Genomic DNA, 144,179 nt, shown 5'->3' on the forward strand with positions numbered 1-144,179 from the left:
CCGGGGAAGGAGACCGGCTTCGCCGCGGTTTGCTCTCGCGTTCCCCGAACCCCCCTGCAAACCGCAGGGAAGGAGACCTGCTTGCTCGGGGATTCGGGGAACGCGAGAGCAAACCGCAGGGAAGGAGACCTGCTTGCTCGGGGGTTCGGGGAACGCGAGAACAAACCGGGGAAGGAGACCTGCTTGATTACCAGAGGCTTCCTCAGGTATGCTGGGATACCTGCTTATTCCACGGAGGTCAAGAAAAGTGCTGGTAAGTGTCTACACTTGATTACCAGCGCTGGATCCTCTACACCCGAGACAAAACAGGAGTATGGCCAGCGCTGCAAACAGGGAGTTGCAGCGCTGGTGATGCCCTGCAGATGTGTACACCTCCTAAGTTGCAGCGCTGTAACCCCCTCACCAGCGCTGCAACTTTGTGATGTAGACAGTCTGAGCTTGACTCTTGCAAGAGGCTTGAGCTTTGGGATCTTAAATCCTTTACCTAATTTAGCCTTCAAGTGACTGAGTGGCCAACAAAGTGATTGTAGAACAAGGAAACAACCATTATGCTGTCTAACTTGTCTTAAATGTATGCAATAGAGTCCTTGGTTGCAATGCCCATACACATTGGGCAAGACCGCCCTCCATCTGCGCATGCCTATTTCCCACAGACAACTGGCATTTGCATTAGTGGCAAAGGCAGAGTGGGTGTGTGTGCACTGCAGAGCGATGGAACACCCCCACAGAATTCCAGTCTGCTTTCCAAGTAGCTTCACAAACGCGTTCACCAAAACTCTTCCGCAGCACAAAATTGAACTACTTTGCCTGCTACCCACCAGGTGGCAGTCTAGACTACTCTTCAGTTTTTAAATAAGTACTGAACAGCAGGCTCTGAGTCTGTGACTTCTGGCACTTGAGAATGTACGTGTGTGTGGTGGGGGGGAGGGGATGTTAAACCTCTGACCCGGGAAACTATACGGAAAACACACATAACATGTGGCTCCTCTGTCATGGCCAATGGAGGTAAAATAAGTGCTTAAAAACCTTACGTTAATTCAACATTAAAGAGTTTGCTAGAATCAAAAAGTGGCTATAGATTGTACCACTTCACACCAGGCTGATCTCTGTGGGACTGGGCTTGCTATAGTTCAGACTTCAATAACAAATAATTACTTTTGTCAGACTCTCACAAAAGACACTGCCCTCCTAGATGGACCTGGAGTTCATTCTGGTTCATGTACCATCAATTGTTAAATGCCAGCTGTAGGAGCAAATTTGACCCTAGGCTGGGGTTGTACAATGGGTTTACAGAGGTGGTGCTGCTGTTGGCAGAAGTTGGCTTTCAGAGTCTTACTGATGCTGATGCCCAAGCCAGAAAGAATCAGACTTTGGTTCCCAAATTCCAGGTTGAGTCTGCAGGGTTGGCAATAAGGAAAAATAATTTTGTAATGTGTAAACTTGACCTAAATTCCATGGCTGTGAGCCATGGAATACCACCAAGTGTCTCTGCTACTGCAGCATTGGTCACAAATGCATTGCTGGCAAGTCAAGCGAAAGCTGAAATATTCTTAACACTGATTCAGCCAACATGTCTAGCCATGCAGGGTACCAAGCAGACTGCTATGGCCCTGCTGCGAGTTAAGCATTGCAAGAAATATCTAGTAGTGTTGACTCTGGCTTTTAAACATGTAAACTTAGCTCTCCTCATCTTCTCCATCCATTCATATTCATCACAATTGCAAAATGTTCCCCTTTGGCTTGTTTGGGGGTGGTGGGAGTCTATGTAACCCATGTCTGAGCAGGTCAGGCTGGGATCCCACTTCACAATAAGCAACACATGGGTGGGGTGTCTTGAAATGACATCAGCAGGAGAAAGGGCCCTTGAATGGCCAGGATGGAGCACCAGCTTGCTCCAGAGGGGAGGCAGGATTGAGCTCCTCTGACATCCAAGCTGGGCAGGGTTATGAATGGTTCTTCCCAGCATCCCTGTGTGGAGTGAAGGACATGCTGCCTCCGTGGGGATGGAGTGGACGATCGAGAATACTAAAATCTCTAGGAGCTCCCTACTGAGCAGGCTTTTATCCACATTGTGTTACGGTGATGTGAGCAAACTCAATAGCAAGTCTTAAATACTTACACAGACTAATATAATATAAACTTCTCCTTGTTGAGGATTAGCCACATGCCAAGTTCATGGTTACTTTTAACTGTGGTGTTAATGACTAAGCAATGGAACAGGAGAACTTCAAGAGCATCTGTCCTGTTGACTATCCATGGTACTCCTGAAAATGTGACACTTCACTTCCACTACTTAGACTGCTGAATGGGCTTCCCCAAACTTTACAAAAGGGAAACTGGGAGATTCATTGAAGTGAAGCTGTAACCTTAACTACATAGCATTAAGTGCCATGCAATTACCATCCTTAAATCAAAAAGATGCAGTCTTGAGATGTATGTAACACTGAATGCCTAGGATATGTTTCTACACCAACCATCACTTATTCCTGCCAAAGAGATGGCAGAGGTGGCCCCACCAGGCAGACTCTGCCATTTGATGCTCTGCCTGGGTGTCAAGGGGTAAAAGCTGCTCTCAAATCTGCCAGTGAAATATTATTGGGATGGGAGGCTGTTCTTTGGATACTGACTGTAAATTTGGTGCTCTAGAGAGCTTAAACAGCTGGCTCTAAAGCCAAAGCCAATTCCACCAAAGCAAAGCTACTGAGGGACATCTCAGACACCTGAATTGTCAACAAGTGAACTTTGACTCTTTCAGTGCTCAGAGTTCTGAATTGCACCACTTCAGTATTTACAATGCGAAGCATAAATAACACCAGGGGCACCTTGGAGATCGATAATGCCCTGAAGTAGTAATGGTGCAGTTTGGTGCTCTAAACTTCCAGTGAAGCCACAGACTATCCCAGACACAATTTCACCATAGAAACATTTGTTGCATGATTTGGCATCAACCAGTGTGACTCAGACTACTTGCTCCTCTTTGCCAACATGGTCTTGTCAATTACCTTGGAAAACATCATTCTTTAGACACGACACCATGATGTGCTGGAGAGCAGGAAAGATCCTGGCATTGAAGTAGAACATAAAGTTGTTGTGTGTGTGGAGGGGAATCCCTTAGATATCAAATGTGATGGGGTCCTTTGGCCAACGTTTATAAGACATTCCTGCTATATAGGAAAAAGGCAACTGACATTGGCTTGGATTATTTTCTCAGACACACACGGGCAGTTTGCAGAATGCAAGAACGAGAGGTCAGAATCTCCAAAATCTAATTCATTCACTGGGAGCAAACAATGACTAACTGTGTATTTATCTCCTAACTTTGGCTTCCGTATATGGACCAGCCCCTCCAAGATCTATGCTTGTGTCCTTTAAGTTGCACACTCCTGCATTACATCTCAACTTGTATTGCTCCTATCAATGAAAACAGAGTCAGATTGATTTTTTAAAAATAATTAGTAGTTGTGTGAAATTTTTCATGATTGGACTTGAAAGCGTCCCTTCTGGCACTTTGTTTAATCTCTCTGCAGCCAGCCTGAACTGAAGTGTGGGAAGGAGGGTTGAGGGGAAGAGAGTATTGGGTATATTCCCCCTGCCACAAAAAGTAATACTTTCAATTCTGTCCTGCCACCAGCCTTCTCAGGCTGGAGTAATGGAGCCCCCATACGTGGTACTGAACTCAGTCTATCGTTTTTCAAGCCTGATTCACTCCTCCTTCCTCCTCCTCAAATGGACCACTCAAAATAAGTTGGAGGTAGGGCCTAGCACTCGCCTCAGTAGAGTCATTTGACTTTCCCGGTACTCTATGCCCTTCTCTTCTGCCCTGTGGGCTTGCAGTGGCTGGGAAAAGGAGCTCACAAACTAAGCAGCAATCACTAACTCTCTTTTACATGAATGAGGCTAGAAGCTCTTTAAAAGAACGGCCAAAGACTGGACTGAAAGGGCCTACACCGTTGGGTCTGGGAATATGTTGGGAGCCTGAGAGTAAGGGGGAGGGGTGAGTCTCCCTTACAAATTGTTGTGGGGTGGGGAGAGGGAGGACCTCCCCAGTGCCCTGGGAGCTGCCAGTTGCAGCCAGGAGAGGAATGCCCAGGAAAGGAGGCAGCAGTGTGGGATGTGAAAGTGGAGAAGTGAATAGAGTAGCCTGCCAAGGGGAGAAGGCAAGTAGGAAGTGGAGAATCACTGTCCATGGGGGGAAGGGAAGCAGGCCACTGAGAAATGTCTGAAGGGAAGAAGAACAGCCTGGGGGGGTGGGAATACAGAGCATAAAGAAAGGGGTTTCACTCCTCTCTCTAGAAAGACATGTTGCTCAGTAAAGAGCTTCAATATGAAACACTCCTGATAACCTTCTTCCAGGCAGGCCTACGTCTGCCATAGTGCGCCCCCTGGTGGCATTGGGAGGTAGATTTCTGGCCAAACTCAAAAACAGCTGAAGGACTTTGTCTACACTATGAAATCAGGTCAACGGTAGAAGTCGATTTTTAGAAATCGATTTGATACAGTCGATTGTGTGTGCCCCCACTCATGCATTCAGGGGCGGCTCTAGGGATTTTGCTGCCTCAAGCACAGCAAGCAGGCTGCCTCCGGCAGTTTGCCTGCGGAGTGTCCGCTGATCCTGTGGCTTCGGCGGACCTCCTGCAGGCATGCTTCCGAAGCCGCGGGACCAGCAGAACCTCTGCAGACAAGCCACCGGAGACAGCCTGCTTGCCGTCCTCGTGGCACTGGCAGAGTGCCCCCGGCGACTTGCCGGCCCAAGCACGAGCTTGGCATGCTGGGGCCTGGAGCTGCCCCTGAGTGCATTAAGTTGGCAGTGTGCATCCACAGTAGTGAGGCTAGCGTCGACTTTCGGAGCATTGCACTGTGGTAGCTATCCCACAGTTCCCACAGTCTCTGCCGCCCATTGGAATTCTGGGTTGAGCACCCAATCCCTGATGGGGCAAAAACATTGTCATGGGTGGTTCTGGGTACCTATCATCAGGTCCCCCTCCCTCCCTCCATGAAAGCAACAGCAAAAAATCATTTCTCACCTTTTTTCCTGGGTTACCCGTGCAGATGACATACCATGGCAAGCATGGAGCCCGCTCAGCTCACTGTCACCATATGTCTTCTAGGTGCTGCTAACAGATGCGGTACTGCAGTGCTTCACAGCAGCATCCCCTTGCCTTGCCTTGCGGATGGAAGATGGTACAATATGACTGCTAGCCATCGTCGTCGTCCCGTGGGTGCTCCTGGCTGACCTCAGTTAGGTTGGTTGGGGGTGCCTGGGCAGACATGGGTGCTCCTGGCCAGCCTCAGTGAGGTCGGTCAGGGCACCTGGACAAAAATGGGAATGACACCTTGGTTCACTCTACTTCCCTGTAAGCCATCTGCCCTCCCACTCCCCTCTTTGATCTCTGCTTGCAGAGGCAATAAAGTCATTGCTGTTTCAAATTCATGCATTCTTTATTAATTCATCACACAAATGGAGGGATAACTGCCAAGGTAGCCTGGGAGGGGTGGGATAGGAGGGAAGCACAGGGGTGGGGTAGTTGTAGGGGCACCCCCTAGAATGGCATGCAGCTCATCATAGAAGCGGCATGTCTGGGGCTCTGACCCTGAGTGGCCATTTGCCTCTCTGGGCTGGTCCACACTAGGGGGGGAAATCGATCTTAGATACGCAACTTCAGCTACGTGAATAACATAGCTGAAGTCGAATATCTAAGATCGGATTACTCACCCGTCCAGACGGCGCGGGATCGATGTTCGCGGCTCTCCGTGTCGATTCCGGAACTCCGTTGGGGTTGATGGAGTTCCGGAATCGATATAAGCGCGCTCGGGGATTGATATATCGCATCTAGATTAGACACGATATATCGATCCCCAAGCAATCGATTTTAACCCGCCGATACGGTGAGTAGTCTGGACGTACCCTCTGGTTCCTTGGTAGGCTTCATGCTGTGGGTCCCTGTTATAACCTCTGTCCTTCATGCCCTTGGAGATTTTTTCAAACATTCCGGCATTTTGTCTTTTGGAACGGAGTTTGGATAGCATGGATTCGTCTCCCCATACAGTGATCAGATGCAGAACCTCCCATTCGGTCTGTGCTGGAGCTCTTTTGTGATTCTGGGACTCCATGGTCACCTGTGCTGTGAGCTCTGCATGGTTACCTGTGCCAATCAGCTTGCTACACTAGCCAAACAGGAATGAAATTCAGAAGTTCGCGGGGCTTTTCCTGTCTACCTGGCCAGTGCATCCTGAAAGTGTTGTCCAGAGCGGTCACAATGGAGTACTCTGGGATAGCTCCTGGAGGCCAATGCTGTCAAATTGCATCCACACTACCCCAAATTCTACCCAGCAGGGTCAATTTCAGTGCTAATCCCCTCGTCCGGGAGGAGTACAGAAATTGATTTTAAGAGCCCTTTAAGTCAACAAAAATAGCTTTGTCGTGTGGACGGATACAGGGTTAAATCAATGTAATGCTGCTAAATTTGACCTAAACTCATAGTGTAGACCAGGGCTTTGATTAGGTTTTAAGGGGGAAGAGAGGAATCACCTGGCTGTTGGGTAGAGCCTGCTAGGGAAAAACTAAGCTCCAGGGAGAAAGATGTGGGGCAGCTGAGTCTTGTCTGCAAGGAGTCTGATGACAAAGTGGGTTTTATGTAGTGTTGTTGTAGCGGTGTTGGTCCCAGGATATTAGAGAGACAAGGTGGATGAGGTCATATCTTTGCACCAACTTCTGTTGGCGAGAGAGACAAGCTTTCAGCTTATGCTGAGCTCTTCTTCAGGCCTGGTTTCAAAGCAGCTGTGGCAGTTTTGCTATGTTTAATACTGTAAGCCCTCTGTGTTGTTAAAACACACAAGTTTGTGTGTTCCGATTCTTTATTTAATTAAATGATCATAAATACCTTCATGTGTGTATAGGGGAAAGAGAAAGCAATGGGAGGGGAAGGGGGCTCTGGCTGGCCTAAGCCTGAGTACAGCTGCTGTTTCTAACATTTCTGGCAGAAGTTCTCCCTTTCCCCTGTACTAGCTGATCTCCCCCGGCCCCCCCATACCATGTAACTGGGAGGGTGTCGGTCTAGGAGCGGTGTGTTTCTTGGGGGGCGCTGTAGCTGCATGCAGTGTAGTGAGGGGCTGTGTGGGATGGCTGGGCATTGCAGCTGTGCTGGAGATAGTAGGTTAGAAGAAACGCGGCTGCTGGGCGATGCATGCGGTATTCTGACGTCTGGGGTATTTTAAGAACACGCAATAGAGAAGAGAGGCCTGACTCCGGCTGCAGGAGACACTGACTCCACACGGCAGCTTTACCTTGTAGGTCTCTTATTGCCACCCGCCCTATGCTGGGCGATAACGGTTTCCCAAGCAAGATGCAAACCCGTCAAACAATAGATATATGAGTTCTGTGTTCCAGTAACGCTTCTGGGCCTGGAAATACCCTTCAGCTGCCCCCGCAGTGCCCAGCGTGGCTCTGAGTAGCAAGCTAGGGCTGCAGCGTAGCACCGGCCCAGAGGGGTTTCCTTAGCTCAATGGTGTAAGAGCTGGGGGAAAGGCAGGTCCTTGCAGTCCCGGGGGCTCTCGCCTTCCTGGCAGGCGGTGCTGGTGTTCCGGGCAAGCCGCGCTCCGGGGCATGCGCCTCTCCGCCAGCGTTTATATGTGTGATGCCCCATCCAGCGCGCTGTGCCACAGCTCGGCGGGGCTCCTGCCTGGGAAGGGCTGGGCTGGGCGTGGGGCGGTGCAGGGTGAGCCGATCTCCTTTGGGCCGCTCGCTAGAAACCCTCAAGTGAAGCGTCTGCGGCCACAAGCCCCGAGGCTCGGGCGCTCAAGTCTCTGCCCCGCTGTCTCCTGGCGCGTCCCCCCAGCACCGGTTCCTGGGCGCGGGCTGCTTGGCCAGTGCATGGGGAAGGGCAGCGAGGGGCCCTGGCGAGCAGCGCTAACTGGGAACGGAGCGCCACGGGCTGCCCCCTCCTTGACTGCCCCGCCAGCCCGGGGCGGAGGTTCCTCACGCTGGAGAAGCCGAGGGGGGGCCGGAGAGTTCAGGGCCGGGGGTGCGGCTGGCCAGGGCGCCTGGCGTGGGAAGGGCGCGCCGGGCGTGCAGACCCCCTTCCCTCGGCTCCTTCCTACGCGGCTGCTTCCAAGCGGTCCTGTAGCCCCGCGGTGCGCCCGGGCCCGGCAGCGTGTGGTGCAGCCTGTTTGCCAGCTCTGCTCCCTGCTCCGCTCCGGATGCCTCGCCCCAGGGACGCCAGGGCGGGTGCCCTGCGCCCCTCGACCTCCACCCCGTGCAGCCCTGGAGCCCTGGGCAGGGTCAGCAGCAGGAGACGGGGGAGCCCCCGTGGGCAGCTCCCTCTGCAGTGTCCGCCTGTTCTTGGGACAGCTCGGGGCAGCCTCTGCTTTGAGCTCCCTTCCCTTCCATCGCTCCAGCGGGGTCTTGACGAGCTGCGGCGGGGCCCTTCCCAGCTGAGTGCATATGTGGACGGGAAGGGCCAGAGCGTGAGCCCCTGCGCCCCTAAGGATCCAGATTGCTGCCGGTGGGCCGCCACTGAAGCCTTGGGGGCGAGGAAGCCGAACGCTGTGTGTATGGATGGGGTCGGGGACGCCCCCCGGGGCAGAAGCCCCCCTGCCTGGTCCATACTCGGCCTTTTCTCCAGCCCTTGCTGAGCCCGGGGTGGGGTGTTCGCTTCCCCTGCAGAAGAGCTTTGTTGCGCCAGCCGGAAAGGAGCCGGCGGTGACCTAGGAGCGCTGCCAAGGGGCTGGGGTCACTCGCACACTCAGCCCGGACTGGACTAGCGATCCCTGGTTCCTGCTGTCGGGGACTGAGGAGACCCGCAACAAGCAGCAGCCTGGCCATGCAGAATCGCTAGGGGAGCCCACGCCACCTTCTTCCCCTGCGGCCGGTGTGAGGGGCGGCTGCCCCCAGGTCAGAACCAGGCTTTGCTGGGCATCCACCAGGGCTGCTCCTGGGAAGTTACAGAGCCCACCGGCCAAGCGGTGAGCGAGCTCTGGAGAGTGAATCTCTGGGGCGAGCTTTGTGCCTCTCTTCGGGGCAGAGCTAACCTCCCTGCAACGTTTCGGCCTTTGCCCGGGGGTGGCTCTTATTCTCGCCACGTTGGGCAGGTGGTTTTCCTCCGTCACCCGCAGAGGTAGGAGCGACGGTAGTTCTAGTCCTGGCTCAACCCCCTGGGTCCCAATGGGGCCTTGAAGTTCAGAAGACTCCGTTACCCCCACCGCACCTCTCCCAATGACCCGAGCAAGTGACCCTCTCAAGCACAATATGGAGGGGCTGGGACTGTGCACCTGTGGGATTTGACTTCTTCTTTGTTTTAATTTTGCGTGTGTTCCCAAAGAACTTGGACTAAAATTCCAGAGCATCAGGGCTTTGCTGAGGTCTCCCCCCACCCCGCCATTTAATTTATACTAGATTCCTCTTAGCAGGTGCATGATGGAAATGCTAAACCTGCTTTGAGTTCGCAAGGTGCCTGAGAAAATACAGATTTTCTACCTAACCGGTGCTGCAACATGTATTGGGATTGCATTTTCTTCAGGCAGGCGAAGGACACTCGGGAGATCTATCAGTTCTCTCACTGAGGATTAAAGACACAATCCAGATCCTTTGCGATGGTTAGATTGATCAGAAACTGTTCTGTAATATTTCTTGTAGGTTTTTTTTTATGTCGTACTGTTTTGTTACCAGCAAACTGATAATCGATTTTTGTGGACAATATTTGATCTTAAACTACATTCTAACAGCAAGCAGCAGTCATATTTTGTTTTATACTTCCTACTCCATATATTCCCTTAAATCACCCAACTCTCTGCCATTTCTAGTTAATTAAAAATGATACATTTTAATTAACATACAGGGCTATATTCTCTGTTCTATATTTGACGTACGAACTGGAGGCCCTCCCATAAATGTGCTTCACCTATAAGCTACCTCTAGACTGGTTGAAACTTTATAGACTCCAAGATTTCGATTATCTTGGAACTTGGAAAAGTTGTGTCAGATAGGTTGAAATAATTGTTTCCAATATCCGGTCTCCTACATTAAAACTGAACGAATTAAGCAGATACAAATGTAAAAGTCGTATTAAAGAGAAATTATGTCCATTTTCATCTTAAAATTCATTTGTAAGATGTTTTCAGGGGTATCTCTCTCCTGTGTCCATCTGAGAATCAAGTTCTTCTTACTTCTAGTACTGGGATTAAAGAAAAAACGAAATTCACAACTGCAAAATACGTGCACGTTAATATATATCTACAGATCTATAAAGACAATATTTTGTTTGTGTCATTAAATTGGTAAAAAAAACATCCCGCAGCCTCAGTCCAATGAACTTTCCTTCAGTCAAACCCTATGGCAACAAATAAAATCATCCCGATGATACAAAGGCAGCAGCATTTAATTTATGTCTTAATTCATGGGGAGGGCAAAAATATCATTCATTAAAAACCTGTCTGCGGTTGAAGCCAAAAGCAGCAAATGCTGAACAGCAGCCAAGCCCAGAATGGAAACCTGTGTTTTCAGTAACAATATTATTATTATTATTATGACAAGAAGTTTTAATGCAACAAGATCGAACTATCTCAAAGAGGGAATTTTAACACTATAGATTTGACAAATAAGATTGGAATTAAACAGTTCCAGAAATTGCATCTCTACTCCTGGTCGTACATACATTGCAGCTCCAAAATGAGCCACTAAGTGTCGCTGTTGTCCACAGCAGCTCTGGCAGTTCTTTAGCGTCAAATGCAACCCTAGCTCACACTCATAAAAAAAAACACAAAAATTCTCGTCAAATTATCCAGATTTGTACTTCTATTTGCAATATGCACATTTAACAAACTCTGTAATATTTCTTCACTTTTTAGTTTGTATTAGTGCTTGATGGTTTAATTTTGCAGTAGCATCAGACTCTCATAGGAGACCGATTTAAAGTATAAAAGGGAAACCAATGAATTTTGTGTCATAAAAATGCTCGCAGTGACAACGTCTCCTCTACTTGACACGTGTTTGTGTATGTGATAGAGATATAGAGGTTTTCCATAATGTGTCACACCCTGAATCTATACATCTATAGTGGGCATGGTGTAGGATACAAACACAAAGCTGCCGTGTGTAATGTTTGTCACTTTTAGTTCTATATACATAGACAGGTGAAATACATTTTATACCAGAAGTGCAGCGTTAACTTGATCGATTAGTTAAACAAATAAAAAAGAAGTTATTCTTCTTCAGCACAGTCCCAAATTGTGTCAAATCCTCAGCCCTACAGTTAAAGGAAATAACTTTTTTATCTTTGGCTGGGTTCTTTTATTTTCTTTTTAATCATGTGGTCTTTGTTTTGATATTCTGGGAAATTGAAATTTACATAATTATTTTTGTCTTTTCTGATATTTTTACATGGAGGGGGGGAATCAATGTATTATTTCCCCCCTCCCTCCGTTTTGTTCGTTAATGGAAACGATGGTGCGTTTTGAAAGAAAGGGAGACAGATGTATTTGTCCATTGCAAAATCCCTCTGAACATTGCAAAACGTGAGCCATTCTTTGTGGCTGAGTTTGTCCATTAAAAACAACGCATTTCGTATACAATGTCAATGCTCGCGATTTTGGATTAAAATATTGTCTTTATTTTACACCCGAACACACTACAGTGTCACTGATTATTTTTAAAAACTGTCTCGCGCCCAACTCAGTTCGAAAATCAAAACTGGGTTTTTTGTAGAGTAAAAATGAAAGCCATTCTAATGCCAACCCTTCCAGAACAGCCCACTCAGTGTTACACTGGGAACGAAAAAAACACCCCACAACGGTTTATTCCCCAAAGGAAATGCCCCTTTGAAATCTAAATATATATATTTTAAGGAAGGGGGGATTCATTGGGTCTGTGCTTCTCCACAGCAGGTGCCGATTGAAGCCGGACCCCCCCAGTGCTATCAACAACTGTCCAAGCTCTGCCCTTTCTCCCCTCTTTTTGGCAGAAGTAAACAAGCATGTTACCTTAACATGATCTCAATAAACAGGCCAGACAATGGGGACACGGGGACTTTGCTTAACCTCGCCTGTCCTTCTTCATTGAGCTAGACCGCACCCGCATTGTCAGAGTCCTGCTTCAGAGGGAAAAGAAGAAAATCTAAAGGTCGGGGTCAAGGACTACCCCATTCTTCTCTCGTTTATTTCTCTGCCCTTTTCACTCGGGGGATCATAAAGAGGTCGCCTGGTGGCACAGAAGGGCTCCCGTGGATTCCTTTACTCGAAATGAGGGTGCCTGTGAGCAAATACATCCGCTCTCTAGCGGGATCCGAAGCTAGAGACCCAGAGATCGATAGAGCCGCACACAGCTTGGACCTCTCTCTGTGTAATAGCGCGTTCACATTATGCATTTTCTCTGTGTGCACATGGGATCGAATATCACTCTGCCTACTGCACCCCAAAGGGCAACTTATCCTGCCGTGGAGCCCTTTTATTTCAAAACAAAGGGGGAAGACTGAATAAGGCCCCGGCACTAGTATAAAGGGCGGGCAAGGTTTGCATTTCAACTAATCTCTTTCTAATATACTGGTAAGATTCAGCGAAAATATCCACCTGTATTTAATGGGTTATCGATGGAAAAACGAATCTGTCTCGAAGAGAATTTCCTGTAAAATAGTAGGGGTCAGAGACATTTTAAATTTTACTTTTTCTGGGGCTGATGGCGCCGCATAATATGAATCTTGCTGGTGGTTTTTTTTTTTTGGTTATTTTATCTATCCCGCAGGAGGGCAGGTAGTATCCAAAATACCATTTTTTTGGAATATTGGAGGGATCCCTTCGATTTCGACTGTAAGATATGAATACACCGAGCAAATCCTTTATTACATAAGTACAATACGGGGATGTGCAAAATGGATGGACTGGTGAGTAATATAGTTACACGCTGAAAGGCTAAATACATTAACCGCGGGCACGCAGATTAACGTGTGTGTAACTGGATAGATGTAGGGAGAGAATCTGGTACTATGGTGTGTGGGTAACACGCGCGGGAAAGAGAGACGTGTTGGAGAAAGATTCTCGGCGCAGTCTAAACTCGGACCAGGGCGCTAGAAATGTCGATCTCCTCCCCAACTATCCTCTGCTCGCCAGGCTAGGGACAGGATGCTGCAGGGAGCGCAACGGAGGAAAGGCTGCGCGCCCAGTGCCTGCTGCTGCTTCGCCAAAGGACATAAACGCCGGGCAAAGGGAGGCTTTCCAGGGCAGGCGCCTGGGGAATATTCGCCGTCTCTGCAGGGGAAAGTGCCCAGGGAACCGGAGCTCGGGGGGTGGGGGGAGAAGCGGCTGCGCCCAGGAAGGTCAGACCGTCGCGAGCAGATGTCCGAGCGCCCGGCCTGGAGCTCCCGGCCAGCTCCAGGGGATGCGGGGCCGAGCAGTGTCCTGAGCAGTGCCTCTTACTGGGGGGCCGAGAAACCGAAAAATGCAGCATCGGACAAAGGGGGGTAAGACCCGAGGGACTCCCCGTTTGTCCCTCAGCTGCCCGGGCATTTATGGCTCAGCTACTAGCAGAGAGAGCGTGGATTCCTTAGCCCCAGCAATCCGCCGAACTCCCGTCGCAGCGCTGGGCAGAGTCCTCAGCCCGGGCTGGTCCCTCGCTTAGCAGGGCTGATGGTCGGGCAGGCTCCCCCCAGGCTCTGGCTGAAGGGACGGCAGTCTGTTTGGAAACAAACCCTGGGAGGAGTCAATTCAGCCCGGCGATCGGTCTTTCTAGGTTCTGCAAATGCTGCTTGTTGGGGTACGTCCGCGGCCCCTTTCCATCTCCCGCGAACCCGCACAGGTTCCCAGCCGACTCCAGAGCCACAGGCCGCGCTGCCTGGAACGGAGTGGCATTTACAGGCAGTCCCCTGGATCTCACCAGAGAATTCAGCTAGGATGCAAGTTTTCGCCCTCTCCCCCCGGCCCTGCCTTTCATTCATTGTGCCGCAGAAAAGAACCACTAGGCTCGGGGAAAGTTTCCTAGGCGAGAGAGAGCCCGCACGCCAGGCACCCGGCTCGCTCTACCCTGGCTGCCAATGTCTCTCTCCCGTGTGCAGCTCTCCCCATCTTCCTCTCTTTCCAAGAGCAAACTTTAACCCAGGTGGGCACTGCAGCCATTCGCTTCTCCCCCTTTTAAAAATCATTTCACACGCCCCCCCGTCTCTCCCCATCACACGAGGAGCCAAGGGGAAGAGTTTACAGAATTTCTTTTCCTTTCTCTTTCTTTTTTTTCCAGGAGCAGAGGCATGGGAGAGCTGGAACTGCCAACGCGTTTTATAGGTGACGTATGGGCCTACGTGGGGAGCCTGTGCCCAAGTGCCACATCTTATAGGCTTTTTCTCCTGAAATGACATCTCCCTGCAGTTCTCACCCCCCCCTTCAGTCTGAAAAAGCAGCCCCCTTTTTCTGCTCAGGAGACAAGCCCCAGAGCTCCAGAAGTCCAGAGAGAGAGAGAGGGGAGGAAGCTCAGACTAGATGTGGGGGAGAAGACACTCCCTTTTGGGGCTCAGGGCTAGCCGAGGAAGCCAGGCGGCGAGGCAGCGGCTGGGCATCAGGTGGACTCCCCAAGGTAAGACACCCCTCACATTTGGATGCGTTTCTTAAAGCGTGGGCGGCAGCTATTAATGTCTTCGGCTAATGCCCTGCAAACTTGGCGCTTTCTGTGGCCCCGGGTGAAAGGCTCTTTAATTGGGTTTGATTAAAGGAGAAAGAGGGAGGGAAAATGCCCAACAGCCCAACTGGTTCCTCCGCGTCCTGAAATTAAGTACCGCAGCCCCCCTTGAACGCCTCCTTCCGCTGAAGGTCCCGGGTTTAGGGTGGGTTTGTTTGCCAGTTTAAAAAAAAAAGCAGAAGCGCGTGCGTGTGTTTAAAGTCTTTTAAGGCTAATTGTCTTTCCCCTGGTGTTGGAGTTCGGGTTGTCCCCAATCTCCCTTTACAAAGGCGTTCACACTCTGGAGACACCTTTGTCCGTGTTTGTTTTGGTCCTGGATCTGTTTCTCTTGGCTCACTGTAAATCGGTGCTCTGCAGGCGCGTGTAGATATAATCTATATTACACATGCCCTGGGTAGGAACTGTTCATTGCCTCCAGAAAGGACTGGGATCCGCGACAAATAAGCCCCGCTCCCCAGCCTTGCACTAATTTCGGTGTGTGCCTGCCTAAATGCATTCAAGCTTGGCTTGGCAATAATCTCTCTCAATAGAGCCCCAATGTGACCTGAACAAAGAATTTGAAAGTAGTTAAATTGCAGGACACGTCCGCTGCCTGGGTGCTTGATTTTTTTTTTAAAGGAGAAAAGGAAAGGAGCGAGACTTTTCTTTGGGCTGGTGAGAAAATGCTCAGGGTAAAAGTTGGTTTGGCGTCTTCATTTCAGCGGCAATGGAGCAGAGCTAATTCAATAGGAAACGGGGGGATTTTTTAATGAAAAGACCGCCAGGGTTACAACAAAGTTAAGCTCTTGTGAATTAATTATTAGGGCAAATAAACTTTGAAGGGGGGGCTTTAGCGTGAAGGGGGGCGACTTCTTGTTATTTCAATGTTTAATGACAATGCAAGGCGATTTCGACCTAGACGGAGCAAAGGGATTTCTGGCAATTCCAGGGAAGAATCCAGTTGTTAGATAAATAATCTAACAACTGATTTAGAATCAAATACTGTAAAATCCAGAGCGCTTTGATTTCTGTTCGCCATGTCATCTGCCGGATTTCTTATGGCAACTTTCAGCTGCAAAAATCTAAAGGTGAGGAATTACCTTGCTTCAGATAGTCTGTGTATTTAATACGATATCAAACAACATAATACAGTGTGTAGGATCTTCACTGGGTTTAAAACAATTGTTTCAAGGGTAGGAAAGAGCTAAGAGGCAACACAAATAGGGAATGGGTAACTGGGCTGGAAAGATTTTTAAGTAAAAATAAAAGCAAACAATGCAGGAAATCTAGGGGAAGGAGAAAGATGATGCAGAGGGAAAGGTTGTTTAAGGATAATGGGTTTTTTAAAAAGAGGGTTGCATGACAAAATTAAAGGAGGAAGAGAATGACAGAAAGAGAAATAGGAGAGAAGGGAAGAAAAAGAGGAGAGGAGAAATGGAAATGAAGAGGGAAACAGAGAAGGAGAAATTAAATCTCCTTTGTTATATCCCTCAAGAATAAAAAGCTAGTGGAAGCCTGGACACTTCGAATTATACGGGTCTTCCATCGCAGGGAAGCGGACTGCAATGGGTTAACTTGATTGCTCATGAACTTGGCCTGTCTGTCCGTCTGGATTTTGATGGATGGGTAGACCCCGCTGACAAGTTCAGCCGGCGGGACCTCCCCTGCTGCTCCAGCGGACTCGAAAGCCAGGAAAGCTGCTCAGAGCCGCATCCCCGCGCCCTGACACCCAGCATCCACTCTCGCTCTCTGCATGCTGCAGAATGGGAAAGCGGCGCCCCCTGCCCCCTACCCCCCAAAAGTTCCCCATTCCTGCGCTTAATGCAACCCTGAAAGTCCCGCCGATCCGCCTGCTGTTGGGGAAGGCTGGGAGTATAATAGCTTCATGCCAAGGTTACTGTGCGTAGGGCCATTGCTGAGTTTCCAGCCTCGGCGGAAAGCTTTGTACTTTGATAATCTGAGTTAATTTTCAGCATTTGGACAGCGGCTCGGAAAGCGAACAGAAGGAGCCGCAACATTTCCAGGGAAGAAATGACATCGGCCCAGGGAAATGATCTTGTGTTGTCACAATGGAGTGGAATTAGTGGCAATATTCTGAAGGGGGAAAATAGCAAAACACCCCAATCTGCTGGAAGGGGCAGGGGCGAAGCGGCTAACTGGTTGACTGGGGAAGGCGATGTTCCAGTTGGGGTGATCAGAATTTCTTGCTCCCAAACGCAGGGAGAGGAGCATTGTTTTCACTGCCTCTGGCAGGGGTGTGAAGTAGAGAGGAAGGCGGGTGTCTTGCTGTCTCTCCCATCTCCCTCTCGGTATTTTCGGTGTGATGTGGCCGAGGATTTTACTGTGAACATGCAGAGATGCACACGTACAATGGGCTGTAAATACCCTCCAGGAGCTATAGATATTGGGATCCCAGTAATATTACTAGGATTCACATGCAGAGTAAAATGCAAACCCTAGACAATAAGCTATTCAGAGAGGCATTTATGACCCTGGCTTGGCCATGAGATACGGTGAAATCCAGGAGAAATGCAATCGGAATCCAAAACCCCAGTTAGCTCGGGTGGGTTTGGGGTTGGCATGCATTCCCCCAACCCCAGGCCTCCCACTCCCCACCCCAAGAAAACGAGAGCGAAGCATTTATCTTCCCAGATATCAAATCTCTGCCTTTCAGTTTAACGGCTAACCAGAGAGGTTTGAGGGGTTCACTGGAGACCTGGACTTTTAAAAGGCTTCCCGAGCAGCCTATCTGATTAAGAATTGTCAGGGTTTAATTGGGACGCCTTCAGAGTCTTAATTAAAGGGTAAGATCAGGGGGCAGCGCTTCCCGTTTGGTGGAGACTGCAGGTGCCCCCCCTCCGCCTCTACCCCCCCCCCCAGCTTCCCTCCTCCTCTCTGCCATGGTTGGAGTGAGTAAAATGCTGCTGGGCTGACGTCACTGCGGGCTCAGCCTGCCAGCAGAGGAGGCTTCTGGAGAGGAACCAGAGCCTGGAGCTAAGAGGAGCTGGGAAGACGCAAAGAGCCCAGCCAGGCTCCTGGCCCGCGCGTAGCCGCCGGAGAGCTCCGGGGTAGAGGGCCGAGCCCCTGCAGGAGGAGCCGCTAGAGGGGATCAGCGCCTTTGTTGGCTGGGGATTGCCACCGCCTCCGCCTCGCTCGCCTTCCCAGGGATCGCAGCCGCCTGCTTCCTTCCTTCCCTCCCCTTCGTCCACGCCTGGCCGCGGAGTGTAAGTGCGCGCTCGCCCCTGGCCGCTGCCTCTCCGCCTCGGCTGGCTCGGGGTCGCCCCTCGGAGGAGGAAGGGAGACTTGCTTTGGGTGCAGCGCGAGAGGGCTTGGCACAGTGACCCCCCTCGGCTTCCAGTGGGGATGGCCTTAGGCCGGGGGAGCTCGGCTCTTGGGGGACTCCCTTGGGAAGGGGCGATCCCGCCCCGCTCTTGGACGTGCTGTTTAAACAAGCAGCGGGCAGAGGGCTGAAGCTGTCGCTCTGTGTGCCAGGCGAGGTGTGTGAGGGGCTGGAGGGATCCTCCCTCCGCCAGAGCCTTGGCCGGTTGGCACCGTGGAGCTTGACAAGGCCATGGTCAATGGGAACTCTTTTTTCTTCCTTCTTCAATCCCATGGCCAAGTCCATGCGCTTGGGGGCGGGGGGAAGGCATGATCCCGGGGCCAAACAGGAATCGAGTGGCTTTGGGTCCCAATGCACGATTATGGATGCTTTAGAGAAGGATAGTAAGCAGAAATTGAGGGCAAAAATATAATCCCAGTAGGCGAATGTGTATCCATTAGGGTAGCATCTCTCGCTCTCTCTTCCCTCAGGGAAGGGTCAGAGGAAACAACCCAGGGTGAGAAAAGGGACCTTTGTTGTAAAAGGGATAATTTTTAGGGAGGCCTTAGACTATGCATTTTGGGAAATAGATCAACTCCTATTCCCCTTGGAATTTTTGTTTCTCTGAGACCCATTTGGTGAGCTGGGGTCATCGTCTGCTTCCAAGGATTTCGGCTGATCGGATGCCCGAGAAGTTGGTAATTTATAATCAGAGCTTTTGTCACAGGCTTTTGTAAGGTGTCTCCATTTAACTCTAGCCGAATCCAGCTGTGATTTAAACAGTCTTAAAAGGCGTGGTGGAAATGTGTGTCTGTCTGCTGCCCTCTGCCCGCTGTCGTGTACATTTTATTAGGGTTCAGAACAAGCGAAGCGGGTTCTAACGCTTATACTGACTCATATCTAAGTGTGTACCTGTGTGTTTCTGTGTGTGTAATGCAGAATAGAAAAGGTTTCAAAGGGGTAGCCCCGTTAGTCTGTATCAGAAAAAACAACTAGGAGTCCTTGTGGCACCTTAGAGACTAAGACATTTATTTGGACATAAGCCTTCATGGACTAGAACCCACTTCATCACCATAGAAAAGGATTGGCTGTTGCCCTGTAATATCAATGGATCTCAATAGATATTTTCAGAGACGGGGTTAATATTAAGGTGAATTAAAATTGTACCCGAACCTTTAAAATAAAGGGGAAAAGGGAAACATTGTAGAGCTGAGAGCCCGTGATTCCATCGTCTGGGCCTAGAGTTAAATACAATAACCCAAAGGGAAGCTTCATCTTTAGCGAAGTGGCCGGTCTTGCGAACTGGGTGTCAACAGAAGAGAGGGTTGCGGTGACGTGCACTTTTCTTTGGTTATTAAATCCGCTGAATTTCAGAAATGATTAAAGCGGATCCCTGGGATTTTGCATTAGAAAAAAAACACGTCGAGGACAGTGTTTGTTAATTCCCCAGATATTCACTGTCTCACACACACACACACACACATGCACACACACACACACACTGCCCTTGGAGTTGTTCCATTTAGGGACTGAATCCCAATGAATGGTTATACTGGAAACCAAAGAGACCATTGAATGCACTTCTTTTGCTAGAAATCTTCCCTTCTCTCATTTCTCCCTCTTTTCCCATTTTCTTTTCTTTCTTTTTTCCCTACAGCTTTTCGGGAGGGTTAATATGACCTCATTCTCCATTTTTTTTGTTGTTTAAAATGCTTAACTTCGGTTTTCAAATGAATGGAACAAATGTGATCATTTTAGGCCGCAGCCTCAAGAAAAAAATTGTGTGTGTACACACATGCATACAATTGTATATAGCGGAACGTATGTGTGAGCATATACACCATAGGCATTTTTTTTCTTAAGGCTGCGGCCTAAAATCACACACACTCACAACTGTATGGATTTTGTATAATCAGACAACCCGCAAAAGAGCAGATCGTCCCCGGGAAAATTTCATAGTTTATGTATCAATTTCAAATCCCTGACGACATGAAGAGAGCGATACAGCTCCGGTGCCATTGTTGCTCTGTTTCTCAAGTGCGTGGCTTGCATTGATACAGCTCTTAATGACTAAATAAAGCAACACGTTTCCTAAATGCTCGTGGGGAGCTGCAGCTTCAGGATAAAGTTGGCAAAGCCCCGATGGAGAGAGGCAAAGAAAAACAATTAAGACGAGATGCACTTGAGACTGCAAGGAACTGGGGTTACTCTAGGTTGGCTAAAAATAACTTCTCCTAATTAAAGAAAAGTGACGTCAGACGTGCAGGACGTAGAAAGGGGAAAGGCAGGGGGCTCTTTACAGGATGATCAAATTAAATAATTCAGGAGCGGCCTGATTATTACACGAGGGTTTCAAGGAGTGGAGAAGCAGCGTTTCTTTATGCTGGCTGCTTCACAACTAGGCTGGCATGGGGACATTTCAGAGGCTCGGATGCGTGGGAATGTGATGCTCCATTGATTCCTGGGTGCTAAATACATACTACGACACACTGAGCATATGGGTCTTTCACTAGCTCTCTGCACCCACAGAGGCGAAACATACACAGATTTGTTAATTTCACAGGGCGGTGTATATGTGCCGCCCGCGGGCAGGTATACATGCTCCCGAGCACACGGAGACAGGGCGCTGTTATTATGCAGGCAGGAACATATTTCTACACACACACACACACACACACACACACACACACACACACACACACACACACACACACACACACACACACACTATATCCATATCTCCCTCTACATATCTAAATATAGATACCCAGAGACAGACACGCATAGCGCCATGTAGATAACTATGAGTTTGCTAGTAAAAGCTCCTCTTTAATTTCCAGTTACGTCTCTGTACATACAGACACAGAACACCGATATTTTTCTGGATCGGACCGAGCCGTCAGGGAGATGGGGCTGTGAAGCACATTATCCAGAGCAGAAAGCCTGCTTGATTGGAACCTGGAGGAAGCACAGACGTGTGTCCTTGTAGCAGGGCCTCTCTCCCATCCAACACACACACGAATGGGGAGCATGTCACACACACACGAATGGGGAGCGTGTGGCCTAGCCGCGCGGTCTGCCTGGCTTCTGCTGCGCGGGATTGGATTTCATTCAGGCCTGGTGGATTAGTTAGGTATCAGGAGCCCCCAGATCAGGTGGGTTAAACCCCCATTGCCTACAGCTTGTCGGGCTGGAATGTCTCCCCCGCCCACCCCCAGAAGAGAACGGGCCTGGCTTGGGCCGGGATCTCTGGAGAAGATCTGGATCGGGGGACAGCCTGCGGCGGGTTTTGTTGCAGGCTCGGGATGAAGCTGGTGCTGGAGGGGCTGCTCGGGGGGGATGGCAGCAGGTTTGCAGCACCATGGTCAGTGCCACTGCCCGGGGGCGGTAGCGCCGTGCCCAGCGCGGGCGGAAGGAGTCTGGGCTTGTTTCCTGGCTCCAAGGAAACCTGCCTGAATGGAGCCACCCGGTGGATGTCAGCGCCGGGGAGGATCGCTCCGCATCATCTCGGAATGGAGGGCTGGGGCGAGGCGACTGGCCCGGCCTGGCTGATGGCCCACAAATGAAAAGGGACCCCTGATCGCTTCATTCACAGGCGCCTTCGCTCCTTTTCCTGCGCCAGGGCTAATTCTAGAATGTCCCCGCTTCTGCGTTCCGTCCGTGGGGTCATTCCACGATGAACTGGATTAAACCAACGGCCGCCGTGTAACCGGGTCTCGGAGCGAGATGCCCTCTTCTGTGGGCAGAGACATTGCTTGCTGCCTATTGAGAAACTGCCAGCTGCCAAGTTTGGGGAGTCGGGGGGCAGTGGAGATGGATACGGCTCGTTTTAAAATCGGGGTCATGTCTTTTAAAAGCAGGCGAAAGTGGTGTTTGTATGGGTCCGTTTTATTTGTTCGTGACCGATGACTAACGGTGGCTCTGCAGGAAGTGCTGGGAGAGCTGCGGGAGGGTTGTTTTAATAGTAGATGTTCTGGTTATTCAGATTTTAAAAGTAAATTCTCCCTCTGCATCTATCTATCTATCTATGATAGTTATAGGTATCTCTCTCCCTGTGTATATATGTATAGAATCTATGGCTATCTCTCTATATTTATATATAAATAAAATATTGTTTGGGGCGATTAAAATAGCCCCTCTGAGGCTCTGCCATGTCTCAGAGAGAAGAGAGAAAGAGAAACAAAGGCGCCGACAAGTAAAAAATGTATCTCGGTGTCAGTCCAAGTCTGGGACCCCCGCGCCGGATTAATTTAATGAGCATTTAAATATAGAGAAGAAAGCCGCAAACAGGGATTAACCTCCTAAATCCCGTTTCCCAACATTTCCATCTGTCTCGGGAAAGGCCTGCGCCCTGATGTGGGGTCGACTCTGGTACCTGAGTTCCCCGGCGACAGGCGCTGGAATGAGCAGAGGCAGAGGGATGGGCTGGTTTTATAACGTCAACTACAAGCAGGAATGAGTTTTGAGTCCAGTATTCCAACTTGATCTGATTTCTTCAGGTGCCCCTTTTAGCTGCCCAGGGGACCGGGTCTACAGAGGCTTTGACTTGCCTTCCACCCAGGAATACCGGCCTGTGGGAGGCGAGTTCCAGAGAGTTACACTCATATTGGGGTTGTGTTTTTTTTCCCTCCTTTGCCCACAGTGAAATCCTTGGCAAACAGAGCCATTGGCCTGGCTGCGTCCCCCAGCCTGCTTGTTGGTTATTTGCAGTATACCAAGAAGCCATTTTGTGAGCATTCTGCTTAAATTGCACCAAAAGGACCACTTTCTCTCGGGTATGATGCCTCCCCCGTCCATAGCAGTAGGATGGAGGTGTGTCCTGGTAATACACATCCTGCCACTGTACAGAAAAGCCAGGTATTATCCTAAAAAAAAAATCAAATACAATACAGTAAAAATTACTTGGAAATATAATCTTCTTTTCTTGCCTGAGGTGAAATACCAGAGGCCGTGGGGATCCCCCCTCAATTTATCTAGTCATTCCCACTACAATTCCTAGCCTCCGTGCAGAATAGCCACCCCGCTCTCCTCACTGTTCTATGTGATGTCTACATTAGAGAAAGCAACCCAGGGCTTTATCCCTTACCAGGTCTAAGTGTGATCAAGCGCCCTCTCATTGTCTAGTCCCGCCTGTTTGGGGGCGCTTGGCTTTCAGTATTTTACAGTGTGCTAGAATCCAATTTTTTTCCCTTGGTGCAATGAGACCAAGAAAACGTATTTTTAAAAAATGATTGAATATTTCGTTCAGGTGCTATTTGCCCTTCGATAGCACCTGATATTTTGAATACTGAATGACCATTACGGTAAGTAAATAGTGTAACCCCAAAATTCCAGGTGGGGAAACTGAGGCAAGGGAGTTAAGGGATTCGCCCCATGCCACACAACGAGTCGGTAGCAGGGTGGAATTAGATCTAAGGTGGTTTCTAGTCCTGTGTGTAGTGGACTTGACAACTGCTGCTTGCGTGCTACTAAATGCACACAATGACACACAGAATGCCCGGGTACACAAATGCAGATACTGGGAGAGTTTTTCTCTGAGTGAGTGGCTGGATTGCACAGAACATACAAAGAAAGCCAGGGAGATGCTAGCCCTGAATCTCTGTTCTGCAGTCCCAATGTGCCGGCTTTTGCCATACGCGTCCAGGTGAAGAGCCTCTTCAAAGCTTTCTGTCACCAAATACCTCTCAGGCTTGCGGCTAAAAATCTCGGGCTAGCAACAGAAAAAGAAATCATGTGAGGGTTTTGGGTTGCTGCTGATTTCATTGCTCAGGAAGATTAAAAACGTTTGGGATCTTCGCGGCTGTGGGAAGGAGCTCACAGACGGAAGAATAAATAAAGAAGGCTTTAAACTATATACCTATATACGGACTGAATTAACTGGTCATAGAATTGTGCTCCCTTTAGAAATTTGAAAGAGGGAAAATCAGATTGGCTCTTGCACAAGAAAGAGAGAAATAACCGGAGTATTGCAAAACGTTGTGCTTAAAGACACCGAATTATTTCACTGAGAAGTGTCCAAACCCAGCGCCAAGCCCTCATTGTTCCAGCATCTCTAAATGTGAGCGGATAGAGATGATCTTTCAGCTTTTAACCTGATTGAGTTTCCAGTTTATTTCTGAAGCGAAACGGGGTGGGGGGAATGAAACTCTCAGCCTAGAACTGCTGGGAATCTGGATGCTTGTGCTTAGCCAGTGGTTTTTATCTCTGTAATCTGCTCGTTTTTACATATTCTCGGTTTTGCAGAAAGATCACATTTTGCCTCCCCATCAAATCTAAGGGAGCTAGAAATGGAGGGAGGTTACCTATTTGTTGTTGGGTTTAGGTCAGATGACCCAAGAGAATCACATTTACCTCGTGTATTTCTCACGTGTGTGTTCTACGCCGCTACATATATATCGCCTTAAAAGCCTGTATTCGGAACACACAGCAGAGCTGCTGGGAAGTAGCAGAGAAGAAAGGGAACTGCATGTTGGTAAAGTAGTCGCTTTAGATTCATTTTCGCTGTCGGGTGGTATTTATATTAGAAGTGGTGTAGCAGCGTCCCAGTTAGTCCTGGTAGGCGATTCACACTGGGCTGTGGGGCTCGTGTTTAGCGAAGTGAAGCTGAGTTCCTCCGTCTGATCCCCAGTCCTTTTTGGGGGGGGAGGGGAGCGCGTGCACGTTTGAGTGTTTTGAGTACCCGTGTACAGTGCGTGGGTGGTGTTATTTCCCCCCGCTGAAAATGTCCCATGTCTAGTATCATCCACGCCCTCACACTACAGAGAACGGCGCTCTGGGTGAAATGGCAAGATTTTAAAAGAATGGCTCGATTAGATCCCAAATTAAAAAAAAACAAACAAAAAAACCAACAACCCTGCAGCCACAACCCATCCTATTCCATCTGAACCAGTGAATGAGCCAGTCGCTGCTTTTCCCTTGTACCCTCGGCTTTGCCAGGGCTCCAGCCAAGACAAATTGACAGGTAACGTTGAGACCTTCGCACTAAATTTCCACTTCCTTCGTGTCCCACCCGCCATCCCCATCACAATGAAATACATTAGTAGACAAGGTTGGCCAAATCCAGACCATAGCTAGGGAGATGGGGGATAGCCTGAGCTTTCCCCATCCCCTGTGCCAAACTGGTGCAGGGATATTGTAGTTTGTCCTACAACTATCCCCACTTCCTTCAGAGAGACCTAACCTCCCAGTCTGGAACAGATGCACTGGTCTAGACGCTGAGAATCTCTTTGGTAGGGGGGATGGAAACATTTGTTGATGTGGCTGAGAACGTGCAGTTTACAAAAGTTTAGTTGAAATAATGGTTGGGAGAGGGGAAAAAAGAGCGGGAAGGAGCCCTGATTTGAATGCAAGGCCTCTCATTGGCTCTGCTCGTGGTGATGTCACTTCCCAGAGGGGTGATTAACATTAGAAAAGAGTTGAAGTTGGTCTGCAGGGAGTGAGAAAGAAGCTCTCTCCTTGTCCGGCATCTCAGCACCTCAGTTCATGACTGCCATGCACACCGGCTAGTTCCCCTAGCGTGTCTCACCTCCATGAAGCGATGGGTGGGCTTCAGAGGTGCCCCATCCCAGCGAGAGCCTGCAGAGCAGAGCATGCCCCTGTCTTTCCATTGAATGAATTGCGTTCATGGGTTTCTCTCTCTTTCTCTCTCCCCCTCTCCTCTGGTGGCAGACAGAAGAACGCCCCAGCCGGTCCCGGGTCCTTCACCAGCTCGAGAGCTCTCCAGCCACTGGCGGCCCTTGAGAAGGAGGGCTGTTTCTGTCTTTGGTTATCTAGCTGTATGAGTGTTATTAAGCCATCATAAAGCTAGATAACCGAAAGTAGAAATGACTTCCAACCCTTCCTGGAGCTGGGAAGCCAATGGACCACGAGGGACGTGGAGCCAGACGCAGCACGGACCCTGGAGCAGAACAAGATTAACCCCAGATCATCTCCGATCTTCTGCCAAGGATTCGCCGGAGTCCTTCCAGACCCAGGTACGTTTCTGCAGTCTCTGCTGTGGCGCTCTCAGAAACGCCCTACGGGAGGTTTTGCCTTTTTTCTGCCGGGCAACGGAATGACGGGAGTATTGCCCCAGCCAGGGCAGGGGGAGCCAGGGGGCAGGATGCGAGGGGGCAGGTAGCGGTCAGGAAAGGTGAGCTGCGAAGCCAATGTTTTTACCGCCCAATACATCATTTCGCCCCAATCTGTTAAACGTGCCCAGGAATTCGCTCCCGGATCAGGAGATGTAAATCGGCTCTCGTGTGAGCCAGCCTAAAGGGGAGGCGGGGACGGGCTGCCTTAGACTCAACTCCTTCTAACAATGGCCCTTGATCAAATTTATTCGGCGAGTCAAAACCCCGAAGCGCGTATTAGCATTCGGATTTTGTTGGTCTGGGTTTGATTCAAGCCTCCCAAAGCTTTGCCCCTCCGAGAGGTCAAGTTCTTGATAATTGATCACTTTCATGGGCCTTGGCAGCTGCTTTTGTGTGTAGTTGGGGGTCTCTGTGCAGAGTGAACTGGAGCAGAAATGAAGGGGGGGGTGTATTCTCAATAGGAAGGGGGCTGGATCCTAGGGGCAGGCCTTAACATTGAGACTCTGCCTGCATACAAACTACCTGCTTTAACTGTTGGCACTTTCTCTCTCCACGCCGCCTGAATGGTTAACATTCAGAACGGATCCCTTACCTCCACCGCAAACCCTAGAAGTTGAAACATAATATATATGACACCGTCTAGCAAATGAAAAAGCAATTGGGAAATCTGCATTCCGTTCCCATGGTAACACAAAGCCCTGTGCACGCTGCTAAGTCTCTTCTGGCACATTTTGGCAGCCAGTTTGAGGCAACCCAGCTTCTCAGCCTTATTTGGCTGAAGCGAACCCCAACCAGGGAGCAGGAATGAAGGGGGAGGGTGCCAGGCTGAGGGGCTCCGCTGAAACATTTAACCCATTTCCCCAGGTGCCTTTGGATGCTCAGCCCGGACAGGCAGGGAGCGGGGGGACTTCCATTTGGGGCGAGGGTGGCGTTGCATTTCTTTTAAAGGGGAGAAGGCTTCGGTTGGATTCGTTTTCCTGAGCAGCAGGTGGACTTCGAACATTCTTGCTGCTTCAGATCAAGGCCAGCCACCTAGACAGCGCACCCTGCTCTCTCTGGGGCTTGCCTGGGAGCTGGAAAGAGATGGCCGGCGGTAGCTGTAAGCAGGCACCCTCCCCGCCGCTCAGACAGGGCTGTTTCCCAGGTCCACACTACAGCGTTGAATCGATTTAAACAGCGTTAAATCGATTTAACGCTGGTAACCGTCCACACTACAGGCACTTAAAATCGATTTTAAAGGGTCTTAAAATCGATTTCTGTACTCCAGCTAAACGAAAGGAGTAACCCTAAAATCGATATTACTAAATCGATTTAGGGTTAGTGTGGACGAATATCGAAGTTATTGGTCCTATTCTTTTACTGAGCTACCCAGAGTGCACCGCTCCAGAAATCGATGGTACCCTGGGACCATGGACGCACACCACCGAAGTAATGTGCCCTAGTGTGGACGCGTAAAATCGATTTTATAAAACCTGTTTTATAAAATCGATTTTACTAATATCGATTTAAAGCTGTAGTGTGGACGTAGATACACACAGTTCTTCATCGCACAGTTCCAGTGTGGTGTATTTTGAATGTAGCTGTGTGTGGGTATGAACAATTAGCAATCCACTGTGCACAGGTCCCAGGCACTCCACAGCTCCGTATCTCATCCCAGAATCTCCTTACTGCTATCCTTACCTGTGCTACTCTGGAGATCTTACCCACGCTGCTGGGAACTCTCTGAAGGCACCCCACACTGAGAGCTACAATAAGATTTACAAAAGCAATCCTTGTCTTTTTGTTCCCTTCCCAATTTTGCAGCCTGATTGTATTTATTTTTTTTCTTTTTGCTGTGTTTGCTCTTGGGAAGGCATAGCATGTTACCAGGTCCCTAGAGGGCATTAGGTCTCAGCATGCAATGGGCTGTTCTTGGCTTCTCTTTCTCTGGGGTCTTTGGTTTGGTGCCCCATCATGTGGCCTTTATGTGTTCCTTGTCCAATGCAAACTCTCCCATTGATTTCAATAGCAGTTTGGCTTGAGTAAGGACTGTGGCCCTGTTGCCCAATGTGTTTATTAGCTTTTGTGGGGCCCTCCTTCCTCTTCAAACTTCCTTTCCCTGCCCTCCCTGCCTCCATCCCCTGTTCCTTTCTTGATCATATAATGCTCTGCCTGTCTGGGCAATGTGGGCTCTGCACTCTGCTGCGGGAAGTTCAGTGTGAATTGTTGGCTTTAACTCTGAGATAGGCGTTGTTTGCTGCGTTTGGCTACACTAGAACCTCTCCATTGAGTTTAAAATTCTTTTCCTGAATATTAAGTAAGTAGATCACTCTGGGAGCAAGAACTCTTCATTATTTCTCAGACAGCGCCCGCCTCGCCACTGAAAGTTCTTCCAACCCAAATCTTCTTTATAGTGCGCTGGTGGGTGTGGGCAAACTCATGCAATGCCAAAGTCCCATGAGAGAAGGGCTTTGCTGGTGCAAGCATTTAGTTTACATCAACAGGCTGAAAAGGACCAGGAGAGTTGGGAAACCCTGGCGATTTTTTGTTGTGGCCTTTTCGAACGTCCATTCCACCTTACACTTGTGGCAGAATCCACATGTTTCCCAAGATATAGCAATGTGCTCCCCAATCTTGCAACTGAGGATGAAAAAACCTGGAGTCATAATAATAATTAGTAATAAAGGGAGGAGGATATAGTAAATCTTGACTATACAGCAAGAAAAAGTTTTGAGGAGCTCTCATTATTTTATATTCTAATGAGAAATCGTTGGAGAAATTAAAAAGGGCAGAGGAAGAAGAAGACCGCCTGCACTAATTCCACAGGAGGCCTCCCAGGGAAAAGGCTGTGTGAGTTTGAACGCTGAAAGCATGAAGGCCTGGAATTAGACTATCATTTAGAAAGCGTTACTAATCCGAAGTTACGCAGTAATTCCATGATTTGCTGGTCCCACACGCAGTGCCAGAATTAAAGAAACGGATTTTCTAGAAATGGAACTCAACTGTGGCACAAGGTCTGGGCAAGATCAGGATGAATCATTCATTTCAAACACAGCGAAAAAAAACGTGTCATTAAGAGTCCAACTTTCTTCTCTCCAAACCATCTGAAATATATGTTTCTTGATGCAATCCCAGAAAATCTAGAAGAGAGTGGAGGTAGGAAGAATAGAATTTAGCAGTTTCCCTCCTTTCTTTATTTTATTATTAAGAAATAATTTTCCAGTGCTGAGTCCATGCTAATGTGCAACAGCACTTTTTTAAATAATAAAATCGATCCTTATGGAAACTGCATAATATGAGGTGCTTTAAAACAGGACTGGACAAAGCAATGGAGAACAGAACTGCACTGCTAACAAATACTTTATTCATTTGCTGGAAAATGCCAAATTCACAACAAATATTATTCACAAGGAATTATTCAACCAGCTGAGCTGGAGAATATGTATTCTGTTGGGAACAATTCTGCACTGCCAGGGAGATTAGCTAGCTGATCTCTTCCATCTCTAACTTCTATAATTGGATGAAGGTGGCAGTTTAAAGAGATGAACTGTGTGTGTGTGTGTGTGTGTGTGTGTGTGTGTGTGTGTGTGTGTGTGTGTGTGTGTGTGTGTGTGTGTGTGTGTGTGTAGACACACACACAAAATCAAATATGTAATATTACTAAATAAAAAAATAGAGTGGAGAAATTGGTATCCACACGTCAAACTCGTAGAAAGAATCTGATGTACGTAAAGTATTTTCATATTGATATCTGGCCAGTTTTTAAAATTCCTAGATTCATAAGGCTCTTTTCCAAATCTAATATTTGGAGCCATTTTCAATCGGACTCTGAATTTGGGCATGCAGCTTGGCAGATGCACATGGAAAATTGAAGCTAGGCCTATTCTGTACACATTTTGATCAAGTGGGTGGATGCTCAGCTCCCTGTTTTTTGCATGCAAGTGTTTGTTTGCATACCCATAACAGATGCCTGCCCAAGTGGATAGATGTGGTCAGTTTCACATGCAAAATTGGAGATGCAAATCTGGACAAAGGGGCTAAACACTTCACCATTTAGCTCCCAATTGTCATGCCTTGTGGGGCAGATTTTACAAATCTTTTGTTAATTTGTCATTTCCCAAAAGAAAATAAAAGGAGAGGCTTTTCTCTGCACTGCTATGTGTCAAAATCTGTCCACAGATCGAATAATAGTCCATTTGGAGAAGAAAGAAACAATGCTCAAAGTCCTCTAGCTCTTCACTGTCCTCTCCCTCTGCAGCTATTGTTGGCTGTTTGCACAATTGACAGAAGTGACATCCCCATCACAGGGTTACCAGTCAACTGTAGGGTCAGTTGTATTCACTGCATCTCTTCTTGCAACTTTTCCTAAAATGAGATGCCTGCGTCAGCATCTCGTATGATCTGTCCTCGATCAGGACACAGATTTTGGCAAGGTGCAACATGATTGTGAGAAGCCCCAGGCCCACAAAAGTCCATTTAAGGTCCAGTCCTCAGCTCTTATTTTCCCCAAATTCTTGTTGGCTTCAGTAAAATTGTGTGTGGCACATCTGGGCTAAAACCTACATTCAAGGGCATGTCCTAGTCTTTTAAAGTTTGTGAGTGCTCCTTATCCTTATCCTATATGGGGCAGATGCAGACAGAGTGATCAGATTCCACAGTGATGGAAGTGATATAGGAAGCTGAAAAGAATAGATCAGAACAAGATAATAGGCTGGGCATTTACTAGATTTCCCCTATGCTTTCTCTCCTCTGTGGGATTCTTTAGTTCCTTTCCACACCTGGTGGATCTTCTTCAATATTAATCACAGGCAATTTGGATATGAGCTTTTCCATAAAGTTATGGCCAAGGCTTCTATGTCTTTGTCCTTCAGGCAGTGCTGGGAGTGGGCAGGTAAAGGCGGGGAGGCATATACTAGCTGAAAACATGAGGAAAGAATGATCTGAAAAAAAAGTGTATTGGAGGAAAGGAGAGTGAACCATCACTCACATCTTCACCCCTGGCGGGAGTGCTTGCACTGCCACACTCTGGTCCCAATCTCTTTTCTTACTTCCTGATGTTCTAATCTTTCAATCCGCCATTCAGTCTAGATCAAGGCTTGCATCAGGCTGTAGGACTAGCCAAAACACAGAGGTCCCCCAGGGTGGATCGGAGATTGTTTGCTTCCTGCTGTTTAAACAAGCTGTAAGCTTTGGTCCAAAATCTGTTGGGAATCAAGATTGTTAGCAGTGCCCATGATTTGTTTTACTTGTATTTGTCCCCTTCCTGAGGTCATGATGTCAGGTGACCTAGTTTGCCCTCTATACTATTACCTCTCTTGTCTAGCTTTGTCCATAAAATCATAGACGCTAGAGATGAAAAAGATCTATTGGGTCCCCCCACCCACCTGATGGTGGCCAGTGCAGGAGTGTTCTCTATCTTGCATTTTTCCAGTAATTCGTCCAATCTAGTTTTAAATGCTCGAGTGATGAGGCATTGTTTGACATAATGGGGTAAGTCATCAGCCTCTGGCCTCCAGAAGTGCAAACACACCTTTGTGTGTGCACATGTTAGAATTTGCCTCTCTAAATCCCCCCAGGAACAATGCCTCTGTGGGTGCAGGTTGTAAGCATGCAGGTGTGAGAATGATTAAAGTGTGAGCTCACGTTTGCACCAAGTGATGGTACGTATGCACAGCTCAGCACATTCATAATTGGGGGATGAGTAGAGATTGGGCCCCAATACCCTATTTTCATCTTCTGGGGGCCTCACAAATTCCTGTAAAATGTGCATTTTATTGTCCTGAACCTCCAAGAGGTCCCTGCAGGTGTAGTATGTATGTAAGATGTAGTGTATGTAAGATGGCTGCCTTCTTGGCTTTCTCTGCACCATGTGGCTTAAGGGAGTCACTGTTTTCAGGCTTGTTTGTGGCTTTGGGTCTTTGTTGTCCTTATCTTCTCTTCTATGCTTTTCTGAGCCAAATTACCTTGAGAGTATTTGCTGTCCAAGGATCTAGGCAGCAGAATGGTTTATTTGAACTGTTTAGCACAAAGTTACCTGTAGCTGGGCCTGTGACCCTAATTTGAATTTATGGACCAGATCCTGGAGTGGTGTAAATCTGCATAGCGCCATTGACTTCAATGAAGCTAGAGCAGTTTACAACAGCTGAGGATCTGGCTCTAGGTCTCTTTAAGAGGAATCACAATTCCAGGTGTTGCTGGCTGTGTTTATTCACTGGCTCAGGTTTTGTTAGGGCTGTCTGTCTCAAAGCTCAAGGGGGGAAAAAAAAAGATTTGAACACAATCTTGGTCAGTTGTCTCTTAGAAACCCGGATTGCTGTTCCTATAGAGATTTTCTCTTTCCCTTCACCCTGGTCCTGGCTTAAGCACCACTTTAAGTGCGCTCTGCTCATTCACATCCAGGCTTCTTAGAGCAATTGAGACTGCAGGGGTTTGAAAAGCAGGGACAGTCCTTCAATGGCAGGACCTTGGGCCAGGCTAATTGGTTTTGGTTCAAGGGGATACTGGATTTGTGAAAAGCCCAAAGATGTCTTTCCCACGCCAGATCCCTGCTCTTCAGGGGAATGGTGGGGGGTACAGGGTGGGGTTGAGTGGAACAAGATGGCTTAGTAGATGAACCCAAGTAATGACACAGAAGCCCACATGCTTTGGGCTGAGTCAGTATCTGACCACAGGCTTTAAAAGCTTAACTCCCAGATGTGCTGCCTCCACCGGCTGTGAGGAAAGGCATTACATGATTAGTACAACTGTATCTTTGTTTATTTATTCATTTATGTATTTTTCCACACAAGATATCTTGATGATACAATGAGTGCAAATCAGGTGGGACCAGAATTACACTGCTGTATAACTGGTGTAAAAACAGAACTGGACCCAATAATTCTGAATTCTTTTCTTTTCTATGTTGAATTTTGGTGGAATTGTGTCCAATAGGACAGTGATCTTTTTCTCTCCTGTATCAGTAAAAGTTGCTTCATTGTGGAGCTGCAAAGCATGGCCTGGAAGCATGGACAACTTATGGGAGCACAATTTCAAGACCCTATCCCCCTTAGGACACATTTTTGGACACCTTGACAGAAATGCAGAATGCAGCCTGTAGGAAATGAGAAATAAAGGAATTACTTATCAAGGGTCTCTTTGCACTCCACATCCCTGTTATAATTAACAGATTACAGTTTTTTTCTTATGTTCAGAATATGGGAGAGAAGTGTAGTTAGCACTGAGCTTAGATACTGCATTAATTGCCTAATAAAGCAATTTATTCTTATCATTTATTGTAGAAGAGCAGGTAGTGACCACTATATGTGGGTTGCTTAACACCTTTTTATAGTAAGAGTCTTGTAACCTTTTTTTTTGGAGATACTCTGACACTACCATTGTTTGTGCAGGCCCTTGAAATTCAGTAGAGGGAAGCTCCGGGGCTAGAAAAATGCCTTTCCTTTGTCCCGTGAAATTCCATTCAGGTTTAGCTGAGTTACAAAGCTTTACAAATCACCCTTCTGTTGCTTGTGTACCTCAGGAAAAATTTGACATCCTGCCAAAATAATAACTAACCACAAACATTCCAAACACCTGCAACAATGCAATATCATTATCAGACACTGCGCTGGGAATGCCTGGGAGCTCCTGGAAGAGTTGTAGCAGGTGAGGGAACTGTGAGAGTAGATTTTGGCTACTTCCTCCCCTTCCCCCGCTCCTCAGCATATGGACCCTGTGGCCAGTTTCTCTTCCCCCCTGCATGCACATTCCCCGGGATATCAGCCTTCTCCTGCTGTCAGCTAATGTTAATCCCATAGTTCAAGTGGTGGAATTCTGTGCTGAAGTTTCAGGTTTGAAATTCTGCTTGCAATGTAGGATGTGGGGTGGGGGGAGGAGGAGCAGGGTTGTTACAATTGCACAGCATACAATTTGTTTTAACTCTCTTTTAAAAAATCTAGGAAATGATATATATAGATATCGATAGATATAATACACATTATTTAGGTTGCAAAATCAAGCATTAAAGTTAGGAAATGCCAGGTTTAAGATTGTCCATGTAATCTTAATTCGGCCTTGTTGTGCATATGCATTATGATCCAGTCTTTAATTACATGATCACAAGCCTGGTTCAGAGCCAAGGATGTACGCACAAGGAGGCTGAATTAAGGTTGCATGAGCCGTCTTAAATCTTGCATTTCCTAGCTTTCGAGTGCTTGATTTTGCAATCTAAAAATGTTCTTTTAATGCAGTATTTTTGTATGGAATATAATCTACATTGTCAGGTAGCAGCAAATATAGGAACATAGAAGCTAGAGATGTAAAATGACTTGCTAGATTATTTAGTAGTACATTGATTAAAACTTGCATTAGAAAATATTTACAACTATAAAACACAAAAATTGCGGAATACATTTTACAAATACCTGAGGCATGTTGGTTCACATACATAAAAAAAGAATAACGAAATGAAAAAAATACAAACCGTAATTGTCCAAATGGGGAGAATAAACTGATAAGAACAGGTTTAATTTTTTTAATTAAAGCTAATGTTAAGATTACCTCATACATGTGTTAAGGAAAGAGTATCTACACATCTGGGTATAATGCTTACATTATCCACAAGTACAAAGTTTGGTTAAAAATTCTTAAAATGCATATAGTTAATCTGCAATATCCCAAACTAAGCTTAGTAAATCCAGCGATACAGTTAAAATATTAACATCCAAATATTCGGGTACATCACTCATAAAAGGTTATACTAAGAGTAGGTTGTGGAAAGCAAATATAGCAACGAGTATAGATTGTCCGTCAGTAATTGAGATTTAGGATAGGTTGCCTCTCAGTAAATATCCCAAATTTAAACTGATGATCTTAGCCAAAAAGCAGGAAGACATAGGCATGCTGAAGGGGACATTTCTTTGTTCCCAGAGAAACAACCTTAATGTTTTCTTGGCCTTCAGTTCTGCACAGTTCTTGTTTCAGATGGACATTTTGGCACCTGTATTGAGGAATCTTCAGCTTGTTTATTGAAAGTCCACACTCAAGAAAAAAAAAAGATGCCCATGGGGATGTTTGTGCTGTGTGCATGCACACAGGCGCAGGCACACATCCCCCCCCCCGTAATTATGCCATATAGATACACATTGCACACTCCCAAATATTTGCTGCCCTTGCATTCTTTCCTTGATCTGCGTGCTTGTTCTTTCCACTGTTGCTAATGGAGGCTGTTCCACGTGTTGAGAGGAGAAGGGAGGCCTTTGTATATTAAGCAGGGGAGCGAATCTTTTTTAACTGCTAGAAAAATGGCCCATATTTTACTTTGGAAATGATTAGATGCAATGCAGATTTATCTGTGCTTGGAATGGCCTTTTTCTATCTTTCTTTATGGGGAAATTCCATAATTTGGGTTCTGATGTCAGTGAACAGATAATCAGATTATCCCCCCTCTTGCAGCAAACTGGACTCTGGTTGAGCAATTTTTTTTTAATGTCGTTAGTTTTTGTTTTTGTTAATGTGCAGGGAAGTAGCTGATATTTCTGTTACTCATTGGACAATTAAGAAAAACTAAAACAGTTCTGCATGTGCTTTTCTGAGCCAAAAGAGTTTTCTGTGGCCTTCAGTGTATTTGGTGTTGGTAAAAATATCTGTGGTATGTTGAAACCATATTTCCCCCCAAAAGATTTCTAAAACCCTAACATCAGTGCTTCATGGTGTGTGTGTACAGAATGTTTGTGTGTCCATGGTGTATGTGTATACATGTTGTGCATGTTTTAAATATCTCCCTCCTCCCCATCTCCACAAAAGTCAATCCAATAATTAGACTGAGCAAAAGGAACCTGTCTCTGTGATGCAGGCAGAAAACGTCTGTTCTCACCCTGCCTTCTGTTAATGAGATAGAGACAGGTAAGCATCACACATACTAACTTTCCTGCCTTCAGCAACATCAAGGAAACCGTGACAAGCTATTAATGGAACGTGATGGACCCAGCGCTAATTAGTGCTTCCTTTTCAACTTTTACCTACATGTGCACCAAGATCTCCAACCCAGCTTTTCCCCTAAGCTTAGATCCCTTTGTTTTCAGTTTGTTTCTCTTCACACAGATTAATCCATTAGTGAATAAGTGAAGGCATCATTTATTTCCCAAGTCATTCCTCCCTTCCCCTTGGGTTCATACAGTGTTCTTTAGGTATCACTTCTTTCTACTCCCCATCCTCGCACTCTCAGTAGTTTCTGTACTGATCCTATGCTTCATAAGCCCACCCACAGCAAAAGTGACCTCCAACTGCTGGGGGGAGTGGGCTTGGTACTATAGCAAGATCAGCTACCACGGTGATGGGTACTGTATAAGGGCATAAACAGTCTCCTATCCATGAGCAATGTATGGCAAACATTCATTTCTGGTCAACAGAGCACGTCTAGATTGGATGGTTCCAGGGACACCAATGCACCTGCTTGTTTCTTCTTTTCGCTCGTTCCCTGTTTTCTAGATGCTTATATGACCCCCAGCATCACAGTGTTTGAGGGCCTTCCAGAGAGACGTTATCCCTGGCGCAAAGGTATCTGAAACCCAGCAGCTTCTTGCAGCCTGCAGGGGATAGGGTATAACCCTCTTGCATCAAACACTGCTATGTGCGGCAGTAACAACCCCCCAATAGCACTGATGCTGTGGTATTGTTTTATAAGCAGGGCATGGGAATGAGGGCTCAGTGTGGTGTCGCCAGCCCAGTGGACAGTGTTGGCATGAGGAAAACACTTGCCTGGCTCATGGTTCTCAGTTATTGAACTGTTATTATTGAACATTTTTATTGTGATAGCACCTAGAGGCCGACTAGGTCAGGCCTCCACCCTGCGAGGGACTGTGCAAACATCTAGGGAATAACAGCTCCTGCCCCAGAGAGCTTACTGTGTAAAAAAGCCTAGGCTTCCTGGTTCACAGCCCACTGGAAGCTGATTAAAACTAGACAGGGCTGAGACCCAACAAAACATCTGGGCTTGCAATAAATATACACCCCTTCCTTGCACACTTCTGGATAGAGATTTCCTCCCAGCCCATACCCTGAACTCCTCCCTGACCCATATCCTTGATCTTCCATTCTCATCCTTTATGCATGGACTCTTGGTTTCTCACTGCTGTGTCAGGCCCCTTCACACTGCCAGGCCTGGATCCCAAGGAACCTGTCTTAATCTGCTCCTGCTATTTGCAGTCACAGTCCGCAGACAGCGCAGCTTGATGGGGACACTTGCAGGGCAGGAGGCAGAGGCAGCCGGGGTTTGCACATTAGTTAATTAACTTTCATGACTGAACTATGTTGCCTCTCTTTTTTCTGCACCCTCCCCTTTCTTTGCCCCCAAAACATGTGGACATGTGCGTGAGTGCGCGTGCACACGCACGGACGCATGCACACACACACACACACAGAGAACACATTTTCTGCTGGCCTCAGAACTCTTCCACATCCGTGAAATGCAAAGTTATGCTGCTTGTTTTCAGAGCAGGGTTTCCTTGCTATGTGGTACACTGGGCCCCCTGTTTCACATTAGCCGAGTCTTATTAAATCCAGTGCGCAAAGACCAGTCACCCCCAGCAAAGGCCTCTGCTGCACCCCATCCATAAATCCAACCCCAGAACAAAGTCTTTTGTACCTTGGACCATCTTTCTAGCCAGCCTGCCTCATTTTCTCTCTCTCTCATGCTGGAGGTTTCTTAGCACCAGGAAGATATGATAATTCTTGTGGAGAGAGCATGAAATGCCTCTGCTCTTTGTGTCTGTTTAATTCAATGAGAACCCCAGCCCCGCGCGTCATGAATGGTGGCTTTGTGCTGGCCTTTCCTGAGCTCCAACTGCCAGCCCTGCTCTCTGCCTCTAGTTTCCCACCATTGGATACTGATTAACAAACTAAATTATTTTTCCTCCCTAATGATGTTTTCCCACTTTGCCCACCAGGCTGGAAGAAGCCATGGGGAGGAAAGGATTTGTGCAAAGGATGAGCTAGCCAGAGAGAAAATTAAAGAGACAGTGTTGTTTTCTGGGCTCTGGCTACACAGATCCACTTTGCTTTATTTCCTTCTTAGTGAAAACGATAGTGTCTTACTGTCTTTTACATGGCTGCATGTGTTTCAACTAGGGACCGGTATCCAAAAGCCTTTGCATGAGGTGTGCTATGAAGCATGCATGTAAGTACATAACATACACACAATTATGTGTGTGCGCATGTAGGTATATATAATAGAAATGTGTCTTTGTGTGTAGTCCCAAATAGGAGATCTGTCTTACAGCCATTTCTCTGGGGGTGACATTCAGTAATTACTTGACACCCGTCCGTCCGTGTGTGAGGGGACATCTTTCTAATTGAGATGAATTCTCTCTTCTTTAATCAGACATGACTGAAAGTTCATGGATTGGGATGCAATGGGAAGAGACAGGACATCTCTGGGTGAGCAAGGAGAGGTGAGTCAATGAACATACTTGTTAGAGGAATATGTTGAACTTAGATCTGGAGGCCAGATCCTCTCTCTCTCTCTCTTTCTCACACACACACCACACACACCAGCCAGCCAAACCTCCCCAGCTAGTCTTTTGAAACTGGGCCTGATGTTTGCTGCTGCTATGTAAGACAGGAAGCAATAATTCTGATTATCCTAAATAGACTGGGAGGTGGAATCAAAGGCAGGTCAGAAGGCAGCCATCAGCCTTCTGAAGCATAGCAGTGCATCTCTTACTTTCTTGGGAACTGGGAAGAAAAGCATCTTGCAGAATTTTTGTATTTTCTAAAAGAAAATGATTGTAATCTGCACAGAAAGAAAACGCATGTGGGGAGGCAGAGCCTCCTTTTAAATTCTGATTAACAAAACCTGAAGGTTTGAAATGTTGTTTTTATTGAGTTATTCCAAGCCGTGGACTCTGAATTGCTCTCTTTATTCACTGGTTTGTGTGATACGGGCATCTGCAGAGCAAGTTTTCTCATATCTCTCCAGCAACATCCCTTTCCTCTGACCTGGAGTCAGCACTCCCAGCTGGGAGAGAGAGCAGCAGATCCAGCTGATCCCTGTGGATGTGATCAGCAGAGAAGACAAAGGGGCTGCTTAATGCTAGCATTTGAGATTTGGGCATCTGCCTGCGAAATAGTGGGCAGAGATCACCAACTCATTTCCCATAGGCCGCTGGGCAGATGTCAAATGGGAGCAACCATTTTGTAGCAAGCGAGACCCTGTCTGCCCTGTCAAAAGAAGGACCACTGGTTCTTTTGAGGCAGCTCCACATGTGTTAGCAATGATGGAAGCTGAAGTGTAGATAGGACTCAGGTGTTCCTGTTTAGAGCAGGGTTAGGCGACATAATAAAAATACTTGAGCCCTGTCTGTACTGCTGCTGCTACTGAGTGGAAATACACAGTGGCTTTTGTAGCGAAAGATGGGTCCCATTTTCACCAGTTTAGACATAGCCCAAGAAGATACATTGATTGGGATCCAGCCAGACCATGCCTCTCAATCTTATTTGAAGCTCACTAAATCCAGGAAAGCACCACATTCTGTATAGGCCTTTCACCACGGTTCTAATCACTGTTATTACTTCTGCAAGGTAGAACAGGAAAGGAAAGATGACCATACAGTGGGTTTTTTCATGCACCAGAATTTATTAAGAACAACAGGTGGAATCAATCCATCTAGGTAGAATACACTGCAGGGAGCAATGGGATAGAGCATTTATTCTGCTTTTGAAGGGTAGAGCTATAACTCTCAGGAGGCAAAACCTAGAGTGTTTTGGAGTCACGTCCTCTTATGTGTACAAACGACTACTCCAGCCCTTGGCAGCCCTCTAGATATTTCATTTGTGTGTAGTATTTCCCCCTCCTTTTTGGAACAGATTTCCCTCAATAAAATGTATCTCTGGAAGGAGTAAGGGGCCATCAGTTCAAATAGGTCATAACATTTAATGTTTCTTAAACCTTTAGATATGAAATTGAGGAAAAAAATACATCTTGCTACCTGAATGATCTCGCTCTATGTGGGAGGCCTGGAATGGAAAATGGAGGGTACAAGTCAGTGAGCCTTGGAGGTTATCAGAGTTTGTTGTGTTTTTTTTTAATCTTTCAGGGTGTGTGTATGTGGGCCGGGGGGAGGTGTGTGATCTATATTGAAAGACCCTTTTCACTAAGTCTCCTTTCACTTAGTCTGATCTTTCTTGTGGCAGGTAGGGGGTGGGGGTGAAGGTGGATCTCCTCATCTGAGCAGAATTCAGGCAGATGCTGGGAAGTTGAGATAATGTGTTGGAGTAGCTTGGAAAGGATTTAAGAGAGCTGATCAAAGTGTGCAAGAGATGCAGAGCAACTGAGAAAAGATGGCTACAATTGCCCTCTTCAGAAGAGAGAGTTGTGTAGGTTATGCAGCATTGCCCACACAGGGTTAACTCTGTCTCCAAAATCAGGAGACAGAGTGGGAATGTTTTATTAATGAAACCAGCCCTTTGTGAGCCTTCATCTTGAGGCACATTCTCCAACTTCCTCATCCTCCTTTGGCTACCGTCTGACCCTGTGTCTCACTCTGTAGCTGTCCTTCCAGTTACTCTTTTGGGCTTCATCCATAAATTCCTCATGATCACTGGAGTCCTTGACCAATGTGGCATCCTTGAGTGTCACTGTGCGGGTGGGCCAGGAAGGGGAAGAAACCATTTCATCTGAAAGGCATGAATATGCCTAGTAGTCTGGATGGCCAGACTAAAATGCGCAAACACAACTTCAGCAGCAGACACAGTTTAAAATAACATGGCTTAATATCTGTAACATGAGTCACACTGGCCTTCAGATTGCTGGTGCAGCATATCTGATATCCTCTATATCTGTATCCTCTGTCTCTGTTAGAACAGTAAGAGAAACCCAGTTTTGTTTTGCTAGAGGCAAAATGTGGGTGTATGTTATGAGGGACAGTCGAGGGGTGTGGTTCCGGGGGGGATTGAGGAGCTCACACTGTTCTGGGGTGCCCTGGGCAAGGTGAATACAGCATGCTGGAGTCTAGAGCTCCCTACCAACCAGCAACACCACTCATCCCACTGTTTTTCTGTTCCAAAAAAATAATAGCTTAATAACAAGAAAAAATAGGAAAGGGGATTGCAAAAGTGCTAGGGAAGATGGACCAGTGACAGACCATGGCAGAAATATAAGAGAAGGGCAGCAGCATCAGGAAGTAACATCCTCAGGACCTGCTTTCACCCCCCTTCTCCAACCCCTGCTGCCCCCACCCCATACTCCAAGCATCTGAAAACACATGGCAGGTGCTTGGTATTGATAAAGGAAAGGGGCCAAGGGAGAGGGAAGGGCTGTGAGCAGAGTTGTCTTCCCTTGCTTTGTTAAAAAGCAAATATATTTTATGACAATTGATTTAGAATGGGAAAGAAATTAAGCTCCATTCCCAAGCTGCCTGGAAAGAAGATTTTGTGTTTGTGTGTGCCCTTTGTCTGCTGGATCAGAACACCTGGGGGATGCTGGACTTGGAAACATGGGTTTAACAGGGGAAAGAGACCTGTCATGCTGCAGCTCCTTCCCTGAAGGGAACCCCCTAGAGCTAATGTTTGATCTGAGATTTAGTTGTACTACTCAGAAATCTCCAAGTGTCAGGGGCTTGGACAGAGCATGGAACAGAACAGGGCTGTATTTTCATTTGCATATGAATGCGATGTTGTATTAATGTGAGGTATATGCCACTTATGTATGTGAGCATGCATATGCACAAATACATGTGCGAACACATGCTCACACAAATTTGGAGAGACATGCAGCCACCATTGCATTCCAGTTCAGGTGACATACTGTCCTCAGGTGAGAATGCAGGTCATGACTCTTCTAGGAGGTGCGGTACGTCCCCTCCCCTGTCTATATTTAGAGATCAATTACAGCCTTAGGAATACTTCAACCACTAGCCTCCATTTTCATTCTGAAAATGAAGATTCCCCCACATCCTAGCAAAATTTGCGCACACAGTAAACTAGTCTTTAAAAGAAGGTTCTAACAGATCATTGTGTAATCAAAATGCCAAAGCCATTGTTTATGTACTCCTATGGGTGGCAGACCCACTCTGACTAGCATCAAGAGAAAGCTGGGGGTGACAGTGTTCTCGGCACAGTGAAAGTGCCAGAGTTATATTAAGTACAGCAGGTGACTCGAAAAGCATGCCTACATGGGCAGGTCCACTGGCAAAAGGGCAGATGTGAATTTAAAAGGTTATGATTACATTGATAGGGCTCACCAAGGGGACACTTATTCCAGTAGATGAGGGCCTATTTCTGGTTTAGCTCATACCGCTTTTAAAAGCAATTTAAGCTAAACCAGAAAAATCCATTCTTATTCTGGACTAAGAATGTCCACACAGAGTTTTAGCAGTTTAACTATATTGATATAATTATAGCAGTTTAAATTCTTGTGTAGACAAGCCCAGGGTTTAGGAGCTAGCCATCTGCCCCTTTTGTTTAACTGCCTAACCAAGGTGCGTATATGGCACAGAACTCCCTACGTCTATATCCCCACCCCCTTACAGAACTATCAGCTGTGCACATATTAAGACCCTAATTCAGCACGATACATAAGCAGGTGCCTAACTTTCCACATCAGATGTCCTGCGGAAGCTAAAAAATTCATTAATGTTTCTCTAATGTCGTCTTCACATAAGCTCTTGTTGTGAATTGTCTCGAGGGTGGTATTCAATCGTGAATAGGAGGGGACATGTTTAGGAGACACTGTCTCTTTAAGATAAAGTCTGTGTTATTTAAAACCTACCCTCCCACCCCCCTCAAAGTTAGGAACACCTGACTACATCATCAAATCTCCAGGAAGTGCAAGGTGGCTGAGTCAGTTGTTGCTGGTGTAACCTTAACATTTGCATTTCTGACTTTTTTTTTTTTGGCTCTAGCATTGCAATAACATAGGGCTGGGGGTGGATTGTATTTAATTTGCTTGGTTTTTAAAGGAAAAGAAAGAGAGAGAATTTGCATGTACTTAATAATATTAAATCCATCCACAGAGCAGAGCTCAGATTCTTTTCTGGTCTCTAAACATGGATCAGCTAAATTTGTAAATGTATAGGTGCATCCTTCTATATGTGAAAATCCCATCTTGGATTGTAAAACCGGCAAATGCCTGCCCAAGCGGGCTGTGGAACTTGTCATTACCCATTCTAAATGACTTCACAAATTCTGCAGCATGCTGAAAATGCTGACCTATATACATACGTAGCAAGCTGATCCTGCTCCCACTTATACTGAATTGTGATTTCAGATGCAGTGAAAATTTCAGGGAGGAGGGTAAATTCATCGCATATCAAAGAGTTTGTGCGAATACACCACCTCCATGACATTCTAAGAACTTACATGGGGTTTAAGGACCCTTGGCAGTGGGGTGAATTTTACTCAGAGTGAAAGTGTGCGTTGAAAAACCTAATTTCACTGTGAGCTAAATCCTTGGGCATCAGCAGGAGTTGTACCTGGGTAAGGACTGAGTGAAAACAAGGGACTATGGGATTTGACCCTACAAGAGAGTTACGCTGACATAACCAGCCATCATTTCTGTAGGCCTAGCCTTGAAACCATAGGGGGCAGAGTTTTACATTCCAAAAATAGTAGAAATGTGAACTCCTCTTTCTTCTGACCACAGTCTTGCCCAGAAAATGTTGTAATGATCTGCTGGACCACTCTCAGTTCTGCCTCTTTCCCCTACAGCTGGACTTGCTACTGTATAAAGATGTTTAGAGAGTTGGTGCTGTGCAGAATAGCATTAAGTATGTCTGGATCTATGGTACAGTGTTTATGCCACACACATGCGTAGTCTTATCCTGAAGTCTTTATGCATGGCCTGCACTGGGAGTTTGGACAGCACAGGAACTGCACGTTCAGGTCCTATGTCTATGTTTTAAACATACTTTTTGTATGTCGCAGGGACAGATCCCAACACTAATTCTTGCAGTAAGGGCATAGCGTGTGGTACTTGCCAAGGTTTCCTGCCTGGGTCTTCAGGCTCAACAAGCGCTTAGATGTATTGCATGCTGCAAGAGATGTCTGCGTCTCTATACCTTCAGTAGGCTGTTGCCTAGGCATTAGCAATGGGAAACGCTCCGGTTATGTATTCCCTCCTCAATGGCCATTGCAGGAGTGTTCCATATAGGACATTTCCTAGTGCTTTGTCCAGTCTAGTTGTAAATATCCCGAGTGCTAGGGCTTCGGTGGAGTCATGTGCCCGGAGATAAACAGCAGTTTAAACAGGTGCTTGGGAGTTTCATTTATCCTTGAGTCTAAGCAAAACAAGGAAAATGCCCTGCATTTCTGCCTTAGAGGAGAGCGTTGGTGGGAAGGACGAGCCAGTCACAAATGGGCTACGCTTTTGCCCCAATCCCATATGCTGAGGGGCTGCAGCCACAGGGTGCAGTACAGGGATCAATCAGTTAACAGGGATTATCTGTTTTGTCCTTTCTGCGTGTAACCATGGCATTATGCCCATGTACAGTTCTCGGTGAGTAATGGCTGTGCCTTATTTTCTCCTGCATAGAGCCTGTGTGACATTCTGCAGCAAAGATAAAAAACTTCCCATTCGGCACAAGGAGCACAGGAGAGAAAGGTGGAGAGTCGCTCCTCCCCGGTTAACCTCCCCTTCCCAGTCCCCTCTGGTATTCTCCCCTCTCCACGAGACCATCAACTCAGCGAGGGGCCCTCAACAAGCAAGAGCTGGAGGAGGAGGACAAAAAGAGAGGCAGAAAGAGGGAGAAGGGCAGCCCCTGTGAAGACATACTCTGCCACACCGGGCCATTTTTGCTGCAGTTTGTAGGCTGCTAGGTGCCAGGAAGCCATTTTGATGGAATCAAATGCTGTTTGTAAGATGGCCGCATTGGCACGAGGTAGGTTGCAGAACTGCCTAAATCTTTACCATGCTACCTTCCTCATGTCCGTCTCCTTGTTATCTTGCTAATTTCCAATGAAGGCAGAACAATAACTGGAGCTGGCATGCCCCAGTTCTTTCTCTGCCACCTCCTTCCTCAGGCGGAAAATCTGCACGTACACCCTCCCTCCAGCCCCTCTGTGATATTAATTGAATTAACATACTTCCTAATTTGCCCTGCATTTTTTTGTGCGCCTGCTCCCATCCTCCTTGTTGTACTCATCCAGCTGGTAGGAAAGGAACACTTTATTTCCATTTGCCCATTCGGCTGCATGCGAAAAATCCTTAATGACATATAACAGGGGTGGGGTGGGGGAACAACAACCCATCAGGGATTTGGCACACAGATCTCACAATATTCTGAGATAAACCATCTCTGCTGCTGTTTTACTGGCAGATTAAAATATCCACTTTCCTTGTGTTCACTTATTTAGTTATTTATTTTTGTGCTGAGGGAGGGGGAGGGACCACCAATATTCTGCTGTTTTGTGCTCCTCTTAACAGGCCGCACGTGATTTTTCACTGTCTAAGTTGTCTCCGACAGCCCAGCCAATGCTTCGGTGAAAGAGAGACCCCCTCCATTAGACTCACATGCAACAAGGACAAAAGCCTTTAAAACCAATTTATTGTTTATTTTTCCCCCAGTGATTTCAGAAGGCTTTCCCCTAAAAGGAACTTAAATACGTATCATTAAATCGAAAGCGCTGAGCTCTGCACCCGGGAAGTAGACCATGCTTTTTATTTCTAAAAATATTTGTCCATTTGCTAAAGAGCAATCAAGCCAGGAAGAGAACCGCCCTCCTCATCTTCTCTCTTTGTTTAAACCACATCATATTTGTAGTTACGATTTTAGAAAACAATTTTTTTTCATTTGCTGTCATACAAAGTACATATCCCACCCTTTCCTACTTAATGGGGCCAAATATCCATGATGATCGCTTTTCTGTGCTTTATGTTAAAAAATGTGACAGTATTTTGCCGTAACACACTGAAAATGCAGCAATAATGTTATGGGTTCTAGGGTATGGGGCTTCCAAATATTGTGCTATTTTTTATGTGGAGGAAACTGAAAGCTATGACCTAAGTATGTAATACAGAATACAAATGCCGTGAATTGTAAATACATTTCAGGGGCATACCACCCAACACAGAGACAGCATTCCACAAAAGCTAGGAATCCAAAAGATAACGATAAAAGCACATTGTTTGGTCAAGTCATTCACATCTTCACCAGGTTTGATAGAATTACAATATACAAATGTGTAACATATCGGTAGAAATGTTTCATTTTAAAATGCTGATGATAAACTGTAAAGGAGCTGAAAATGGTACAAGAATGATTATTGGATACTGTGGACTCCCACCATTTTGTTTCATACTTGTGTGGCTATTTACCTATCAGTCCATGTTTATGGGTATAGACTTAAGCTTCAGATAAATCTGTCGGTCTGTCTCACCCGTCTTTTCTTCCCTGCCTCCCCATCTGCTTCTTGTGGCGTCTTGTTCTGAATCCCACATAACAGTATCTGATGGGGATAATGAGAATATGCCTCTGGTCTGCATCATAAACATGCCAACACGAGCCATTGTGTCAGGAGCCATCATTGACCAGATGGTGCTTAGTTGCCCAGCATTCATGTTTGTGGGTTCCTCCTTTCTGAAAGCCAGCAAACACCTTAGTGTTAGGGTCCATGAAGATCTACCTCAGCTCTCTAAGAAAAACACAGTGAACTCAGATAACCTATTGTGCAAGGGGCAGGATGGCAGGACTTCATTGTGGCCATGTGAGATGCAGACATAAGTATTTGGGCCTCTGGTTGCCTGACAAAGGGTGCAGATCTGGTGGCGCATGGACTTAGATTTGTTCCCTCAATTTAAGTTTGCGGGTACAAAACTTTGGGCCTGAGTTTTGTAGGTATAAGTTGTGCCCTCACATGAAGCTGGGCCTCAACCCATCTGAAATTGCATTCCCCCACCATAGAAACTCCAGCTGAGTGCACTTCAAAAGCCTGTGCTTTTAAAGATGATTCTGATGTTACCTTGGTTTTGCAGTTTGCAGGGGGTGGGTGGGGTTTGAAGCACCTCTCTATTTTCTATCCTCGCAGATGTCTTCCATGTCCCTGTGAAGAAACCTGCCTACACACGTGTCAGTGAAGCAGCTGTCAAGAGGAACTGATAAAGTATTGGGCTCTTCCTATGAACAATGCCAGGGAGATCCCAGACAGGAGAGAGACAGGGCCAAGTCCTGCTCTCATTACGGGATTTCAGCTCCCATTAAAGTCAATGGGAGTTGCAGTGGGTATCAGTGAGGGGAGAATTTGTGCCTGAGAGCTCAAAACAGTCCAGCAATAATAATAATAATTAATAATAAATCTAGCTACAGAAATACCGATTCAAAATATAAACACTATAAACAACTGCGCTTCCTGACTCCAGACAGATGGAGAGAACCTGGCATAATTACACTTATGGAAGGCATTGAAGGACTGCCATGAATGGAAGCAATTAAAGAGCGAGTAATGCTCTTGTGAGAGAGATGAGGCTCTGTGTATGATGAATAATGATCACCCCCTTCATTCCTCCCTATGCATCCAAAGTCTGTGTCATGGTGGTTCCCGGATGCTCGAATCATATGGGCGAGCATGTGTGCCTGGTTCTGGGTTACCAAGGCTTTGGCTATCTCTCTAGCAGGGTGAAAATGAACTAAATAGGAAACATATAGACTCCCAGGCGGAACAGGAGCCTAGCTGGCTTGCTGCCAGCTTGACAGTCTTCATTGTCTAATATTTCTAATGCATGCCCAGCAATCTATTATTTAGGATTTAGGTTACAGTTTTAAAGGAGAGTGTTTTTCTTGGCATCATTTGGCATGGATTTTGGGGGTAGTTCTTTTGTGAGCATGTGAACATGCATGTGTGTCGTGTTTGTGATAAGTGTTGGGTGTGCACCTGAGCAGGTTCATGTGTGAGGGCTGTGCATGTGAGAACATATATATGACAAGTTTCAGTGTATCTCCACCTGAGTTTGTGCACATGTTTTAGGCATTGTTGTTTACTTTACTCTGTGTCCAATATTGTCTGCTTGCTGTTATTGGGGGGGATTGCGGAATGGAGGGAACCTTCCCTTGGGCTCTGCTAAGGATGATGCCTTTTTAAAGAGCCAGGGAGTTTGTATAGCCAAATTTCACCAATGAGATGGGTGTCCAAAGTCCCAGTTCTAGTGGGCAGATGTCCAGGTCATGATGAATACTATCACAACTGGCTGGGCCTCCCTTATGGGCAATCATTTTCAGGATTGAATGAACCATAGAGACAGAACTCCCCTCACGCCTTTGGGCTGAGGTACATTGATTTGTGTGTTTGCAGGGAGCAGCTTGCACTGCTTGCTAGTTCTGAGTTAAATTAAAGACTTTCCTCTCCACAGCTGTCTGTCAGAACCCATCTCTGGACCTAACCTCACCTACTAGGGAGATTTGCCTGCAAGGGACTTTCCTTGGGGAGGAAGGGGAATGAAAGTGGGACTTGGGAAAGTCAGGACTCAGCCTATGCTCATCATTTTCTCTAGCCTCTGTCAGTTTCCACTCAGGGCCAAGTCAAAATGCTTCCCAATGTTAACTACCTAGTATAGTTGTTCCTGTCTGCTCCTGTTTAATGTAAAACCTCCGTCTGGCATATCTTACACAGCAGGGGCATATCCCTTATCTCTTTTAGAGGTTGTGTTGCTAATTATACACAGGTGAATGAGTGAGGAATACCTGGCCTAATCAGGAGAGAGACAGATGTGCTCTGATGAAATCTCACCACTCATTGACTGTTCCAAAGCCGGGTGGTTGTTTGTAAATTCTGGAAACACTTTGTTCGCCTGTTCACATCCTCATGTGCAGTTCACCTTCCATTCTGTGTAGCTACATCTCTAGACAGGACATACACACACAGGCATCCCTCCAGCCAGCACTGATATGCAGACACCTTTACGATGGACCGCAGCAACTCCCAAACAACCAGCAATGCTCAGTGCAAGTAACCTTCGCTTTTTTATCACAAGTCTTGTCATTTTAGGTGTATTTCTTAAAGCTCCAGCCCCTGGAAGCAAGCAATTGCATCCTTTTTTTAAGGGTCTAGCCATCATAGTTGCAGAGAAAAGCTTGCAAACATGAAATGAGTGTACAATAAAGCCTCAGACACTAGGAAGAAAAATTTAAAAAAACCCAAAACCCAAATATAGAATTTAAAAAAATCTCATAATTTTTTGGGCCCTAGCTCATGATTTTTGAAAGCTTGAGGTTGGCCATACTGAACACTGCGCAACTGTTTGAAACAGGGAGTAAAGGAGAATCCTGCATCCAGTCAAACCGCACCTGGAGTTTAGGGAGGTAGGATAGAATTTATCCAACTCAGAATGTGGCCAGGACAAAGAAGTTAACAATTGTCAGTGCCAGCCATTCATGCAGCCTGCACTGGGTTGTCTTTCAGTTATACAATAAATGTGCAGAACAGGTTTAAGTTAAGTGAGTGCCCAAATATACATGGGGCAGGAGGAGGTGGGGGGCGCATGTCTCCTCTCCCTGTCACTCAGACATGCTTATGATTCCCATAAGTATCTCATGCAGCTGCCAACAGAGATGAAGTGAAGCGTTGTGAATATCTGCTGTGATACAATCGCAAGGCAGTTACTAGGTAACTTGGCCCGTGATGGGTGGGAGGCCTCCCCAAATTATAGTGTATGCATGTGTGTGTGTCTAGCTTGTTGGGTTCAGGGGAATTTGGGCAGAGGCTGGGATTTTACTAGCTGCATGATCTGGTGCAAAAGAAATCACCAGCACCAGGAACTCTGTGGCAAACTCCCCTTGGAGCTGCCTTTGTAGTTTTTGGGGGGATAGGAGGTAGTAGAAAGGGGACATAAGAGATAGAAGCCAGGGTTCCCTTCCCTTTCTCTAGCAGAGAGCGATGGGAAGGAGACTACGGCAGCAAACTGACGCCACAATGCTGCATCTTGTGTTTTACTAGCTCCTGAACCAGCGACTCCCAGCTCCTCCCTTCCCAGCACATTGGGGGAGAAGCCCAGGGTTGTGTTCTTGGGAAGGCCAGTACCATAGACAGTTCTCTGGGTAATAGGAGTCTGAGGCACATGGCATGGGCTGGCCCCTAAGGGAAGGAATTGCTGTATTTCCTCCCAAGAAGTGCTGCTTATTACATCTCCACCCTGCCCCCGAGCATGCACACACTCTCTAAATTATCAACACAAAAGCCACCCCCTCCCCCACAACCCTTTGCTTGCAAGTTTCAGCTTCTCTGGAGTTATTCCTATGAAACTTGCAGGCATCAGGTTGTGAAGGGGGAGGTGGCTTTTGTGTTCATTTTCTTTTTTAGCAGTGGTTCTTGCTGTTTGTCGCTGAGACTCCCCTTTGTAAGAGAAGAAGCAGGGGGAGTGTACGGATGCATGCGTGAATGCGCGGAGGTGTGAGTGCACACATGTCTCCAAGCACTTCCACGTGTGCACTCATGTTTCAGATTTTGCCACCACTCTTCGTGGTCTCCTGAGCCGAGGCAGTAGAGGCCCTGCAAGGTCATGGCACCTGAGCGTGGAGCCAGGGTTCCTATTGCCAGGACCCGGAAGACAGACCTCTGCTTTCTTGTTTTACGTGGGCCCTGCTTTGACTGTGATGTGTTATGCTCAGAGCAGTGGGTGAGGATAGCCTGTGCAGAGCCAGCAATAGGCTCTGTGTGAGAGACAGAAGCAGAGACGCAGTTGCTGAACAAAGACAGTGTTACCCTCACGGGACTGGTGAGGAATTCTCCTTGGTTAATACAACTGTGTGTCAGGTTAGCACATTAATCAGGCTCTTGCACTCCCCAGATCCCTTACACGCTGCCTGAGGGTTCTTTTAGCTGTTCCCTGGTTGCATCTCCACGATCCATTGTATACATCTTACCATTGTCCCTATTGTCCACTGCTTTTACTGTATTTTAAAATCAAGGTGTAGAGAAGTGAATTTGTAGCTCATGCAAATGAAGGGCTAATAGCACTCACTAGAGTCGGGCCTTGTGCAAACTTCATCCCTCCCCCATCTCTGCCACTGCATCCCAATCCTGACTGGCAGCACCCCTAATTGGAAGCACCCCTGGCCTCTTCAGGGAAGAGACAGTGTTTTATTTTATGCGTGGGCATATTGCAGGTGCTACTATAATATGTCTCCAGCATTATTTATAACTGATGCACATTGTGTGTAATGGGCTCTTGTGGTCTCCCCCCTACCACTTCCTTAGCTCCTCCAAGAGCCTCACAGTCCAGCTGCTTGTGGGTAGATGCCAACATTTAGAGAAAATGTGCCAGGGATAGTTGTCCATTTAAGCTGGGTGCTGCTAGGGTCCCCAGCCACTGAAGGGCTTTATAGACATTCAGATGAATTTTGGGACCTATAAATGTGACACAAATCAATTCTCTAATTGTCACAATGACTCTGAGAGGTAGGGAAGCGTTGGTATCCCCAGTTTATAGAAGTGGAAACTGGCTCAGAGGCTCAAATTTTAAAACATGGGTATACACCGTTACTCACCTGAATCTGTACCTCAAGACTTAGATCTCTAACTTTGGGCACTCAAGTTTGTAAACTTTTGTCTATGTGACGTAGCAAAGGGAGTCAGGGTTGAAACTGGGATTAGTCTCTTGCTCTGTCCACTAGATCATGCTGCCTCTCATTGAGACCATGCTATCAAGCTACCCATTCTTGCAGTCAAAGATCACATTAGTTGCTTAGCAGAGATGCAGGCCTGGCCACAGGCAGTCAAAAGGGAGGGGAGTAGCTCATTGACAGGCCCCTGGATGGCATTGCCCCCCCAACTGTGAACTTGCTGTTTGGGAAGATCCCAGATCAATGGGCCTGTATCTAGCAAGAGCTCTCAAAGGTCAATCTTAAGTGATTGTAAGGGGCTGTGAACACCTTGTGTTTTTAAGGAAAATCAGGGACAAGCTTTTGGACTGCAGGACTGGCTTGCATTTTCAAGGCCATCTTTGTAAGGAAAAGGGCTAGAAGTTGGCTTTCTTAAAAAATGAAAACTAAGATTCTCCTTTAAATTCTTTGGTTCTCCAGATGGACCCGTGGTCATAGCTCTGGTGGGCCCTCAAAGCCAGCTCTGTGTGTGAATGACTTGATGATCGAGAGCTAAGATGAAGAAAGGAGTTTTGATTTCAGTTCTGAACATGAGGTGGTTTGTGCTCATTCGTCTTTCTTGTGGGAGTGAGTTCCAAAGTCTAGTTCCATCCCCTGAACATACAAGCCTCCCCCTATTGGCAGGGGCAGCTCTAGGTATTTTGCCACCCCAAACGTGGCAGGCAGCTGCTTCGGCGGCTTGCCTGCGGGAGATCCCTGGTCCTGTGGATTCGGCGGCATGCCTGCGGGAGGTCCGCCGAAGCCGCAGGACCAGCGGACCCTCTGCAAGCATGCCACCAAATGCAGCCTGCCTGCTGCCCTTGCGGCGACCGGCAGAGAGCCCCCCATGGCTTGCCGTCCCAGGCACGCACTTGGCGTGCTGGTGCCTGGAGCCGCCCCTGCCTATTGGTCCACATTATTCCAGTGGAATTTAGTTGCTGTTGGAGGTCACAGTCATGGAGGGTGAGGTGATTACTCCTAACAGGAGCCAGGTCCATGAGGGGCTTTGAGTATCAGGAGAGAGGCCTTGACTAAGGCTCTGTATTCAGTGGGGCACGAGTGCAGGGAGTGGATGTATGTCCTGTGTGACTGCATTTTGTAGCAGCTGGAGCTTTCAAGGTACGAGGGGGTTCATTCCTGGCCACTTCTATGTCTGATAGGATGGGATGCAATCTTCCGGTCATCAGAGATGGAAGTGGGATTTTTGCCACCACAGCCCTTTGGGCTCCCAACAGCACTGAGGAATCTGGAGGAACCCCACAAGCCCCAGACAGATTTAATTCGATGGCAGGGGAGATGGTGTTACAGAGGAGGCAAATTCCTCAAAAGGTGAATCTTTTCCTGCCAGCATCATCCCAGTTTTGCATGGGTTCAGTGTGAGCCAGTTGCTCTCCACCTAGCTGCTGATTTTGGCCAACTCCTGGAGAAAAATGGGAGATGATTCTGTTTGTGGTCCATGCCAAGAATTCAGGGAGTAGTGTGATGCCTGTATTCTGCTGGCATTTAAGCCTGTGTCATTTCAGTAGCTCTCCCGCTGGCTTCACATAGATATGGGAGAAGGGAGCCATGTGGGACTGGAGAGGTGAAGGATTTTGGAAGCAGAGGAGCTATTGCCCATGACAACTCCCTGGGCTCAGTCTGAGAGAAAGGAGTTGAGTTGTTTCTAGACATTATTGCTAACACAAGCAGCCTGTGGAGGTGGGACCCGATCAACCACATTAAATGCCACAAACAGGCCCAGTGGCATAAGGATGGACATACTCCCATTATCTATGAACAGGAACAGGTTGTTCACCAGAGCAACAAGTGCTGTCTCTGTCCTGAAGCTGGAGGGGGAGGGATCCAGGGTACTGGCAGGTGGAACTAGAGCCTCTTTGTTGCCATTTCTTTATCAGCTTTATTTCGAAAAGGGGGTTTAGACACTGGGCAAAAGTTTGCGAGGCCTCTCAGCACAGGGAGAAGGGAAGTCCTCATGGATGAGCATTCACATTGCCAGGGAAGTCCCCATGGATGAGCATTCACATTGCCAGGGAAGTCCCCATGGATGAGCATTCACATTGCCACTCTAGTAATGAGGAGACTCAGGCTGCACGACAGCCTGACTTACGCTTTCTGCATCTCGCCCGCAGCCAAGGATCTGGCCCATAGCCTTTGCTATTTTCTTCTTTTGCTGTCGGTAACACATTTCTGTCAGGAATTGAAAGGAGAATCCACATGGGCTTCTAGTCATGTCATATGTGATCAGCTGCCAAACCAAACCATGGCAATGGGCAGTGAGGAAAGCAGCTGCCTTGATTACTAGAGAACACGAAAGACCTGCCAATGGTAATTCCCTGGTAAACGTGGGGTTCTGTTTACGCTGCATGCCTAAAGCAAAAGTCAGGTCCTGAAGGCCTAACAGCCAGGGCTGAGCCTTGTTGCTGAAAACGTTGCTGCTGGAGTGACATTTATTTTGGCTGCAGAGTTAATTGGTTTGCACTGGATTAATGGCACCAGTCTGATGGCAAGTCTGGGGCAGTGATCAGCTGCTTGGCTTTACTTTTCACAGTCACTCCTAGAGAGTCCACAGCTCATGTCTGAGGATGGGAAAGCTCATCCCCTTCCAAGTTCTTAGACAGCAAATACCATAGCAGTCAGGGGAGGGCGCGGGGATGGATTATTGATTTCTCCGTAATTCCATCTCCCGACCCACAGTCTGAGAACCGCTGAATTACACTAGAATCAGTGGGATCAGAATGGTTTAAAACTGTACTCAGAGTTGTGAATGAAGTGTACTATCAAGTGTGTGTATAGACGCACAAACAGGCACTAACACGCATTGTGTTAGGCACTGTTCCAACACAGCAAACGTTAGTCCTGCCCTGAAGAGTTTACAGTCTACGGATTCTCTGTATTAGCATGTATAGATATACCCTTAGTGACTATTTTCCAAATAGTCTCAACCCATCCTTTAGAATTTTGCCTGTGTTTGTGCAGCTAAACAACATTTGCACGCTCCAGTAAGGAAGCGAGACATCTAACCGTCTAGAAATAAATGCAAGTCATGCCCAAACACAAAATCATATGCTCAATTATAGAGGTCATTGGAAATTTTATTCTATAATGCACATTTATTTTATGTGATTTGAAGGGCTAGAATAATGCAGATGTTGAGATTTCTACAGGACAAGGTCTTAGAAGGAGAGAAATATATTTTACTTTTTAAAGGGAACAGAAAAGCTTTGAGCTTGCCAGGTCTGAATTCAGGATTCTCCATTTGTATCCTGCAGCAGCTGATGACCTCACTCTTGCCTAAAATGGTGCAAGTAAGCTAGGATTTTTGCTACGTGTTGCCTTGGAAACCTAGAATCTGAACTTGGTTCTTTGCTGATCATTAAAAGAGACTTTCAAAAACTTTGCCTTAAAATCAGGGGCAGCTTTAAAATAGTCTAAATAGTATATTACTAAGGTGGGATCTTAAACAGTATTTTGAAAAGAGTAACTAATTTTTTTAAAAGTATTTCAGGAGTGCATAAAACTCAGCTTTAGAACTGTGAATCTTTTGGTGTTTGGGAGAAATTCATGCCTGTTTCCTGTTTGCAATAGGCTCACAGAGAGATTGGAACTGACTTTCCTGGATAACCAAGGGTCTGGGGCAATGTTTCCCAAACTTGGGATGCTGCTTGTGTAGGGAAAGCCCTGGGCGGGCCAGGTCGGTTTGTTTACCAGCCCAGTCCGCAGGTCCGGCTGATCACAGCTTCCACTGGCCGTGGTTTGCTGCTCCAGGCCAACGGGAGCTGCTGGAAGTGTTTCCCAGTACGTCCCTCGGCCCGCATCGCTTCCAGCAGCTCCCTTTGGCTTGGCACAGCGAACCGCGGCCAGTGGAAACCACGATCGGCTGGACCTGTGGATGCCGCAGGTAAAACAAACCGGCCCGGCCCGCCAGGGGCTTTCCCTACACAAGCAACATCCCAAGTTTGGGAAACGCTGGTCTGGGGGAAGGAAGAGCCAGGGCAGTGAATCCTCTGGCTCAGGAGAGAAGTGCAGAAATCGGAATGGAAAAGACTCTGAAATGGCCATGTCTGCTGAAGAGAGAGATAATTTTTGTAATGCAGGCCCAATTCTTCTCTCGATGAAGCCAGTGGAAGCTGCACCAGTGTAAATTGTTGGTGATCTGGACTTTATCTGTCCGTCAGTCTATCTTTGCAGACCCAGGACCTCAAAGGTAGTGACGTACCTAATTCTGATGGAAATCAGTAGGTGTTAGGCACTTCAATACCTTTGAGAATCTGGGCTGCAGATACTGTGACTAACATTTTCAAACATGGATGCCTAAATTTAGGCACTTAAAACCATAGTTAGGCATCTAAATAAAAGTATGCTGCTTTTCAGGTACTCCCGGTTCCCGCTTGGCTCAGTAGGAATATTCACGTGAGGAGGGGTTCAGGATTGGGACCCAATGGACCAAATTCTGTTCTCACCTGCTCCAGTTTAAATCCTACATCACTCTATTGACGTCAATAGAATTGTTGTAATCTTCATCCATGGAAATGGGAGCAGAATGTGGTCCTATATAATTATGGCTGTAATTGTCTTTCTTTAGCATTGAATTATTTTGTTTTTCTTGGTTCCTTGTGCAGTTATCCTCAGCTGATTTATATAGGTTTAATGCAGTGTCTGTGTTGCATTAATTACTAATATAGCTCTGTTCCCGTGTGCGCATCTGTCAGTGTATGTCTGTGTGTTTATCTTTGGGTTAGAACTGAGGAAATATGTCAATAAAATCATTTGTGAATATTACAGACATGCTTCCTTGGCATTAGCTTCCCTTTTGATTTGTATTCCACAAACATTTGTGCATGTGATTTCCCCAGCCCCCCTCTTTTTTTGTTTACAAGAATGTTCATAGGAAACAAGTCTCACAAATTCTCATGCACATTCATATATGTTTGTGTGAAAATTTGCCCCGGCCTGTTCAAGCAGCCATCTTGAAATCTCTTTGATTTACGCCCTCTTTATAAAAGTTTCAGTCATCAAGTCCAGGTGCAGAAATAATATCATGTGATACAAGTGCCCAATCACACACCATGAATAACCAATCAAAGTCTCTTCATGGAGAATTGACAGAAAACGGGGGCTGATTAATAGGAAAAAGTACTCTACAAGAATAGCTTGCTCACCTCTAATGTGACCACACTTGCGTAGTAGGGGTATTTTTATTTGTGTCTGGGATGTTTGTGTTTATGGGTTTTGCTGGATTTGTTTAATACCCCTGTTGGTTTGATGGTATTTCATGTCCTGGAGAGTGGAAGTTCTATGAGAAGCTCCAAATCTTGTGCTGTGCAAGCCCCATAAGTAGTTTCCTGGAGCAATGAAAGTGGAAACATAAATACACGTAGTGAGATATTTGGCTTTGTGTGGGTTTTAGGAGAATTAGAATGCACAACCCATGTGAGTGTCTGTCTGTCTGCCCCCTTCCCTCCATGGAGGTCCCTTTGTCTGGCTTTTTCTGTGTATATTTCCATATTTGGAAAACTTTGCCCCCCCTCCACTTCCTCCCCCGTTTTTCTTGGCTCTGCAGAGCCCTGGGTATTTCCCAATGAACAATATCTGCACACACTACCCCTCCCACCAGGTGTAGTAACGTCGCCTTGCTAAGACCTGTCTACTTAACAATCACAGATGTGACTCCTCCATAGGGAAATGGGGCATTTTTCTAACAAGTTCTCCTGTAACCCATTAGCTGGAAAGAGGAAGAAAACAAACCTCTGAAGCTTGTTCCCCTGTGCAGCCCTACAGGAGCCACAGTGGCCTTCCCCGATTTTCCCTTCCTGCTTGCTCCCACTCTGCATTAACCAGAAGCAGTGATTACAAAAAAATCCCAATGCTGAGTGTCTGATTTGTTGTTGTGACATTGATCCACAAGGCCAGGTTTAAGCAAATGTTATTTTATCTGCAGAATACCAGCATGGCTGAGCCTATTGCTCCCTCAACGCCGTGCTCTCCTCCCTGAACTTATAACCACCCCCAGCCCATCCTTTCTGATCCCATAACATCGCTCTCCTCTGGAGCACCACGCTCCACCCCTCTCAAGAGCCCCTAACCTCCAGCCTCCCTTCTGGAGCCTATATAACCCCTCTTTGCCTATCAACACCCTGCTTCAACCCCCCCCAAGCATGTAATCTCCCCATCATCATGAGCCTCTAATCACCCCACCTCCCCAGCCCCTCGCTCTGATTCTCTGTGGCTTTTAAGGCTGGAGAGGAAGGGGAGATGGGGCAGCTGCAAGGTGGTGTTAGTAAACACTCTCTTGGGTTTACATTTTAATTCCCCCTCCCCCTCCCTGTCTTCTCCCCCCCATCCTCTCCCTTGTCTAGATGGTCACACAATGAGACCATTGTCAAGGGGTGATTTGAATGAGGGGTCTCCAGGCATGTTCCCAGCATTGTCAAATGAGGTGTGTGTGGGGGGGAACCACAACCCTCCCCCAGGCAGGAGGACCAGACCAGACTGAGACAGATGCCTAAATTAGCAACAAAGCCTTTTGAATGTCCCCAGCAGACAAGGGCTGCCTTGTGTGTGTGTGTGTGTGTGTGTGCGCGCGCGCACGGCTGCGTGTGGCTGGATGGCAGCTTGCATGTCTCCCCATGTTAATTAGTTTTGCATGCATGTCTGATAAGGTGCCAATGAATATGTTTGTCCGCCTTCTACTGGCAAAAGCTGTTCTAATGGTGGGAGAGGGGGAGGGGGAGGGGAACTTTGGAGGTGGAGTGTGGATGTGTGCTGGAGGCAGCCTGGCAGACTTGGATAATTAGCAGCCACAAAAAGAAGGGGTGAGGTTTAAAGTGACTCCCTAGTTCTCAGAGGGGGCGTGTAGGTTGCATCTGAGGACTTATGAGTTGTGGAAATGTGATCTGACATATGAGTTGCTAATTCGGGAGAGGTTACAAAAAATTGCAGCCACTTTTATTTGCTTGGTCTTTTCTGTTTCTCTGCCTGCTTGTCTGTCAGGCTTTCTTCCTCGCTGCCCCACATATATCCCACAACTCCTTTAAAAGAGGTTTATTTCCAGTGGATTTTAACACACTTTTATACACACACAAAGCATTAACAGCAGCAAACACAAGAGATGTGTGAAAAATCCACTGGTAATGGTGAGCATATTTTACAGGAGATGAGACGTGGCTGGTGGAGAGGGTAGCAGAGAAAATAGCCAGACAGAGAAATAGAGAGAATATTTGGTGTGGTCTAAAGGTTTCATTGGCATTTGTTTGGGTGAGTCTCATTAAGCACCAGTGCCCTTTCTCCTGCCCTAGCATTTAGGCTGTATACGACACAGACTTAATAATATTTAGCATTTTAGGAACCATTAGAGAGTTATATACATATGTTTATTGCTCATAATTTTTGCATCTCTACACCTATAGTACCCTGAGTCCAACTGTACACACTTCTTTAATGAGTAAATTTAAAAGAAACCCTCTTTAACGATCTAAAGAGAAGGGACTTACATGGCTGAACAATAACTGACCAAATGTCAGGTGTGGAGCTGAAGGTGTTCCTGAGACGTCCTGCTGCAGCCTAAGTTAGACTCCTGGGCTGAAACCCTGACCCTATGGAAGTTGATGGGATTTTGCCATTGACTTCAGTGAGGCCAGGATTTCACCCCTTGTTCATGGGTGTTTTGCCTCTTTCTCTCTCCATCTCTTTGCACTCACTGAATCCTGGCTCTGACTCAGAGACTGTTCCAGGTAAGGGAGCAGCATGAGAGAAAGGATAAAGCTGAGAGCTGGAGAAGGAGATGAATGGATCAGCAAGGCAGGGGTGGTGGAGAAGAGGGGCTGAGGGGTGAGGAGGTGAGGATGGGAAGCTTGGTGCAGTGATAGACAGAAAGGCGATGATGAGGTTGGAGGTGGGTGAGTGATATGACCACGGTGGCAAGAGAGGGAGGTGACTCCTTTCACCAGTCTGAGGTAGATGATGGGAGAAGGTTGCAGTGATCAAGTCAAGAGATGACCCAGGTTTCAGCAGTGAAGAAAGAGGAAGGGTGGATTTTGGTAATACAGAAGAGGAGGCAGTGCAGGACTGAGGGGCTAATCCAAAGTCCACTGAGGTCAATTTCCACTGAAATATGGTGTGCTTGTCTAGAGGAGGTTGGCAGGGTAGGGCTGAGCTGACTATCCCCCTGTGTATGCTGTGCTCTCGGTAATGTTTCCTGTATCCCTGCTGCCAGGTGCCCCAGCAATGGATGTGTACCGAAGCAGGGGTGCTGAGCGTGCGGCAGCACCCCCTGGCTAGAAGTAATAATACCAACCAAAGCCATGGTTTCTGCTTCCAATACCCCCACTATAACAATTGTTCCAGCAACCCCTGTATAGCAGGCACGCTGGGATCTCTCTCTCTATGCTAGCGTGGAACAGGAGCCTGTGTATGCAGTGCGTGTGTTTACATGCAAAGGGAGTTTGTCCTGTATTTGCCAGAACCTGGTTCCCCTGACACTCACCTGTCCCCGCCCTCTCTGAAGCTCACAGATTGTTCAGCAGCAGCAGGCAGACATCTCGGACTAGCAGCCAAGAACAGAGTTAAAGAGATAGACACCTGCACACACCCGCCTACCCATGGAGATTTTCTCTAGCCTCTCCTCTTCACTCCAGGCGAAGTTCTCTAGGAGTTCCTTTGAATTCTTTATTGGCTATACACACACAGCAGCTTCCCTCCTTCTATGTTTAACCCTCATAATACCCTGGGTCCAGACATTTAGATTGCTAAGAATTAAAGGGCAGTCTTTTTGATACTGTAGGGCTGTACTTGCTAGGGTATATTTCTAAGTCACCTTGGTAGTCGAATAACCTTCTTTTTACATGAATGCTTTTGTGATTAGCCAGTGATTTTATTTGTCCCTTTCTATTGTAACAAGAGTCTGGGAATTTTGGTTGGAAGTTGTGCCCCCCATGAAAGAGTGAGAATCTGTTAGAGCAACCAGTCAATCAGGGAGATTCTCCAGGCATCCCAGTCACCTGTAAAGCAAGAGGATGGGAGAAAGAGAGCTGAGATATTCCTAGCAATGCAGGCAATGACTGTGGGGATTGGGAGCTTTATTGTGCATTTAGAGACGTCACTGAGAGTGATTGTGAGTGCACGTGGTCATGAGTGGTCATGTGAGCCAGTAGCAGTTTGGTAGTGCGTGTGTGTGAGCCACTATTTGCATGTGAATGCATAGAGCATGTGCACATTTTTTTCTCTTACGGCCATCGTGAAAAGTTCCTTTCAAAACTCTCTCTGCTGTTTGCTCACTAGACTCACTGCATAACCATGAAAGTCTGTGGATAATTGTGATCAGAAAAGGGGATTTCTCCGTTTAGAAAGCATGGGTCATCCAATCAGAGAACCCAAAAGCAATCATAGAATCATAGAAGATTAGGGTTGGAAGAGATCTCAGAAGGTCACCTAGTCCAACCCCTGCTCAAAGCAGGACCAACACCAACTAAATCATCCCAGTCAGGGCTTTGTCAAGCCGGGCCTTAAAAACCTCTAAAGATGGAGATTCCACTACCTCCCTAAGTAACCCATTCCAGTGCTTCTCCGCCCTCCTAGTGAAATAGTTTTTCCTAATATCCAACCTAGACCTTCCCACTGCAACTTGAGACCATTACTCCTTGTTCTGTCATCTGCCACCACTGAGAACAGCCTAACTCCATCCTCTTTCGAAACCCCCTTCAAGTAGTCGAAGGCTGCTATCAAATCCCCCCTCACTCTTCTCTTCTGCAGACTAAATAAGCCCAGTTCCCTCAGCATCTCCTCATAAGTCATGTGCCCCAGCCCCCTAATCATTTTTGTTGCCCTTCACTGGACTCCCTCCAATTTGTCCACATCCTTTTGGGGCGGGGGGAGGCAAAACTGGACACAATATTCCAGATGTGGCCTCACCAGTGCTGAATAGAGGGGAATAATCACTTCCCTCGATAGGCTGACAATGCTCCTACTAATGCAGCCCAAAATGCCATTAGCCTTGGCAACAAGGGCACAGTGTTGACTCGTATCCAACTTCTCATCCACTGTAATCCCCAGGTCCTTCTCTGCAGAACTGCTGCTTAGCCAGTCATTCCCCAATACCATGTGACTTGCAGGTAGGTGACCAATCATATGGTATGAATAAAGACCCAGCATAGTCCAGCACATGTTTAAGCAAACTGTTTAGTGACTATCTGCACTGCAATCCCAAGGGCTCAAAAATCATAGTCAGGTCCCAAAAGTTATGAGACTGGCTAAAAATCATGAGATTTTTTAAAAAATACTAAACGTGGGATTCTTTATATTTATCTTTGGTCTTCTGTGCCTTTAGATGCACTCAGGTCACATTTTCAATCTTTTCTTCACAACCACTTTATAAAGATTCTTCTTTAATCACCAGATTCCAGGATCTGAGGCTTAAAGAAAAAAACCAAGTATCACAAAGCTTGTGATAAAATCATAAACAGTGGCAACACTGGAATACGAAACAACTTTGCAAGTTACAAGCTGTTTGGGGATGATTTGAAAATGGGCTGAAAAAAGTTAAAATCAATCAGATAAACGGTTCCAAGTGACTAATTCACCCAGCCCTAGTTGTGAATCTTAATTCACTCATAAAACAAATCCAGGTGTCCTCACTCAGACCGTAGTCTGCCCTGACTCCTTGCCAAGTTCACTTGGCTCATACAAGGGATGAATCAGGCTGTCAGTCTTAACATCTCCCTTTCCCAGGCAAAATCAGTGAGAGCTTTACCTGAGTAAGGATTCAAGGCCTTGGCCTGGTGTTTGTCAATTGCCCTGAGGTCTTTGTCTGCAAGGTGTTAGGGAAGGGACAGGTTATTATTACTCTTTATTCCCAGGTGTCAGGCAGTGTAATTTGAAGGACTGACTCATAGCTTATTTTAAGCTGGCACGTTGAGTATGTCTTTACTTTTAGGTCAGAACCTTCCCCGCACCTCCAGCCCACCTGCCTAGGTCATAGCATCCTGACAGGCTGAGGGCGACGTGAGAGCAGAACTCAAAGAAAATGGCTTCTGAACTTTACTGAGAGCCATGCAGACACCAGCTCCCCCAGTGCCTGCAAGCAATGGCCTCAGGGAATCTACCAACAGAACTGCCTCAGCAAACAGAAAGGTGATACCCTCCCACCCCACATTCCCAGGTTCTGCAGGGTCGTGCCTAGCTTGCCATTGGCTTGCATGATTTTGACCAGTTCTCAGGTCAGAGCTGGAACTCAGTCCTACAAAAAAGCCAGCCGTCTCGGGCATATCAGCCTACAGCCATGAGAATGATCAGCAGCACATGCTAAGGCATCATTAACATGGGCCATGACTGAGCTACGGTAGAATTTGGATCAGATGTCCATGCTGTCTCAGGTAGAAGTCAAGGCCAGGGCAGGAGATGAGGTTGCTGGGTTACATGAGTCCAACAAAGGACTCTTTGAATGTCTCTGTACCTCAGTTTCATCCCTGGGCATAGAGAAAGGCACTTGGCTCCAGCCTGGCTTCTGTTCTCACTGGTTGTGCCCACCTCTCAACAGCAGCATGCCAACCCTTTGGAAGCCAGGCACGCTCTCTCTGGTGGCTGTGCTCCACCAGACAAGCCAGGGAAATACCAATTAAGCCTGCTCAGTTCTTCCTCTCAGGTTGCAGATACAAAAATTCACAATGAAAAGCTCAAATAGGTTCAGGGGAACTGGCCCTCAAATTTTTGCAGGAATGTGACTTTTGGCTCCAGCTACATTTAGACCCAGTATACTTGTGTCTTATGCAGGAACTCTGCATCATCTACCAATGGGTTTTGGATGCCTTGACATTTGGTCTTTTTAATGCCCAAGGTGAAGTGACCCTTAATTCCAAACTCCAGTAGAGTCTGGTGACATCTAATAGTGGGTAGGAAAAACTGATACGCTATGTTGGGCTGAGAGCCAGGGTGCAGCTAAAGACCAAGCTGTATCTGACTTAAAATGGTGGATATAAAGTTTGTCTTGCCCTCTGGAATGGCCAGGTTCTGAATTTACCCATTAATGCTTCAGTTCTAATTGCACGGAAGAACTTGGCCTGACAGAGGAAAAATGTCCTGCAAAGAACTGGAAATCTCCTCCCTCTGCCTCTGTCTAGCCCCAGAGAAGATACCCCTCTGGACACTTGTCCCAACAGAGCCCTCTCCTCCTGCCTGCCCCACCTTTCCTCTTTTGCTGCATCGCTCACCCATCCAGTCTCTGGTTAATTCAAGCCCCTCACCACCCCATAGCAAAACACAAATTTGCTTTGTCAAAAATTCTTTGCCGGGTTGATCTGCAGAAGAGTCTTCCTGTTGGGAGAAATATTTCCATACGAGCAAAGTCTCTTAATGAATCTGTGGCAGCAAAGTGGGTAATGCGCTCTCCTTGCCAAGGCTGCTTGGCACAGCTCGAGTCACGTAACCAGACTAGTGTGCCAGCAAGGGACAGAGCAGGAAGAGTTAAACTGGGGCCTACTAATCCATGTGCATGAATCATAGCACAATTCTCTCTCTCTCTCTCTCCCTTCATTCTCATCTAGCCTCTCCCCCCTCCCCGCCCAGGCACACACACAGACACCTTTTTTCATCTTTCTCATCTCCTTCTATCCATTTCTCCACCTCTTTCACTCTCTGCCTCCCCCTAACCCCAATATTCCCCTTACTTAGTCTGGTTATCCATCTGTTTCTTTACCCTCTTCTTCTGCTTTCTCTCTCAGTCTGTCTCTCCCCTGCTCTCCTGTGTTGCCCCCCCCAATTGCCCTGCACACGCCTCCCTCACATTCACTCTTTCATGTCTCCAGAGCTGGATATTCAAGTGGGAACTAGGGGCTGTATATTTTGGCTGTGGTGGAGGTCACAGCTATATGGGGATTGTTTAAAAGAGATTTGCCCACATCCCAGCCCATGTGACCAGCCTCAGCTGCAGCTCTCTCTTTCTTAAGCTGGAGATAAGCGTGATTATCTGAAGAAGGGCTGTTCTGAGCTTTGTAACTGTGACAGGGGAGCTTTCAAGTCGCACTTTGCTGGCAGAGCAGCGTTTAAAGCCGGGGAATCAGATTCCAAGCGTGGCTTTGCATCTCTTTTCTGCTGAGAGCACAGTGCAGGGCTGGCAGTGGGGATGGGAGCTTTATTAGGACTTTGCTTATGGTGCGGAAAAGCAGGGGGAACAAAATCCAGATTCACTAGCCCATTTCACAACCACAGCAGAGTTGCAGAAAGCGGCATTGAATAAAGAGGATGGGCCGGTGTGAGCCCTGATCTAAGTGGCTCGGACTCTCATTGACTTCACTATGCTCACACCATGGCTGAATTTGGCTCCTTGCATCTCGCCAGCTCTGCTGATAGTTCTCTTCATTGCAAATGAGTTGTTTAGCGGCCCCAGTTCCTCTGTCTCCCAACCAAATGAAACCATTGCCCTGAAACGGCACAGAGGCAAAGTTATTGTTCTGGAAGGCGACTGAGATGGTTCAGGAAATTGGCAGGGAGATCTGGAATGTTCCCCTTCTGGATCATTAGCCTGAATGCTGCCCAAGTTAGTAGCTACTCAGTGCTTTATTGGGTGACATCTGTTTGGCCTGCATAAAATGATTCCAATGCTCAGACCCTTGGCCTGTGTCTTAGCAGGCCAGGTATCCGCATTGCAAAACCCACCACTGCCACCTCTCATACTAACTGACCCTGTTGAAAGGCTCAATGGAGAGGCCAAAATCTGAGGCCAGTGTTGGACAGTGGCACAGTGGTGGAGGGTAATTCATTTGGGAAGCTTGCACTGCCACTGCCCATGCTGTACTTCTGTGGAGAGAGGCCTTCAGCCTCTAGGGTGGGGAAGCCAGCATTCTTCACTGGCAGCAAAGAGAGCCCTAAAAAATTTGGATTTGGGAAACTGGGAGCCAAACGCTGCAGGTTGTAGGGCCTTAGGTATTGGTTTGGGGTCAGGCTGCAGTTATTGCTACCTGTCTTGGGTGGACTGATCCACGCCATAGCCAATGGGACTTGATCATTGGCAGGAGGGTGGTTCAGTTGCTAAGATGGAGCCCCACTTCCTTTTCATTTGATATGTCTTCACAAGTGGCAATGGGGCTTTTCCTTGCACTTCTGGGACTCATTCGTTCAGCTTGAATGTTCCTATTGTAAGACCTGGCATAATTCCAGGGCTACCTTTAGGCCTGGTCCTGCAATCAGAGAATCATAGACTATCAGGGTTGGAAGGGACCTCAGAGGGTCATCTAGTCCAACCTCCTGCTCAGAGCAGGACCAATACCCAACTAAATCATCCCAGCTAGGGCTTAGCCAAGCCTGACCTTAAAAACCCCTAAGGCAGGAGATTCCACCATCTCCCTGTGTAACCCATTCCAGTGCTCCACCACCCTCCTAGTGAAAAGGTTTTTCCTAATATCCAACCTAAACCTCCCCCACTGCAACTTGAGACTATTACTCCTTGTTCTGTCATCTGGTACCACTGAGAACAGTCTAGATCCATCCTCTTTGGAACTCCCTTTCAGGTAGTTGAAAGCAGCTAGCAAATCTCCCCTCATTCTTCTCTTCTGCAGTCTAAACAATCCCAGTTCCCTCAGCCTTTCCTCATAAGTCATAAGTCAATGAAATCACTGGGGCTGCAGGATCAGGCCGTCAGATGATAGCTGCTCACCTGTTGAAAGACAAGAGCCTGCATGGGGTGAAGGCTCAGATCCTCGATGTCCATTTAGTGTGAACGTGGTCTGCTGGTTTGCTGGGGTGAAAGGGGTTTTTGGATGGGTTTGGGGGGGAAGCACTGAAGTGATGCCAATAATTTCACCGGAGACTCCCAAAAAAAAATATGTGTCCCTGATGCTATGCTAACCTCTATGTCCCAGGCCAGGGGGTGCACTGGGGAGAGCTGTGCTGGAGAGATCAGCTGGGGAATTTAGGCACATGTTTTCCCTTTCAAAGAATGCCCCTTTCCCATACCCAAGGAAACCGGTGACATCCCTGAACAAACAAGCTTCTATGTCATGCTCCTGCTGGAAATGTTTCTACTTTGTCCCTGATTTATAACATTGAGGTTGAAGTCTTGGTCCCACTGAAGTCAGGGGGCAGTTTTGCTGTTGACTTCTGTGTAGGAGGATTTCACTCTGAGTGCAGTGCTAGGGCAGCACAGTGCGTGGCTGAGCAAAGAGCTAATGAGCTGATGCCAAAGTTTCCGCCTTCCAACAGAATAATTGAAAATGACCTGCCCTCTCCTGGGGGTACTGCACCCCCAGGTCTCACCCAATAGATTGTGGGTATGATGTACAACTCACTGAGCATGGAAAGGGGCAAGGAGAGGCCAGGGCCATGCCTTCGTTTATGTTTGCACAGCACCTAGCACACTAATGATGAGAAAAGGCTGCAGGCACAGTGATAGGTGCTCTCTCTACCTGACTTCTCAAGGGTGGCCAAACAATTACCCAGCTTACCTCAGCTCTCCCATCCACATGGGAAACACTTGGTTACTGTGGGCCAAGGCCATGCTAGTCTCTGGTAACGCCAGCAGGAATGTTTTTTAATTTGAAGTGTCCAGAACTGGACTAAAGACTCGGCGCGGACTCCGAAATACAAATCCAAAAAAGATTTTTCTTCATCAGCTGATTCTGAAGAGGCCCTGATTCTGCCCCAGCACTGGTCACTCACTCCAGATTGGGCCCTGGAATCTTGAATTCTCTCCTCTGACTGGTAGTGATGCCAGGTTGATGCTGTTTAATAATTATAGAGCCTTGGCCGCAACCAGTCATGTGGCATTATTAGGAGTGAGACAGATCAAATGTTAGAGTGACCATGTGAGCTGCCGAGTTACCAGACAGATTCCTGGCATGGCCAGAATGATGGCATCTGGTGCACTATCATTAGTACTGGTGGTGCATTAGAAATAAGATTGTGTAGCTACAAAATTGGGGTTGGTAGATTTCTATTTCCAGGCTTTGTGCACTTGCTCTGCACTCTCCCGCCCATGGGTCATTGTGTTGGGACAACTAGATGACTGGCCTCTGCGGAACCAGTTCCCAATCAAATGTTCTAGGCACTCTTGTGGGGCAAGTTCAAGTAGCAAGCTTGCTCCCTAGGCAAGGAGCAGCACAGTCAGCCCCCGTGGGAGAGGAAGCACATCACCCTCCAGTGCTTAGGGCAGCTTTGACTGGCTTCGAAAGGAGCCACATCCCTGTCCAGAGAATGGGTTGCTGGAAGTGGGGCAAGTGAGGCTAGGGAGTCACAGAGGAAATGTAGTAATGCTTAGTATTTATATAGGATGGATAATCCAATAGCATGGTGGAGTCTTATGTAGCTGGGGGACATAGCACTTCCATTAAATACGTGGGGGTGGTCATAGAAGATCTTCTCCCACAAAGTCAGCCTGCCACACAGAAAGGCCTTTACTTGAAAGGTTTATCTCTGCGATCGGGATTCCTTTGCTTTTGTTTGGGTTTATGGTAGGGGTGTTTTGAGAGAGATGGGCCAAGGAGAAGGTGAATGGATCAGGATTAGGGTGAAGACAGGGATTGGAGTTTGGGTTCAGATCAGATCGGGACTAGGAGGCAGCTTTGATAGCTGCTACCTTGTTAGTGGTTCTCATGAAATTCTGGCTGTATCCTCACTGAAATGAGAAATAGCCCTTCCCAGTTTGGGACCCAACCTGGGATGAAAATTGTTGGGCAGTTTCCAGTCTGGCAGGTTGAACCTGAACCCAGCCAAAATTCAAAGAAGGTTGGATTCAGGGATCTACTTCTGGCCTATCTCTAGTTTTATCTGATGGGAATTTGCAGTGAAAACTCAGCAGGTCCCTCAGCTGAGGCTGCTTGTAGAGATGCCCTGGTTTCCCTGCATGGTGATCCAGTGACATTTCCTTTCCTCCACACCGCAGGCTGTCAAGGCTGTTGTGCATCCTTAAATCAACCTCCTGTGCATCGGAGGCAAGTCATGTATCAGATGTCCAGGGAAGAGGTGGGAGAATTGGAATGTGTGTTCCCCCATGACGGTTTTGCCCAATGATCTATAGGAACAGCTCAACTGGCGTCCACCAGTAGCGACTCCTAGGAGCTGTTTTCAAACTGTGTACTTGCAACTGCATGTGCATGTTTGTGTGTGCAATTGTATGCTTGATTTTTGCATGCAACTACTATGTTTGGGCACATATGTTATTTGCATGGACCAGTATCCAGTTGGTGCATATAATCCTGGGGACTAAATAAGCAAATTAGGTAAGGAGTTGCAAGTGCATAATTCTGAAAAGCAAGCTCTTAACTATTACCCACACTGCCTTTGCATGTTTATGGAGTGTCATGCAACCAGTACTTATATGGATGAAAGAGCTGTCTTCCCCACTGCACCCTAGGGTGCTTCTAGCTTGCTAGCTAAATTGGTAAATTGCTTGCCTGAGCCCTCTTTTTCATGCCTATGGCACACTGCAGTGCTTTGGTGAGATTGTGGCCCCAAATGTGTAGCCTTGCTCCAGTGTATTGCATGAGGAACAATAAGGTGGACACAGGACCACATTTTCTCCTAGTGACTCTGAAATATTGAACAAAAGTTTTGGATTCAGTGCAGCTGCCATGTTGCATGTTCTTTATATGTAAAGAACATATAAATATAATATTATTGATTTTCTTTAACAAAAAATGATTGGAGAATGGAAAAAAAGATAAAAAAGCAAGAAGTAAAGAACTGGGAATAGAAGGGAGGGAAGAGGTGCAGAGAGGGGAAAGGAGCATGACATATCTGTTTACAGCCACTAAGAATTAATCAAAGGTTACTAAAAAGCCCAATTTTTTTCAAATTGGTCTATGGTCCCCCTTCTGTGAAATGTTACCCATTCTTTAGCTGCTAGGGCAGCCAAATTGCTGCGCTAAGCTTCTATCCCTCCCAAATTTAGATTGCCTGTGCCGAGTTTGGAACAAAGATTTGAAGCCTAGCCAAAGGGCAAGTGCCTTGCAAAACATTAAACTCTACTATTGATCTACAATTAAGGCTGATCTAGCCACGTTACATGTTCTGAAGGAACTGAGCCACAAAATGAAACAGGGGACAATGACGTATTTCTCTGGAGACTTGTGCAATCCCGCATCCATGAGAAAGAGAATGCAGACATAGCCGCCATGTTTGTATTTGCATTTGTGCATGTGTGTAATGGTCATGTACATATAGTTGCCTACGTAGTTACACATCAGTGTGTGTATTCATACATTTGTGTGGATTTAAGACTCTCTGTGTACGAACGTGTCCGGTGGGGGAATGGGTAGAAATCACTGTCTGTTCGTATAAATCTCTTAAACTGGTGTGAGCTCCTAGAGAAAGTGTTAAAGTTTGAGTTGCAAGCAAAAGATGAAAATGTCTCCCTCCAAGTTGTTCCTATTAATTTCAGGGCATGTAGCAGGAGTTTGTGTGGTAAATTAACGTGAAGAGGAAGTCAGTGAGTCCCCCTAGTTAGACCAAGGGACTAGGAGTTAGAACAGCTGCATTCTAGTCTCACCTCTTCCACTAATTCACTGGGTCAAATTCAGCACTAATGTAAGTGGCTGCAACTTTATTAAGTTGACGAGCATGGGGCCCCTTTGCGCCAACCTGTGACCTTGGGCCAATCCCTTGCAGCACTCTGTGCCTCAGTTTCTCCAAGTATGACATAAACCTGCCCTTTGTAAAGTGCCTTAAATTTCTCATATCCAAGTCATTACATCAGTGCAAAGGATTTTATTGTACACCTTACTGGAGGAAGGAGACTCTGGTGGAATTAACTGGTGAGACAGGAAGCTCATGGTTTGAAATTGTCACTAAAAGTCAGTGCATAGATGGTTGTTTTCTCTGCCATGCCTGATCAGAATGAGCATCTGAAGCAATGACTGTGAGAATCTAACTGTATGGAAAGCTTTTCTCACCTTTCTGGGTTAAAGTAAAGACAGGAAAATGAGGGAAAGGGGTTAACGGAGTGATCCATTTGGTGACCTGGTAGAGGATGGTTTCCTGACTTGACATACAGAAGAGGGAGCTTGAAGGATAACTGAGCTGCTTCTGTTTGGAGAGTGCCGAGAGGACGTTCACCCAAGGCACAGACAGGGGGAGCAGCTCAGGGATGGCAACTAGAACAATGTTTGTATTTGGGACTTGGATGACACCAAATAAGAATGAAATAAAGATGCTGCATTTCAGGCCAGGGTATTTTGGAAGTCTGCAGAGAGGACTGGGTGAATTTGAGTTGATTAAAACAACTGAGTGAAAGGACAAAGAGGACAAAGATGAACCATTCTCTCTCCAGTGAGGGTCCTGAAGGCCATCCAGCAATGAGCACTGAACACTCGAATTCTTACAAAGATAAATGGATGACTGGCAGAGGGAATTCAGGAGACAGGCAGAGCTATAGATGAGGTCCAATTCATAAGACAGTGAAGGGATCTGAAAGGGAAAGTTGAATGAGCATGGAAGATAACCAATACGTATTATTGATTGATACATAAACAAGAAATTGGTGAATGTTTTCCTAGAAAGGGTGAAGGGAAGATTTTCAGAGGTGAAGAGGAAGGCAATGCCCAATCAATGAAATGGTTAGCTCAGTTTCAGGAGGTGCATAGAGTCCTCAGGCCAGGAACTGATGCAAGATTTTCAGTGGAGGAAGAAGACACTCTGAAGGAATCAGGATCACAGCAGAAGAAAGAGCAGGTTCAGTTAGGATCCACCCAAGATTTTGAAGGAAGAGGCAAAGATATGAAGAGCTTATAGAAGATGTATTCAAAACCTCTTGGAAAATAACTCTGCATGTATAGGCATAAAGGGCTCCACACATTTCAGCATGGAGGGTTGATCACCCATTGTTGAAAAGCAGCCAGCTCTGGAGTGGAAGCAGCAGCCATTCTCCACCAGCAGCATGACACAGCAGCTTTTCAGGATGAAAAGTGAAAACTGACATCTCCAGTTGAAGGGACAGGATGGAATTTAAGTGGTTAGAATGTAATTTCCCAGACTGGAATGGGGCCAGCACACTGGGATTAACACCCACTTAATCACCACAAGTGACAAGAGCCTTCATGATCCATTGCAGAAAGCCAGCCTAGCACCCCACACTGTACTTGGTCATCAAGGCAGTTCTGACTCAGCTGGAACACCTGCACAGTCAACCCTGCCTATCCCTGCAGCACCCTGAGTTTTACTTTGGTCTCAGACACGTACTGATTCTGCTCAGTTTGAAGTGATAGCCCAAGGTAGGATGGCTGTGGACCAAAGCCATACTGATGGACTAGGGAAGGCTGATGTACCATTTATATTGAAGGGACTTTGAGACCATTCAGAAGACTAGTTATTGTTATTACGAACATTTATTATAAGGCCCCCTTCTCCATGGAATGTGAGTCCATTTTTCATTGATTAAAACCTTGACAAAAACATGTATGTTTATCTGACCCTTATCACCATAGGATCTGCGTTCCCTGTGAAGTAAGAAAGTGCCACTGTCCCCATTTCATAGAAAAGGGACTGAGGCACAAAGATCACACAAACAGTCTGTAGGAAAGCTGAGAAGTGGGCACGCATCCTGAATCCCACTTCAGCATCTTAGCCCTGAGACCATCCTTCCCTTCAAACACACCGCAGAACTGGGGGAGAAATAGTCAATACGCTGGTGCTGCAGATTCTGTCACAAATCACAAAAACCCTGGACAAATAGCTGCCTCTTGCAATGCTTTCTAATGGAGCCCGGCGCAGGCTCTGAATTATTTCTAGTGGAAATAAATTTCAGACCGAAGGACCTTCTCCCAAGAAAGGCCTCACCCATCTCCCTTGAGGTTCAGCCTTGGGGCAGGTGGGTTAAATGTTCTGGACCAGCACGGATGCTGCAGGTCAGACAGGAAGAGCTGGACTTTAAAGTAGCTGGTCCCTAAGTCATTTAGGGCTTTGTAGATAGTCGCCATCACCTGGAATTTCAGCTAGGGGTTGGCCAACCTCCAGAGTTTAGCCTGGGTGTGATATGCTCTCACGAGCCTACTTTTGTTCTGAGATCCTGCATACTGTGCTAAATGAAACTTGAGCGTGGTTTTCAGGTTAGCCTCAGGAAAAGCATCTTCGTCAACCATGGAGTTAACAATCAGCTAATCTGAGAGGAAAGAATGCATTCTCATGCTAGCCATAGGCAAACATGACTTCAGCAGTGGGGTTATATAGGAAATGCTAAGCAGGGCTGCAAAGCAGGATCAGATGGAGATGTTCACCTGGATGCAGGAGAGGGACACCCTGCCTAAGCAAACTGAAGAAGCAGTAATGAGAGTCACTGAGGGGAGAAGCCATGGATCTAATTCACCTGAGTGCTAAAGTTTGAATCCTTTCATCTTACAACTTTCTCTTTCTTTACTATTAATATCTGAGTAGTGCCTAGAGGCTGCAGCTAAGACTGGAATCCCATTGTGTTTGGCCTGCTTGCATCCCTCCTCTCTGTGACACACACCCACACTCACCTTCCTCATCACTGCCTTTTCCTTCCCTCCCTTTGCTGTCTCCTCCCACCTCACTCACTGGGACTACGCTGATTGATACTTATTTGCATAATTTTCCATTTTCAGCATCCTCTTCCTTTTGTCTCCTCCCCGTACAAAGCTTCACCCTTTCTGCCTGTATCAGTCTCTGTAACTAACTCTGCAAAGCATTGCTCTCAGGGTCTGCATAGGAAAGACAGTCTATAAAATATAGAACATTACCAAGCCTTTTCCCCCGTGTCATTGACTTACCAGTGGCCTGAATGGGATCATTACGAGGGTGGTTATTGAGGTTCTATTTTGGACATTTGCCACTGCTTGCAATGCCTGCGCTCGCCATGAATGGACTGAGATTGAGTTAGGATCCCTGAGGCTAACATTTCCACTTTCCCTTTCTTTGATCTAAGTCTCTTTTCCTGAATTTATGGCCTTGGCAAGTCAAAACATCTCTTACCCAGCTTGACTCTTCCTTTCTGCTGGTGAAAGAACTCCCTCTCTCAGTGCCACGTGGCAGATGCCAGAGCTGAGTATCAGCTGTGCATCCGAATTAGGGTAAGGGCAGAGGCAGGCACCCACATTTTGTCCAACCAAGAGCTTGGCCAGGAATCTGAGGGATCATCTAGTCTGCGCGGCAGGAAGCAGGCCTCAGCTGCTCCTGTCTCTAATATGATGGGGTGGCCTCCACAGGTGACCAGATCCAGACTGCCAAGTGTCATTTTGACTTAAGTAGTCTGGCTGCTGGAGCAGCACATGCTAACATTTATCATCTCTACAGTCCATACATCACTAGTTAAGGGGAGAGTGGCCACTGGCTGCTTTGTAGAATTCTGGCTACAATGATGTGAGAAGCTTCAACTTTAGACTGATCCACTTGACACCCAAATACCTAATGTGACTTTAGCTAGCACCAAGCCATTAAGCGGCAGGGACAATCCTTCTCCCCCCAGGTGTGGGTTAATGCCATGGTCTCCTATCATCAGCTGACCCATCTTCTTCCTTTCCTACTACCCTGCTAGACTGGCAGCCCTGATTCCAATAAAGAACAGCCACCATTCCAATAACGTTCAGCCACTCAGCTCTCATGTGGCGGAAATAAATATCTCTCATATCGAGAGGGAGGACACTTGGGTTTATGATGAAGGGTGCCCAGCGTGTGATGGGTTAACACAGTCTCCAGCTAATTTCTGCAAGCCAGCTCCCCTCCTCTTCGTTGCTTCTGTATGCAGCAGACAGGGCCTCTGCCTACGTTCCTGCACTGAGCTGTTGCCAGGGGAGCAGTTAGGCAAGTCTGAGCTATGCAGGGAAAAGGCCTGGCTGTCAAAGTGTCTGAGATGAACCATAGCCCAGTCCCCCCGCAGCTGGGCTCAGGCATGCCTCAGCCCTTGTTTGAAGCCTGGGAATGGCAAAGCCCAGTGAGGTTCAAGGGCAAACTTGCTATTCATTAGTCAGGGGGTCCTTGACGTTCCCACTCTCTGTCTCCCTTCTTCTTCTTTTTTCTATCCCTCTTTTGACACATTCCTGGGTGCCTTTGGTGAAAGCGCCCCTCCGCCTCCTCGCCTCTGCATAGACTTCCCCAGGAGACCAGGCAGGGAGAGGAACAATGACTGCAGGATGTCTATTCAAACCAGGGGCCCAGTCAGACTGGCTGGATCACTTGGTGTTTGCTGGTTGGGTCGCTTGCTGGGTTCTTCTTCCCCAACGTGTGTGTGTGTGTGTGTGTGTGTGTGTGTGTGTGTGTGTGTGTGTGTGATCGCAGATAGTCTTATTATCTTGATATTTGCAGGAAATTGTCATTTAAGATAAGATAAGAAAATGTCAACTGCATTTCTGTGTCTCAAACAGCCCAAAGTGCAGAAAAGTTCCTTCTTATAAAATATAAATGATCGCCTAGGCACATGAACACAGGACAAGTTAGCAAGCCAGAGAATGTCTTTTTTTACACACACACACACACACACACATACACACACACACACACACACACACACACACACACACACACACACACACACACACACCTCTAGTGCACAAGATAAAACAAGCTGTGTAGCCATAACACTCGCAGCCTCCCTTCTTACCCCATTGAATGGAATATTTCATAGCTCTTAGAAGCTGAAGCTCCCTTGTAATTATCCAAGGCAAACAGCACGTGTTATTAGTTTAAAATGGTTTCTCCCTCCCCAGGCCCCTGGAGCAGAATGGCGGTGTAATTGTGCTAAGGAGTTAGCAGGGGAGAACACAGCTTTTGGTCACATTCAAGTTGGAGGGCTAGAGCCAGGGAGCCAGTATGAAAGACTCTTATTTGCATAAGCAGCATGTGTTTGTACAAAAAGAAAGATATCAGGGGCTTTCAAAATTCAATCGAGGTTGGAAGGAAAATAAGGGGCAGGGGAAGTAGAGTGAAAAAAAATTGACAGTGAAAAGGGCTTTGCTAAGTAACACCCCAGCGAGATTAAATTGTCCAGAAAGTTTCTCCCTATGAGTCTATGAATTGGGCAATGGGGTGAGGCGAAGGGGAGGGGCAGAGTCCATCCTTCCAAAGGGCATGAATAGGAAATTGGCAAAGGAAAAAAAATCTGATTAGATAGGTAAGCCCTGCATTTTATTTGTTGTTAGTTCGGGGTTTGTGCCCGGCAATGTTACCAGCAATGCTGCTTCTGCAGGGGCCTCATCAATGGAGAAGGTGCTTTTCTTTTTGTAAAGAACCACAAACGTTAGCAGAACATTCAGCTGATTTATAACAATAGAAAGTAACAGAAGCAGGTCCCTGGCTGTCTCCCACAGGCCCAGGCTAACACAGGGAGTGGAACAGTAATTGCGAATTTTTATGGAAAAACAAAGCTATTTTTCAACCCTCACCTACTGCCTGATCCAAAACCCACTGAAGCGAGTGGAAAAACCTGACTGGCTTGGGATCAGGTCCCTAGTGAGTTTTTTTGTTTCCCAACACCGGTTAGTAAGAGTCCCAGGCCTGTACTGGAAATGTACTATGCAGTTCCTTTTTCGCGTGTTTTCTTGATACAGATAGCCAAAGGTTCATGGCACTGAACAATGTGCAGGGACAGAGTATTTGCAGTAGACCTCAGCTTTTCTAAAGCCCCTTGGAAGAGATGGGGGTTGAAATCAGAGGAGTCTGTCCAATCTCCCCACCCACACACACATGTATTAGATGCACAAAGGTTCACATTACTCAGGATGGCGGATAGCAGCAGATGGCATTGCAGCTTTCAGGAGTGGGTTTCTATCCCCTACCAGTAAGTGCCTCCTCTATTTGCACAATAGATGAGCCCCACAGGCTGCAGCAGACTGAGACAGACAGCCAGGGTGGAGGAGCAAAGGAGCATGGAACATCAGTCCTGTGTTTGCTCCCACCTGCTTTGGTTGGAGGGGGAGCAGAGTGGTGCCTCCACCTAAGGTGAAGATTGGAATCTTCTGGCTGGGCTGCCTAAATTCTTCCCAGCTGACCACTAAGGTGTAGACTCCACCCCCCCCCCTTTTTTTTTCTCTTTTGAAAATGACCTCTTTAGTGAGTTGTTCAGTTTCAGTGGCAATCCCCAGCTGCCCTGGGTGCGCAGCAAGCATGAAATTTTAAACAGGTGGGAGAGTAAACGAAGCTGCTTGCTCTGCTTAGTAAGAGCTTAATGTAACTAGATGGGAAATGGAGCAAAATCCAAACTTAAATCAACGTGGAGCCATGTCCATAAACAGATGCCCACTGGGAGGAGCAGGGAAGGGGATCAGGGATCACCAGCTGAACTGAGCACCTAGGACCCCATCCATAGTCCTTTGCAGTCAGTGAGAAGACACCCATTGATTTCAGTGGGCTCTGAATCAAGCCCGTTTGGACTGCTTGGAGTGAGAGACAGTGGGCCCAGTGCAGAACGGAGTAAACAGGTTCTGCCCAGTGACTTCAGGGGGATCTGCATGTCAGATGGGTGTGAGTTATGCTGCATTGCTCACACTTGTTTTATTACCACTCTACCTCTGAGCAGAGGTAGGCCAGTACCGAAGACTTTCCATCAGCCTTCAGGTTTTAATGTAGAATGAATTTGGGCCTGACCCAAACCCCATTAAAGTGAAGAGGAGTCTTTCCATTGATGCCAATGAGCTTTCCATCTGGTTCATAATGAATATTCTAGCAAAGGTGTTTAGGAGCAGGGGATGTTCCTGGACAGAGTGATTTTCAAGTGAAGGTCCCTGGAAATCAGACTCTGGCTTCATAAATGTTGGGTGTTCACATGATTCAATCAAACAATTACACTCGCTCATCCAATCAAGGAACAAAAATGTTCTCTAGGTGTCCAGTCGAAGACCAAATTCTCTCCGGTAACTCACAAAAGAGACATATAGCAAGAATTATTCACAAAAATTAGTTTGTGGGTAATTCTGAGTATTTTAAGAAATTGTGAGCTGGTGAAGAAGTGAGCTGAAACTAGCTGAATGATAGTTCTTTGTTAATTATTGACCCAGCTCTGCTCCTAACCTGGGTTTACAACCACAGGTTATATCACCAGTGGATGTGGCCTAGCAAGAGAAATTGACAAAGGAAAGGAACTGGATTTGCAGGTAGTCCCAGTAGCTAGAGGCTTGTGACTGGCAGAAAATAACCACCAGGAGAAAACAAGGGGAAAGAAGTACTGAGACGGATAAGAAAGAACAGGGAAAATAGCTCAAATTACCTTTTTCCTGACCATAATGGCTTTTGATCCAGCCTAAATAGTTCTATATCATTTTACAGAAGGGCCTGCCAAAGACAAGGGCTTAGAGACCAGGGAAAGTTAACATGAAGATTAAAACATCAGAGGGCTAGTTCTTTAGAGGCTCTGACACCCAGAGTAATCCCATGCCCCAAAGCCTTAGGAGGAAGGCCACACAGTGACCCCTCCCACTGACTGGCCACATGCAGGACCTCTGAACTCACAGCTCCTCAGCCCCTCGCAGAGAGAGGTGGGGAGATTCACCAAGAAAGTAACAGCGAGAAAGAGCCAGCCACAGGGCCTGAGGGGAGCCCAGAATTTCAGTAGCACAGGGGCCTTGTCACTCACCCTATAAAGCAAAAGGCTCGAAGCAGCGGAACTGGGCTGAACGTGTAAACTCTGGCCATGGCAAACATTTGGGGGGAGTGGGTGTTGTTCCTTGGCACGGAGAGTGTTTCAGTGAAACAATCACTGTGCTTTGGCATTGGCTCCATCCATGGCTGAAGCTCCAGACGCAGGTGGCTTACTTCCTTGCTGGTGTGATTTTAGGTGTGATGATTTTATTGGTGTGGGAAATAATGTTTGGGGGGTTGTTTGCTGTGTTGTAGATTCCTGTGACTGGCGACTGGCAAGTGGTTGGGCACCTTCGGTTTCTTTGTTAAACTTCACCACAGCTGAAACCCGCCGAGGACTTTTCGCATCACATACAACTACTCATCGATCAATGTACCAGGCAACTATTTTACAAATGGCCCAGAGAAGAGGCTGCTTGGACACTGGCCCTCGAGGGCTTTCGGGATTGCAGTTGAAGAGGGTGAGGTGTGTGGAGCAGCAGAAAACTTTAACTTGCTGTCAGCTGTACAATGAATGCATCTCTGGTGAATCTTTTGTGGTCACCTTTGCTGCTCTGTAACCCCTGGATATCACAGTCCTCCTCACTCTCCTGTTCAAACTGCCCAGCCTCGCTGGGGAGAGACCGGAAAGCAAATGCCTCGACTGGAAAAAACAAATCTATTGCATGTCTGAGGGTAGGCTGCAAAGTACTGAGAAAGCACCACTGGACTCCATGTGGAAAAGTTTGGCCTGCTTTACTGCACTGAGAACGCACCCTATTAATGCCCGAGACAACTGTACCTTCTGTGTGTTTGTAAAAACGGTGTTGTCTATAGTTGCAAGATTCCCAGTCATTACAGAATAAACTGTATATGTGGGGCAGTATTTTCACTAAGGCTTGAGGGATGGGTGCCTGCCCCCCTAGCCTATTTCATCCCTCTTTTTGTTTGTTTTTTAATAGATACTGATTCTTCAACGCAAACTTATTCTTAGGTGCAAACATGCCCACCTGTGGTTGTGTAGATCCCTGCTGATGTGTTTCAGGTGTCTTTGTTCTTGTAAAAGACACATTCGCTTCCCCCACCACTTGTTTAAACAAAGCGATGGTTAAAATAAACAATTCACTTGTCAAGGTGATTTGTGTGTTTTCATCCAGTCTAGCAACGGGAGGAATATAACGGGCGGGGGTTGCCCCCCCCCAAATAAATCCGGCCACAGAAACGCAGTGAATGTACTATCAGAATCTAGGCCCCCCCCCCTCCATGTTCTGCACGATCCTCCACACAAAAGGAACCCCGTCCCCAAGAACGAATGAATTCCTGGCTGCTAAATGATCAGGGTTCGCTCTGGACCTGTTCTAGGTGGCTGGAAAACAGCTGTTAAACCCGGTGCAAACAGTTCCCAGGAAAGACTATAACGAATGTCATTACAATGATTCGAAGTCCTCTTGCCTTACAGCGGCGGGTTTCCCCCATGGGGCCGATTTCAGGCAGGTGCTCTCCGTCCTGCCGGAGGTGGCAGATTTCCCAGGTGAAACCCTAAACCCAAAGCATCGGGCCCACACCCGCGATGACTCCCTCCAGCACACGCCGAAGAGGCGCAGGGCGCACCAAGGCCAAGTTCAAGGCTGGGTTGGAGGCGGGGGTTGAAGACAGGCTAATCTGAGATGCGTTGTGCTGGGGCCTGGCGGAGGAGCCGACCCTGGAAAACACGCCTGAGATTGTTCTGTGCCAGCCCAGCAGCCCCTCGAGCAGCGCGTAAAAGAGGAACTGGGGGGTGGGAGGGCTGCTGATCTGCCTCCCCGGGGCTCCTTCCCCCCCCCCCCATTACATGAAGAAGGTGATTTCTAGCTAACACGGGTTCTCTATATTTTTAACCTCTTGTTGTTCGCTCCTGGCCTTCCTCAGGGGGGAGGGACGGGAGGCGCCCTGCAGTCACGTGCCTTTGTGTGCCCGGGTGGGACCTGAGTCCAGCTTCTGAAGCAAAAACCAGGCCAAAAACAGACGAGGCCCGTCTGCAGCAGGGAGGGTCGGGCGTGCTAACTCACCTGCCTCCCCCACCCCGCGACCTGCCTTCAGTGGCTTTACAGGGCAGGGGGGAGCCGCCCCCAAGTGCGCTTGGGGATCTGGGAATCGCCAGCCCCGAATCGAGCCCTTTGGTGGCAACGCTGCCCCTTGGAAAGCCGGATTGTTCAGGGGCCTGCGCCATCTCCGAAGGCCTCTGCTGCTGGATTGCAGCGCCTAGCCGGGGTCCTTGGCACTGGACACGGCGGGGGGGAAGGTAGCGGTCAGAGGCCGCTCAAGGAAGCGATGAAAATGTGGCCACATGGGAGCTGTCCCATGGGGGCCTAGGGGCGGGAGTTCCCCCCTTGGTACATGGCTGCATCTGCCTTGCTTTTCACCCAGCCTTTCTCCAGGTCTGCGGGGCTGCCCAGCGCTGCCACTTGGTCGGTTTGTCCCGAACTCAACAGGGGTGAACGAGAGCGGCCAGAAGCGAGCATCTCACCTGGGCAGCTCCCCTGGCTGCGTGAAGAGGGCTCGAAGCAAAGACCACGGCCTGCAGCCTTGGCTCAGGCAAACCTGCCCGTCCCCCTGCTCTTGGGCAGCGGAAATGGGGGGTAATGCCCTGCCCCCCCAGTGCCTTTAACATCAGTGCCCGCTGCCAACTCACGCTGGGGCCCCCTCTCTGGGGAGGGCTGTGCCATAAACAGAACTGGTCTCTTCCCTGCTACAGGCCTACTCGCCCTGCTAGGGCAGGCAGGGGCACACCCCCGTTCCGGGCATGGCTGCGGGATCCGGCCCCGGAGGTGTTTCAGCCCCGGGATGGGGCCAGCGGAGACCCGGCGTGGCCCCAGCAGGAGACGGGCGCGGGGTGCCCCGGGGACAGGGGAAGTCAGGGCGAGCCCCAGTGAATAGTCTCCACTATTTCAGTCCCGCGGGAAAGCCTGGAGCCGGCTCGCGGGGGCTTCGGGAACCTGGCCGGCGTTTGGCCGGGAGGGCCGGGGAGGGTGGGGCCGGCCGGCTTTGCCCTCGTGGAGTTTAGGCTACGGGGCGTCAAGCGACACCACCAAACGACCCCTGACAGCCCCGCGCCTCCCCTCACCCAGCTGCCAAACAAACTCCGCCGCTGTTGGACGTGTTTCCTGCTCGCTGCCTGGCTTCCTCTGAGGGATCCTAACGAGGCCCATGGCAGCGATTCAAACCCCTTCCACTATTTATAGCCAAATCCCCCTCCCCTCACCCCCCGTTGCGCGGCTCATCGCGAAGGGCCGTTTGCAGCCGGCTCCAGACATCCCTTTTCTCCTGGGAAAAAAAGATGATACGCAACAGTCCGCGCTGACATGCTCCGGCTCCCCAAATAAAGTTGGCCGAGCTTTGCTGAGACAGGCACGACTGGCCCATGGAAAAACAAAAAAACCAAAAAAACCACGCGGCGCGGCCCATATAGGGCCAGCACAAAGGGGGTTTTATTCAAATTTGTTTAGAGTTTAGCGGATTTGCATGAAAAATGTGTGAGAAAAGCCGGCTCCGATGACCTCACCCGCAGCTGCCATTAACGTTCAATTAAGAGCTGAATAGCTGCAATGGGTGAGCAGACTGGGACGTGAAGAGAATCCAGCCTGGGACTCAGACTGTGAGAACCAGAGGCCGGCTCAGCCCCGGCAGCTTTTTACAGTACTAACCCCCCTCCCCTGCCCCAAGAACCAAGTCTCGCCTTAGCCCCCCAGAGGCCAGGCATGTGCTTGTCTGTCTTAGCAAACCTACAGGCGACATTCTGTGTCCTGCGACTAAAGGGAGACTCCCTTACACAATCGCTTCTGCCCAGGTTCAAAAGCCAGCACCCCAAGGCTGGGTTCCGGGGCCAGAGTACCCCCCACGTCCCAGGAGAGGAGCCTTGGAAAGGGGCAATGGGTCTAGTGCGCTGGAGGGGTCAGATGAGTCCGCCCCACTTTTCACACCAGCCAGTGATCCTGAATCAGGCAGAGATGGGAGGGTGGGGAGAGAAGGGTGTGGAAATCGTCCCGGGTAGTGGTGGTGGAGGTCTCCCCTCCCCACACCCCACTAGAAGCTGCTTTGGGAGAAGGGCCGGTGTTCCCCACGCCATGACTTTAGGGTGAGTGTCTCTCAGTGCTTTAGCCTTACACGCTGCCAGGGGGCTGTGAGCCAGCGTGACTCTCGCCCCCGCCCCCCCCCAGCACAGGCAGACAGAGCACCCCCAGGTGCCCTGGTCCCAGCGAAGTTCTCCGGCTCAGAGCGCTCCCCCGGCTTGTCAGACAAAGTCCCAAGTTCAAGTCCGCGCTGACGGGCTTTGCCATGGGATTCTCAGCTCCTTTCCATCTCCGCCTTTTGTTCGCCTCTGACAATTGCTCTTTATTCCCCCTACCCCCGCCTGCCCGCCCTTCTGTACTTGGCACCGTTTAGCAGACTGACTGCAAACTTAACAACCCTGGTCCTTGGTATAAGCACTCAAATTACCCTTCTTTCTACATATATACATTTCCCGGGGACGGCGCATCTCCCTGCTGCAAGGGCTCGGGGGTGCCATTCCAGGCCCCTAGCGCACGACACAGGGTCCCTTCACACGGGAACTCAGGGGCTTGCTCTCAAAGTTAAGCTTCCAAAGCACCTAGAGACAACTTGCTGCTGAAGTCTGTAAGACACCGTGGTAACAGAAGGAGAGAATACGCAGGAAAGATTCAGCAGCGTTTCTCTCCGGGGCTTCCCAAAATCAAGGCAGATCCGGGACTGCGCTCAGGTAAGAAGAACTTTGCATTTACTTGTCTTTTATTTTTATTTTGTTGATGCCACATTTTCTGAGCTGCAGCGTGGCTTAGCGATGACAGGTTTGCACTTTGCGGTCTGTGGGGCTATTTCTGGGGCGGGGGTCCCCTCCCCCTTAAGCGGCAGGCAATGCACCCGTTTTGCATAAATCAAAAGTCACTGGCGGTTGCTATTTGGTTAAGTGTCACACTTTGACCCGGGACCAACTCACGGAGCCGGGGCTCGCGAGTTGATGCTCTAATAATGAAGTGTCTTGGTGACACAATGGCCGCGGCTACAAAAAAAAGTTCTCACCCCTTGGGTTCAGCCAGTCACCTTACAAGAGGCTGGTGTCACCGCGTCACTCTTGACGGGTCCGGGGCAGCTAGCCACTTCCTCTGGCTGCTTCCAGGGGAAGGAAGAGCGGGGCAGGGAGCAGGCGAGACACACGTTAGGGGCACACGACCCCTCTGGCTGCAAACTGGAGCCGGGTCCTTGCAATTCGGAGCGCTCGGTAGCAAGTACACGTGGCAATGCCAGGTTCCCAGGGCTCTTAGTGCTCTCAGCCCTACCCCTGCGTACTTAGAGCTGGTAGCGCAGAGACTACTTCTGTTTCCACATCAGAAGCCCCCCCGGTTAGGAGGTGACCATCCCGGGCAGCAGCCGCAGCTATCAGGACTGTCCTGGGGACATACGCGCAGCCAGCGAGGGGAAAGAGGGAGCTGAGCTTGTTTGAACGAAGACTGATGTCCGTTGGAAGGCGGCGAGGTTACCTGGGGGTGTCGGGGGAGCCCAGCGCAGCTTTAGTCTTGGTGCAAGCCCCGCCCCCGACATGTCAGTGAGCAGCGTTCTCGAAAACCCCTCTGCTTAGACAAACCCGACTCTCCCCGCTGAGCCACCCGAGCCTAGGGCGGGGGCGGGACTCAGGAATAAGGCGATCTGCGGAGGTTTGCGGGCCCTCCTCCTCCACCGCAAACAAGCGGGTGGCTTTGCAGACCCTTGTCAAAGTCGGGAGCGGCTTCAGTTTCAACCGCAGCAGCGCAGGGCCCCCCAGAGAACCGAACTGGGACAGACCTCGGGGGGGCAGGACGCCGGGGTGCACTAGAGTTCAAAGCGCACGTGCGTTTTCTGTGATCCAGAGTGAGTCCGGCATCTGTGGAGCCGGAGGCTGCTTGTCTGGTTTAAATATTTGTACATGGTTGTTTGGCGAGCTAGACAGTCCTGGCGAGTGACGGTAGATAGCTATCGGCCTGTGCCACCGGGGCTCGTACACCACAGACGGTTTGCTTATTGCTCTAAAGCGGATAGGTCCTTTTAATACAAAGATTCCCCGTAACACCGCCAGCAGCACGTCAGACGCAGGCCGACCCAATGCCAAATAGTGGAAGCTAAAGGCAGGGTCGCTCTTCTGGCCATGTAGCCCCCTGTCTGCACTGCAGCCCCCTCGCCCTGTCCCACCCCAGTCCCACTGAAGTCAGATGACTGCTCCCGGACGGCGGGGACAGGTCAGGGTTGTAAGGTTCCTGCTGACTCAGCGGACACCCGCATCGGCCAGAAGCTCTGACCCCCGAGTCCAGCGCAGTAAGGGGTGCGCAGCAGTCATGTCACTGTCATCTGCAAAAACTGGGGAGCAGAGGGACCCCTCGATCAGCCCAATGTTTTTATCTCCCCTCCTCTTGCGCCCCCTCCTTCCCCCCGCCAGCCCCCCTGCTTCCTGCTGACAAAAAGAAACGCCTAGCCAGGGCCTTGTTCCTTCTGTATTGGTGCCTGTGGGCGATGCACGAGAAATCAGCCTGGCTGCTAACAACTGGGAAGTAAACCTGGACCTGTTCGTGGCGTTGCTGCAAACGCCCTGCAAAAGCTGGCCTCGGCTCGCTGCTGCTGCGGTTGGGTGGCCCAGCACGGAAGGGTTCATGTAAAGCGCGCCCTGCATATGCTCTGACCATATTAACGGGGAAGGAACTACATATACACACACACCCAACCATATACACACCAGGAACACCTACCCAGACAAATGCACACTCACAACTACGCTTCCATAGACACAGACACACGCACCAGCACGCTGACATCGAGCTCGAGGTGACACCTCACTATTCCAGCCTACACAGGACTAAGAGATGTCCAGCGACCCGTGAACACTCACCAAGACCTTATCTGTCTTGAGATGAGACTATGTGCTACTTGAATGGACTTTGGGGCAGGGACGGTACATGGAATAGGGAGACAGAACAGGTGCATTTGCAAACCGACTAATTCTCACTTTATATCATACTAAATAGCAAACAGGCAAGGTGGGGTTTTGGTGGGTGGCTAAAGCTACTAGAAACCCTGCATGAATGGGATCCCAGCCTTCTGTAAACGCTCCCCCCTTCCCTCTATCGAACCTTACACCTTGGCTCTGCAATTCTAGTGTCTTTCTAGCTCCTTTCCTTTATCTCGGTTATTTGTTTTAAACATTCCAATGAGCAACTTCAACACAAAAACAATCTCAGGTGGGCTTTATGAAAGGTGGCATTTGATTGGCTGGCACAGATGATGGCTGGTGAGCACTTCAACAACCTCATCAGTAAAAATCCTATAGGCCGATCAATAGAGCTGGATTTTTTTCCCATTCGCCTCCCTAATATTCTAGGAGCTTTTTTTTTTTGCTTTTTTTTTTTTTTAAATAGAGACGCTTCGGGAAAGGACCAGGGCATTGCATCGTCCTTGCTCATAGCCCGAGCCATCAAAAATAGAGAAGTCACAAAAACACTGTAAATAAAGATAAACCAGTAAATAGGAGCAGCTGTTAAAAATACAGAAAAAGGGACTGAGTGAAGCAGAGGAAGTGGGGACAGACCATGAGGAAGTGGCAGGATTTGAATTCAGTGGAGTTAGGATAATTACAGACTCCAAAGTAACCCCAGATTGGGACTAAAAATCGATTGTAATCTGTTTGAAAATTGGTCTGTTTACTGAAACACCTAACCAAAACCATGAAAATTGGGGTGACTCGTATCCATTTGCTAAGAGCAAACCCCGCAATGGAAGAAAAGTGGAGTTATTCGCCCGTCTGGGGGTCATGGAGATGTACCCAGACCTAGGGTACAGCCACATCTCCTGAGGCCATCCAGCTTCACAGTCACTCATCCGGGGGTATAGCGATGGCCTCTGGCCATGCTCCTGGAAGTATCTGGATGTGCGGTATGTTGTAAAAACAAGTATAACCCCAGTTCCGGGCGATTTAAACAGATACCCGCATGTTTCCGGGGGCATCATGGGTACCATATAGTCACCTTTTTAGGTGAACTATTTCAGGAGAGGCATTATACTGGACAGTGCAGTCACATTTTTGCGGGATTATATTGTACAATGTCCCCACGTTTCTGGGATATTATTAGGTACAACATTCCCACCCTTGCAGTGGAAATTCATCTGCAGAGTCAATTCATCTTTCAGGAATTCTATTGTACAATATTCCCACATTTCTGGGGGGCGGAGGGGAGGTGTACACGTGGTGTAGTCCCATATTTCTGGCGTGGCGTATTTTGTGCCAACTAGCCATATTTCTCGCGATTTCTAAATGCACGATTCCCACATTTCTAGGGGTATGAGTTATCCTGTAGAGCGTTCCCACATTTCTAGGGGTATCGGTTAGCCTGTAAAGCGTTCCCACATTTCTAGGGGTATGGGTTAGCCTGTAGAGCGTTCCCACATTTCTAGGGGTATTGGTTATCCAGCAGAGTGTTTCCACATTTGTAAGAGTATGGGTTAGCCTGTAGAGCGTTCCCACATTTCTAGGGGTATGGGTTATCCAGTACAGTGTTCCCACATTTCTAGGGGTATGGGTTAGCCTGTAGAGCGTTCCCACCTTTCTAGGGATATGGGTTAGCCTGTAGAGCGTTCCCACATTTCTGGAAGGATTGCTCTGTAGACAGATTGTACAGCCAGCCCTCCAGTTCTGGGCAGAGGTTTCAGGTGCCGTATTCACACACTTCAGAGAGGGAAATGGGGGGAAGGGTTAATGGGTACAATACATCCCCATTTCGGGGGGGAGGAGGTTGTATACTTATCCCAACGCTTCGGGAGAGCGTTCTTCGTGATTGACCCAGCATATATCTGCCGTAAGCGAAGGGTTTAGCATGTGTCTATGCACGTTCCTCTTTAACGGTGGCTTTTTTTTTTAATGTTCCCAAAGCGATGAATGAGTGGGACGCACGGAGGTCAGCATGGCACCCATCCTCTAGCTCCCAGAGCCTTGGACATTAATTCCAGCCTGCTCCAATTAAAATGAGGGGCTGGACTGTCAGCCACGGTACCCGAATTCCTCCCTCTCCCCCGGCTTCACCGGAAAAGTCCTTTACCGTCTTAGTGCTATGGGGACTGGTCCCTGCGATGGAGAGACGGGAATTCAGTGCAATGTCTCACCCCAGTCGCTGGAACGAGATGCCATTTAGAACTCCAGTGTATGTATTAGCCCTCTCCCTAGATGGACGGCTCGATTCCTGTGTCATTCCCCTGTGCATGGCTTCTGTGGTCTATCCACGCCAAACGCAGCCGTCTTTTGTTGCACTCTGAGCTGCGACTAAGGCTTGAAACCTCAGCAGACAGGCACGGTAGTGGCCGCACTTCCTAAACTCAGCCCAAACCCGGTCTGTCTTTATAAACCCCTCATTCTGAAAAACAACAAGTTATGGCACTGCTCTCAACGCCCTTTTAAGTACTGACTGATCAAAGCGATGGGGCTATGCTCGAGGGGTTTCCTTCTAAAAGCTCACCGTCTGCTTTGCTCTTTAAAAACAAACCAAGCCCCGGTAGAAACTTCCCCAAACTTTTGACCTCTTTATGCAGGGATGTTAATGAACTTATGGGATCGCAGGTTTTTTTCCATGGTAACACCGCAGGAGAAAGGAATGAGGAGATTCTAAGGGTTATGTATTTTCTTGGCACGCCTGCATTTAAAACAATCCCTCAAAATACAGAGAATCTAGACGCCAATCACTTGAAATAAATAATTTCGAAAAATAAATGCACGATGCCGCTTTGAGACCACCATGATGGGGAAGGATAAAAGACTGAACTTCATCCAACTCAGGGACACATTGGTCACAAATTCCTCCGTTCTCAGCGCTCCCGAGTCTGTCCCAGGCACAATGTTGGGTGAGGGTGGGAAGAGAGTCCAGCAGAAACTACAAATCACCCTGCACTCCCTTCTCTGGCAAGGATTGCGGGGAGGACGGAGAGACGCCCTGATTGGCTGGTTTAATACAAAATACTGTGCTGGGTTTTAGTGGGAGGGAGGTGCACCCTGTAGACAAGCGCTCCTTCCAGTCAGATCAGGGATTTCTCTTAGCAGATGTAGGCCGAGGCTCGGCTGTGGGATGCTCCATTCCCGTGGGGAGGTGCACACGTCTCCCCGCTCCTTCAGCTGTCTGATGCCCCCCAACCGCAGCCTGTTCAGGGGCGAGCACAGCCCTTCCCCTCCAAGGCAGCCATTTTGTAGCAGGTGCCTGCCGCTGTGTCAGGCTCAGGAGGGGCTGCCGAATCAGAACACGCGCAAGGCAGCTCTGTCCTCCTCCCCCACCGCCATCCAGCCCTGCCTCCTTCCCAGTCGCTTACAGTGGGGGGCTCCTTTCTGTGCCACGTTGGGAAATATATTACCTCGCCCGCTTCCCTTTCCCATTGACAGAGATAAACATGCAAATGAGGCGATTTGCATGCTATTAACATACAGGCAGATGGGGGGAGGGGGTTGCCTGTGTGCGCAGTGCAGCATGTGTTAATGCAAAACACAAACACCCGCCATTGCTAAAGGAAATCGCAAGCGGCGCCTACAAGTTCCTGCGTCGCTTTCCTATTTCCCTATGTATTAAGATCCGTATTTCCCCTAAAAAAAATCCCTTCCTGTCAAAGCTCAGGGGGAGGCAAACGTGACTGGAATGATATTACCGCGAGAGACCCTAGCACTCAGGTCCTGCACTCTACAGACAAGGCGAGAACCTAGGGCTGGGAAATGCCAGGCTGGGGAAACTCGTTCAAATCGTACCCCACCCCCGGATCTGCAGAGGATTACATCCTCCCTGACGCCTAATGAGCACCCAGGGCTCATTGAATAGCACCCCTCTCCACACCCCAAAGCCACCCAATTCACCAGCACCCTGCGATCTGAGCCTTCCCAAAGACGCTTTAGCGAGGCACTGGCTTTTCAAGCCATTGTTTGCGGGAAGCTGGGAGTGGATGACACTGGATGATTTTCCTGTTCTGGTCATTCCCTCTGGGGCACTTGGCATTGCTCACAGAACTGACCCAGGATGGCCGTTCTTAAAGAGGGTCTTTCAGGCCAGGCTGCCCCGCGCCTTGCCCCTGGCTGCAGGGTAGCTGTCGCTCTTCCCAGGCAGGGCACTCTGAGAGGAACCTTGCTTCCCCTCGTAAACACAACAAGGGGTTTCCTTTGAGTCTCACCCTTATTTGTGTTATTGATTGAAGTGCTGCATCTTTCAGTAATAAGCCGTAATGCGCATTAATTGCACAATTAAAGATTTAGCTTGATAGACCATTTAAACACCCGGGCTCCGATGTCAATCACGGGAAGAAAGCTTCTAATTGACATGACTCCTTCCCGGGGAATTACTGGAGAGAAGCGTTCGCCAGGATTTGTAATCTCGCCTGTCCTACCATAAACCCCCTAGTTCAGGCTCTTCTGGAGGTGACAATAACCGCATGCAGGGAGCTGAAAGGGATTAAAACGTGGGAAAGCAGCAGTGGCGAAGAGGACGCGGAGAAGCCCTGCTAAGCGGATAGGGAGAGAGCACTGGTAAAGGTTTCAAAATCATCTTCTGGTTCAGAGGCAGGACTATTAACTGATCACAAACCCTTCTTAGCAGAACCCTGGGCACCGTTCCGTCCACGTCACCGCTCGGGAAGGATGCACACGCGGCCACACTGCACACACAACCGGAGCGCACACGGTCGGTACACAAGCACACTCAGGTGTTCTACACTAAACGCACTCAACCCCGGGCACCAACTCCCCTCCCAGCTAGTGCAGCGACACACAAACTGCGGCACAAACGCTGGACCCACGAAATGACCCGTGCACACGCGACATACACGTGCGGCGCACAGGAACCCACAAGTACGAGGGGAGCTAGAGCAGAAAATACAACTTATGCCTGGAGGTGAAAGCTTCCCTCGCCTCAAGTGCTTAGAGCACGAACTCCTGTCCCGCAAAGACTCCAGTGCAATGGGTTGAGGGGGTGGGGCGGAGGATTCCCCTCAAACGCTGTCAGATACCGTTGCTTAAATGGGGGAACCCCTCCCAAAACACATACATATAAAGAAAGCAACACTGGGAAGGGAGAAGCGAAATAAAGTTCTTTAAAGGGTCCGGCGGGAAAAGCCCACTGGAAATCTGCCCAAACGCCCGTAGGCCCTCTTCTTTCTCCCCACCCTTTTCTCCAATCCCAGTTCTCCCCGAAAATGGAGAAAAGGGTTTTTCACTCCAGTGCCCAAGCGTGGCTTTCTCGGCAGCACTGTGAATAGGTGCAGATTGGGAGTGGGGCGTTCCGAATTTCTCCAGGAACACGTTCTCTGGGCTAAGACCTCCAGTTAAGTGGCGTTGGCCCCTAATGAAGAACAAAGCGCTGATGTCTCTGTGTGTTCCCGGCGCTACCCTTCCATTAACAATCTCCCTTCTACGGGGCTGCCGTCTTTGTGCTCCCTCTCGGCTGCACCTGCTCAGGCTTAAGTACCTTTGCAGGCAGAGGATACAGGCTATTATAATAGTAACCGCCGAAGTACCTGCTCATGAATAAACACCAGCCCCCATTTAGACGGTACTTAGCGCTCATTGTGCTGGGAAATTGGCCCTTTTCTTAAAGTCCCTCCGAATCAATCCTCAAGATTCCCCTGTTCTGTGGATCACAAAGCAGCAGGTCTCCGTGTACACACGCACTGTAGAGGCTTGTTGTAAAATAAACCAGCTTTTCTTCAATGCAAGTGACTTCTTTAAAGGCTGCAATGGGAGAGTCATAAGGGGCAGCAGTTCAGTGGTCGCTATTTATTTATCGGAATGTTATTAAAGCAGCCGCCCTACGGCATAAGATCTGCAACAAACACATCCTCTCTTCTCGCGGTCTGTCCAGAGCTTCTCTGTGTCTTTCCATATATACCCTTCGGGCTGCTCCTGCTCTGCCTTGCAGAAGCCTGTGTACTTAGATACACACGCAGAGCGCAGGACCTTTAGCTGAAAACTTTGCAGCGAAAGTGTCCACGCGAAGTGGCCCAGTCCCTTTAGTGCATCTGACGAAGTGGGTATCCACCCAGAAAGCTTGTGCTCCCAAACCTCTGTTAGTCTATAAGGTGCCACAGGACTCTGCTGCTTTTACAGATCCAGACTAACAGGGCTACCCCTCTGATACCAGTCCCTTTAGTTACACCGGGCAGCCTCGCTCCTTAGCTACAATTCAGCTGCCTCCTTCAGTCTCAGATTCTGTTTCTGACTCACGAAGGCGTTTGCTCTGAGAAAGAGACAGAGCCTTTAACTCCCAACTTCTTTTGCTTTGCTGCCCGGAAGAGCGGGCTTCAAACGTGCAGTGTGGGTGACAGCGAAACATAAAACGTGAAAGCAGGAATTCTGTAAACAAGGAGGTTTGCGGGGCATTATACACCGGGGACTTCATACTTTTCCGAGGATGAATTTGCAATTGACAATTATATATTGCGTGTAAATGTCAACACTGTGATGTGTAATAATATATTGTTAGACAGAGACTTTATGGGCAGTATACACACACGTAGTCAATAGATCTACTCTCATGAATAAGGCGAGAAGGATATATAGTATATTAGGTGTATACAATATTAAGTAAATATACCGAAATATATATATATCCTTGCATTTCTTTTCCCTAGACTTTTGTAGAGATATATTCAATTTGAGGATGTGTTTCCACTGAAAATACAATCTGTCTTGGCTTCCACTACGAAATAAAATTGTACAAGCCCTTCTCTGTGTTCCAGAAAAGAAAAGAGTCAATAGGCGATTTATTTGTTTTTAAAAACAATTTTAAAAAACAACTCTCACGTGTCCGTATCCTTTTACATATTTTGTCCAGGTGCTGAATTAAGCAACTTCCATAATGAATTCTTGCAACTGAAAATACTTTCCAGAAAGAGCGAATCGATTATTATTACTGTTATAACTAATAATAACACGACCTACTTCTAGGCAAATCAATACACAACTGGAAAACAGACCCATGGATTTTTAAATGTAACTGAAATGTAGTTTCACAAAATCAGGAAGCCCTTCAGAACAGCAAGCTGGGTAATAACCAGGGCTTCTGTCTTTTGAACAGACAAACTATTAGGTTAAACCTCCAGGCGAAGCATCCAGTAAAGGACAATGCAGAGTTTTAGTGTGGAAACGTTCAGTAATATGCAGATTATGGGAATAAGTTTTTTTTTAATTAAATCCTGTGAGAAAATTCGGTAAATACCAGGCAGGCAGCAAAACGGATCCAGACACACGACCTGTAGACAAATGCACAATAACACATGCATAGAGAGTTAGGCACAAACACACACACACAGCAAGGAGACACACGTTTGCAGGGAGCAGCCCGCCTCCAGACACACAACAGGATAGATCCTGCTCTCTTCACTCATGCAAAACTCCCACTGATTTCCGCATTTGACTGATTCCACAGCAATGAAATCAGGATCGGCACCAGTATCCACAGGGAAACACATCCCTAGATTTGGGGGTAAACTCAATTTTCAAGGTCTTAAACAACTGTTATTAAAATAATATTACAAAGAAAGGGGGGGATACGTATAGTAATAGGACTCAGCTCATTAAGCTGGCGCCAGATCTGCTTGTTTGGGATTTTTGTTCAGATCTGATCCCAAAATCTGGTACTATCGATTTTCCATCATTCCCACTAACTGTTCTCATCTGAATCGCTTTCCTCCTAATTTTGTGAGGTTCCGATAAGCAGTCACTTCAGAATTAATAAAACGAGGATGCTCTTTATTAACTGGACTGAATGATTGATTGAAGTGTTATATAGCTCCTGCCTCACCAGGGTTTCTGCTAAGCCTAGTCTTTGTAGCCCACTGAACTATCCCTGTCGCCCACTAAACTTTCTTATCAGGTTAACAATAGAGACACAATGATAATAGAGATGACAGAGACACAATAGCGACACAGTTCCCTAGTAGGCGGGCCGGGACAGGACGCAGTTGAGAGTGATGAGAAAGCAGGATATCTTAAAAAGATCCAAATTCACAGCGTCTCAGATCCATCCCAAGATGCTTTCAGTTCCCCCAAGCCAGGCCATTACTGTACTACTTTGTCACGGCTGAGAGTTCACACCAGGCATGGATGTTTTGTTCCCTTTGGGAGGAAAAAGATATAGAAAATCATCTTGTATCTGCAGCAACCCTTCCTTCAAAAAATAACCCCGATTTTATCGATGAGATATAATCATATCATTATGTGTAATATCGGGGGAGGGGTTGGTAGCACTTTGCATGAAAGGTACATTTATAAATAGCTGATAACAATGACATGAATGCGCTAGTGATGTTGTTAGAGGGATCGGTCGGATGTGGTATAGATGGTTTAAACCGACCTAGTGGACTCTACAGCAAGTGCTTAACCATTTATTAAAACAGTTACTAATAACACGTTAACCCTTTATAAACTATTTATAAATACACCTATAAAATAACGTGCGACTGGATTTGTCTAGAGAAAATTCCTTCGGGCTGACTGCCTACTTACTACCTGCGTTTTAAGAGTTTTGCATTTTTTAGCTGCAAATACCACGCCTGTCATTCTGCAGACATCATGCTTCCATACACACTGTCCATCTATCTGCATGACACTGCAAGATGAAAGTCCTCATGCCCCAAATCCATCTCTCCAGCCATTCCTAAGAGCCTCTGATCCGAAAAGCCTCTACCAGGATTTTAACGAAAAGGATCTCAGGGACCCTTCCCCTTGGAACTTTTCGGAGCAATCGGCTACCAAAATGCCTTGGGGTAAAGTACGGAAGTTTTGTTCTTGGGATAAGTTACAGACTAAAGGGCTAGTAGGAAGGTTAACGCAGCTCTAGGAACTATTTCTCAAACAGATCCGGCTCAAACGGGATGCAGAAATATATAGTCGGAGTGAGATGTAATTAAAAAGGTCGAAGTCTTTCTTTCTTTCTTTCTTTCTTTCTTTCTTTCTTTCTTTCTTTCTTTCTTTCTTTCTTTCTTTCTTTCTTTCTGGCTGTTTCTCTCCTTTATTCGCGCGCTAGTAAAAAAAAACCATCATGTCTTTGTAATGCTGTATACTGGACAGGTATTGATTACCAGTCTACTGAAAATACTGGACATCAGAAAGTCTCTCTCCCGAAAAGCCTGTGGGTTTCGCTTGCTCCAGCCCCACACCAGGCTCAATGGCCAGGGATCAGGGTCCTCCCACCTGTTGTAAAGGCAGACCATGTGTCCTCTCCCTATGCCTCCTGCCTGCTTAGCTGGCTGCGGTGAACGGGAAAAATCAGCTACCATCTCGTCACATTCTAACTGGAGGGCGTCAGGAGCGGATTACAGCTCCGCATTCACCCCGTCTGGGATACACACCACATTGTGCCTCTACCATTCAGCCGCGCCGAATACAAGCGCCTTTTCTTCCCTCCCTCCCCACCCTCACCAAAACACAATATTTTGATTTGCTCTTCAGCGGAGAGTTTTGTAGCGGGGGAAAGCAATGGAGGCAAATACAGAGGGTCTCCCAAACAGCCCATTAAAACAGCTGCTCGCGTCACTTGCCAGGCTGGGAAGTTTTTGTCTCTTCTGAAAGTCCCCGTAGGTAGAGAGGGAAATGGAGGCGTGTGATGGAAGTGGATGGGCTGCCAAGCACGCTGGGCTGGGTGGGCTTTTAGGGACCTGTGAGGAGTGAAGTAACCTAGAGGAAAACAGCAGGGCACAATAGTAAACTGCAAGGAGTTATCCGGGGGGGGGGGCGTTGAAAGCAAGCGAGCCAGTCTGTATCTGAGCGCTGACCAGGCTCCTAGTTGTGAGAAGTGAGGCTAAATAACCAATTGATGGTCCTGGCTTGAATCTCAGCTGTGTGTTTCTAAGGAAGAAAATATCCCCAGGAAAAGGAGGCGATAGACTTCTCGCTAGTAGTCTGCCCTTTGCTGCCCGAGCAGCGCCCACAACATAACCTTCCCCTGGCCCTGGGTGCCGCCAGCTCCTGCCCTTGCTGCACTCCCTCGGCCCGCGGCTGGGTGCGGGAAATACTGCCAGGCCCTTAGCTCTGCCTGGCCAAGCTCCAGCCTTCGCCTTTGGTTTCCGTGCAGCTCCGCGGGTTCTCTAGCACCCTCCTGCCAGGGCAGTGTCAAGCCAGGAGGGTCCAGCCCCGGGGAGCGGGACTTGAATGCTAATGCGGCCGCCTTCTCCGTTCCCCAAACGCCTTCTGCCCGGGCTCCGCAGTTCCCCGCGGGGGGGGGGGGGATTATTTGGCTTGTGGTTGAGCCGCAGATGTCTGGAGGGGCGACGAGACGGTGTGATCCACCCAGCTCCCCTTTGCCCCAGTCAGTCCTGGCAGCAGCATCAGCCCCTGCGCAGACACCGCTGGGCATCTCTGCAGGGAACCTCCTTCGGCCTTGTTTCCCTCTCGGGGTGGGGGTGATGCAGGGGCGAAGAAGGTGACCCCACCCGATCCCCGTTCTTCCCCTGCGGTGTGTACTGAGCTTTAATGTAGAGAGAGGGGATCCCCCCCTAAAACTGGGGAAAGGAAGGCGCTGCTTCTCTTCTTGTCCAGGGTGCTGAAATAGGGTTCTCTGCGCGCACACACGCGAAACGTCTCTCTGCCAGTCTCAGTGGGCGTCCAGTGTTCTAAGAGGAACCGAATTCGTACCTTGTCCTTCACAAAGGAGGCGTTTGAGTGACAAGGCTGTACAAGAAGACTATTGATTTAATATCAGAGGGGTAGCCGTGTTAGTCTGGATCTGTAAAAGCAGCAAAGAATCTTGTGGCACCTTCTAGACTAACACGTTTTGGAGCATGAGCTTTCGACGAAGTGGGTATTCACTCAGCTCATGCTCCAAAACGGCTGTTAGTCTGTAAGGTGCCACAGGAGTCTTTGCTGCTTTTGTTGATTTAATGCAGACATACCAGGCAAGCCTGGTACTAACACTGATGGCTCCGTAGCACTGTAACGTCAGGAAGAAAAAACAAACAAACAAACCCAAAACCCTTCTTCAGGCTTCTCTGTATAAGCGCTTTCCTTTCTCCACCCTGCCTGGGAAAGCAGGGCCTGGCTCTGCTCGGTGGCTTTTGTTTTAAAGACTGGATTTGTTGAAGTGTACAATATTATCAGTGCTAATAACTGTACACGAGAGAGCTGTGTGCACAGGAATCTGGGAAGGCTGCAAGCCGGAAGAGGAGATCCCCCAGCTTTTTATATATATAAATGTCATTGTCAGTGAATTCAGCATCAGACTTGTAGGGCGGAGGAGGTCGGCTTGGCAAGGAGACGCGCATGTGCTGAACACCACAGCTAGCTAAGGGCAGGGGACCGAGCTCAGTTTCAGGGGGTGGCTCTTATACATCTATTGCTCTGCAGCCGCCTTAGGGCCTGTTCGCACCGAAACCAATTGCTTTCACACCTTCCCAGAAACAAGGACAACTATCCCCTGCATGTGCATTTCCTGAGAGGAAGTGCCCGCCCCCCTCCCCCCAAAAAAGGGACGCACCTTCAGGATATTTCAGTGGTCAGGGGAAGAGACGGTTTGAGGTGTGTGCTTCTTTGGCAGGTGGAATTATTGGTGGGAAAGGGGCACCTCGCACCTTTAGTGAGTCTTGTCAAAACCAGAAGTGGGAGCGGAATCACCACCAGAAGAGAGCGGATAACAGAGTCAGCAGAGACACAACAAGGGGAAGGAGCGTTTCAAAAGGCGTCAGGAAAAATGCCTCTGTCTTCACCCATGTGTCCTTCACTTCCTAGGTACCTCAGGCTAGGGCTGATCAGGGCCACCCAGAGGATTCAGGGGGCCTGGGGCAAGGCAATTTTGGGGGCCCCTTCCATAAAAAAAGTTGCAATACTATAGAATACTATATTCTCGTGGGGGCCCCTGCGGGGCCTGGGGCAAATTGCCCCACTTGCCCCCCCCCCCGGCAGCCCTGTCGCTGATGCAAGGAGCAAATGCACACTAAGGTTGCCCTCAAATGTTGCTCTTGTAAGTTTCCAGAACACGCCAACTATACAGGAGTTATTTGGATATCAGGGCCACGGCAAGGAATCTTTTTTTCACTCGTTATTACCCTTGAATTCATAGTTCAGATCATTCGCAGGTTCTGCTAACTGACCTGCTGGGTTAGCTATACTTTTCAAACCGTAATATATATTAAATTAACCAAGATCATTCAAGTAGCTTTCAAAATACAACTGCACGATTTCCCATCTACCAGGGTTCTTAACTAACTGGGAAAGCTAATTGCAATTCTACCCACTTTATTACAATGTTCCTAAAGTGAGGTTTGACAGTTGGCGTTTTAGCAGCTTTTAACTAGCATCCATCGATTAGCATCCGAGGAGCTGAGCTATCTTTAGGCGGGTGCCAGATCCCTGCACAGACTTCGCGTTCTCTCGCCCTCAATCTACAAAAAGGCACCAAATATTTTCCCCAAATTAGCTGAGAGAACAGGACGTCAGCAGTCATTTTTCAGCCAAATGGAGCCTGTAGGAGGAATTTTAAAAGAGGACCACTGGCCTATGAGAGACAATAGTGGGTAATGGTAAGCACCTAAAAATGCGACCCTTCTATATTTCATCATAGCACTGGGTTCTGCTGAGTGGGATGACTCACACGTAGAGCCAAGTATTGAATTAACAGGGGGATTAAATAAGAGCTCAGGCAATAAATAGGGTAAGAAGCTAGAGATCGTGATATGTGAGTGCTTCCCAACGCGGGTAACATTACTGTCCCCATTGCGCCTTCTGCCTGTCGCTCACCCCCCCCCGCCTCCCCCAGTTATTGAATGTACACGGAGAGCTCAGTGGATGGCCTTCTAACCTCACCTGTATCTGCCTTTTATATGGTCTTCTTCTGGTGCTGTTTTTGTTTGGCCCTGCACTTAAACCAGCTACCCCCCTGCAGCTTCAATGAGCTGCTTCTTGCAATCTTTATTCAACTAGCATTTCTAGAAAGAGGGGTTCGCGTCCTGGGCAGCAGGGTCCTTTTCGCACCCCCCCCCCCCGAAGTTCTCCCGACAACACTCGACAGAAAGGAAGATTCTGTCCCTGACCTGCATGTGGATGTAAGATTCTTTCCAGGACTGGTGTCAGATCATTTTCCAGGGCTACTGTCCCAGGCCAGACCCTTGAAGACCACAAGGCGAGCTATCCCTGGGACAGCCTGCAGAAATCGATTCTACGAGCTCCTTTGCCTGCTTATAGCGCGCTGTGGGGGGGGGGGAGGGGGAACCACCCTTGCGCATTATATTATGGCCACGCCAATAACTAAGCCATTGAACAGGCGTGGACAATCCGCGGTGTTTTCTCCTCCCAACACAGCCAGGCTCGAATCCGCTCTCCCACGCGCGGCCAAGGGCTATTTACAACCAACAGCCCCAAACGCCCCGCTGGCCGAGCAGCTCAGCCGGTTCCTTCGCAGCAGAGGGCGCGAAGCGTCGACAGGGCCTGGGCACCGGCCCTTCCTTTCGGCAGGGAGGCGGGGACAGAGGCTCAGGGCGACTGGAAAGAGCATCGCCTGCAAACAGCCCGGCTGCGGCTGCCGGCCCCTGATTGTCACGTGAGTCGAGTCGCTGACTTGTTTTAAGGCGCGTCTTCTGCCCTGGCTTTCTGGCTGGCCCCGGCCGCGGAACAGCCGCCCGGCCCTGCAGAAATTGTTGTGTATCTGCAACAGTCTCTTCCCCCTCCCCCCTACCAGGCCTTAGCCAAACTGCTTCTCGGAAAGGTGTGGCTTGGTCTCCGAGGGAATCCTGCCCCCTCTGCAGCGCGTGGGGGGGCTCTGTTTTGAAAATGGCTGGGGCTGTGTGGGAGCAGTCACCCCCCGTGCCCCCAGAACAACCCCCTCAACAGTCATTGCCTAGATCGAGGCGCGTGGGGGAGGGAGCTGAGTCAGGAAATATTTGGTTTAAACGAGCTCTGCGCAGGAACCGCTCCGGAGGGGGAGCTGAGCGCCGCGGCGTGCACGCGTGGACTGGCAGCGCTCATTAGGCCGCTGCTTCAGTCCAAGCTTGACTCACCGCTGATCACAAACCCGGAGCGAGACAAGGAGTGGGTCTGTGTGAACGTGCGCTTGCTCTGTGCGCCGGGGCTGTGACGTGTCCGCGCCTTCGAGCTGCATGCTGGTGAGTGTGTGTGAGTGTCTGTGTTGTGTTTGCTCTCTGAGCCCTGTACGTGCTCTCCCTGTGTCGTTTGTTTCAACTGTCTGTGTTGCCGCAGTGTGTGTGTGTGTGTGTGTGTGTGTGTGTGTGTGTGTGTGTACCCCTCCGTGTGCAGCGGGCTCTGGGTGCCTGATGGGCTAGAGATGCTGTGCGTGCTGGTGCCACCTGTCTGAGTGTGCAATGGCAAAGCAGTGGCAGTTTCAGACCGTCCCCGGCTAACTTTGGAAAAGTTCAAGAAGTTGGTTGGCCTGATCCCTGCAGCCCAACCAGCAGAGTCTGGCTCAGAATGTTTCACCTGGGGGAGGAGACGGGACTCCTCGGGTCTAATCTCCCGAGCATCGTTATAACACAGTCATTGAGGAGTAGGGAGCAGCACGGCAATTAGCTATAGAGCCGCTCGCCTTGCAAACAGAGGGGCTCGGATTATTGCAAATTCATCTCTGTTTTCCAGGCCAGCGCTTGTATTCTCTGTTAGCATAAGAATGGAACCAGGCCCTGTGAACTCCTCCGACCTACTGACCCTTCTACACAGACATGAATAGCAGCACTTTCCGTCCCCCCCCGCCTCTCCAGCAGACTTGAGCCATGCCTAAATTCCTAACCAGGGTAATTTAATATATCTTAAACCCCTAGCTGCTTTATTTTCGCTCCTTTTTAAGTTTGTTTTAGGCATTCACTGGCTCTCACCCCATCATTAGAGCTCCTTATTTGACGGACGTAAGGAGCTGCTATGAGACTACAAGTCTCTTTTTATCTTCTAAATAAGCTGTGCTTCCCTGTAATTAGAATGGTATTCCCAGCCATTGAGTCCTTTCAGGGCTGCTTAACAAAAAGCTTGCAGGGGACGAATAATCCCAAACTATAAACTCTACATGCAAAGCAAATAGCCTGGAGTTTAAAGGAGGCCTTGGCAGTGCTGGGTTAGCAAGCTGCAAAACCCAGACTGAGGGGCTAAAAAGGAAATGGCTTTGCACTGGGCTTGTTTAAAATATACAAAGAGACCAAGAGAGATTCACACATCAGAGACATGCTATACACACACTCACACATCATACACACAGACATGCAACATATACACACATCATACACACAGACATGCAACATATACACACATCATACACACAGACATATACACACACATCATACATATACACACACAGAAACATACACACATGTCATACACACATCATACACAGACACACACACTCACATACACACATATACACACTCACACATCATACACATATTATACACACACACAAACAAAAATACACAAATCATGTACACAGAGATATACACACATGGACACAGATCACACACGGAGATACATCTATAATACTCACATCATGTACGCAGACATATACACACAGATGCACACAGACATCTATTATACAAACTCACATATTATACGCACACTGGAACATACAGATTCCTCCTCACACACAGTTGCATAAATTACATACACACAGAGAGAGGCATAAACACACAGAGACAATCTCTGTGCTCACCGTCTTATACAAACACAAGCTCTCTCACCTGCACGCACATGTAATACACAGTCTCTCTCTCTTACTCTCTCTCTCTCTCTCTCTCTCTCTCACACACACACACACACACACACACACACATCTACTGAGAGAGAGAGAGAGAAACATCCTATCTTTCAACTGCATAGGACTTACATTTTTTACTTGGAGAATAGCTATTTAATCCACTCCGCCAGTGAGTTCTGTGTGCAGATATTAAAAATTAAAAGGAGATTCTCAAGCAATATTTAAATAAGTATTTTTATAATATCTATTGCTTGTGAAACTTAATGGAAGCTGGAAAATCCCATTTATTTCCTTAAAAAGCAACATAGAGTCCTGTGACACCTTGAAGACTAACAGATGAATTGGAGCATAAGCTTTCGTAGGTGAATATCCACTTCATCAGACACATTCCTTGCAAGTTCTGTCCTTTTCTCACCCCTGATCTGAAATGCTGAAGATTCTTTGTCAGACAACTTCATTTTACAATAGGTCTTGTCCTGCCACAGCCAATGTAGTTTGTCCGTCTGCCTCAGCCGTGTTTCATGGCTGTGGCTTTGGGAATGGGGTCTGGGTGTGCGCTTCTGCCGACATCCAGCAGGGGGAGCACAAAATATTGTATTTTGGTAGGTCCTGCAAATTTTTTGGGCATATTTAGCTAGTCTCTTTCTTGTCGCTAGAGCCTAGGAGGGGTGGATAAATAGACCATAGCAACTTTTAAAGATAGATCAAAAATTGGGGTCGAATAACTTGACAATGAATGACTATTAAAAAGACCTAACCAAGCATCTCCTCAAGTATGGGACAACACAGGAGTCTGTCAGGCTTCACAGGAGACAGCCAGAGAAAGAGCTGCATCTGAGGCACTTCTCCTGAGAATACTTACAGATTTGAACCAGTAGCATCTAGAGGTCCCACTCAGGGACTCGTGGTGGTAGGCGCTGTATAAATACCAAAGCTGCTTCCTTGTTCTGTGCAGCACCAAGCACACTGGACTCAACAGATTAATTCATTACAGTAACAACCGGTCCATTATAGGCAATATGCAGAATAGACATCAAACCCCACTGCCTTCAGGAAGAGTGAAAGTACAGACACTTCTATAGCAATACTCCTCTCACAGGGCTGCATGTGCCCTCCATGTCCCTAAATCCCAGGGATCTTCAGGATCTTGGACACTGACAAGAGATTTCCCATTTCCTGGGATTTTTGCCCTGAGTCATGTTTATTTTCTTTCCCTCCATTTATATCTATCTCTTAAAAAGCACCTTGCCCAAGCTCATCAAATCAAGCTGTGGGGAAGAAGAATTCTGGTAACATGGCAGATGCCAGCTAAAAAAGTTGCCCTGGTATCACCCAAGGCCCACTCAATAACTACTCTGCCGAGTTTGGTCAGACAGGGCCCTGTTGATATGGGACTCTGACCTCTAGCCCTGTGTCAAACATGAAAAGGAACTAATTAATCAGAAAGCCCCTTGAAGCCACTTGTGGGCTGCATTCTCCTCTGCAGACCTGCCTCGTGGTAGTGGTGCCGTGTAGGGTCTAGAAGGCCATGGCCCCAAAAAGCAGCAATGGCTGGGGTATACTTCACTGCGCTCACTTCCTTCCACTGCACTCGACTCCTTCCACCACTGCAGCACAGTCTACTGTTGCAGGGCTGCCACTGGCTCCTTGCCTGCAGCTGTGCCCTGAGATCCTTCCAATGGGAGACGGATATTGCTTAATGATGTAGCTAGCACCCTGCATGCACCCTGTGCTGTACAGTGACAGATCAACACCAGATAACAAGCCCTTGCAGCAAAGGGCCTGCAGTGAGAGGGAACCCAGGAAGGCAGACGGAGAGGGGGAGGGGACCATTCCACATCCCCCATCTCAGCAACCCCTGCTCTGCACCCTTTTCTGTACGATTAGATAGGCGTCCTCCCATGGGCAAGCAGGAAGAAGGGAGACTGGAACAAAGCAGATAGGGAGCAGAAGGCTGGTTGGAAGAGGGTAGCACTGCACCACCTGAATTCCTTTTACGAAAGGAAGGGATTATTCACATGGTCTGGAAATCACAATACACAGGGTATTGGCCTGAAGCTAAAAATGGAAATGTTCTGACAAGATAGTAAGGATATTCCTTAACTGCAAGAGCAATAAGGCCTTGGAATAGGGTCCCCAGGGAAGAAGTCAAAGAACCCCACTAGAAGGATGCTGGAGAAGAGATCAGATAAAGCACTAGAGGGATGAATGTAAGGAAATGTCCTGCACAATATAGGGTGTCAGAGTAGATGGCCCAGGAGACCTTTTTCTATGGGGCCTTATGCACTGGGGTTAGTAATGGGCATTTTGCATTTTTTAAAAATCCCAACTGTTTTCCTCTTTCCACTTTAACCGTTACTGTGGGGGCGGGGGAGGCATTGCATTTTATAACTCAGTGTTACGTTCATTCTAATGGCCTGGCTCAAACCAGCAATAGTGCAGCCCTTCTGAATTATACCTGCTCTTCTGCATATAGAGATCAACCTTTTACTCCCAGGCTCCCCTTGTAGATCTCAACCCTGAGATCCCACTTCCTGCATGTGCAGAGCGCCCAGACTCAGGGCCCGGAGAAAGCAGGTGCAACTCCTCATGGCAGTTCTCCAGGAGAAATTCAGCAGCCATGTCAACGTAAGCAGTAGGATGAATGGAAGTTGGTCAGGAAACAGGTGTAAGCAGTAAGGCCAAGTAACTCGAAGGCATGAGGAGCGGGATGTGAAAAATACAAAGAATATTGTAATGCCTTTATATAAATCAGTGGTGCACCCTCCTCTGGACTACTTGGTGCACTAATGGTCACCCCACGTCAAAAAATATATTGAAGAACTAGCGAGGGTTAAGATAAGGCCAATGGGAATGATCAAGGGCCTAGGAAAACTCTGATATGAAGAGAGATTGCAAAGATTGGGCTTGTTTACCTTATAAAGGAGATGAATAAGAGGAAACATGATACAAATATATGCAATAATGAGTGGAATAGAGAAGGTAGATCCATTCTCCCTGTCTCATAACACAAGCACAATGGAACAATCAGTGAAACTAAAAGGTGGGACATTCAGAACCATCAAAGGAAATGCTTTTTCAAACATGTGATTAAGCTGTGGAACTCATTGCCACGGGAAGCTGTTGAGGCCAATAACATAGCAAGATATCCAAAAAGGAATTGGATGTCAAGGCTATGCAGAGTCTTTCATAATGAATTATGACAAAACTTTTGGAACCTCATGCTTCAGTCTATTAAGCCTCATGCTTCAAGCTAAAGTCAGTCTCTAATGATTAGGCACCAGGATGAAGGGGGCAGATTTTCCCACCTCTGCTTATTTCAGGGCTTTTACACCTTCCTCTGCAGCATCTGGTGCTAGCCACTGCCAGACACAGGATACTGGATTAGGTGGACCTAGGGTCTGATCCAGTCTGGCATTTCCTATGTTCCATTCTTGCACTGATCTGGTGTTGCGTGCCTGTGAGACTTGTGCCAATATTTGTGCCATTGAAGTTAAAGGCAAAATTTCTGCGACTCTGGTTCTATCCTGTGGAGGGGGAACACTCCCATTGAACTCCCACTGAAGTATTGGTATCCTGTGGTGGGAATATTAAACCCCCATTGACAGGATTTGGCCCAATGAGCGTAGTTTATTGTGTTAATAACAACAACCCTATTTTCCCTTGCAGGATAATTGAAGTCCCACTGAAGCTCCTCAGCATATTCCTAGACTATGAGGCAGTAGTGGGGAAAAAACTGAGCCGCCACAGGGTGGAAGGGGGTCTACCAGGGGAATCAATGAATAGATAGGTGTAACACAATGCAGCACTCCTTGCTTTAACCCCACCCCAGTGCACCCGAAGTCCAGTTCTTTCCTCTGGATAACAGGAGTCACTTCAATCACATTCATTTTGCAACCCATCCACTTGCCAGTTATGCTATTTTGCCATTTCTACCCACTTTCATATATTTCCTAAGCAAATTACATTGAGGGTCAATCCTGCAAGCCCCCATGTGCAGGAGCCATTGAAACCATTGTACAGTCCTTTGGACAATTATTGTGACACTGGCAGACCAGGGGGCCAGCTCATGCCAAGGTCCCCAGGCCTCAGTGGAAAACTGACAAATACACAGCTGAAATCAGGTTGGCTCACCTGTGGGTTAGTATTGTTAAAATAGGTATTTGAATTATAAGAATGTGTTAGGTCTTTATGGGATGCTAGTAAGTTGCTACCTGCATTGATCTTACTTAGAATGCACATGCACTGATCTCTGACAGAAGTTGATATGTCCTTGCCAATGAGGAAGGCTCATAGACACCAGATGGACTAGAGTGGAACATGAAAGAAGACAAAATACGTTGTTTATTCTCTCCAAACCACGAAGAGGAATCTTGCAAGTGAACTCTTCCCATCAACGGAGTTTTCAGCTCCAAGCAGAGCAGGGGAAAGGAATAAAAACAGGGAGGAACAGTATCTTTGTGCTGCTTGGACTCAGTGAGGGGCAAGGATTAATAGGCATAAGCAAAAGATCCCCAGTGCTTAGCCGGGGTTAGCCCTAAAGGACATACAGACATTGCTTATTATAGAACCTTTTTACTTTTTGAATTTTAAGATTGGAACTCATTTGTGTGTACATATGTTTACCTGCTATAAACTTGTAAATAACTCTCTTATTTCCTTTTCCTATTAATAAATCTGTATATAGTTTATTATAAGATTAGCTTACAAGTGTTGTCTTTGGTGTGAGATCTAAGGTGCAATTGACCTGGAGTAAAGGACTGGTCCTTTGGGACTGGAAATATCCTGAATATTGCTGTGATTAATGGTGTAATGGACCATCTATCACAAAGACAGGCTGACCCGGGTGGCAAGAGGGACTGGAGTACCCAAGGGGACTGTCTGTGTTTCCATGTTCAGGCTGTTATAGTGCTTGAGGAGTTTACACTTGATAATTGGTTGGTGAAATCTAAGTACAAAACTCACAACTAATGTGGGGTTTGCGCCCTGGATCTTAACAGTCTGCCCTGAGGTTGGTACTCACACTGCAGGACAGCTTGACCCTGGTGCAGTTGGCAGGATTCACATACCACAGCTCAGTTAAGGTTATAGATCAGACTCCCAGTGCTGTTAAGATTTCAAACTTGATAGTGAGAGTTTTCAAGTTTAAAGAATAGACACAATGAGTAAACCACAGTCATATAAGGGTCTTATGAGAAAATAACTTGACCCATTATGTTTGCAGAGGGAAATACCCTACACAAAGAAAGCTTAAGCTGAGCATTGCCCATAATTTTTAACCAGGTGGCAGGTAAAGAAGAGGCGGTGAAGCCAAAGAGCCTTCCTGCCCCAGTCCCCACAGGGGAGAACATTACAGTGGAACTGGCCTGACTGCAGCACTGGAGAGCCCAGGAACAATGGAAACACAAGAGACTGAGAACTGCAGATCAGGGAGACTGAAGGGACTTAGGCAGCTGGGGAGAAATCCCACCAAAGGTGCATGGAACAAATATCAGCATCAAAGACAACGAAGATGCTGATTAGAGGGCACACTGGAGGCAGATGAATGTTCAAACATTGCAGCTCAAATTCCTGGAGAAGCAAAAGGAGCTTCTCCACAGTCCCCGTCCCCACCCGCCCCACCCAGCTAACACAAGGGAGTGGGAGAATGTCTGCCCAATTTATGAAGAAACCGTACAGAAGAATTCCGGTCCATGTTTGAGAGACTATGTGGGATGCACAATATCCCAGCGATAAACAGTTGCCTATCTTCTTAACCAGGTGAACTGGGAAAGCCGGACAAGTTTGTAATGATACGGAGGAGGGTGATGCTAAGGTGTATAAAAAACTTAAAGAAAATGTATTGATAGGAGTTAAGATTACTGCTGAGATTTATCCACTGAAGGAGAGAAACCTCAAAATGTTTGACAATAGCACTCATGTTGAATATGTGCACAAAATGTGTAGTTTTATAAGACAATGGATAATGGGGTGGGGGCTGAAGGTGATTATGGGAAACTCCTTGAGCTGATAGGAGCAATTGTTATGAGTAGTGACGGATGAGGTGAAAGCAGCCATCTGTGACAAAAAACAGCCCCGGTTTTAGAGGCTGCAGAAATTACTGATGAACATGTTGGATCAAGGGTCCATGAGAGGAGGGTACAAATCCCTGTCACCCAGGTTAAAAGGGAATTGGAAATAAACCTTACCCCAACTTTGATTTAAAATAAAAAAAGCCCAAGGGATCCTAGGTTTAAATTCCCTTACCAAAAGGGAAGGCAAGCAGCCTGCCATCATTGTGGAGCTCCCAGCCATAGAAAACCAAATTGCCCCAAGCTTAAGGTAAACCCACAATCCACAGTGAATGCCACTACCATTACCCCATAAATCAGGAGGAAATTGTAATGAACTATATTAGGACTGAGCCATGGGAGGGTAGTGAAGAATGTATTAGAAATGCTAAGGTAAAAGGCATAGATTGTAAGGGCTGGAGGAACACTGTGTCCCAAGCCACTTTGGTCAAGGAAAGTTTGGCAAGGGAGGAAGACAGGCTTCCTGAGAAGAGTTTAACTACATTAGCTTTGGCTGAATTCCCTGTAACTGCACCACTGGTCAAGGTCTGCTGCATGTTTGAAGATTTCAAAGGAGATGTTATTGTGGGCATGAGGAATCCACTCCATGCTGCTGTTTTAATAGGTAATGATATTTTAGCCATGTCTACGCAAGTTAACATAAAACACAGCCAGGAAGAGGATAGCTCTACCCTGCCTGGCTTGTCTGTGGACAGCAGAGAGGGTTGGGAGGGGGAGAGAAATGACTTCAGTCCTCTGTCAGCAGAAAGTAACAATTTGTTATTCACTGACAAGAGTGTACCCCAAGCATCTATGGGGTTTGCCCCTTTGATCTCCTTTACAGGAGACAAGGGAGGGGACCCCTAGATTTAATTCAAGGCTCTTCGGAGGGTAGTACAGAAGAGTCAAGACAGCCTGTAGGGGAATATATCACTTGTTTTAATGAGAATTTAAAGGGCATGGTGGACTTAGCGCATCCGAACCTTGAAAGGAATCAGGCGTCTTGGAAAGCTTGGTATGATAGGCCTGCTGGAGAAAAAATTTGTGATATAAGCGACTTGGTGTTATTGTGGATTCCAGTGAGGAAGAACCAGAAGCAAGATTGTTGAGGGGAACCTTTTGATGTGATAGAGAGAGTGAATGAGGTCACTGCTGATGTAAGGAAACTCCATGGCAGGGAAACAGTGCAGAAACAACATGTCAGTATATTGCAAGTTTACCACGATGGAGAGATGGTGGTGAATATGATGTGCAATGAGGGAACATTTACGGCCCCTTGAGTTGATTTAGTCAGGGAAAGTAAGGAACCAACTTCCCTGGAGAGCATTGAGGTTTGGAAGGATTTGATTGCAACCCAAGAGCAGGAGATGCTGGCAGTCTTCAAATATCACAGGCAGGTATCTTTCAGCCTGCCAGGCTTAGCTAACAGAGTAGTGCATTCCATTGAAAGGACAGAGACGTGTCCTGTCCCTAGCAGAGCACGGCTGCTAAAGGAGAAATGCAAAGACAGATTCAGGGTGAGATGGAAAGCATGCTGGGAATAGGGGTGATTACTAACTCAAAAAGCCCCTGGATGTCTCTTATTGTGATGGTACCAAAGAGGGATAAAACCATGAGCTTCTGTGTGGATTTCAGAAGGGTAAACACCATCACCTAACCTGATCCTTACCCCACACATCAGGTAGAGAACCTATTGGATCTATTGAGGGGGGTGCAAAATTCATATATACTCTGGATTTGACTTGTGGATATTGGCAAATTCCCTCAGAAGCTGATGCCCAGGAAAAGTCAGCTTTCATAGTGGAATCTGGACTATATGAGTTTAAGGATTTGGATTAATTTATGCGGAGCCTACATTTCAGAGGCTTGTCAATGAGGTGCTGCAAGGTTTACAGACCTTCGCCAGGGCCTATGTAGATGATTTGACTATGTTTAGTGATTCCTGGAAAGGCCACTCGAACCTTGTGGGAATTGTATTGCAGAGGCCTGGAGAAGCCTACCTCATCATCAAAGTATCCAAATGCAAGATGGCAGCCATGGTGTGGCCTTATTTATGACAAAGGGTGATCAGTGCTTTGTTTGTCCAGACCCTTTAAAATTAGAAGCCATTCAGAATTGGCCTGCCCCACAAACCAAGAAGCAGGTCCAATCCTAATTGGTCTGGCCAATTATTCCTGGAGGTTTGTGAAGGGGTTTAGCAATATTGTGGCCCCTATAACAGACCATACAAAACAGGGAAAGCCAGACTGGGGGAGATGGACTGAGACCTGTGAGGAAGGCTTCAAGGTCATAAAAGATGCTTTGTCTAAAGAGCCAGTTTTAATCAGCCCTGATTTCAGCAGACCCTTTGTGCTGTGCCTGGATGCTTCTAATAGGGGGCTAGGCGCAGTGCTATGGCAAGCTGGGATAGGGGAAAAGAGGCATCCCTTGGCTCCTTGAGTAAAACACTGATCCCTTCTGAACAGAAGTAAGCTGTTACTGGGCGACTTAAACCTTATCTGTATAACAGAAAATGCCAGGTTCTAAGGGACCACTCCCTGATAATATGGTTGCACAAAGCCAAAGGGACAATTTGAGACTCTTACGTTGGTGCCTAGCTCTCTGGGAGTATGACATGGAAATAGTCCATATCAAGGGAAAAGAAAATGTAGTGGCAGATGCTTTGTCAAGAATAGGGTGCCCTGAGGTGGATTCAGGAGCATTGGGGACACCCCTTCCTACACCATTTTTCCATTGGGTTGTGATGAACCAGCTTATGCCAAGGTCCCCAGGCCTCAGTGGAACACTGACAAATACACGGCTGGAATCAGGCTGGCTCACGGTGGGTTAGAGTTGTTAAAATAGGAATTAGGATTATAAGAATGTGTTTAGTGTTTAGACTATATGGAATGCTTGCATGTTTCTGCCTGCATTAATCTCAGTTGTAGCATCTGTATCCCATCTGATAAGGTAATATCTGAGTGTTTGCATTGTAAGCTTCTGTAACTGAGTAAATCACCAGACAGGAAAGGGACATTAACTAATGTAAAGTGTTGATCTCTGAAAGAAGGTGTCACATGCTGGCCAACGAGGAAGGCCCATTGACACAAGACAGACTAGAGTGGGGCTCATCCAGAGTCATGTGTGCGCACATGTGTGTGTGCGTGTATGTGACAGTGAAGTAGTGAAAATTTGGATCGGTCTGCAAAACACACACATAGGAAACAACTGCTTAGCATAGCTTCCCTGAGGGCCTATGGAGACGAGTTGGTGCATATTGAACAGAAATCAATAACATTTTCATATTTAGCGGAGTTTGACCAATTCTGGAGAAACAGGAGATGTCACCTATAAGTGAGTGCCCTCCTTAGTACACCTCTACCCCAATATAACACTGTCCTTGGGAGCCAAAATATCTTACCGCATTATAGGTGAAACCATGTTATATCAAATTTGCTTTGATCCACCGGAGCATGCAGCCCCGCCCCCACAAGTGCTGCTTTACCACGTTATATCCAAATTCGTGTTATATCAGGTTGTGTAATATTGGGGTAGAGGTGTATCTGAGTGCCCTCTCTTTGGCCCTTTATATGTGCTCCATGTATTCTCCTATCCTTATAACAGTTGTGGTAATCAGCAACTCACATTTTTGCAAAATTAATATAATCACAGCCAAAACACTAGGTTCAAAAAACACTCTTACAGCAAAATCAAGCACTGAAAGGTTAGGAAAGGCCAGGATTAAAGTTGTCCATGCAACTTTAATTCACCCTCCTTGTATGAGCAGCAAAGAGTCCTGTGGCACCTTATAGACTAACAGATGTTTTGGAGCATGAGCTTTCATGGGTGAATACCCACTTCGTCAGATGCATGTAGTGGAAATTTCCAGGGGCAGGTGTATATATGCAGGCAAGCTAGAGATAATGAGGTAGTTCAATCAGGGAGGATGAGGCCCTGTTCTAGCAGTTGAGGTGTGAAAACCAAGGGAGGAGAAACTGGTTCTGTAATTGGCAAGCCATTCACAGTCTTTGTTTAATCCTGAGCTGATGGGGTCAAATTTGCAGATGAACTGAAGCTCAGCAGTTTCTCTTTGAAGTCTGGTCCTGAAGTTTTTTTGCTGCGGGATGGCCACCTTAAGGTCTGCTATAGTGTGGCCAGGGAGGTTGAAGTGTTCTCCTACAGGTTTTTGTATATTGCCATTCCTAATATCTGATTTGTGTCCGTTTATCCTTTTCCGTAGTGACTGTCCATTTGGCCAATGTACATAGCAGAGGGGCATTGCTGGCATATGATGGCATATATTACATTGATGGACGTGCAGGTGAATGAACCGGTGATGGTGTGGCTGATCTGGTTAGGTCCTGTGATGGTGTCGCTGGTGTAGATATGTGCCTCCTTGTATGGACGCATTACGATAGAGTCTTGCCTGACATCATGTAGGAAGTCTGTGATTTGCCTCCTTTGTCTTCTCACAGGCCTCTACCTCCTGCACACACCATCCCGTGCACAGAAATGAAGCAGGGGCATGTAGAACAAATAGCGTATGATCAAGTAGTTAAAAACTGACTCATAATGCAAATATGTACCATGTTAAGGTCATGGGCCTCCTTTCTTGTCTTTTGAATGCACGACTTTGCAACTTTAACTTCCTTCTGTATGTCACTTCCTTGGATTTTTAAAAAGAAAACAGAAAAGAATAAACTGCATCATGTGCAACTATACTGACCCCTAATCCCAGAGATCAGCATTATAGGTCTGTCCAGTGTGTACACACACACGACTGCAGGACCTTTAGATCCACAGCTCTGAGGTCTCTCTACCACCTGAGCTAAATGCATAATCAATAATACTAGTAGGCTGCTACCCTCTTATGGGCAAGGCCCCTCTGTGTGGACTACAGGGGGACACAACTCACACATTGCAGGGCAGAGACTTACATAGCTACTAAGGAGACAGCAGAGGGATACTGGGAAACAGGATGGTGTAGATTCCAATACTGTTTCTAGCTGAAGAAACTACCGCTAAGAAAAAGAGACCACAGGGCCTGGGAGGATTTTTGCAAGCAACATAGATGTGGCGGATGGTGGGGTGCTTTAAGAACATGTCACTCTAAGCCCCGGGTACTATATTGACAAGTGCACACAACTCGCCAGCAACAGACTAGTCCCAGCGGTAGCTCTTGGGCCATTTGCAATTTGAATGCTCATAAAGGATGCACCCAGCGTCTGTACACACGAATCTATCCCGATTCTCATCACTGCAGTTGCCCATGAGCAAATCTATTTAACTAACGGCAGTGCTAAATGTGCCTTTTGGACACAGGGGTTGGGCTGGATCAGTTCTCAGCCCCTAAGTCCCATCCCGGTGCTGCTAGTGGTCTGGTCTTCGTATTCACCTTAGTCTAGGTTTGCACCAGAGAACTGGGGTCTGCAGCTGTGAAGGTGGAAGGTGCTTAGCACAGAAAACGCTGAACCTGATAAACGGGCCCCTGCCTTAGCTGTGAAGGAGGCTTCAAAACTAGAGAGGCCATGTGGGCAGCATGGCATTAACCCCTTCCAACAGCGAGTCTCTGAGCCCATAGATCTGCAGTTCCCCGTTAGCAGGAACTGACTGGGGGCCGCCTCCTCAGAGAAGCCTCAAGGTGAAAGTTGCCCACCCGGGTGCGATCTATTTTCAGATGCCTAAGTGAGAGGAGAAGAGGGAGAAAGGCCAGGCCCCTTGCACAGCTCAGCCCAGGGAGGATCTGTGGCTGCATTCACATGCGGCCACCATAGCCCCTACTGAATGGGCCTAATTGGAAATGCCAGGCTGGGGTTCAGGTGAGGACACCCCGCTCTTAGGTAGTTGAAGGGGCCTGACTCAAAGAGGGACACACAGGAGGGCAAATACAGACACACAAGCCAAATCAAGAGGGCACAGAGCCAGGGATCCGGCCTGCCCATGCCAGGCTGGGCAAAGGCCTAGGTGTGGGCACTTCTCCACATGCCTAGGCTGGGAGATCCAGTGCCTGCACAGCCCCCAGCTTTCTAACAAGGGTCCTCGGGGTCCTCTGGGGTTGAGCAAACCACCAGGAGTCCATCAATTGTGTGTGGGGGTGGGGGTGGGGGGGGTTTAATTAGCCTGTTACTCGAAGTGCAAATTCTTCTGCTCAAACTGTGCCCCCAGCAATTCAATCCTTCACTGATTCAGGAACATCGGTAAGAAAGAGGGGCACGAGTTCCCCCTACCCGTAGGAGAGGAGCTCGGATGGACTTGTGGGGCTAATAGGCACATGTGAATACGCGTTTTTTTTTTAAATCCACCACATTAACCCCCTACTAAAGCTGTAACTTGCCCCATATTCCTGCCTTCCCATAACTTCTCTTCGCACACTGGATTTATTAGTATTTATTTTAACCCACCCATCTCCCCCCCCCCCCACGTGCTATTGTTTATTGAAAGACTGATCATTCCAGCCGGACCTGCCCCAAACGGGTATTTTGAAGGGGCACGGGGATCGGATGGCACTTATCAAAAATACTCCTCGATGTTTGACTAAATGGAGGGGGGAACGAATATTTTAGAGGGCAAATGGCTTTATTCGGATTTAAAGCATTACAGGTCTGTCCATTTAACACGCAGGCACGCAATGAAAAATGGCATTTGACCCTAGTCTAGCTACGCTGCGAGGAAATCCCTTGCGGTACCGGCGATGATTCTAGTTAGGAGCTGGCCCAAAACGAAGGTACATTTACATTGATCGAGCAAGCACCTCCCCACTCTCCTGCAGAGATGGAGCGCTAGGCAGCGCCGGTTGGGGGAACCGCGCGCATTTCCCCCTCACTCGCAGAGCAGGGAATTTATTTTTGAAAATAGGGAGAAAATCGCATAACAAAACAACAACCAAAAAAGGTGCAAATTCTGAAGGTGAATTATATGCGGCCTGAGGACTTTATACAAACTTCTCCCTTTGACTAAGCAGCGCTCAAATGTGGTGGCACTGGAGGAAAAAACGTGCTTTGGGTATATGCCCCAAGTGTTTGGAAGAGAGTGGGTGATCTCGTAGGAATTTCTCAGTTCTAACAGGCAGATTAGACAGGCAGAAACACAGACCTTAACTAGGCACAGAGTTGTCTCTAGCAGGCCGTTCATTGAATCTGATGTATATCATTTAACTATGTAGTAATATGATTTAATGTGTTACAATTACTATATTGCTTATAACCGTAGGACCTGGTATGTCAGAGGCAGGTTTGTGTGGCTGAATCGGGTCTGTGCTCCTCTTTATTAAAAATGGAATAGACCCACTTTTAACCCAGCCAGGTCTTTAATAAAAAATACTTACTGCAAAAATTGACTCCGATTTGCAATTAGCTCTGAGTTATTTTTATCTTTTTAAGTTTGTTCCAGCCCCTAGCCCATTTATTCCGACCTGGGTCCCCCCACTCCCACTTTTTTTCCAGATCCTCTTTTCTTCACCCCTCTGTTTGTAAGTGGCAGCCACCGAGATAATTCTCTGGAAACATATCATGTGGAGAGATCAAATTTCCTCACAGACTAGAACAAGAATTTAAAGATTTACGATACAGACCCCCCTAAAAAATTAAAAATAAAACCCTAAAATATTCTGCCCCATTTAACAGAATCCGCGAGGGGAAAGTAATAAGTTTAACTAAAATTGAGCGAATAACTGTAGACTTGTATTTATTTTTCTGTTTTCAGAATGTCAGTGAAAGTCTTAGATTTATTCATCGCTTGTGAATATTTCTGTAAAAGGTTTTCCGCTGTGAATAGCGCACGCACAGTTCATTCATTGAGAATATTCAGAACTCAAACTTCCAAATTGGAGCTATGTCGGTCAATTGTATAGATTCAATTCGGGGATTGAGTGATCCATGTACTGTAATTAACCAACAACGCGTGAATTTCAAATATCACAGTCGAATACATCATTAAAAATTCGCCTTCTGCAATAATTTGACATTCAAATTTTGAACCCGCTTTCCTAAAGGAATCCTGCTACTAAACTTCAGCACGGAAATACTTCCAGAAAGTAAACGCAAAAGGACCACAAATACCATTGGATCAAAATGCTTTTTCGAGTTCAAACGAATATTCAGAGATTTCACCACAAGCATTTGTTCAGCTCTAATTGTTAACCTGAACCAAAGTAAAGCATGTACTGCCAGACTAGTATTTAACAGGTCCATTCCCATCTCTCTATACCTCTAGTGTTAAATGTACTGGTGATAGATAGATAGATAGATAGATAGATAGATAGATAGATAGATAGATAGATTTTGCAAACTACATCATCTATCATCTATCTATCTATCTAGATACAGAACACCCAGGCAGAGTGTGTGTTTGAGCAAGAGAGGCAGTATATGCATATGGGATATAACTGTACATATCTATAGGTGCAGGTGAACCTGTAGCCATGTTAGAGAGTTTATGAAAAGTAAGCGAGTCCGTGGGTGCATACATACATACACATATCATGTATATGTTATACATTATTAACCTTAATATTAATATTAATATCTATTAACCTGAATTCCAAGATTATCATCTTCTAAAATGAGCTTTAAAAGACCAAATGGATATTTCTGTTCTGTGAAGAAGCTGCAGGATTAGGACGGAAACTTCCAATTCCATTAATAATTTCTATGGCCAAATTCAGCCCCCCAGTTACATCCCCACTGACGGCAAAGCAGCGGCAAACTTTCGACTCTGGTGTTTTGTTTACATAGGCAGTCCCCAATGAAGTGCCCCCCAGACATGATTGTCTGAATAAGTGAGTGAATAATTCACAATTAATAGATACATTTAATGCATCTCCTCTATTCTCTATGAAATATCGACCCGCAGGAAGCAGTTCCCTTGGATTTAATCTTAATCGGCTTTATTTGACAAATATATTGTCCTTTTATTTTTTTACCCCAAGGACTGTCTGCCAGGATTCCGGATTAGAGCGGTGGTGCTAAGTCCTCACTGGACAGATACCTCAGATCATATCGGTTTTAGTCTCCGGACTGGAGGAGGGTGACACAGCCCATTTAAAATCTGGCTTCCACAAACACTGTTGCTAGTATTAATTTGTTATTAGTAACACTAATTTCTGCTAGAGGGGGGCCTAAATAGCTTAGCTAAAATAGGGCCTCACTGCTATACTCTGTACAGACACATCACGTCAAACAGTCCCTGACCCAAGAGCCAATGAACTGCGATTCCTTTAATGTTCTTAGGAAAAGAGGAGGGTTAGTGAGGAAGGAGGCACTGGCTACTAGCGCGTAGGTTCTACAGACTGGAAGTTCCTCGGAGACTGGCTCCGTTACTTGTCTTCTACTGCGCTGAAGACGCGGCTGTATTTGATTGGTAACAAATAATGGCCCACGAGCTGAGAATTTCCTTTCAACGCTGCGCTCCAGCAAGGGAGCCTGGTCCCTGCCCCAGCTCAGAGCCGATCGCTCGTACAGGCGCTGCAGACAATGAGCATAAAGGCAGAGTTCCCCACTGCTCTGTATCCTTCCAGTCATCCCGCACAGTCCTGAGTTTTCCAGGCGGAGGCTGATGGATAATGTGGGAATTCTCCGGACCCTGCCTTTGGGCTCCCATATCATTACTCCTACTGGGAGCACCCCTCTATGTGCACCCCCAAACGGGGCCTTCAGTTTGTGAGTTACTAATATGGCCCTCGTGGGGGGGTTTCCTCGCACGTGGGAAGCTGCCTCTGAAACTGGCCGGGGGAAGGCTGCTGTTGCCAGGTGCAGCGGCTTGGGCTCCCGTGATTTATGTTCTTCTGGGATGTGAAAGACACAGGCCGGCAAACTAGTATGCGCGGTGCCTCCCCACAGACAAGCCGAGACGGATTCTCTCCTCTTTCTTTCCCTCTTTAATGTATTTGCATAAAGGGACCTTTCACTGCAAACCGCAAAAGGGGAAGAGAAGAGAAGAGCGCAGGCTGGCCGAGAGCCACACAGCCCAGCTGCAGACAAAGCGGGCGGAGCTCTCACGCCTCACACGACTTTTGTAATGTAGACAAGAAGAGAGAGAAAGAGAAGGCTAAACACAATGATCGACGCACGGACCGTTTTTAAAACCCTCCCAAAGCCGTATAGACCCAATGAGCGACGGGGCTCGGACATGACCAGGGTGCTGAGGATGAGCTGCTAGACTTGGGATTTTTTTCTCTAGGGGCCCGTTCCAAACCCCACTGAAGCCAAAGGAAAGATTCCCGCTGACCCCACGGGGTTTGGGTCTGTTCCTGGATTCCCCTGGCATGGCACCAGAAGTGGAATAGCAGCAAGGGTTGCAGGGGCGGTGGACTGGGGCGCCTCTGGGAAGGTTCCCCTTCACACCTCTGATTACACAGTTCCCTGAACCGCTTTGCAGGACTGTGGGGGTCTGTATGATCTCCAGCTGGCAGCAGAGCGGCAGCTGCCTGGTCGGAGCAGATAGTGCGGGGAAACAGCGGGATTCTCTGCCCAGCCACTTGACTGGCGGGTGCTCCATTTTGATGCCGCCTTTCTTGGTTACCTCCTAAGGGAGATCCGGTGCCCCCTTCACAAAGTCATTCTGGGCTTTATAACGTCACACGCTCATGGCTCTGCCCCCGCTGCAGATAAAGCCACCACAACAGTCAGAAAGATGCCTTGGTTCTGTACAACACTTTTCCTTGGCTCTTCCCCTACGGGGGAAAAAGGTCCAAAAGCTCCCCCCACCCCCCACGCATTTTAAACAGCACCGAGCACCCTAATTCCCATTCAAATCAAGGGACCGCAGAACTTTCAGGAGTTGCTCAGGCAACGTTAATCCATCGCTCCTACCCCCTCCCCATCTCAAAGCTCCTTCCCGTGTATGTGGCACCTGTAACATGGGGATAGTGAAACAGAGATAAAGGGACTTGTCCAAGATCAGGAAGCAGGTCAGTGTTGGGGGAGGGGGGAGAAGACTCAGGGAACTTGAATCCTACTCTAGTGCCCTATCTGTTAGGCCACACAGCCTCTCCGACAACAATGCTCCTTTACTGTTCAGTGCCTCATATATGAGTGTGGGCCTCTCAGGGGCGGGAAAGCACAAGGCCTTGGGTGAGATCCATGAAGTTACATAGGCATTGCCATGCTGTTGAGAGTCAACAAGGCCTAACGTTTGGGCGCCTAGCAAAATAACTGGAACAACACTGGCATGCACAGAGGTGGCACCCAGGCTCCCGGGACAATGAATGGGGAGAGAGGTGCCTAAGAACGTGGTGCACAGCGCCAGCAGTCACCTAAGCTAGCCAGCGGGAGACGTGGTGGAGAGGGGTGGGTGGTGGGGCCCTCCCCTCCCTCAGAAACAGCACCCAAGGCCAAGCTGTAGCCTACAGGGAGGCACCTATCTCTGCTGGCGAGCTCCAACCCTAACCTGTTGCCCGCAGTCAGGCCGTTTCGGGCCTAAGGCGGTTCTTTAGGGAATGAGTTGGGCTGCCCCCACTCCCTTGGTTAGAGCAATGGGCTAAGGATAGAGAGGTTCAATTCCCCCTTCAGCCAGAGAGGATCTGAACGGGGGGTCTCCCACCGCTTAGGAGCGTTGATTGGAGGTTCTGGTGGGGGGTTCCCTCTCTCCAGTTGAGAACAATGAAAACGTGGTTGGCGTCAGGACGTGGGTCTCCCCCGTCCCAGAGAGACGCCATGAGCACTGGGCTACAGAATCATCCCCCCTCTAGCTCAAGGACTGTTCCAAGAAAACAGCCCGAGAGGCAACGCAGGGCCTCGTGTGTGCTGCACCGTGGCTGGGGGGTTGCCCTGAGCTCCGTGTAGGTTGATAGAAGGAGACTCTCTCCACCCACCCCCACCCTCTTCTAAGCTGCTAGGAGGCCCCGAGGAGGGAGGAGGGATCTAGTGACTGAGGGAGTGAGTGCCAGGATTTCCCCCTCCCTCCGCGGTAAAACCAACCCTCCCCAGATCATATCACAGCGGGCAGCGGTGGAGGCCTGGCAGGTGAGGGCTGGCTAAGATGCCAGCTCCGTCCCAGCACCTCTGCCAGCTCCCTCCTCCCGTCTGCGCGGTGCCTTCCTTGCCCGGGTATATCCCCCGCGGAGCCAGCTCTGCTCCGGTGTTCCGGGGCCTTTGCCATTCCCTGGGTGCCGGTGCACAGCGGTGGGAGGAGGACGAGGGCATGTGCTATCCGGGCGGGGACCTGTCACGGTGCCACTTCCCCGGTTTGGGCCCTTTCGGGGCTCGCAGGTAGCAACGGGGGGTGAGCTCCGCCCGGACTCAGAGAAGCAGGGAGCTGCCCGGGGCTCCAAGCCGCGCTGGAAACAGCGTAAAACCGGTATTTCTCTATCACCGTCCGTACATCGCCCTCTAGAGGCCCGAAGGGAGATGACCCGGGAGGGCGAGCAGACCCCCTTCGCGCACTCCCCAGCAAGGGCCCGGCCCAGTCCGTGCCGCCGCGATGGGCCCGCGGACGCCCGAGAGAGCCAGGGCCGGTCGGGGCTCTGGCTGAGCGCACAGACGAGGCTGGTTCTAGGCCCCCCACCCAAGGGCGAGCAGACAAGCCCGGCTGGGCGCCCAGGCTGGCAGGAGGAGGGGCTCTGCGCGCTTGCCCTGGAGCCGCTTAGCTGGGGGAGCTGGCGTCGCTGAGACCTGCCGGCGAGTCCCACGGGCAGGGGACAGTGGGGAGCCCTGCAGGAAAGGCGCGTGGCTCCGGCTCCAGCTGGCCCAGATCCCGGGAAAGCAGCGCCCGTCGGGGCCCATCTTACACTCCTGTCCAGAGCGCGCCGGCAGCTTGCGATCCGCAAAACCAGGCCTTGGTGCTCTGTTCTCACCCCCAGGTACTGTGGCACGGGATTGCTCCCGCGAGGGTGCCAGCGAGCTGGGGTCACAAAGCAGGAAGCAGCCGATCTAGCAAATGCCAACACGCGCAACGCAACTGCGGAGGAGCCAGGCGCTCTCCATGACCCCCTCTGCCCGGGCTAGTCACTATTGCGTTAGCCCGGACTTCCCCTAGGGCCTCCTGTCTTGCGAGGTCATCAAGGCAAAAGCAAACACATCAGCTGAAGACTCCCCCTTCCCGGCAATGAGCTAGTTCCCTATGGCGCCCCATAGGTCCATTAGCAGAGCCACACACGTGATAACGAGCGGGCAAAAGAACAGTGTAGGGGAACCAAACTCAACTGTCAGATTCGTCCGTGGTTTGCCGGGAAGGGCAATGCGGGCAGAATCCCTTGTGTTGGCCTGCACGGTTGCACTCTTCGAACAGTCCAGTGTAAACCGCGACAGGTCCTTATCCTCTGCAGCTCAGACTCGTTTCAGGCTGGGAAAGCGGGGGTTTCTCGTCCCTCTTTGATATTTCTTGCAGGCGCTTCCGAGAGACGTGACTAACCCCGAGTGGGTTACAGGAAAAATCATCTTCTAGGAGTTGCATTCTGTATCTGCAGGGTTCTTTCGAAAGCAACAGCTCTGTAGTTGAAGTATCCTCACCCCCAGGATAGGAGCTGTCTGAGGTGTAACCTACAGACCCAAAGGGTCATCGCAGACCACCCCGAAAATGGGATCTAAACTAGGGAGGTGTTCATGTTACAAAACCAGGCCCCCAACGGGCACCCTCCTGGGCAATCGGAGATTAGGGGCTAAGGATCGGTGAGGGAGACTGACCTCTCCTCTGAGCCCTAGAAGGGGGTCATTTCTAGGTCCCAATCCTGCAAACTCTTATCTCCGTGTTCAGCTTCACCTACCCCACTAGTCCCGTGAAGTCAAAAGGACTAGGCAGGAGAATAAAGCCAAGCACGTGAACTAGTGCTTGCAGGATCCGGGCCCAAATGCGCAGCATAGCACAGTGGCAGGCGTGGAGGGAGCTTGCAGGGTCCCATCTGCTTTGAACTGGGAACTCCAGGACTTTCCTTCTGGCTCTTTTCCCCGATGCTCCTCCTGCGCCTTCACGTTACACGAGGCAACCCCAGGGCTTCAGAGAAGGCCTCCTCTCCGGGGTCCTTTCAAATCTGGCTCCTGCCAGGAGAACTGCAGGGAGAGCCCTGCCCGGACCAGCTCTCGGCGAAATGGGGGGACCCGTTGGATAGCAGAGGGCTTGGGCCCCAGCGCTGCGGGGTTGCAGGATAACGTGCTGGGCTCACCTTCCAGCCCACGAGGAAGGAGACAGCTCGGGTTTCTGCCCCGTTGTAGGGATGGCGCTCAGATACCACGGTGATGGGTGACCTCGCCTCGCCAGCGAGGTCAGGGCCTCTCTGAGTGTAGTACGAGGGGAATCTGCTGGTGAGCAAACATCAGATGGAGGCGGAGGAGGAGCCAGCTTTAGTTACCCAAACCAGACAACCCCGTACGGGTTAACGCACTGCGAGCGTGACCCCTGCCACTACACAACACAACAACCCCGTTGTGACCCCTGCCATTACACAACACAACACCCCTCGGGTGTCGAATCCCCCCTTGCCAGCATTGCAGGAGCGCTCCCTTACTACGCGACTCATTTGCCCCAAAGTCTCAGAGGGTTTCTTAGAGATTGGGGCCCAGAGTCCGACCTCCCCGCTGCACCCTCACACCCGCGCCCTGTGGTTTACAGAACTGCAGGAGCCTGCTCCTAAAAACAGTCTGAAAGGCAGGGAAGCCATCTGAGGGCTGGGGGGTGGGGAGGGCGAGCGAGCGCTGGACAAAATTTCAGAAGCATAAAATAAAAAGATGCGAAAACGTGGGGAAAGTGGTTTTGGGATAATTAGCCTTCTTGATGTGGTTGGAGAGCTATCTAATCCAGAGGAGCCTAGAGGCATCATTACCGAGACAATATTTCAGGAAATCCAATTCATTGGAGCAAAAATATGACATTCATTTTGCTGGTTATGTTATTACAAATATCCTTCAAAGGCGACATTTCCTGAGCTCACTGTCTCACTTTCCTCCCCCTAGTTTAAAAAAAAAATACAGATCAGCCGCCACCCTATCTACCTGTCAGTGTGGAGAGGAGTCACACCCCTGCGGACTGCTGATCAAAAAGACTGTACCCAAAATCAAACGACAGAAAAGCATGAAGGGGCAACCCCACGTTACTAGCATTCCCCCTACCATTCTAAGGCCCGATGAAATTTACAACCTGCTGCAGTGGGCTAAATTGGGCGACAGAAGCGATCTCTACCATGTCAAATCTCAGTGCAACTTAAGCTATATATTTTTAAATACTCAGAAGAAGAAGAAAAAAACCCAAATCACTATTTGAAATCTGCCGTTGCGGGGAGGGGAAGGTAAATTAATGTCACCCAAGCTTTAGTATTAAGGAAGGGACAGCTTGGATTTGTGTTGGCTGCCACGTCAATATCATTTTTGTATTATCACCATTTAGTTTCTCATTTTCTAATGTGTTGTGTGCCCCAAAAATGTAAAAATGGAAACCCACTTCTCATCTTAAGAATTTCATCTCTCGCGGTTTGGTGCATGTTATTATTTTAGAAAAGTGTGTGTGTGTATATATATATAATATATATATAATATATATATAATTTCTAGAGGAATCAGATAGAACACCTGCGATGCAGGATGCATTGGCACACACAAGCTCCGTGCAGGGATCTAAAGCCAGCTCTATGCAAAAAATATATCCTTCCATGCCCCAAATCTCTGTTAAAATACCATCATGTTAACCACTGAACACTTCAACTTGCATCTTTTGTGCGTGCAATCCTTACGCACACTAATATTTCTGTTTAAATCAGTGGGACTAATCACCCTAGCGAGGATTACTTCACACAAGTGAGGATGGCAGGATCAGGCTAATACTTCCTATTTTCTTTAATGTGTGCAATGATTTTTTTTTCTCTATCCACCAACATTTGGCAAATCACTGAGTCACTGGACAAAAATCTCTCTCTTCCGTTCCACATCCTCATGCTCAGTTGTGTTCCTTTGTTTTTCTCTGGTTTTGTTTTTCTGTGTGTGTGGGGGTGTCTGTTTTTGTTATTGGAGCGAGTATTGTTTTTGCTTCATGCTAGAAGTGCTGTGCTCTGATCTGAAAGCAGGGAGGGATAAAGCTGAGATTGTAGATTATTGAGGAATAACGTTTGGAGGCGCTTCCAGAAGTTTGACAGGATCTAACCACTCAGACTGAAATAAACACACAGCGGACAACACAAGTTAATCGAACTGGTGGGTAAAACTCCCAAATCAGCAATTGCAGCCTCTCTGCTGATTCTATATCCATTTCGATACGACAAAACATTAGCAGGTAAACTACGAAATTAGCTCCTATTCCCTTGAGGGGAAGGAGCACTTTACATGTGAGTTGAAAATATTCGCTCCAATCCACTTTAATTTATGGCTTCCAGGTGCTGCAACCGGGGGACTCTGCTTTGACTTTCGCACATTTTGGCCCCCTCGCAGTTCCTGGTTATTGATTCCTTCGAGGAAGGAACTAGGGGAGGATTACGAGGGGCTCACAGCACCGAGGGGCTGCATCTTTGGGATACCCCAGTCCCTGACTTCCACCTTCACGTTTATTCTCATCCAAGTGCAGACCGGGTCCAGAATGAAACCTTAAATATCCAAACTGCTGATGAGACCTCAGTGATTCGGTTATTTAAATGTCAGGGATAACCCCCCAGAAAGCTGGACGGCAAATGACTCCCTAGCAACTCAACGTGGAAGTGTTTTTAAATCCCCTTGATTTCTAAAAATTGAAACCCTGTTGTTTTAGTCTCTCCCTGGGAATTTGGTTCCCAACAGCCTTAGAAGTGGGCAGGAAATCCTCTTAGATTTTTGTTTTGGCAGCCACGCAGGAAATATTATATATTCAACGGTTGGTTTTAAGCACTGGGTGTGCAGCAGCATTAGGAGTGAGTCCGGATCGCTGTTCAGGGCAGGTAGAGAGATCAAGTTGCCATTAAAGGAGGAACAGGAGGGACTTACTCCAAACAAGCCAGCTCCCGCTCACTCCTGCACGGGGCTCCCTGCAGTATGCGAGCGAGAGCACTGGGAGAAGGGACATCTCCTCCTGTACTGCTGGTATCCTTCTCCTGGCACTCTGGAGCTGCATGCTCCAAAGGCATTTCGGAGCGAGATCGTACTAATCCAATGGCGCAGACGGATATGACTGTGTGTAATAAAGTAGACGACACTGGCGCACACACTGAACATACACACCCCGTAGAAATCTGACCGTGCTCCCCAGAATTAGCTTCATACGCAACTGGGGCAATTTGACAGTCCAAGGAGAGTTTCCAAAGGGGTAAAATGAAGGAAACTCGAGGCTGACCTTGGAGAAGCCCCGGTTAAAACGCAAGTCGCTGCTGCAGGTTAAAGGATTCAGCCCTGCCCTCCTTTCATCAGGCAAAACTACAGAAAACAGGGAGGGTACCGGTTCATTTCGCCTGCCCCTCTTCCATCTGGTCAGATTTCTCTGCTAGTGAGTCAGACCTTGCACCTCTAATTCAGGGAAGTGCTACCGGTTCCATTGGGATAGTGCATGATCGAGCCCATTGTCCCATCTCTTTCCAGTCCTCTGTAGTGACCCCCGCTCTGTGAGCAGAAAGAGGAAGGGAAAACGCACACAGCGATGCGAAAAAACTGGGCTGCCCTTTCCCTACCCCTCATTCTCACTTTGACCCAGCGAAGAGCCAGGAAAATGTCGGGTTCTTCACTCCAGGCTGGTTGGTGCTTCATGCTGTGTGAGCAGAGAACCAGAAGGAGAGAAAACTATTAGAGTTTCTTATCCACCATTCCTCCAACCCAGGAACTATTAGGGTGTGTCTGTGTGACCAGGGCATGGAGGGGGGTTGAATCCTTTGAAAAAGCCTGCAAAATATGTGCTTACAAAATACTGATAAATGCAGAAATAGATTGTGCATGATCGATTTAAAATAACACAGCCGAATAATCTCGGGAATGTAAACTACCTCCTTTTGTATTCGTTAAGGAGGTATGATGTGTGTGCGCCTGTGTGCACATTTCTGTATGATATGTTAAAAACAATTCACCGGCATATGCCTTGGAAAGTGAGTCGCAGAACAGGGTATGCGCCAGGGCGTTGTGTCCTTGTACACTACCATACACGTACTGCATAACGGAGTATGTACACACAGACACGGGGCCCTAGCAAACACAGAAATCTGTAGTTTACTTTCCATGGGCTATTCAGTTGAATTATTTGCAACAGATGCAAAAATACACACACGCGCGTGTATATATGTGTGTGTGTCAGTGTGTGTGACAGTGTACACACAAACACCAACAAATACCAATGTGTGTGGCTTACCTCTCACGGACTATTAGGCTGAATTCTTTTTAACCCATCATGCAAAATAGATAGAATTCAGCAATTCCCTATAATCCGGATACCTCGCTAATTGCACCTCGCCAACGTTATATCTGTCTATGTAAATACGGAGCCCCTACTTCGCCTCCCGACCGGCTGCGGGAGTGTGGACGCGGTGCGCCCAGAGTCTCAGCTGAAGACAACCTATTGGACGTTGTTCTGTTTCAAAAGGGCCACAGCTGGGGTTTTACTCCCGTTTTATTCAGTCAGAGGCTGTTGATGTTTGGCATTCATATCAATACATTATCATACGGGTACTGTGACTATCTGAAGCCACTGGCACCAAGGGAAAGGCTGCCCAGAAGGCCGCACTGTTCCAGCTGTTTGTTCCTGTAGATAAGGGAGCGGGCACTGACGGTTTACGATCAGATCGCAGCCAGGGCTTTGCTGAATCCTGCTCTCCCAACTGCTAGAACAGAACTTTCAGATTCAACTCTGAGCCTGGTGGTTTTGTTTAATTAAACTCGATGTCAGCTTTAATTTTCTGCATGGGCGGGCCGCCCTGCCTTTATTGAAATTAGCGTTTTATATTACATATGTCATTGCACTTTGTATAGACTGGAGCTTACATAGGGAGCGGGGAGGTTATTTACAGGCGTGGCCACGGCATACACGGGTGCGGGGCTGCCCATTTGTCTGGGCAGCTTCAGCCGGGAAGGCCCCTTCCCCGAGCGGTGCTGGGGCTGATAAAAGCTCCGCTCCATGCAGGAGTCCTGCAGCCATGGTGCCCCGTAGGCAGAGGCGAGGGGGCTCTGCAGAGGGCTGGGGTTAGCTGGCCTTTGCGATGCTATTTCAGTGGGAAGGTCAAGAAGCTGAAGAGGAGGCTTTGGTGCTTCGCAGAGGCGGGGAGGGAGGGGGGTTAAATGGCCACGTGGAAAACCAGGTGCGTGGGGAAGGCGATTAAAGCCGGATTTCAGGCTAAGAGCTGAGGTACTCCAGCCTCTGGCATCCTGCGGACAGAGCAGCGTGTTTCCCAGGCTAGTAGAGGAGCCGGTGACAAAGCAGCATCCACAGCACCAGCGCCAGCCCTCCCCAGACACGTCCAGCCCTACCTGCTGCCCCCCCCCCCCACCGCCAACTGTTGCCCGAGATCTGACCCTCACTCTCCAGGGAGCGTCTCCATCAGCGCTGGGCAAGCCTGCAAAAGGGTGCAGGCCCCGGGCTGCGAGTGCACACACGTGTGAGAGACGGGGGAACCAGCCTGCTCTCGGGTAGGGGACTTCAGTCCTGGCTGTACCTGAGAGGCTACAGAGAGTGAGTGGGGCAGGAACCTCGCCCTACCGACGTGTCTGAGGGCTCGTGTCTCCGGGGGCGTGTCCGCGCGTGTAGACATGCAGGGGGCGGTGCGCCTGTGTGCCCTGCAGCCGTGCAGGCTAGCGAATAAACACGCCCCTGGCTGACTGTGTCACTGCGGGAACTAGCTAAGCAGGTGAACGTTGTGTGGACAGGACCCAGGAGAGGCGGCAGAAAGCGGCAGCGCTGGCACAAAGGAGCCGGGTTTACACGGTGGATTAGCTAAAGCCTATCCCTGCCGTCCGCCCTCCAAAGCTTCCCTCTTTTGTTGTTTGAAGGTCAAAATCCGACACGTGTTTTATCACCCTGCTAGGGGGCAAGGCCTGCTGCAGGGAGCCCAGTGACTCCTGCTAACGAGTGTCAGGATCTTCCCCCGCCCCCTTCCCTGCCCTTCCCAGCCTGGGCTTTGCAGTAGTGTTTGGCACCAGGGCAGGCGGCTCTTGGGAGAGACTCCCTGGTCACCAAGCGAGCTCTGGGAAAGCGCAGCTCTGTGGCTGGGGGGAGACTCCTGCTGCCAATTGTTCTGCCTGGCGTTCACTGGGTCCTGGGCAAGGCAGGGCGGGCCCACAACATTTTGGCACCTGAGGCTGGGAGCTCAAGTGACACCCCTATACCCCTCGCTTGGGTCAAAACTTTGAAAAGTCTCAATTCTGCCTTCTTCCTGTTCTGCTCCTCTCATGGTACTGCTCTGCTACCTATCCCAATTAAGGAGAACTAACAATTTTAAATGCCTTGTTAAAAAATTTTAAGTAACACTTAACTTTCAAACGCCTTAGCAGCAATTGTAACTTTTCTTCCCTGCATAGTAAACACTGGCATTTTTATCTGTTTGAATAATCAAAGTGGTGCTTTTCCATGCCTTCTTGGTTGCAAAGATTTGAACTACTTTCTGAAGGTCCACAGTCTGGGCCAGCTCATGCTCTATTCTGCTGAGATGGTTGCAAGGCCAACCAGCCTCTCCTGTGTCATTGTGGAGTGTAGATGTGTTTTTATTAACTTCAGCTTGGAGAAGCTGTATTCTCCACTGGCAACTGTTACAGGAAGTATTAGAAGTATGCACAGAACAACAAAAGCATTTGGAAAGAGGGTGGTCAGCTTATTTGTGCACCTATATTCCAGAACAGCCTTTGGAGTTGATCCTGCTGAAATGTATCTTGAAAGGGCTTTCAGTTCATCACCTAAATCACTTGCATCAATATTGCGCATGTCATCATGTGTCAACACTGTCTCTAGTGTCCTGCATTGCTGGTGTAGGTCGTCTTCAGGTATAGTGTGGAGTTTTGGAATATCATACAACATTCTAAATATAGTGCTGTGTTCCTTGAGCTGCATGAAACGTTCTTCAGCTGATTGTATTGCACAATTTAGCACCTGGTTAAAAAAATCAACTTTGAGTTGTTGTTTGGGGTCTCTTATGGGATTATCCCGTGCTTTGTGATCAAAATGTCATCTTCTTCTGTGACTCCTGTATTCTTGAATGGGTAGGGAAATAGCTTCAGTGTGAAATTCCTCTGCCAACTTCTGTGCACTCTTCAGAACATTTTGAAATCTCTCATCTGACCGGTAAGACTGTAGGTATGATTTTGCTTTGTCCAGTTGTTCCATTGTTCCAGATATATCAAGGTCAACCCCTTAGAGTCTCTTGCTTACAACATTTATTTCAAACAATACGTCATGCCACAACACTAAACCACACAAAAATTTGAAGTTATGTATGTATCTGGTTATATATGTTTCCCTCTGTCACTGTTCTCCCACAAACAGTTCCTGTCACAGCATTATCCTCCATAATGGTAACTATGACACCATCTGTCTTCCCAACTTGATGTTTGATAGGCTTCATTGCCTCCATTCAACTTTTCTTCAGGAATGTGCATGGTTATATCAATTTGAGATGGAGATATGGATGCTGCATGGATGCCATGACACCTGCACTCTGACTAACTGGAGTATCAGGCACCTCCTCACCACTCATATACTCACTGGGGCCTGAAGGCTCACTGTGAACATTTGTGTCTATGTATCTCAGGAGAGCTTCTTCCTGCTTAGAAAAGCTTCCTTTGCTTTCTTCCTTTTTCTGAATGCTGCCCCAGAGGGGCGTTTTCTTCTTTCACTCATGACTGCTGTTCTGTGAAAGCTGTAGTGGCTCTCAACACTCAGTTGAAGGGGACAAATAAGCAGGCTGGTAGCAGGGCCTGAGTGAGGGAAGATATCAGCGTCTTAAGGGCCTAACTGGCTCCTACTTCTTCAGCTGACTGCCTGTTCTCCTCAAGTGGGTTCAAGGGAACAGCAAGAAACAGGAAGCTCCCTGAGAAGCTGGTGTGAATCAGTCCAGGCTCCTGGAGGTGCTAGAGAGGTACATAAGAGGCTCCTCCTCCTCTCTGTCCCTGCAGCTCCTGCTGCTTTCTGTTATTCCCTCTCCCCTTTTCTCCTGCCCGCCTGTTATGTCTCTTGTGCCCTCCTTCCTCCAGCACAGCACTCCACCATCTCTGTGCATCTAGAGCAGAGAGAATACATGTGCACCAGCAGCAGACACAACGTTCTACACTCTGGGCCCTAATGGCGCCCCCCACAGTCTGGCACATGACGCAGACCCCTCAGTTCACCTCATGGTAAGGCCAGCCCTGGTCCTGGGGTTGCCACTGGGGTTCCCTTGTTCATGCCCTTCCCCTGCTCTGCTCACTCCCCTTCTCTGCCCCTGCTCTGCTCACCCCCATCTCTGCCCCTTCCCTCTGCTCACCCCACCCCCATCTTTGCCTCTTCCCCTGCTCTGCTCACTCCCCAGCTCCACCCCTCCCCCTGCTCTGCTCACCCCCTATCTCTGCCCCTTCCCTCTGCTCACTCCCCCCTCTCCACCGCTCCCCCTGCTCTGTTCACCCCCATCTCCACCCCTTCCCTCTGCTCACCCCCCATCTCCACTCCCGCCCCTGCACTGCTCACCCCCCATCTCCACCCCTTCCCTCTGCTCACCCTATCGCCATCTCGCCCCTCCCTCTGCTCTGCAAGAGAGAGGGGACAAGCCGCAGGGGGGCCACGATTTAATCACTGCCAAGAGTCAGCGACAAAGTTCGTCCCTCATAATGATGAGAAACGTCTCTCCTCCTTCCCAGCCACTTCGTTACCAGCAGGTGTCCACAATATTATCCCTCCGCCTGGGGAGAGAGGTGGGACCGCTCGGTCATGACACACCAGGCAGGGCAGGCTTGACCTGCCCCGGAACGGGCTGCTGTCTAATTACCCCCGCTGGCTTCTCCTGCCTCCCAGTTCTCCCCACTCCAGCCCCAGCTTTGAGCCAGTGCTCGGGACAGACACGGGGCAGAGCGCTGCTGATCACAATTCAATCATTCCAGCGTTTGCCGAGGTCCCGACCCGGCACAGACCCGCTCAGCTTCGCTACCACCCGCTTTCCACGGGGGCAGGGCACTCCGAATTGAGCACAGCGCGGAGATCTTTGCAGGACCGGGTCTTAGCGGTAGGATCTTTGCTGCAGGGCTGCCTCATACGAGATGTTTAGAAAGGCGGCTCAGCTTCTGATTCCACCCCTCTGCCATGCTCGCCGGGTACAATTTCCCCATCTCGTAGCGGCTAGTCAGTGTCCCACCGTATGAAAATACTTCCACCCCCAGCGCTGGCTTCTGCTCCGCCTCTGGAGCGCAGATCGGAGCGGGCAGAGGAGGAAGGAGCTGCGAAGTGTGTAAGAGAGCAAAAGGCGGTTCCAATGAACGCGGCCAGCAGGCTCCCCGGGAATGCCAGAAACCATAGAGGAGCCCAGCGCCCCCCTCCCCGCAGAGGGGAGGAGGTGCACTGGGGGGACTGGCTACGATTCAGACGGTAGCAAGAGGGGATGTGTAGCTAATGCGGCAGCGAGCCCTGCGATGCTCTGCGGGTGAATGACAAGGTGCTGAGCAAAATAATTTGTATCTGACAATTCCGCTTTCTCAGTTCCATCCCCGGCCTTAACTCTCTCCCCTACCCCGCCCCAAACTCTGCTGTGCGTCCAGACTTTCCGTGCTCGGCTTGGCCCCAAACGCGCGGTGCCACCAACCCCACTTCGATTTCTAGGTCATTTCACTTTGGCAAGCGAGCAGGGACGTCTCGCTTTGGCCGGAGGCTTTTTCAAATCCAAAAGGCTCCAAATCTACCCGGCGCTCACTGGACCAAGCTGAGCTGCCCCGCGAGCAGACACTGGCCCCAGCACTTCTGGGGGAAACGAAGCAACGGCACCATTAAAATGTCACCCCAGTAAACCGCTCCGGTTAGGGTTAGTCAGTCCCCTTACTGCCCACAGCCCAGGGAAATGAGCAATTACCCGGGTTCCTCTCTGCCATCTCTGCAGCCTGGAGCAATGTCAGACTCCGGAGCGGAGAGCCAAGGCAGCTCTCGCAATTGCCATCGGCTGAGCTGTGCAAAGCCACCACCCCACCCTGCCACAGCGTGGCTTTTCTCCCCCTTTCTCCCGTACTGCTCCATGGGGCAGCAGTTGGAAAGGCCGCGGAAGGGACCGAGGGGAGGGGCAGCAGCCGCCCCTGGCCCAGGTGGCACATCTTGGGGGAGTTTTAAGGACTGATCCGAAGTGAAGGGCATTCCTGGGCATGCCCGCCACGCGCGGTGGCTGGATTAAGGGCGCTTCCAGCGAGCTTCGGCATTTCCTGCCTTCTTCCTGTTTATAAACGGGCAAACTGCCCTGGCACCAATCAAGTGCACGTTCGGAATTGCATTGCATTGCTATTAACACTGTCATAATCGAATAACAGTGATGGAGACTATGTGGGATATTCAGACACACTGCACACAGGTGTGCCACAAAAATGTCAGTCACAAGCAAGAGACACCCGTGACAGAGGACAGCTAAACCCAAGGAGCCACTTTCTTCCTCCTAACCCTTCTCTCTCTCTTTTCTCTCTAGCTGCCCCGAGGGTAGCAAAGGACGTTGCACGGGACACGTTACTGTTATTGTTCCTGTCTACACAGTTGTTCCTGGCTAGCTCCTCTTTCCTATGAGAAACAGGAGCAACGCGAGCTGCAAGCACCGGGGAGAATTAGGCTGAGTGAGAAAGCAGGGCTAGGAAAGATTCATCCTCGAAAACTTCAAAATATATTTCCTCTGGAGTTAGCTAAAATATCAAGCTCAGCAGAGCTGATCTGCAGCAGAGGCGCCATGATAAATACTAATGTTAATAGACGCTCCCCCCCAGCCTTTCCAAAAGATATAAGCATTCACTGAAAGCGGCGTGCCAGCACCTGGATTAAAGAAGGATCCGTCTGACCCCAACCCACCGCTCCCAATTTCTATCCCTTCCCCGGCTGTGGGCAGAACCCAGGGAATGCGACTTTGTTCAATTGTCCTTTCTCTGCTCCAAAGCTCGCAGCTCAGATCCGGAACAGGCACCGGCGTCTCCAGAAAGAGTTAAATTCGTTGCAGGTGGAAATGAGGCGACAAAGCCGGATGCCAAAATCCGAAGTGCCTCTCCGTGACAGGAGTTAATGTGCCTAGGTTAAACTCCTCTGCAAAAAAATGGATCCTCTGAATCTAGAAAGGACCCAACCGGGGCTGCATATTTGTTACAAACTAAAAAGCTGGACACACACTTCTGGGCTGTACTTTAATTTATTTCCTAGCGTCCCGCTTCATTATTGCGACGCATTCTCTTTCCTCTGAGAAACAAAGATCTTTAGGATAGTCCGGGTAGTTATTTTAAACAAACGTAAGTTGAAATCATTTCACTGGGACAGGAGGAGTCAAGTTTTCAAAGGCAGATGAATTTTAACCAAATTCCCATCAAAAGTTCCCAGGATAAGCAAAGAAAACGGATGGCCGAACTGACTGCTCGGACTGTCTCTAATGTTACGCACAAATCGCATCCTCCGTTTGTTTTTCAATATTGTGTGTCAAACAGTCATTCCTAAGTGAGGAAAAAATCACGAGCGATTTTAATATTGCTGGAGGAATCTTTTTTAAAGTTTCGAATTCGGTCCCAAACATTCAGCAAAAAAACCCCATCTCCTAAACTACAACCGGATTTCTACTAAACAGGCACAACGGAAAAATTAGCACAGCCACAATAAACAATGTTTAAATATAGAACAACTTAGTGAAAAAGAAGATAAGAGATAACTAATGCGTAAGGCAGAGATTTCGATTCACAGTAAAGGCAGACTTGAAAAAAAACCCGAAATGCACTTTTCAATTAAAAAGAAGTTAAATACACGAACCAAAAAGAATTTATTGAACGTGTTATTTCAAAAAAAAGCCCCACACTAACGAACAACACCCAAGAATCGCGGTTAAAATTAAATCGAATGATTCTTAAATCTTATGTGTGGCATTGGGACAATATATCTCCTTGAAAGAGAACGAAAATCGCTCTCAGATTAAGATAAACATGAACGTTAACTCTGTTAAAAAGTAACTGTTTCAGAATGAAGAGAAAAAGGTGTCACCATATTTGTTTAGAAACATACTAACGGATGCAGTATGAATGTGCGTGTCTATCTTATAAACACGTTCGATGATGAAGCCCCCCCCCCAATATCGATGCTTTTGCTGGCTAGGAGGTCGGGTGAAGTAGTTTAGATTCCTTGTCTGCATTTCTCTGAGGTGGGAAGGTCGCTGTCCTATAATTTGGTGCTGAAATGGGAAGAAACACCGGAACCCAGATGCTGTATAGAAAATCTCTTTCCTCCAGCCGTGAGAAAATGAAGGCCAGTTTCCAGACACTCATTTCATATGCTCAAAACTCGGTCCACATCGCTTAGGGTGGGAGGAAGCCCGGGGAGACAGCTGAGAAGCATGTCCGAAGAAAGGCCAGGCTGTCTTTGCATTGAAAAGGAGCTCGGAAGAACCTGAGCAGACACTTGACTATCGTTCGCTTCTCTCAAGGATCGGGATTATACCTGGTCAGGCAGCTGCTTCTTTGTCTGGTTTGTTTCCGTTTTAAACTGTTTAGTAGAAAACCCTGGAGAACTGAGCGGCTCAATCGGGGCTACCGAACTTGTGCACTGGAGACATTCTGGGCTTGCTTTGCCCCAGTGTGTTTAGGAGCGGTGGGAACACCTATGGCATATGGAGAAGATACAAGTGATGGAAAGGCTGTTTGCACTGGGGAAAGCCAGGGATATTAATGTTACGCTGCAGATAATGGGGGAAGATCTGAGCCATTGGGTCCAGCTTAAAGCCCCACTCCAGCTGGCCTAAATGTTGTTTATTTTAAATGTTAATAGTGATGGCACCACAAATATTTGTTGTAGGACCCTCTGAAGGGGAAGCTGGCCAGCAATCTGGGTACAAGGAGCAGGTGCTTGGCCTGGGGAAGCAGACAGGGTGGAAAGGCTCTAATCACCCACTAGGGACTACAAGGACAGAAGGACCATGACTCCCCTAGCTTTAGCAAGTATCCCCCTGGCAAACTAACTAGGTGGAGTGGAAGGAGAGAGGCTTTTTCCCCACTGGCCCTGACACCCCCTCGTTCATTTGAAGGCAAATTGTTTGGCCCTGAGACAGTTTTGTCAAGGGCTACATTTGCCAACATAGCCTCTCCGCTGAGCTCTCCATTCTCCTTCAGGCAGCCGCTCATCCTATGTTTGATCTGACACTGAATTCCATCTGGACAGATGGACGGAGCACAAGAAGGCCAAGCTGCCCCTTCTTTCCTTCTCTGTAGGCAAGACACTCTCTGGTTGGCTTTGGCCTATGTTCTGTTTTACACATACTCAGTCCACCACGTGGGCCTGGCATGTCAGAGTGACACTCACCAGCCCCGAGGGGCGGTGGGGCTCCTGGTATGAATGTCTGCCTGGCACTTTGCAATCTTCAGATAGCAAGGCCTAGAAAAGGGCCAGTAACTTTGTATGTGCTCAAGCATGTTGGCCTGCAGAGCTAGCCTCATGCCGGTGTGTTCTCCTGCAGGGGAGCAGAGGTGCCAGGAGGTGGCTGGCAGGGCACACCTGAAAGAATGGGAGTGATGGAGCTGGGGGAGGGGCAGCTAGGGGAATGGCTCTAAGGAATTCAGTGGAGGTGACTAGGCTCCAGATTGATCCTGGGTAGTGACGTGCTGGTGATGGGGATGAGGCCATAATTCCTAGCTCCAGGCAGGGCTTAGCTCTAAGTCAGAAGAAGAAAGGCTAAAGGCCAAAGATTCCATTCCTATCTCACTAATGGAGTGTGACTCTCCCTCACAGGGGTGAGGTCCTGGTGGCAGAGCACAGGGGGAAGAGTTTGCAGTCCCTGCTCAGCTGATAGAGAGGCTTCATTTCTAGGGATCCTCCCCCGGCACCTCCCCTGATAAGTATTTAATAGCTTTGGTACCTGAGGAGTACCTAGTCTCATTTGCTCGGTGGCCAATGACACTGCCAGCAGATTTTGGGGTAGGGAGAGTATCAGAAATGGCAGCAGCAGGGGATGCCACCCTGGAAGTGTGTGTTTTTCCTACTCATGTTCCATGATTGGGCCAAAGCCTGAATCAATCCTTGCTATTGTTTAAGTCAATGGGATTTAGGAATGAGACTCAGCCTCCCCCTTCCAAATCCTGGCCCCTACTGTGCAATTCCCCTGGGGAGACTGTGTTTCATGCCAGGATATCAGGCAAATGGCACTTTGAGCTATGAGTTGTCTGGTGTCCAATTCTATGGTCAAACAGCTAATCCCTACTGGTATATTTGAATTCCCCATTTCAGTGTGACCTGAGCCCACCCTCCCTAATGCTGTGCAGGCAGGGAGTATGGAAAATTCCATGGGTCTAGGTGAGGGGACGATCAATAATCACTACTAGTTCTTCTTTAGCTGTGGAGCCACAAAGGGCTGGAAATGTAGCATTACATTCTGTCTCTATTATCACACTGAGGTTCAGCACATAGGTCATATGGGTATATGAGGGTAAGAAAGATGGAAAGACAAGATCCAATTGTGGGATGACGCAAAAACTATCCTGCCTGGGCCTAAATCATTGGAGAAATGGTACTAGAGCCATTTCTCGATGTGCAAATAATCCCCTTGCAAGAGAGCCAAGGCCAATGAACCTTAAGATATCTATTGAGTAAGTGTCCATGGACCAAGAGCTTGACCTATCCCCTCAAAACCTATCCTCATTTTCACCCATGCTACTTCACTGACATTAATATTGTTGAAGCGGTTTAAACAAGAGAATTTGGACCGACATACTTAATATCCCTCAACACATCTGGAGAGAAAGTAATCACAATTTCCAAACCTCTGGGGATGGTAGTGTAAATGGGTGCAATGCCACTGAAGTTAATTGGGTTTCAACCACTTTGGTCAGTGAAGAATTTGGCTGGGAACCTTAACAGGAGTCAGGAATGTCACATGGGGAAATGCAGATCAGCTTTTAAGCACATAAATGAACACACTATGTTCCTAAGGGCTGACCCAAGCCTCCAGAGGAGGAGTCACATCTTAGTAAGGACCTTATATCTGGAAACTGAGCCCAATGTTTACAACCTGCTCACATGGACCAGTTCCTCCCTTTGCTATTGTTATTTACTTCATTCCTTTATGGATACATGCAGCTGTCCCTCATCTTGAATAGTCATTTCTCTTCTATTCGAGAAAGCAGCATGGCCTGGGGCACTGGATTAGAACTCAGGAGACTGTGAGGTCTATTCCTGTCTCTGCCCAACTATATGAGCTTGGGCAAGTTGCTTAATCTCTGTGCCTCTGTAAAGTGGGGAAAATAATCCTTATCCCTTGTCTTGTCTATTTGGATAGTAAGCTTTTCAGGGCAGGGACCGTCTCTGACTACGTGCTTGTACAGCGTCTAGGAAAATGAAGCCCTGATCTATAGGTGTTTCAGCAATACAAATTGTGGTTAGTTTTATTCTCTCCAGTCACCTTTTGCATTCTTGGAAAGTTTTGCAAAACACGCATCAAATTGCAAGAGGGAGAATGCAAAACCCAGGCAATCCAAAAGTGGGAAAGCTGGAGGGGTAGCAAAGTACCACATGGTCATTCATCTTAACACAAAAAAACCCCAAACCACAAAAGGTACCATCCCAGACACCAAAGTGTTTACCTGCTGTGATAGCACTGGCATCCCCTAATCTGGGAGGACAGGGCCTCACTGCAGAGCTCCCTTCCCTATTGATTTGATGAAGATGCAGGAGGAAATTGTAAGAAAGATACAATACACACCAGTCATAGAGCATCCTGAATTAGATGGAGGCTTCTCATAAACAAAGCCCTTTGAATGGAGAGCATTCAGAGAGACCAATAGCAGCAGAAAGCTATAATTACGTTTAAATATTGTTAGCATCATTATCTTTTATCCACGATCAGATTAAGACAATTATGGCATTTTCCAGAATTGTCCTGGCATTCTCTTGACCGGCATTATCTATCATACAGGAAATGTGATTTTCTCCCTGCTTATCTGGAGAATAACCCAGCTGTGGAACGCCTCTTACCACATTGGCTGGTGTCACCCTCACGCTACCCAGTGGGAGAGTCAGAGCAGAATGGGTCCAGGATGGACCTTCCTGCTTGCAGCGGCAAAGCCAACCTCCCTCATTCTGGAGAAACAGATATTCCAAATGAAACACTGACACTGGAGATGGGAAAGCCCCATTTGGTCATATTCCCAGATTGATCCCCACAATATTCTCCAGGGCTTTGAATGTCTGAGTCTCACCCATTTTTTCCTCAGTTATTCCAATCCTTTCTGCATAAAACTAGCCACCAAAAAAAAAAAGCTTATTTTTCAGGTACTGCTGCACCAGGGAGATCACTGCACAAAGCTCACCAACTTCCCATGCCAGAGGCCTAATGGCCTATTTTTCAGGCTCTGTAGCACCCACGAGAGCACAGAGGATGGAGAAGATGGAGAGGAGGTAGCCAGTCATCTCTAGTCACCTTTTAAAATAACAGTAAGCGAATGCTGGAGTGAGTGGGCTTGGCAATCACTGCTTCGTGCCCAAGAGGCTTGGTGAGCAATTTACCAGAGGAACTCATTTCAAGAGATCTATTCTAAGTTAATTAAAGATGGCTGGCTGGGGTCATTGCCTTGGCAACACTTAAAGACAGGAAGGATGTCTCATTAGGAATAGGGTTAAAAAAAAAACATTTTTTTTTAAATCAAGACAATTTCTGGCACATTTTTATAAACAGTCTCCTTTCTCCCCCTCACTTGGTTAGCCACACACCAGCCTGAAATCCCGACATCTCATGGGGGTGCTGAAAGAAAGAGGGAAAGTAGAAATGAAAGGAAAGAACATTCCTCAGGTCCAGCCAGCTCAGGCCAGGTTTGGCTTTGTGTCCTTCAGATTGGACCTGGGTCGCTGCTGCTGCTGCTGCACAGCGGCTGTTGTGAATGGGAGGCGTGGCAGAGAAGCATTTCTAGGGTGGGACAATGCGAACGCAACATTCTCCAATGTGGGAGAGGCAGCAAGGGGCAGGCACCTGCCTGCCTAACCAGGGCAGCCCAAAGGTTCGAGCTGGAGCAAACAAGCGTGTGTGTTTGGGGGTGCATGGAAAGGTGTGTAAGGGAACTCCCTACCAAGCTGGGATTCATGGTGAGCTTTGCAGCATTTTCTGGTGGCCCACAGAGAGTTGGCTGGGCACATGATGCTGATCACTAATGAGTATTGTATTGTACTAGCACCTAAAGGTCAGGGCCCCACTGCAGCTGGCATTGTGCCACCCTGTAACAAAGACTGTCCCTGCCCTACAAGGCCTACCACCCCCTCCATGTTTCCAGATGGGAGAAATGGAGCAGATGGGAGAGGAGAGGAAATGAGGAGACAAAGCAGACAGTGGGATTCACTTTTTCGCCCTTCAAAAGGATAAAATACGTCTCACACTAACGAAGCTAAAACCGCCCAAATATCTCCCCATGTTACCTTCCCATGTGAGCGATTGCTGCAGCTGTCAGAGTGGCTCTGAGATTGTAAATGGGAGGGAAGATGTCCAGAAGACGAGCTCTCTGTTAAGAATCGGTACATACTTTCCCACCCTTCTTGTATGCAAAGCAGAATATCTGCCCTGCAGATCTGAAAACAGGGCTTTGCCCCTAGGACTTCTGTGCCACCCCTTGGAAGCCAAGCATTTGTATTTGAAGGCCAGCCAGCCTCCCACAGAGGACAGTACTCATGCCTTAGGAACCCACAGTGTGAGGATAGCAGTAGTGTTGTCTCACCCTGCCCCAAATCTGGGGTTTGTCTCCCTCTGCATCCATGCAGGTTGTTGCAATAGGGAGGCATGAGAGCAATTTGCTACTGAGATTTTAGCAACATCCCTGACTGGCTCAGCTGAGGCTGTGATGGGGCACAATTTCCTTTTAACTTTGTGGTATGGCAGAGCTTGGGCTAGGGGTCAGACTTCCACCAGACTGGGACAGGTTGCTGGTCTCTCAGGATCAAATACACCCCTGGTGTATTTTCTTTCTAGTGGGAGCAAGATCAGGACCCATCTGGGCAGTAGGAAAGCATGTCATGGCTTCTGTGAGCAGTGCAGCTGAATATATCTGTTTGGCTGGGAGTAGGTGTAGTGGATCTTGTTAACAAGAGTGACAGACACCCGAAAGGGCTGTTCCCTGGCATGAATAACAATCACTGTTTGTCCTTACCGAGCCCTTTCCATCTGAGGCTCCCCAAGCCTTTACAAACACCTATGCATCAAGCCTATAGGGTAGGTCAGCATTATCCCTATTTTATTAATGGGCTTACTCATGGCCACACACTGAATTCACAGCAGTGTCAGACTTACTGGAACACATGGCTGTTGAGTCAGAGTCTGGGCCTTCATGACTAGAAAATGCTTCCTTTGGCCAGAAGAATGTGCACGAGTATCTATGTGAGTGTACACAAGGGTATTTTGTGTGCAACATACACAGGTACATGTGTGCATGCGTGTGCACATGTGAACACATGCTCCTATGAGCATGCAAATCCCCTGTGTATCGAGTGACTGGGCTGCTCTGTGTGGATGGCAACGGGACTCTCCTCAAACCAACTCTCTGCCAGAAAAGTGGTCTCTTTAAACAAACAAAACCTTCCCCAAGTGACTACTGACTCTGGGTCCCTCCATTTTTGGGGTGCCCAACTTGAAAATCCATAAAGGGGCCTGATTTTCGGAGGGCAAGTGCTCAGCCCTTTCTGAAAACCTGCCCCTGTTCCATTGTCTGAAATTGGGCTTCCGAAATTGGACAGTCCCCAAATTACTAGTAAAAAGTAGCTCCATTCCTTTCAGGCCCCAGTCTGTGAGTGCAGAGGAACAGCCCTGCCCCTTTGGCTCCCACCTCACCCTGACAGCTGCTGTGCGATGGTAGCATTTCCCTAGGGCCTTAGAGCCAGAAAATCCACCTTCAGTTTGGTTAAAGGATCCTGGGCCCATGATTTTATGGCATGTAGCATTTCTGTCCCTGGACTCTTTGGAGATGCCTGACACTATTTTAGTCCAACAGTTGTGGCTTTTTTTGCCGTTTTAATCCAGGAATTTTTACATTGCTGCCTGCTAACACTAGGCTGGGCCGAGCAGCTTTATTTTCTACTTAATTAACTGTCATCCAGTCACCAATCAGTTAATGGTGGAACCATCACTTTAATGTCCCGGAAGCTGGTCTGCCCGGCCCTCTGCTGGAGCAGGATGTGGTCTCACTCCCACTCCTACCTGCTCCAGGCTCCCCCCACTCTGTATCCCTCCCCCATGCTTCCCCAAGAGCAGCTCCAGCAGGAATTCTTTTCCTGACAGCAAAGGACAACTTGACGGATGGAATATCCCTTTCTCGGAGGAAATTCAGCCATTTACCGGGCACTTGTGCAAGGAACTCAGAAGTAATAAAGAGGCACAATGTGCTTCCTCCCTTCCTGTGCTCTAGGGGAGGTGCTCAGAGAAGTATCGTCATTTTGATTTCCCCAACGGATACCCTGGCAGCTGTGATCAGGTGGAGCCTTTCGGGACGTTGAGTGGGTGAGATCTGACCCACCGGTGGGGCTCTACCCCTTCTGGTTTTAGACTGTTCAGAGCGAGGGAAGAAGAAAGAGATGGCAGAAAAGGGAAGGAAGGGAGAGAGAGGGAGATTGGAAAGGGGATTTTTCAAGCCCAGTGAATAAACAACCCTTTGGGTGCTGAATGGATTGACGGGATTTCCTCCTCTGCCATCACTCTGTCGTTATATAGTGTTATTTGTATGGGGGAGTGCCCAGGAGCTCCATGACAGAGCAGGACCCCATTGCAATAGGTGGTGTACAGACACAGCATAAAAAGGGGACACCTGCCCCAAAGCACATATTGTACATTCCAAGCCCTGTGTAGGCCACAGCAAGCTGAACTGAAGTTCTGAAGGACTAAAGGTGCAGTGGTCTATAACCCTGGTCTGTGGGTGCTGTCCCCAGTCTCTCCTCCCTCATGCAGAGACACCATAGGTTTCCCTCCTGCCATTCACTAGCTTAGGTGGAACTCTGGTGATTGGGGAGGGGACATTACAAGGGCAGGCCAGATTGCCCAGAAGTTACCAGCCATATCAGAAAGATTCCTGCAGGTGGCTTAGAGTTAGCGATTCCAGCCTCCAGGAAAGTTTTATTCCCCAGGGACACCTGTCCCAGAGCTGTCATATTGGCTTACTTAACTAGGGAGCTATGGCACCCTGGGCTAAGAGACACAGAGGAGTTCCTGAAGCACACAGGACAACAGAAGTCCCACATACGTCTATCCCACCCAGGCTCCTGTGGAAATAGAAAGGCCAAGCAAATCCCAGAGGATGGGAACTAAAGCAAGGCTGAAATCTCCTAAACTCTGTCTTGAGCCCCATCCAATGCCTGAGTTGTGTTTCCAATGGAGAGAACGAACTAGCCATGGTCCGAAGAGCCATGAGGGTCAATGCTCTCATTGCTGAGTTTAGCACTAGTCCATCGACTCCTGCTGTTTCCCGCTCAAGGAAGTGATGGGCTGATAGTACTGGCTAGAGCTGAGATGCAAAGTATAAGCTTCTCCCATGACAATGACAATGCCCTCCAATCACCCTCTGCTATTTTAGTCCTGAAGTGCATCATCCCATCCACGTACATACAAGTCTGCCAATGCACGTCAATCCTGGCCCACAGAATCCTCTGCTATTATAGTACTGGGTTTGCCATACACAGCTCTGCCAATGGCCCTCGATCCTCACCCACAATCTCCCTACTTATTCACTCCTCAATCCCCAGGCAGCTCTGGCAAATCCCCTCAATTTCCTATAGATCTTTACTTTGTTTTTGTGTTGTACAGACATTTACAACACATGGGCTGAAATCTAAAATCTATTAAAATATTCATAGATCCCATTAGGTCATCTCCCTGCCAGGGCAAGTTTGTTCCCTAGTACTCTGTAAAACTAGTAGAGATGGTCATATAACGGAGACAAATTCACAATTCATTTATTAAATGAAAAATAGCAAAACTGCATCAAATAAATGATTTGTATTGAATAATTTAGCCAGCTTTAAAACTAATATGATGTTTAAAATCCTACATAAAATTTGACACTGGGTCTCTGTGTATCTAAATACACACACACACACACCCACACCCACACCCACACCCACACATACCCCCATCCAACTGGGCATCTTTATCTGTAGGCAAGCAGAAGTCAGTAAACATTGATCCAGACTGCACAATTCTTAACATTCCACTTTGTTATAGACAGAGAGAGTGAAATTCTATTGGCACAGATAATGGCTTGTGTCATTTGTGGATTGGATATCCATTTCTAGTTTTCCATGAGATTTAGATTTAGCCCTGGGATGTAGGGTTACTGGTTTGTTTTACACATTCTTTAAACCTAAGAAGAGTCCTGGGCTTGGAAGGATCCAATTTTAATTGATAAATGTCAACAATCATCCATTTCTCCCTGCACCCAAAATCCGATCAAAATAATTTCCATTGCTAATAATCCAAATGTACAGAGAGGGGACGTTGATATGAATGTCGGATATGAGGCATGCAGAAGCATCTGTCTATCCATTAAGTTACAAATATGGTCCTTAACAGCTGAACCCTTTTTTCCTTGGTTGTCAGTTCCATTTGTAAATCTGTCAGTAAGACATCAATGTGGTAAAATGTTGTGATTATTTAAGGGGAAAATACTCTGAATATCTCTAATTCAGGCACCAACAGTTAAAGCTAGCATGGCTTCTATGTACTGTTACTCTTTGTCCTTCAAATCCCCTCCCTGCCCTGTGTTTATCTGTCACCAATCCAGACATGCCTTGCCTTTGGGTCTGATCCTGCAATGCTTTATTCACACAAATATTTCTTTTGCATGAGATACCCACTGATTTTGACGGCCTTGCTTGTCTAATCAGACCCTTCGGTTATAAGGTCTTTGGGAAAGGGCCTGGTGGCTTTTATTTGTGTATACCATGTCCTCAACATTTATGGCAGTCTATAAATATGGGAGAACTGCCCAGATTTCCTCAGAACGCAGATACACACAGGCAGGCAGAAACCCTTGGCAGAAACACACAAAACACAGCTGGGTTCTGAGGGAAGCTGCTGTGGGTGATGTAACCAAGTCAGGTGAGAGTGTGCCAGACCGGTTACACACACACACGGTTGTGCCTGTGGTGGGGGCAGTGCCTTGCGTGTAGCAGCTCCCAGTTTTCCCAGTGCTGAAGCTGCAACAGGCAGGTCAGGGTTACGAGTAGTACACAGGGCGGCTTTTCACAATAAGACCAATGGGAAGAGAGCCGCACGGATGGCGAGCCAGACCCAGACCTCCTCGGGCCTGGGGGATTCTCCCTCACAAGGAGCTGGAGCACCAAGGAGCAGTTGGCCTGAGACTCAATGAACATCATTACCACACAGCAGCACAAGAGCTAAGTGGGGGACTGGATTCCTTCAGCTTCTCCTCAGGTTTGAGGAGAGGGTGGGGGGACAGAAAAGACCATTTCTCTCTCCTGGGTGCTTTCCTACCCAGAGGGATCCTTGGCCCTTGATGGAGACACACTCTGCCTCAGCCTGAATGAGAGTCCACTTAGCCGCAGCATGACAAAGCAACAGGGGTCTCTTTCAGGAGCTGACCGGCCGGGCAGGACTAGGAGGGGCAGACGACAAGGGAGGTGGGCTGGGCAGCTCATCCCTCACACAACGAGCCCTTGACCAGCAGCCACCCGGTCACACTGTGACCTCGCGCCCAGCGACTGCGAGGTCACTGTCATTGTGGTCACTCCATAAAGATGTTACAAGCAGGAGCCGGAGCAATTGAAAACCAGTCAGCAAGCTGTAAACTGCCCCAGCCCTCACAGTTCATTAGGCAACCACAAAAGAAACTTTATTTGAGAGTTGGAGTCCTTTTCAGAGAGAAGCTTTTTAAATATGTAATTGGCTCTGGGAACCAGGCCCCGACGGGGAACGAGAAAGCAAGGGAAGCACTCGCCTTCATCAATGCAAGGTCCCTGATTTATTTATGTATTTATTTCTATTTCAAAGCAGCACTGCTCTGCGTACCAGGCACTTTAGAAGCACAATTATTCTCTCGACAGAAGACCTAACCTAAACTGCGCTTATTTGCCTTTCCAAAAGGCAGCATTTCCCCACCAGCAGAGGCAGATACCCCCATCCTCCCACCCCCCTCTTCTTACAGGGATTTCATCGTCTCTCTGTATATCTCTATAAAGCTCTCCAATAGCCCAAAACTAAGCATTAACACTTACTGTTTCTATGGAGCTTTACATCTTCAAAGAACCGTACAAACGTTAACTAAATAATGCATCTTTATTCATTCCCTTTGGCTGGTTTTCAAGGTATTGTAAATAAATGGTATGTATGGCCTAACAAAGTACCTGAGGCCACATGTGAAATGAGCTTGGGGCTGGGGATATCAGCCTAATGGATGTTTGTCCATTTTATCAAAAAAAGAAATTTTTT

General features: G+C 48.1%; 1 long non-coding RNA gene across 1 annotated transcript; it reads left to right on the plus strand.

Moving 5' to 3' along the window:
• Positions 1-25,786: 25,786 nt before the first annotated feature.
• Positions 25,787-79,136, plus strand: LOC115659053. Its single transcript, XR_004002429.1, has 4 exons — positions 25,787-25,921; positions 38,355-38,424; positions 44,502-44,847; positions 78,295-79,136. It is a non-coding gene; the product is annotated as an uncharacterized LOC115659053 (long non-coding RNA).
• The last annotated feature ends 65,043 nt before the right edge of the window (positions 79,137-144,179 follow it).

Source organism: Gopherus evgoodei, chromosome 10 (genome assembly GCF_007399415.2).
Source record: "Gopherus evgoodei ecotype Sinaloan lineage chromosome 10, rGopEvg1_v1.p, whole genome shotgun sequence".
NCBI lineage: Eukaryota > Metazoa > Chordata > Testudines > Testudinidae > Gopherus > Gopherus evgoodei.